Source organism: Panicum hallii, chromosome 6 (assembly GCF_002211085.1).
Source record: "Panicum hallii strain FIL2 chromosome 6, PHallii_v3.1, whole genome shotgun sequence".
In the NCBI taxonomy this organism is placed as follows: Eukaryota; Viridiplantae; Streptophyta; class Magnoliopsida; order Poales; family Poaceae; genus Panicum; species Panicum hallii.
The window spans coordinates 6,650,878-6,773,944 of record NC_038047.1 but is presented as its reverse complement, the minus strand read 5'-3'; the positions used below and the strand labels follow the sequence as shown (position 1 = coordinate 6,773,944).

The 123,067-nt window shown below is 49.3% G+C and overlaps 8 protein-coding genes and 3 pseudogenes across 13 annotated transcripts; all 11 read right to left on the bottom strand.

Moving 5' to 3' along the window:
• Nucleotides 1-18,497: 18,497 nt before the first annotated feature.
• Nucleotides 18,498-19,934, bottom strand: LOC112898466 (xyloglucan endotransglycosylase/hydrolase protein 8-like). Its single transcript, XM_025966794.1, has 2 exons — nucleotides 19,491-19,934; nucleotides 18,498-19,396 (listed from the first exon to the last, which is right to left on the bottom strand). Exons 1-2 carry the CDS (start codon nucleotides 19,758-19,760, stop codon nucleotides 18,818-18,820), a joined length of 849 nt encoding a protein of 282 aa, XP_025822579.1. The 5' UTR covers nucleotides 19,761-19,934; the 3' UTR covers nucleotides 18,498-18,817.
• A 5,021-nt stretch (nucleotides 19,935-24,955) lies between these two features.
• LOC112897705 (xyloglucan endotransglucosylase/hydrolase protein 24-like) lies at nucleotides 24,956-26,152 on the bottom strand. Of its 2 annotated transcripts, none has more exons than XM_025966093.1 (3): nucleotides 25,799-26,152; nucleotides 25,505-25,710; nucleotides 24,956-25,415 (listed from the first exon to the last, which is right to left on the bottom strand). In XM_025966093.1, exons 1-3 carry the CDS (start codon nucleotides 26,108-26,110, stop codon nucleotides 25,034-25,036), a joined length of 900 nt encoding a protein of 299 aa, XP_025821878.1. In that variant the 5' UTR covers nucleotides 26,111-26,152; the 3' UTR covers nucleotides 24,956-25,033. The 2 variants fall into 2 exon arrangements, with proteins under 2 accessions (XP_025821878.1, XP_025821879.1); XM_025966094.1 differs by having other exon boundaries at nucleotides 25,814-26,152.
• A 7,957-nt stretch (nucleotides 26,153-34,109) lies between these two features.
• LOC112896608 lies at nucleotides 34,110-38,157 on the bottom strand. Its single transcript, XM_025964634.1, has 2 exons — nucleotides 36,903-38,157; nucleotides 34,110-34,917 (listed from the first exon to the last, which is right to left on the bottom strand). Exons 1-2 carry the CDS (start codon nucleotides 37,620-37,622, stop codon nucleotides 34,273-34,275), a joined length of 1,365 nt encoding a protein of 454 aa, XP_025820419.1. The 5' UTR covers nucleotides 37,623-38,157; the 3' UTR covers nucleotides 34,110-34,272.
• Nucleotides 38,158-40,066: 1,909 nt separating this feature from the next.
• Nucleotides 40,067-45,456, bottom strand: LOC112896607 (L-type lectin-domain containing receptor kinase IX.2-like). Of its 5 annotated transcripts, XR_003229507.1 has the most exons (6): nucleotides 43,866-45,456; nucleotides 43,187-43,754; nucleotides 42,458-43,066; nucleotides 42,031-42,191; nucleotides 40,796-40,855; nucleotides 40,067-40,540 (listed from the first exon to the last, which is right to left on the bottom strand). XR_003229507.1 is itself a non-coding variant. In XM_025964632.1 (5 exons), the coding sequence occupies exons 1-4, from the start codon at nucleotides 44,734-44,736 to the stop codon at nucleotides 42,068-42,070; spliced, it is 2,172 nt and encodes a 723-aa protein (XP_025820417.1). In that variant the 5' UTR covers nucleotides 44,737-45,456; the 3' UTR covers nucleotides 40,068-40,540; nucleotides 42,031-42,067. The 5 variants fall into 5 exon arrangements, 4 of the variants coding, with proteins under 4 accessions (XP_025820417.1, XP_025820415.1, XP_025820418.1 ...); XM_025964632.1 differs by lacking the exon at nucleotides 40,796-40,855 and having other exon boundaries at nucleotides 40,068-40,540; XM_025964630.1 differs by lacking the exons at nucleotides 40,067-40,540; nucleotides 40,796-40,855 and adding an exon at nucleotides 41,724-41,951.
• An 8,926-nt stretch (nucleotides 45,457-54,382) lies between these two features.
• On the bottom strand, nucleotides 54,383-57,284 carry LOC112897298 (annotated as a pseudogene).
• Nucleotides 57,285-66,464: 9,180 nt separating this feature from the next.
• LOC112898096 lies at nucleotides 66,465-68,897 on the bottom strand (annotated as a pseudogene).
• Nucleotides 68,898-82,374: 13,477 nt separating this feature from the next.
• On the bottom strand, nucleotides 82,375-82,740 carry LOC112898095 (nuclear transcription factor Y subunit B-1-like; the record flags this gene model as incomplete). The annotated part of the gene is made up of 1 exon (XM_025966491.1): nucleotides 82,375-82,740. A coding segment is annotated over one exon (366 nt), but the record flags the coding sequence as incomplete, so codon positions are not given.
• A 4,864-nt stretch (nucleotides 82,741-87,604) lies between these two features.
• Nucleotides 87,605-88,728, bottom strand: LOC112897828 (xyloglucan endotransglucosylase/hydrolase 2-like). Its single transcript, XM_025966217.1, has 3 exons — nucleotides 88,417-88,728; nucleotides 88,099-88,301; nucleotides 87,605-87,983 (listed from the first exon to the last, which is right to left on the bottom strand). Exons 1-3 carry the CDS (start codon nucleotides 88,726-88,728, stop codon nucleotides 87,605-87,607), a joined length of 894 nt encoding a protein of 297 aa, XP_025822002.1.
• Nucleotides 88,729-90,696: 1,968 nt separating this feature from the next.
• Nucleotides 90,697-91,836, bottom strand: LOC112898093 (xyloglucan endotransglucosylase/hydrolase protein 19-like). Its single transcript, XM_025966490.1, has 3 exons — nucleotides 91,534-91,836; nucleotides 91,181-91,383; nucleotides 90,697-91,078 (listed from the first exon to the last, which is right to left on the bottom strand). Exons 1-3 carry the CDS (start codon nucleotides 91,834-91,836, stop codon nucleotides 90,697-90,699), a joined length of 888 nt encoding a protein of 295 aa, XP_025822275.1.
• A 2,750-nt stretch (nucleotides 91,837-94,586) lies between these two features.
• Nucleotides 94,587-103,483, bottom strand: LOC112897777 (peroxidase 2-like). The gene is made up of 6 exons (XM_025966174.1): nucleotides 103,405-103,483; nucleotides 103,303-103,325; nucleotides 103,205-103,234; nucleotides 102,455-102,595; nucleotides 101,429-102,334; nucleotides 94,587-94,621 (listed from the first exon to the last, which is right to left on the bottom strand). Exons 1-5 carry the CDS (start codon nucleotides 103,481-103,483, stop codon nucleotides 101,555-101,557), a joined length of 1,053 nt encoding a protein of 350 aa, XP_025821959.1. The 3' UTR covers nucleotides 94,587-94,621; nucleotides 101,429-101,554.
• An 8,529-nt stretch (nucleotides 103,484-112,012) lies between these two features.
• Nucleotides 112,013-112,749, bottom strand: LOC112898418 (annotated as a pseudogene).
• Nucleotides 112,750-123,067: the final 10,318 nt, after the last annotated feature.

Here is a 123,067-nt window from a genome sequence, read left to right as displayed (position 1 = left end):
ATCCCCGAGGGGTCCGTCCTCCGCGCGCACCGTGCGCGTCAGACGGTTCAGATTCTTGTCTTATTCGAGCCCGTCGCGCGGCTCGGGCGGTTCGGATTCTGCCCTTCCCACGACCCTCCAGCACCCACGCCAATGACTGGTGGGCCCGAGCCCACTGGTCATAGAGTGTGAGGGAAGGGGAAGGCGGCGCTGGCGACCGCTCGACTTCTCCTCGGTCGCCGCAGGACGCTAAGGTGGGAGCAGCCTTTTGCATAAAAGGTATGCGCCGAAGGGAACGGCTACCTTTTCGCTCTTGCCAACAACTGACGCCGTAGCGCCCCTTCGTCTCCGCATCCCTTCTCGCGATCGACTTCCTTGCGCCCGGCTCCTCTCTCTTCCTTGCTCCTCCGCAATCCACCCCAAAAATCATCATGGCCTCGCTTCCTTTCCCGCGCCGCTTCCAGAGCCAGGAACAGTTGGACGCGGTGCGGCGCCTTCTGGGGTGGACCGCGCCGGCGAACGCTGGGAAGGTCAGGGCCTGCGAGATTCCCCTCCGCGACCTTGCCGCGAGGGAGTTCATCCTCTTCAATTCGTACATTATGTGCGGGTTGGTTCCTCCGATCTCCTCCTTCTTCCTCCTGCTCCTGGAGGAGTTTGGCCTCCAACTTCACCATCTCACCCCCCACTCCGTTCTCCTCGCGGCGGTCTTCGCCCACTTCATGGAGATGTTCGTGGGGGTGCGCCCCTGCACCACCATCTTCAAACACTTCTACTCCCTGGTTGGGACCGGGAAGAAGCGCGGCGAGATTGGCGCGTATTACTTCCAGCTCCGGCACGGGATGGCGGGCGCCTACATCGCCGCCTTCCCCAGCTCCAAGTGGGAGGACTGGCGTGAAGGCTGGGTCATCGCGGTAACCGACCCCCACGACCGCCTGGAACTGCCGGCCGAGGGTCCCCAGAGCGATCGGGGCACGTGGAAGGCCAGGCCAACGATACCGGTGGAGCTCGACCCGGTACTGAGCCGGATCAAGAAGCTGGCTAGGAGTGGCCTGACTTCCATGATGGTGCTGGGCGACTTCCTGAAGCGGTGAATCGCCCCCCTGCAGCAGCGGTCCCGGATGGCCTACGTGTATACGGGGCTAAACGACTGCTGCAGGATCGCGCGCGGGCCCGGCGGCGACTTCACCAGGGTGGAGCTGGAGGCGGCGATCCGGGCGATGACCGGCGAGGCGTTCGTTCCAGAGTCCCTGGTCCTCCCGTGCGGGGTGAAGGCCCTGTGCGAGGACCAGGCACTGCGGTCATCGGTCCTGGCATCGATGCCGACCCTGGACGAGGGCGGCCTGGCGGTCCGGCAACTGGGGGGCGATCCCAACCGCGGGCTCCAGATCCCTGGCACCACGCCGGACTGCCAGCAACGTTCCAGCGACAGTCCCGGGGGGCCGGGACCCAGGGGTCCGGCCCCCAGCGGGAAAGGGAAAGAGAAGGCGCCAGTGCCAGAGCACCGGCAGAAGGGCCACGCCGGGGCTGCCCCGGCAGAAGGACGCGGTGAGGCCCAGGAGCCAGCACCGGCCCGGAGCTGCCAACCCGAAGGGAGCAAATCCCGGAGGCTCCAGCGAGGCGATGGCTCCTTGGTCGGGGAGCCGGCGCCCAAGCGCCAGAAGACCGTGGGAGCGGAGGAGCAGAGCAGGGCTGCACCTCCTCCACCGCAACACCGGCCTGCCCCGAGACAACAGACTCCTCCGCCTCCACCGCCAGAACGGCGGGAAGAGACACCACCACCACCGTCCGAGATCAGGCCACAGTCCCCGTCTCCGCCGCCCGAAGCTTCGAAGGGCGGGGACCCCCACCAAGGGTCCGGGGGGTCCTCGACAGGGAGGAAACTCCCCCGAGCGGCACGGTGTAGGTGGGAGTGGTACGACTACGCGTAAGGATCCTCCCCAGAATTTTTTCACTATCCCTCTTGGATTCTGGTCCTTAACTATACCGGTGATTCGGCAGGCCGCAATCCCCAGACGTACCAACTGGGTGAGTTGGCCCCCAGCCAGCGCCGGGAGGCCCGATGCCGACCCCAGCAGGACCCTCGCCTGAGACAGCCCCAGAAACCTCCGGACCCGTGGACCCGGAGCCAGAGGCCGCCTCACCGCCACAACCCGAAGCCGCCCCCCAGGAGGAGGACACCAGGTCCACTGCAACGACCGAGGCGCCGGCGACAGCGCCGGGAGTCGAGGTCGGGCCCTCTCCTGCTGAGCTAGCAGCAGAGGGGGCCGCTGCCACGGTGGAGGCTGCAGCGCCAGAGGCAGCGGAGGCGGTGGAGGTCGCAGCTCCGGAGGTGGCTGTACCGGAGGCGACAGAGGCGGCGGCACCGGGGCCAGCAGAGAGAGCGGCACCGGAGGTCGCCGAGGTTGCCAGCAGCGCCGCCCCACGGGCAGAGGAGGAGGAACCGGAGGTAGTGCTGGGAAGGCGCCTCCTCCCGAGCACAGCGGAGGTCCCTCTCCCCCGGCTCATAGCCAAATGCCAGCAAACTCAACAGGAGCTAGAGGCTGGCATGCGCCGGGAGTGGGAGAAACTGGAGTCGGAGCACCAGCGGCTCTCCGACTGGGAGGTCCGCCTGGGGGAACGCATCAACACCGTCTCCGCCCGCTACGCCGAGGAGCGCGCCAAACTCGTGGCGGGGCGCGAGCTCCTGCGGGAGGAGCTGGAGCAGGCGCGCGACCGAGAGGCAGCAGCGCACCAGCGGGAGATGGCGGCCACACGGCGGGAAGCGGAGGCTCTCCAGGGGCTGATCGCCGTGGAGAGGCTGAAGGAGGCGGCGGCGAACAGGGAGCGGGCCGCCCGGGAGCTGGCAGACGCGGCGAGGGAGGCGTTTGCCACGGCCGAGGCGCAACAGGCCGCCCTCGCGGATCAGGCGGCGGCGGCAGCAAAGAAAGAAGAAGAGCTGGCCGCCCGAGAAGCAGAGGAGGTGGCCCGGCTGCAGGAGCTCCAGAAGCGGGAAGAGGCCGTGGAGGAGGAGCTGGCAGCCGGGAACCGGAGGCTCCAGGAACGCGAGGCAGCGCTCCAGGAGAGGGAGGCTAAGGTGGAGGGACTCTTGGCAGAGCAGCGAGCCGGCACCGGCCGGTTAACGAGATGGGTCAGCGCGGTGAACCCTCTACTAGAGGAGCTCGGAGCCAACCCCATCCGAGTGCCGGAGGCCCCTTCTCCGTTTGGTGCCGCACTCCAACTGCTGGACACCACCGCCAGGCGGCTTCAGGACACGGCGGCCGGGATGCAGGACCTCCTGGAGACGGAGGGGCGAATAGTTGCTCGGGAAGTGGCTGAATACATCCTCACCAGCTTCTGGAGCCATGACCCCTCCATCCAGCTGACTCCAATTTTGGTCGGACCCATCCGGGCAACGGCGGCCGCCGCGCGGGAAGGAGTCCTGGAGGTAGCGGGAATGGTTGCATCACGCCTCCGGCGCCGTCCTGAACCTGCAGAAGGTGGGAGCGCCTCCGGACCGCCAGGGCAGTAGTGCCAGTAGCTTTTTAGTTATCTCTTTTGTAATATAACTTCTGTTATTATAAGATAATTTTATATTGTTGTGCACATTTTCAGTAATGCGTTTAAGTATTCCATATGTCTACTCTTTTACGAAAAACTTAGCTGTTTTCTTGATTGTCGATCTGCAAAGTGCTGTTGGGCACACCGAGGTCCCGTGGCCCCCTGGGAGGTAGTCGCGATAGGACGGGACTAGCTGCCATAAAACCGAGGTCCTGCACACGACTTAGGATCGACGTTTAGTAGACGTCCCCACGGGTTCTCAGTCTGGCCAGCGAAGACCGCCTAAAGTTGCGTAGCAAGCCAGAGCACTAGGACCTACATTCGAGGATTAAAAGGGGTCCCGTCCTCCGGGTCCATGGTCAAGGTACGACGACACCCACCCTTGGGGGGCAGGGTGTGTAGGCTTAGGGTACGGAACCAGGCTAAGTAGCTAGACAACCCTGGACCTCAGCAAAGGGCGAGCTCGTCCCCCTGAAGCCTGTTCCCAGGAGTCCGGCCCTTTCTCTCCTGCGAAACAGAGGTCCGACGCAGAGACGTTGCGTAGCAACTTAGAGGAGGCTTTAGGCACAGCACAGACGTGAAGAACACGCGGGGGGTTAGCGTAATAAGAAGCGAAAAAATACAGGGTCACATAGACTTCAAGGACGCATTTGAGAACAAATTTTTCCTTAACGAATTGGTACAGAAGAGTTGTGCGATGTACGCCAGGGGCCGGGTTTATGAGGGCGGACCTCTACCGCCCTGATCCGCACGGCAATGCTACCAATTACAAAGGAAAAATTTCCTCTCAACCGGGTCCTAGGGATAAAACTTACGGAGGTGCTCAATGTTCCATGGATTGGGCAGTTGCATTCCATCCTCCGCTGCCAGTCGAACAGATCCGGGCCGGCACACCTTTGTCACCTTGAAGGGCCCCTCCCAGCTGGGGGAGAGCTTGTGCATACCCTCCCGGTTCAAGATTCGCCTTAGGACTAGGTCCCCGACCCGGAGCTCCCTTCCTCGCACGAACCGTTGGTGGTAGCGCCGGAGCGCTTGGTTGTACCGTGCATTGCGGACTGCTGCTCGCCATCTACGCTCGTCTACGAGGTCCACGTCTTGGCGACGCTCCTGTTCCTGCATTTCCTCATCAAAAGACCGGACTCGCAGAGAGCCCATGGTGATCTCCGGGGGAAGGCACGCTTCGGCCCCGTAGACCAGGAAGAAAGGGGTTTCCCCTGTTGCGCGGCTGGGTGTGGTCCGATTCCCCCATAACACACTCGGAAGCTCTTCAATCCACCTTGTGCCATGCTTCTCAAGGTCACAGTAGGTTCGGATCTTGAGCCCTCTGAGGATTTCGGCGTTGGCCCGCTCAACTTGGCCATTGCTCCTGGGATGTGCCACTGAGGCGAAACAGAGCTGGATGCCCATATCCTCACAGTACTCCTGGAAGTACTGGCTCGTGAACTGGGTCCCATTGTCGGTGATGACTCGGTTCGGGACCCCGAACCGGCACACAATTGACCTGAGGAAAGCAGTTGCCGACGCCTTGGTAATGTTGACCACCGGGGTTGCCTCTGGCCACTTGGTGAACTTGTCAATGGCGACATAGAGGTACCGGTACCCGCCGACGGCCCTAGGGAAAGGTCCCAAGATATCCAACCCCCATACCGCAAAGGGCCAAGAGGGAGGAATCAGCTGCAGTGCCTGAGCTGGAGTGTGTATCTGCTTTGCGTGGAACTGGCACGCTTTGCAGGATCTTACCAAGTCAGCTGCATCCTGGAGCGCTGTCGGCCAGTAAAAACCATGCCGAAAGGCTTTACCAACCAGCGTGCGGGGTGAAGAGTGACTTCCGCACTCGCCTCCATGGATCTCCGCGAGCAAGTCACGGCCCTCTTCCTGGGTGATGCACCGCATGAGGACGCCGTTGGCGCCACGGCGATAGAGATCCCCTTCTACCACCGTGAATCGCTTAGCCATCCGGACAATGCGCTCAGCAGATGCTTGATCTTCAGGAAGGTAATTATCCTTCAGGTAGTCCCGGACCTTAGAGATCCATGCGTCGGGACCTTCCTGAGAAACTGGGCGTGGCTCCCTGAGGTCTTCGGGACCCTCAAGGGAGCACATGACCCTTGGCGGGCACCATGGATGGAGCGCCGCCGGGACCGCTAGCTTCGAGGTGCTAGTCCGACCCCCCTCGCCCAGATCGGCAGGCTGGGCGGAAGGCTTCAGCAGACGCCTCTGGAAGACGCCCTCAGGCACGGGTGCCTGAGTCGATGCGCTCGTGGAGAGGGCATCAGCTGCTGAATTGCCTTCGCGTGGAACGTGTTGCAGTTCCAGCACATCGAAGTCCTTCTCCAGCCTCTTCACATGGATGAGGTAGGCTGCGAGCTGGGGGTTGTTGCAGCAACACTCCCCCCGGACTTGTCTGATGATGAGTTGGGAGTCCCCTTTGACCAGGAGCTCCCGGACCCGCAGGGACAGAGCCGCCGTGAGCCCAAAGATTAAGGCCTCATACTCCGCCATGTTGTTGGTGGCCTCAAAATCGAGGTGCACCATGTACTTCAATTGCTCGCCTCGTGGGTCGATGAGGACCACGCCAGCCCCGGCCCTCTTGCTGCGGGCGGACCCGTCAAAGAAGAGGGTCCAGTGGGGTCCGTGAACACCGGGGCGCTGGCTTCCGGACGTGGGGGTCCGTCCCATGGTCCGGACCCCCGGAGGCGCTTGGCGCTGGTGTCCATTCCGCCACGAAGTCAGCTAGCACCTGACTCTTGACGGCGTGGCGCGGCTGGAAGTCAAGTTGGAATCCTGCGAGCTCAGCTGCCCACTTGGCGACATTGCCTGTGGCGTTGGAGTTGTGGAGGATGGCCCTCAAAGGGTAGGAGGTTACCACCACAATCTTGTGGGCCTGAAAATAATGACGGAGTTTCCTGGACGCAACGAGTATGGCATAAAGAAGCTTATGTGTCTCAGGATACCTGGCCTTTGCCTCGTGAAGGACCTCACTGACATAGTAGACCGGCTTTTGGATGGTCCTGACTCTGCCAGGTGGATTATGCCCTTCGGCATCAGCTGGGTTCCCGTCGGCCCCCAGGCTGTTTAGCGCTTGTCCGGGTCGGGACCCGGCCGGACCCTCCGAAGTAGGGCCGGTTTCCGGAGTGGTGGAGGCTGAACCTCCTTCTCTTGCAGGGGGGTCCGCGGGGGCCCCCTGCGAGAGAGGTTCGGACCTCTCGGTGACCAACACCATGCTGATCACTTCGGTCGTTGCTGCAAGATAAAGAAACAGCGTCTCACCTAGGTCCGGTGCGACCAGGACCGGCAAGGAGGTAAGGTACTGCTTTATCTCTTGGAAGGCACACTCTGCCTCTTCGGTCCATGTGAATGGGCCGGACCCCCTCATCAACTTGAAGAATGGAAGAGCCCTCTCCGCCAGCCTCGAAATGAAGCGGCTGAGAGCTGCTAGGGACCCCGTCAACCTTTGTACATCCTTGAGGCGCGCAGGGGGTCTCATTGCCTCGATTGCCCGGACCTTATCCGGGTTGGCTTCGATCCCCCGGTGGGAGACCAGGAATCCAAGGAGCTTCCCCGCCGATACGACAAAGACGCACTTCTCGGGGTTAAGCTTGGTGGAGGTCGCCCGCAACTTGTCAAAAACTCGAGCTAGATTTTCTAATAGAGAACACGACTCTCTAGTCTTGACAACGATGTCATCGACATACACCTCCACTATATCTCTAACCAAATCACCTAAAGTGATATTCATTGCACGAGCAAAGGTGGGTAGAGCGTTAAGCAATCCATAAGGCATCACTATATAACAATAAAGACCATCCACTGTTACAAAAGCTGTATGCTTCCTATCATCACTAGCCATTTTGATTTGATGGAAACCAGAGTAGGCATCTATGAAGGACAGCAAATCACACCCGGAGGTGGAGTCTACAATCTGATCTATACGCGGGAGTGGATAAGGGTCTTTCGGACATGCCTTATTAAGATTGGTGTAGTCGATGCACATCCGAAGCTTCCCGTTGGCCTTTGGGACCACCACCGGGTTGGCCAACCATACAGGATGGTAGATCTCCTCGATAAAACCAGCCTGCAGCAGCTTGCGGACCTCTTCACGGATGAAGTTTTGCCGCTCGATAGACTGCTTGCGTGGCTTCTGCCGGACCGGCCTGGCGTCGGGGTGGATCTTCAGATGATGCTCAATCACCTCCCTGGGGATCCCGGGCATTTGTGATGGCTCCCAGGTGAACACATCAACATTTGCCCGGAGGAAGGCGATGAGTGCGCTTTCCTATTTCTCTCCCAGGTTGCCACCGATGCGGGTGGTCTGGGAGGTCTCCGCTCCGACCTGGATGGTCTTCACAGGAACATTGTCCGTGTCAGACGGACAGACCCTCAGTGCCTTGGCCGGAACCTTGGCACGCGAGGTTGAGGGGTCGGACCCCTGGGCGCCAGTCACAGGGGCAAGCCCGGTGGCCAGCGCATGGAGCTTTTCGACCGCCACAACAGCAGCGGCACGATCGCTCTGGACGGTGAGGACGCCTGCCGGAGAAGGCATCTTCAGGACCAGGTACCCGTAGTGGGCAACGGCCATGAACCAGTACAGAGCCGGTCTGCCGATGATGGCGTTGAAGGGGAGGTTAACTTCCGCAACCTCGAACTGCACGTTCTCGGTACGGAAGTTGTCCTCTGTCCCGAATGTAACCGGTAGGGTGATGGTCCCTACCGGGTATACTGGATCCGGGCCCACTCCTGAGAATGGGCGTGATGGAGCCAACTTGGACTCCGGGATCTGCAGGTGCTTGAACGCTGCATAGCTGATGACGCTGAGGCCGGCACCTCCGTCGATCAGCACATGGTGAAGGCGAACATTGGCGATGGTGGGTGCCGTGATGAGCGGCAGCACTCCCGCGCCCGCCATGTTCTCTGGGCAATCGGATGGCCCGAAGGAGACGGTGGTGCCTTTCCACCGCTGATGGGGCGCCGCCCTCGGCACCCCTGGCTTCACCGAGAGGACCTCCCGGTGAAGGGCCTTGACGTCCCGCCGGGAGACGAGCTCCGAACTGCCGCCGTACATAACGTATAGCTTCTTGCGGTGCTCGTTCCCACCGAACTCAGAATCGGACTGCTGGAAAAGTCCCTTGAGGTCTTTGTTGGGGGCTTGATACCCCAACTCTCTCTCCGTCGCAGCTGCGTCGGCATCGGAGGCTTTCTCCTTACCGGACCGACGCGGTGGGGAGGAGCCCTCCTTGGAGGCTTGATCTCGCCTCTTGCTGAGGCGCTCCGCGAGCTTCTGGATCTCGCGGCACTCGGTGGCGCTGTGGCGAGCCCCCGGATGAACAGGGCACGACCCGGGGTCAGTGCGCTGCTGTCGCGGGCGCTTGCCACGGGAGTTCTGGCCCCCGGTCGTCGCAGCTGCAACGGCCGGACCCCCAATCCGTGACTTGTCGAAGCCACGGACCTTCTTGTTCTTCTTCTTGCCGCTGCCAGGGGCAGCGACGCTGGGTCTGCTCGTCTGAGCGGGACCTGCCTGGGTTGCAGAGTGCCATGCACGGCCTTCTGCAGCCCGGGCGCATTTGTCCGCCAGAGCGAACAGGGTGGTGACGGCTTCCACTTGGTGGGTCGCCAGCTTCTCTAGCATCTTCTCGTCTCGGACCCCCTGTCGGAAGGCCGTGATAATAGACGCATCGGAGATACGTGGGATAGTTCCACGTACCTTGGTGAAGCGGGAGATGAAGGCCCGGAGGGTTTCCCCGGGTTGCTGCCTCACGGCGTGGAGGTGGGCTTCCATGCCATGCTGCTGGTACGCGCTGGCGAAGTTCGCAGTGAACTGTGTGCAGAGCTCACCCCAGGACTGGATGGTTCTTGGGGTAAGATTCATGAGCCAGGTCCGGGCTGGCCCGGTCAAGGCTACATGAAAGTAACTTGCCATGACGGCTTCGTTACCTCCGGCCGCCGTGATAGCGGTGATGTAGACCTGCAGGAACTCTGACGGGTTGGAGGACCCGTCATATTTTTCCGGCAGGTGAGGCCGAAACTTGGACGGCCAGGCGACTGCGCGGAGGTGGTCTGCGAGCGCTGCGCAGCCCACACCCGACACCGGCGCCTGGGGGAGTCCCTGCGACCTGGCCGCAGCCGCATCGAGCTTGGGCGCAAGGTTTCGACCCTCAATATTGAGTCGTCGGTTGCGCGCCCGCTCGATGGAGACCCTGGCGTCCTCTCCCGCATGCCTGCGGTTGAGCTCCGCCCGGAGGTCTTCGGTCCGTGCACTCCTCACGGATGGTGAGTGCACGGAACCGGATGCACCGCCCTGGCGACGGCGCTGCCTGGAAACAGCCCCCCCCCCCCCCCCCCCGCGCAGAGCCTGGGGAAGCCTGTGCCAGGTTGAGGAGACGGTCGACGTCGTCACGCCATTGTCTGTGCGCGTCTGGCGACGCTGCCTCGCCAGGGGGGTTGCGGAGCAACTCCCTGGCTGCCATGAGGGGCCCGCTCGGTGGGAGCACCGATTGGGCCACAGAGGCCCGCTCCGCTGCACACGGTGGAGCAGCACGCGGGGCCACTCTGGAGGCGGGATGGCGCGAGGCGTGTGGCGCCGTTGACGCCACTTCTTCACCGATCAGGAGGTCATGGTGACCATTTTCCTACGCCATTGAGGTCGCGAAGGTCGACCGAGCGCAAACCAAACCTAAACCCCCTACCTGGCGCGCCAAATGTCGGAGGAATTCTCCAGCCCGGTGGCGGAAAGCACCCGCCTAATCCTAGTTAAGGATGGGTTTGGAGGGGATTAAGGAACGCTCGATCGGTATGCGAATGAACACAGGAAAGACGCAAGGGTTTTAGAGTGGTTCGGGCCGCCGGAGCGTAATACCCTACGTCCACTTTGGAGTTGTATTGGCTGCGTGAGCCTGAATGGAAAGCAGCATAAGCTTGTGTGTTTCTGATTGTTGAACCCCCCATCTAACGAGTGCACTCTCCCTTTTATAGTTCAAGGGGAGTGCTTACACTGTGCGGGACCCCGACAGGTGGGCCCGGCCAACAGGGGCCGTTCTACGAGAGATAAGGAGGTCTTCTCCTCGAGCTCCTCTCCGTAGTCCTCTCGATCGAGAAGTTGATGTGCGTATCCACAGCCAGGATATGGCCGTGTACAGCCTTGTCTTGTACAGTGTCCGGTGGCAGCGTTGCCCAACAGTGAAGCCATGCTGTCACTGTTGGGATGGAACCTCCCGTCAGGCGGTGAAGCAGTGCTGACCCGTCGCGCATGCACTGTTACAGCGCACGCCGTGGCTCGGCTATTACAGGCCATCATCACGCACGCAGCGCCGTGACGGGATAGCACACAGCCCGCGCACTGTGCACGGTGATACGACGCGCCGCCTTCAGATCAGACGGGCTTACCGTGGTGTCAGCTTACCTGCCCCGTGTGTCAGTGGCAGGCCGCACCTTTTGACTTTGGCGCGCCCGACTCAGCTACCGCATTAAATGCTGGTAGGTGGGGAGGCGACCCGCAAGGGGCCTCGGGCCGCAGGCACGCGGCGGGGCCAGCCCCGCTCCTCCCGCTGGGCAACACCTGGCGGCACCGGACCCCTTCCCGGGGGAAAGGGGGCCCGGGGCCCCCGAGGCCGGTCGGAGTGGGCTGGCCTGTGATGGTCCGGTCATCACACGTGGCGGCCCCGGACCTCCCAGGGGAGGCCGGGTCCGCAGGGGCTACCCGAGAGCTCTCCCGCCCACCTGGGTGTGCAGAGACCCCGGGCCTCATGGAGCTCGGGGGAGGGTCCGGAGACCGCGGTCCCAGCTGTCAGGCCCGGAGGCCGTATGCCACGTGGCCCAGAGGCGAGGGGGAGCATGGATTATGAGAAGCCTAAGGCCTGGACACCCTAGCGGGAGGTACCCCTATCTGTATACCGACAAGCTCTTTGGTTGTTGGAGAACTTCAGCAGAGTTTTTGTAGCTTCTCACGAACTCCAGCAACCTCAAATGACCAAGGTGAGGCCTTATATAGGCTAGAGGGCAGCTCATAGCCGTTGCTTACTTTTACCCAGAAAAGCATAAAGCGTCGGTTAAACTGGTCACAGCCGTCGGTTTAACCGGTCACTTTGAACTTGCATACTAGCCATTGCTCTCCTGTCTACCATACCCGCTTTTGCTTGCATTATTGCACCGAAACCTGTTGGTTTAACTGCTGCTGAAGACCTTCATGTCCCTTCAGCTCCACAACCTCTCCGGCAAACTAAACGACCATTGCACCGATACTGTACCATAGCATCGGTTGAACCGGTGCCTCTGGCATTTCTTCACTTAATTTCCTTGTCTTCTTCACATTGCACCAATGCCTCCCTTCATGCACCGTCAATTCAACCGGTGCAACTGACTTCTCTTCACTTGATCTTCGTTGCAATTACCAATGCACCAAATGTTATATTTTAAGACCATCGGTTTAACCAGTGCATATATTTATTCCAAACTTTGTTCAAATCGTCGCTGCGGTCATTTGGACACCTTGACAGCGATTTGGACTATCTTGTATATGGATTGGACTCCATCCAAAGGACCTAGAAATCCTACAAATTCTACAAACTTGAGCTCACAGACTCATTAGTTCCATTGACTATGTTATCACACAATCACCAAAATCACAAATATGGTCTAATAGGTGGGCTGCCGCCAACCTCCCTGTATATGGCAGACCAGGACCCCCGGAAGCCGGATCCAACCACATAAGACCGCACGGAGGGGAGGGCCGTGTAGACGGCGCGGCGGTGGTTGGATGGCGGCTGCCCCACCCGTCACCCCCATTGTGGAGTCGCAAGCTCCGACCTAGCGCCGGACGCAGCACCATCGGGGAGCTCGAGATCTAGCCAAGAAGAGGGTGGATCTGGGCGCCGAAGCTCCATGGGTGTCTGCAACATTGGGGTGGGGCACGGTGAGGCTTCGTGGGGACCAAGGGGGAAGGGGGGATGGTCACAAGAATGGTTCGGATCAACAGATTGTTAATGACCAGATTGCCAACAAATATGAAAATTCATCGTCTTTTTATTTTGAAGCTTTGTCTTGTCAAGTTCCTTGTCGTTACATTTGAAAGTTGAAACTGGTAGAACGAGAATGATGATTATCTTTCAAAAGTCAATTGTCCAATTAGCTCCTAGAAGACTACAAGTTGCTCCGTTCAAAAAAAAAAAGACTACAAGTTGCTGGTTGCCTAACACGACTTGATCACTGGTTGCATGGCGGAGGCTCGGGCAGTTCGGGGCTCAAGAGGGAAGAGGCTCGACGCACATCTTCCCTGCAAGTTGACGCCTTAGCCGAGTGCTTCACTTGGTGCCGTAGGAGGGAGGAAATAGGGAAGGCGAGGAGACGCAACGAACTGAATCTGTGAAACATGATATTACGATCTACTGCGTAGTTTGTTCATGAGATCAATGTGAAGGATATATAAAAAAGTCCCCAACCAATTGACTAAAGCCCAAGCCCATATTAGTTTTACCAGGGGGCCTTGGCCCCTGCTAGCGACTCCCTAGATCTGCCATTGTACATGTTTCCTAGTACATCCTTACTAAGCACAACATTTGATCTAGTTAGGGTATATATACCAATTCTGCGAAGTGCTATACTAAGTAATAACTAAGTATTTTGAATAATATTTTAAATTTAATAGATTTTCCAGCCAAGTGGCCCTACTTAATTATTGCAGTGTAGGACCCATGTGCACTGTGGCGCTGGCGGTGGTAGTGTTTGTGGTCCTACGTCCACTCCATGTCGCTGCACGAGGTAAGGGCAACATCAGTGCTGCTTTAGTAAGGAAGACCCGGAATTACATCCTGAAGGCGGTGGCCATAAGTGTTATGGCCACCAACCTCACACTAGCATCGTGTACACGTAAGTACACCAGTGCTTTTTCCGGGATCTCTAGGAGTTGCTGAATTAGCACTTGTATCTATAAGAAGAAATAATAGATTTAAAACATTTTACAAATTCTATGGACAACCGAACAATAAGTGAGGGGGCTCATGCCAAACCCCCCCCCCCCACCACCACCACCCACCCCCTCTCTCCCAGCCTGAATAGGAGTGAAGAAAAAAGATGCAGGCTATTTTTATCAACATTCTATTTTGATTTCGTAACCATACATAATATATTATATGCAATAAAAAAGGGTTAAACTAAAATATTATACAATGGAGAGAGATTATAATTTCTACTTTATAGTTCGAAAAATAACCTGTGCCACGCCCCTATGTATAGGTGTTCGCCACTCAACGCGTTGGCCTCCGTTTGTCAGCGCACCAATGATGTTTTGCCTTCATGTTGTTGTTCCATTATTTGCTCTATCCATGCTTACATAATTTCTCCTTTCTTTTCTCTCCTTCATTCTTATCCCTATTGTGGTTCCACTTCTATCAGTGAAATAGTTTTGTCCAAATTTATTTCTTGCTATTTGGTGTTGGACAAGCCAACTCCAAACAGAAAGAAAGTAAAAGGACTTAAGCTCGAATGAAAACCTTATATGCGCTCATAAAATTTTAAAAAATCATCCCGTGCGGCAGCGGAGCGGGCACGTGGGCTGGCGGAGCTCCCACGAGCGGATGGGGAAGGTCCCACGCGCGGATAGGGCAGCGGGGTGCCCATGCGCCGCCAACGGAGCTCCCCTGGCGCAACCATGGTGCGTCATTCCTCTACCTGACCTTAGAGAAGAAACGCACTAGTGCCAACCAGCAACGGGATGAGGTATGCGCCGCTGACAAGCCCGACTTCGGCGAACACCATTTTGGGGAACGCCTTCCTGAGCTCCTCGACCTCGCGGGGCAAGCATGCTGGCCTTGTGAGCGGAGAGAAGATGGAAGAGAGATGGTAACTTCACCACCTTCCAACGTAGGGTCAGCGTTACCCTACAGCCAACCAAGCACAAGCTACACTATATATACATACTATTGGTAACCCGAATCAAACACGGATGAATTATATTGGTTAAGCGTGGTGAAATCTAGCCTGGCTTAGTTTTCTAGCACAGGCTAGAACTAACCAACTAACTAAACACACTCATATGGAGCATATGTTACGGCCCGTGCAAAAGCATACCAGCATTTTTCTCTTCGATTATGCCTTGGTGTTTGTGGAACTTGGGCAGATAAGACTCTCTTAACTCCTTAGGCCAAAACTATCTGCTTGTACTCCGGTAATGAAATTTGGGTACGCCCGTCGTAAAAAAAATGTCACGATAAACTTATCCAGCGGTCCAGGCAGATCTGAAGCGTGGTATGATTTCTAGCATGGTTATCCATTAACCAGAACCGTTAGATGGTCTAAGCATCGTATCCCAGAGTGGCACGCAACCTTCGTTCCATCTCAGGCCCACAGGCCACTCCATTGCCTTATTGAGCGATGGCCCACCGCCACGGCCCCATGACAGCTTTCTTTCTTTTGGGCCCTTTGCACAGCCATGCACTTATCTTGACAAGTTATCCTAGCCACCATCCTAGGATCCGAAAAAGTGCTAGATGCATGCAAGTGAGATAAGAATGGCCCAAATCTAAGGCGATTTGGATTAGATAGCCCCAATAACTATGTATCACTTGTGCTACATATTCATGATCCATCGCCTGAGGAATTTGCGGATAGACTACTGGCGCGAATTCAGCCCAATATTATATTCTATATATTTTTTTCTTTCATTTTTTCTTCCATTATTTTTTACTTCTCACTTTTACCATGTTTTTTCTTCTATTTCTATTTTACTTTCTTCGTGTGTGTGTGGTAGGTTACTTTGTATCCTAATTTATTTTGTGAGTTCATATGATATATTTTAAATTTATAAATTATTTTCAGTTCTATCATTTTCTTTTATAAAATTTTAATATAAAAATAAAATATATTTTATCACTACAACACTTAATATTTGTGACTACTTAGTATATTTTGCTTCACATGCAGATTTATTCGTTTGCGATCCAAATATATTTTTTTTTCTTTATTTCTTTATTCTTATTTTTCTCTTTCCTTTAAGTTGTACTATTTTTCATTTTTCCTTCCTTTTTATTTTTCCTTTTATGTTTTTTTAAATAACTCATTAATTATATTATTGAATTTATGTAAGTTGTGGATGTGTCGTGTAGAGTTATTTAATAATTATTTTTTATACTTATGCAATTTATATAGGCAGGAGCGAAGAACAAGTTTGTGTTAGCCCGTGTATATATACCTATAAGAATAGTTTTTTGCGATGTAGATATGTTTGTTCTTCATGTAAAATTATTTATCTGCGTGTAACTAATTTATTCAAAATATCAAATTATTTGTTCGCTTTGTAGATTAAATTGTTCGGTCATGTTGACTCATGTGTTCGCGATATTTATTTTTCATTATTTATCCTATACAATCAAATGTTCGCGACGTTTAATATTTTGTTCATTGTATATTATTATTTTTTCATTATGTTTAGTTTTTTATAAAAATAATTATTTGTTCATGTTGTTAAAATATTTGTTCCTAGTAGCATAAACTAATTATTTAGTATTAAAAATATATTTTTTAAAAAATATCATGCAAACATAGGGCAAGTGTGGTCTTGTTTTGAAGTTTTGTCCTAAGAAAGAGAATCATGCAATCCAAATTTAAATTGTATGCTCGGTTTTAGTATTTATAGATTTTTTTAGTTTCGAATTTGCATGCATGTAGATGATATTATCATAGCTGTCCGCTTTTGCATGCATAGAATCTCTCTTCTCTTTAACCGGAATCGTTAGTTGGACCGCATTACATGTGAAATCAGTCCCATAATTAGACGATAACGTCCATCTAATATGTTCTTCACGCGCCATGTTCCTATGACCATCACTGAAGTGACATATAGACTCACCCATCAGCCACCAGATGTGTCGCGGTCACTCGGGTCTTCCATCCTTGCCATTGCCTATGTCTCTCCCTCTTGCAATTCCAGCACGGAAAGGCACCGGCTCCCCTGCCTTATCTCCTTGTCTCGAGTTGACATGGGTTGTGGTAACCGCCACTGCTAGTGCTACTGTGATGTGTTGGGGAATGGGGTGTGAATAATAGTGTAGCAGCAGCTATGCCGCTTTCAACCTGCAGAGACATTCCTTGACACGATCAGCTCAGCTTGATACCTAAGCTGATTGTAGTGCCTTTTATCAGATGATTGGCTGCGCATGGTAGGCATGGATTCGGATTGGATTGCGTCTTTTTATTTCCCTTTCCCCTCCTTTTTATCTTTTTTATTGTTGTTGTGACCCATAATTACCTAGGTTGTGCGTTCCTTATCGGCGTGTAACTGAAATTTTCAAGCAGTTTTTAAGCTACAAGTACACTGTTCGAGATCTACAGCAACAGAGACCCAGTGACCCTCCACTACTGCTCTGACTTGCTTCGGGGTCAGGACTGACCTTGGAGCAGCATGTCAAGTGGCTAGGCTCCCCAGGATCGAGCAACCTCGGTGTCTCCGCGCCAGGCCGGCAGGCCCTCAATTTCTATGCTGTCTGTCTGTCTGTGCAGCGCTCTTGCAGAGCGAATGGATATTTTGGATGCTGGACGGTGGCGCCTCCCTCCATCAGCACCTGAGAGGTGATGGACGGTGTCAGTGGCACAGCTTCCGTTGCCTCCAGTCCTCCACCACGGTGACAGAGGGGTGCACGCCCACAGTAGCAAAAGGGTCACCACACTCGTTACATACTTTGTTCCTCCGTGTGACGCGAACTTGAAAGTGTAAAAGTCTCTAAAACAGCTAATTTAATCCTTCAACTTTTACCTTAGGCTCAAATTAATCCCTCAACGACGAATTGATCAATTTCGCCCTCAAACTTTCTATTAACCTCAATTTCATCACGTCTAAAAGTTAGTATACCGCTTGAGTTGATGTCACTGCTGGATTTGGTAACACGTCTAGAATCTTACGTATACTTTGGTATGATTTGGCATGCCACGTAGGAGTGCCACATCACGCTATAGATTAAATTGAGTCTAAATGAAAAGTTTGAGAACTAAATTGGTTCATTTGATAGTTCAAGGATAAATTTATGTCTTGAAAGAAAGTTGAGGGATGAAATTAGTTATTTTGCCAAAACAAAATGTAGTTGACAATGTCTGTCAACTGCTACAAAGTCAATATCATGTTGAAGGACATACCATTTGTACGCTAAGTATCCATATGTTTCGACGAATTATTGATCAAATTTTACAAAATTTAGCCATGTAAAGTTTGAAGTTGTGGTGATTCAATGTGCTTACATAAAACTTGCAGGACTAGATGTAAGGAAGTGAGATGCAGGTAGACATTTGAACCTACACGTGGGTTTCTGAAGTTGTCCCAAGTTCAAAAGTGAACAAGGTACTCCTATCATTTCCGAGAGGTGGATCATTTTAGCTTTTCTATAAGCCAAACTTATCTGACACTACGGTGCAATGCCATTAGCCGTATTTATCAAGGTGAACCCCTATTTAATCTGTCTCAGGGTTGCAACCTCCGTTCAGTCTCGGTCAGGTACAGTTAACGCACGGTGCACGGGCAGACACCAACCCACCAAACGCAAGATGCCAGCAGCAACGAGCATGGTAGGTCGCCCTGCCTAGCTGTGCTCCGCTCTCTCTTTTTGTGTACGACTGCAGGGCAACCGACCGGTACAGGCTGTCGCTCGTCCGCTCCCAGCTAGCTGCCCCACACTGACCACAATTACTGCTCCCCTCGCCGCACGCGTCATTATTAACCGCCCCGCATTTATTATTCATGGTTTGGTTCCCGTGCAGGAAGGAATCTAACGGTCCAAACCGCGTATCCGTCCAGCCAAAACTTTGAAAAAGAAAAAAAATACCAACACATCGATCGATCTGCATTGCCGGTGATGCAACGGATTCAAATCGGAGTCAATCGGCAGGGTATTCTTTTCGTTTTGAAAAACTAACATGGTGCTGTATTCTTTAGGGTTCGTCCGTACCTGACCAAGACTGACACCATGTGCAGGTGCCGGAATAACAAATTCGCAGTATCCTTACTGTTTACCCGAAGAATTCACCTTTATTATCTGTGTAACTGTAACCCCTCTGTCTCAGTGACAATAACCAACGGTATAACAGCAAGAAAAAAGGAAACGAGAGAACCAAATCAAGAACAGTATGGGTGGCAAAATGTACATGGGGGGAGCCAAGAAATCGCAGATGTAGATGCAACCAACAATCGTCCAGTCCTGTCCATCGACCCGAGGAAGGACAAATGAAGAAACACCAAGGACTGGATTTGAATCACCATCATCCCAGAACCCAATCGATCAATCAAGAACAATCGCCCAGGCAACTGGTAGATCATCAAAGCAAGCAATCAGTTGCGGGAGCACTCGGCGGGGAACCCCTGCGGGAACCTCCAGCCGTCCTCGCAGTAGTTGTAGTGCATGTAGTTCTGCTTCGCCCACGCCACGGTGCCCCACTCGGCGGCGTCGAGCTGCCGGCTCATCCAGCGGTCGGTGCCGGCGGGGCAGGCGAGCGGCTTCCCCTCGCCGTTGGGCGTGCAGGCGTCGGCGGAGTAGCCGCGGTAGGAGACGACGAAGGGCGCGCCGGCCCAGTCCACCTTCACCTTCCCCTGCTGCGTGGCCCAGAAGCTGCCGTCCCAGAGCGTGGCGTGCACCGACATGGGCTTCCCGCCGGGGTACGGCAGGTCGGCGTGGCGCCGGAAGCTGCGGATGAAGAGGTCGTCCACCTTGAAGATGATGTTCTGCTCGTTCCAGATGATGGTGTAGGTGTGGAAGTCGGCGGCCGGGTCGAACCACAGGTAGAACTGCTGCTCCTTCTTGCCGTCGCCGGCGGCCCAGACGTTGGTGTTGAGCACCACCGGCTCGCCGGTGGAGTTGCCCATGAACTCCATGTCGATCTCGTCGTGCCCGGGGCCGTCGCCGGAGGTCAGCTGCATGCAGATTGATTTATCGCCGGTGGAGTTTCCATATCGGATCGAATCGAATCGAATCATCAACGGGTGAAGAAAGGAGACGGTGACTCACGTAGAAGGACGTGACGGTGCCGGCGGAGTTGCCGCGGATGAGCTTCATCTGGATGCTGAAGACGCCGTAGAGGTACTTCTGGCGGGAGTAGAAGGCGCCGCCGGACTGCCGGTCGAGGATGAGCGACGTCACCTGCTGCCCCTGCGCGTTGTAGTCCGCGCGCACGTGGCCGTCCGTGGTGAACTTCTCGTACAGCCACGAGTCCGCCGACGCCGACGCCGCCAGCAGCGCCACCGCCACCGCCGCGGACAGGGCCCGCCGCGCCGCCATGGACGGCCGCCTCTGCTTCTTGGCTGGTCGATCCCTTGGGTGGAGGAGCTGGATGAGCAGAGGCTAGCTGGGACGAGTGGAGTGTACACAAGCGCGGCTGGTTGGTTGAGTGCGGCCAGGCACAGGAGGTGGCGCCGGCTTTATACTGCTGGGAGCTCTGCTTTGGGGCAGAAGGGTACACGTTTTGGTGATGCGCCTCTCTCTTTCTCGCTTGCGGTGTCGAGCGGGCGCGAAGCTTCGGATCGTGGCGGTTTTGCTAGCTGCTGATTGTCTCAGGGCTGGGCTGGGCTGGCCAGCACAAAGCACAATCTAGGGGAGAGTCTCTGCTGCACGCTGGCTGATTGGTGATGCTGATCTTGGATAGTCAGAAATGGTGCCGCTAGGGCTTTCTCAATAAAATGCAAGAGTTTCATTCATAATTTTTAGTGTTTATTCAGATCCCGAATTAAGCCCCGGAAGACCGATTTGTCTGTACCATGTCATTGTTCCAGCAGCGAAAACTCCTTTTTCCTTTTTTCTTTCCCGCGGGCGTGGCAGCGTGAAGGTGCACAAGTCACAGGTGTACCTTTCGTAGTGTCGGTCGGGGTTTCTCCGGACGAACAAGTGGCCACCGGGATCCACGCCGCCGGTGACTCACGAGGCCCGTAACTGCGACGCCGGCCAATGATTCCACCGCGGTGGCGCACCGGCGCGCCCCGGCGCGCCGGGCACGGAGGACGAACCACACAAGCGTACGTACACCTCCGGTGATGACGACGACGGCCGTGGTTATCCGGCGATCACTCATTGATATCTTGCGGATTAGCATCGCGTCCGTCTGCCGATCAGCGCGCCGCGCGACGCCGTGTCGCCAGATCAATCAATCAGGCGAGGAGACCGGGGGGGCCCCGCCGCCGCCGCCGCCACCGTAGCATGCCTAACGAACTCGGCTGGTCCTAAATAATTTTTCTTCCTGGGTGCCCGGCCGGTACGGGCGCCGCGCGGGCTCGCAGGTACGCGTCGTGCTTCCTGTCACGGGAGCCGCGCGCGGCGGGGAGCGGAGGCGGCGGTGGTTCACGCGTCGTCGCGCCCGGCGCGGCGCGGCTGTCGCCGTCGTCGCTTCGCGCGGGGCCGGGCCGGGCTCGCTTTCGGGCGCCGCGCGGCCGTACGCGGATACGGCAGGGAGCCGGTCGGTGCCGGGTGCGTGTCAGGTGGATGGAAGCCGTAAGGGTGCGTACCGCCAGCCAGAGGATGATAAGGGTGTGGCTGGCAGCGGCCGATGCCCGGCGACCACCGGTAGGGGTGCTCCCCTGCGCGCCCACGTGTGAGCTGCCTCGCTGGTGTGGCAAGTCATAGTAGCTGAAATCGGAAGTACGCGGCCGTGTCGGTGTACCGGAGCCTCTAACTACTAGTAGCAGCAGGGCAGGACTGGAACCGTTCGTGTCGAAACTGGAAAGGTACCTTAAGCTTCCCTTTCCGTCCAACCCAAGGCGACCTGGTCAGTAAGCGTCCGTTTTGGGGCGGCTCCCGCAGCGGCTCCACTGACAGCTCCTGCGGGAGCCGCACCAAACGCCGCACTGGGCGAAGCGTTTCTGCGGAGGTGCGGAGGAGAGCTGAAACTTTTCTTTTTTTCCGTTGGGGCAGACGGAGCCAGAAAAGGTGGCTCCGTCTGCCCCAGCTCCAGCTCCACGCGAGGAAGGAGCGCGCCCTAAACACTAAACAAATGCCACCGCAGGGGACGTAGGTACGTCCTGGACGGTGGACGCGCTCGCCGATCACGGGGCGTTCAAAGCTCGGCACCCGCGTGGATGTGGAACCGCTCCTTCATGTAGAGTCCTCTGCCTTTTTGGGCCGGGACATTCAAAATGTGCACGAGTCCCGTCCCCATTCTTGAATCCGGGAAGCACCGGACGTGCGTTTGGCGCCGGCTGTGCGCCTGGCAATCGGAAGTCTGGCCGCGAATGCATGTGGATTGCCTACTCGCCTGGCTGCTGCAATTCAGTAACCGGGATGGAATGATCCCTGCACCTGCACGCCCGCCGCCGCCCCCGTCCCTCACAGGGAGACGGCGCGGGAAGAGCTGGCATGGCCCTGGGCTGGGCGGACGTGCGCCGGCGCCTCGCGCTGGTGCTTCATGCTTGCTACGACTTTTTACTAGCCTACTACCTAGGAAGGAGTTGTGTAGCTGGGCTGGCGGCCACCCCGCGTACGAAGCGGAACGGTTGGTGGTGAACGCGTCGAAAACCGGGGCCCCTGCCCACACATGCATACTAGCAGTATGGAACTGGAAGCATACAGCCAAGAGCAGAGAGCAGGTGCCTCATGAAGCAGGTCGCTCTCGGCTGTCTCTGAACGCATCAACTGTTCTGTGATTCTGTCCGTGCTGATGAACATACAGGCCATCTTGAGGACTGTTTCTCGTTAAAGAGAGGAAGAGATAGAGGAGCGGACTGCTTTTGAGTGATGAAAGTGCAGGTAGTCAGGCTCAGTGATCGGCACGAATAAGAGAGAGCACGGGTTAACTGAAGTGGGAAGGAGAGACGTTTGGACCAGTGTGGAAGGCAGAATAATGAAACATGCAGTATTACTTCCTTGCATCATCACTTTCTCACTTTTCAGCTCCCATCCCTGGCGTCCCAGAATGGAAAGATGGCTGCGCGAGGGGCCAAAGGAAGCTCAAAAACCGATCAAGGTCCCTTTTGTATACATACGTAAAAAGGAAGAACCAAGCAAGCAACAAAATCTGTTCATTCCAAACGATGACGCAGTAGTAGTACACATGGCTTCAAATGATTCCAGGCTGCGTGCATGTGCACGCAGATGATGCATGCATCGCACGAAGCCTATCCCATCTGTTGCCGCACTTGCGCATTGCAAAGGAGGCAGAGCGGACGTTGCACGGAGAAAGCTGAATGCTGCCAGCGACTTGGACGGACAGATCGTCCGTCTCAAGGAATGTTTAGGTGTTACTGCCGGTTCAGAAAAACAGACGCCCCTAGCATTAGCCCAACATCAGCAACAGTTGGTTAATAGCAGGAATGTTTAGGTGTTGCTGGCCGTATGCCAACTAGTTATTCAGGACTGAATAGGTAGAAGCAGCAGATGCTTTTTAGTTTTCCTGATGACGAGACGGCAGAGAGACGAGTACGGTTAACGGCAGTGATAAAGACCAACTAACCAGGGTCCATCTTACAATGGCTCGTCAAAGAAAGAAGAAAGGAAGGAAGATGGCTGTCGATGGGCCCAGGAAAGCTGTGGTGGCGGCCCACCACTCAACGAGTGGGTGATGCCTCGTGGGCTCGAAACGGAATAAAGGTTGGCCGCCTTTCTTTTTAAACCCTGGATATGCAGAGACAGATACAGATAACTGTAATGATTAGGACTACTCAACTGAAAGGGGCTCGCAAGGGGCCCAAGAAAGCGCTACCGTCTAGTCGTCAAAGAATGGCATGTCAACTACTCAACTGAAAGGGGCTCGCAAGGGGCCCAAGAAAGCGCTACCGCTGGATGAGCGACTGAGGGCTTAGTTTGCCTGCCGTAAAGGTTAAAAAAACTTTTCGCAAAAAAAACTTACCAATTTGAAGTACTAAATGAAGTCTATTTATAAAACTTTTTGCATGGATGGGTTGTAAATCACGAGACGAATCTAATTATGCTAATTAATCCATGATTAAGCAATAATTAGCGGATGGTTACTGTAACATCACTGTTGCAAATCATGGATTAAGTAGGCTCATTAGATTCGTCTCGCGATTTACAGCCCATCCATGCAAAAAGTTTTGTAAATAGACTTCATTTAGTACTTCAAATAAGCAAGATTCCTTCAAAAATTTTACGTTTACGGTTTTTATGCGTTTACAGCCTGGGAACTAAACAGCCCTGAATGGAATGCCTTCGTGGGCTAGAGATGCTATAATCCTAACTTTTCAAAAAAAAAAATGCTGCAAGGCTTGCCTGCCACTCGGAGTGTACGCACTGCAACGCCGTAGATGCTTAACCTAACTGTTCCGATCAAGAAAAGAATCTACTGCCATGCTGACTGAACAAGAATGAAAGAAGATGCATTTCTAAGTCTTTTGAAAGAAATTTGTAAAAGGTTGTCCAAATAAAAGTTTATTAATATAAAAAGTTAGATATTTTATTTTTTGTCCCTTAATATGTATTTTTATGGTTCCAAATTCTAAAAGATTAGGTGAGAAAATTAAAGAAGACAAATTTAATAGAGGAAACCATAGAATTGGATGCTTGCACGCGAGTTGTGTGTGCTTCCTTCTTGCATTAAAGACTATGGCGGAGTCTTGCTAACAAAATCGGCACATCATTAAGTGGCGCTAGGCGCTAGGTTGGCCCAGCTCCACTCATGGTTGCATTGGGGGCAGTAGCGGAATCCGGATTTTAATTTAGGGTAGTCCTAACTAAGCACATACGCCTAAATGCTCTACGTTTTGTGCTGAAGTTTTCTAAACTAGTAACTAGTGGTACAAAAAATCCTAAAATTCTGGATAGTCCACGGCTTGTGGTGCTACCCACCTGGTTCCGCCACTGATTGAGGGTGAGCTGCAATAGCTAGAAGAAGAGCGATTTATGTTAGACACCACAATTACATGCACCTAGGTCAAGGAAACCCATTATTTCCTTGCTTAATTACTTTCAGAAGTGAATCAAGGTTAACACTTCTGACAACTGACTTCATACAGAACCATAGCTTTATCATTCATTTGATGCTAGGGGTGACTTTGATACTAAGGCGCACTAAAACCTTTTCCTTGAATCTTCTCGGGGGGAACAAAATCTTTGCCTAAAAACCGTGACCTCAAAATAATAGTTTCCTTGCCCAGCAGGGCCGGTAAGCTCTGCTTTCGCTTCCCCCTGCTATTATCTTTTCTTTTCCCCGAATAAATGCTACTATCTTGCTGCTCCCCAAGCTCCAAACCTGATTCAAGGTTTCAAACATACTCGAGCTGTGCCCTTAGGAGACAGTCAAGTGGCCTGGCCCAATCTTAACAGAAGGAAAGGCTCCTTCCTGGGCCCTGGCGTTCAACTTCTCTCTCACCACTTCACCAAGTCTGCATGTCCTCGAAAAGAAAAACAGTCTGCTGCATTTCGAAGAGGTTCCATTTCAGGAGGGCAGACTCTTACCAATTTTCGTCAAAAACTTGATCTTGAAATGACTGTACTATGGGTAATCATAAAAAAATGAATGAAATATTTATATTTAAAATTTTTTAATTGAGTTATTTTACAGACACACGAGGACACATGTCAACGAATAGACGGGCATAATATACATCTGATTAGTCAGCGTTGCATTCCTTGGGGAACCCTTTGTCCTTGAACCGCTTCTCATCCACGCAGTAGTCGTAGATCATGTGCTTCTCCTGCGCCTCCTTCAGCGCCGCCCTGTCCAGCCGCCGCTCGAACCACGCCGACTCCGGCGGCTCGTCCCCGCACCACGCGACGCCGGGGGGCGGCGCGCACGGCGTCACCCGGAGGTTGCGGTAGTAGGCGTAGAAGGGCGCCTGCGTCCAGTCCGTCTTGACGCGTCCGCCCTGCGTCGCCCACTCGTCGGCGTTCCACAGCGTGCCCTGCAGCCGCATGCGCTGCCACGTCGGGAACGGCACGCCGCGGGCCGCGTGGTTCTTGAACGCGCGGACCGGCGTGCCGTCCACCAGGATTCTGCAGGCGATCGAGCGAGCAGGAACAATGTGAGATTGAGGTTTCTTGCTGATGATCATCGAGAGAGAATCATGTATGATGCTTATTACATGATGTGCTTGGGGTTCCACTCGATGGAGTAGGTGTGGAAGTCGGTGGTGGGGTCGAACCAGAGCCGGAACTGCTGCTCGCGGGCGCCGGCGCCGTTGACGAAGATGTTGGTGTGGAGCGTGTACGGCTCGCCGGTGGCGTTGCCGAGGAACTCCAGGTCGATCTCGTCGTGGTACGCCCACGGCACCTCGCCGTCCGGCATCAGCTGCATATCGATCAGAGATACCAAACCGTGTCATGAATCATGATGACCGGCCGGCGGCGAGCGAGGGGCAGACCAGGCCGGACTTTACGTAGAAGGTGGCGACCGTGCCGGCGGAGTTGTTGGCGACGAGCATGATGTCGATGTCGAAGCGGCCGTAGAGGTAGGTGTCCTTGGAGGCGAACCCGGAGCCGCCGTTGGTCTCCTCGAGGCAGAGCGCGAGGACGTCGGCGCCCTCGCGCTCCATGTAGAAGAAGCTGTGGTCGCCGCCCCAGGTGATCTCGACCTGATCGTACAGCAGCGACGCCACTGACGGCTGAGCCGCCATTGCCATTAGCAGCAGCAACGCCGCCACCAGCGGCAGGGGATGGTGCCTAGAAGAAGATGGCGACAGCAACGCCATGGCTGCTGGCAACCTAATTCGTATGCAATTACTACCAGTCCCTTGAAGCTGCTCAACCTTTGATCTTGCTATTGATGTTCTATAGCATCGAATCGGGTTCCGCATTTATAGTGAGCGTGGGATGCACAGATTGGAGAAGAAGGCCGATCACATGGAGAAGCTCAGTCAGGGAGCAGGGCATGTTCCTGGGAATGTTTGAGAGCAAGGCAATGGCATGTTACGATCCATTATTGAAGGTCAGGCATAGGCTGGACGAGGTTTGCATATCAGCTTCAAGGAAGCTCAGCCTCAGCTTGGCAGCGTAATGCCGTGGCGTCGCGTTGACCTCACTACTACCTACCTGGCTACCAACAGCCGCCATGGACGACGATGCTGCTCGATCGGATGTCAACATGGCTTAATCGTCTCAGCTGATACGCCTTGTGCTTGTCAATAGGTGGAAATTCTATGAAATTATGCGCACATGGAGCAAGCTAGATAGCGCGTGAGCGGTTGGGATTGCTCAGCTGTGTGCTTTGGCGCTGGCCATGTCGTCCCTGCGCCCTCCCTGGTCAGCAGGATTATTGTTTGCCTTTGATGTCCGCGTGCTTTTTCAGCCCAGTTGTTTTCCTCCTAAATTTTTATCTTGGGCCTAATATAAAGAAATACATACATTAGAAGCTATCAGCCCCCTACTGCCTGCAACCTCCATTAGAAGCAAGAGGAAGCTAGGGAAGGAGAAGAGGGGAGAAAAAGAAAATAGAGAGAAGGGGTGGGGAAGAGGAGGGAAGAAGTTATCAGCCCCCTATATCTCTTGGCTAGATCCGCTACTGCTGAGAAGGATACTATAACCCGAGGAAGTGATACTGGAAGCTTCGATGCGCAGCTGACAATAATTAATCGCATCGATGCATGCTTTAAAGGAATTAGAAAATAATTGTTTCATCAAAAAATTAAAAGAAGAAGCTCAATGCGAAGAAGAAAATTTAGAATCACCAAGCTCAGTAACGAGCCTCACTCGCCGCCGGCGGTTGCAGTACACATCGCAGCTCGCGCCTCCTCCTCCCCTCGGTCAACAGGCAACTCCTAATCACTAAAGTCCCGAAGTGACCGTTAACTGCTAGATAGCATAAAACATTCTCACATTTCTGAAGTTCACTTCTGGTCCAATGGAAGAGGCACTCAGCGTTATTTAAACTGTCGCGGGTTCGATTCCAGCGTCGCTCCTATTTTCCTGTAATTTTTGCTACCTGGTGCGACTCGTTGGTGGGCTGTTGAATGGGCCGTTGCTGCCTCGTGCGACTCGGTGCTGGGCTAGCTGTTGAACGGGCCGTGGATGATGCGACTGGTAGGCTACATCGGTGCTGGGCTTGCGACCGGAGTTGGTGCGACTTGGTGTTGGGCTGACTAATGGGCTGTGGTCCGCTTCGGATTGAAGATACCGACTGGGCTTCTAGTGAAACTCGTGGCCCATATCGAAAGATGACTGGGCTGAACTGGAAAATAGTAGAAGACCACCAATACTGAACTGAAAAGAAAAAAATTATGAATGACGTGGCAGCAGCCCACATGGCAGTGAGATCCACTCCTGGCCCATATCGAATGATGACTGGGCTGAATTGGAAAATAGTAGAAGACCACGAATACTGAACTGAAAAGAAAAAAAAATTATGAATGATGTGGCAGCAGCCCACATGGTAGTGGGATCCACTTGTATCGATGGCAATGAGACCCACTCTATCTTTTTTGGAAAAACATATTCATGACACATAAATACTGTCATAAACTTATGACATTAGACAAGATGATATTCGTCATAAAATTGTACTATAGTAGTTTATGACGATTTCCATTTGCTTTCAGTGATGCACACCTTATTTTCATCATTAAATCATAGTGCTCTGTATATAGCGTCATAAATCATAGTACCATAATGCCGAATAGCTCCAACGTCACGAGGTATTCGTCACATAAAGTCACAAGTCCAAGCAACGACCACCGAGAATAGATGGGAAGATGAGAGGAGAAGGCTGACCATTTGTTGAGTTACTGCTCTATGGCATCGATTAATATATATCAAATTCGATGAATGCTATTCTTTTGGAAATTTTACTATTGCTAAATATTCTAGCAGTAATTACCAATATTTTGTAGTCGCATCTTATGTAGCAGAAATCATATTTGTTTATTTGCTAATAAAGACTAACTTTTGAAATAACAAACTAATTGTTCATCTTCCTAATCACACTTCATGTGTTTTGGAATCCTGTGCGATGAGTTCCTACTTTCCAAACATCTCCACCTACATTCTTCATGCGTTTTTCCATTCCTCTGTTTTCACACAACGCACATATCATATTCCTAGGGATTTTTCCTTTCCTCTATTTTGCATTCCTATGATCCAAACAGAACATAAGATGATACTACTTCTGGTGGTGAAACCTTAGCTTGTGCTTCTACAAGGTATAAAGGGAAGTCTTTTCTTTTTATATAGTGTCAAGATGTATGAAATTGAACATAGACATCATCAGTAAACTGGAACTGCCCTCTGCAGCATGGAAGCACAGGGCACTGTGTGGTTCCGTATGCTTCTGATTTTTTTTTCTCAATTAAGTTTTCTCAGCAATCTTCGTTGGACACCAAGTTGAAAATGCAGCACAAATATATCCGTTAGCTTGGATACAGAACTTAGCAAACAAATGTTGTGATTTCGCTTGATTCATATTTTGGAGTGCTGCAGTTGTAAACGGATAGCTACAAGGGACTCACTATGAGCTGACCATGCTATAATAACAATCCTCCTAAATCACTTACTTTTGGTATGTTTTCCACAAACAGGTAAAGTGACTTTGCTTGCATGTATTTTTATTGTTATTATGTATCTAGCAATATTTGTCGCCCTTTCTTTGACATCGCTTCTAAGTCATTGTCTATTGATAATATCAAACAATCCATTTGTGTTTGATACAGGTTAATACCATTTACCAAACTTTCCACTGATACTATATGCCAGATAATTTAGGGTGCGAATTTGCATGCCTTCCAATAAAATTCATTCCTTTTTTATATATTCCACTAAAATTCAACTATGCCTCTTAATACATTATGTTGATATATTAACTTTGCAAGAAAATCACACTTAAACCATGGAACAATTAGTATTGGTCGAAAAACAAGTTATCAGTTACTAGAGGCATGCGGGGATTTTTTTTCTATCCCGTTGCAACGTAGTAAACATAAATGTGGGACAATGTCAAAAAAAAAAGGAACGATTGAAGGATACTATCAGAGCAATGAATATTGATTACAGGACACTATAAAGATACCATGGAACACGTTTTTCCATGGTCAGAACAATTCAATATGTACCATAGAACAATCAAATTGGAACATAACAGCCAAGTAGGTTACCAAAATGATGGCTTTTTGATCATTGGAAAATTAGAATGTTGCATACAAAAATTGAAGCAAGTTATTAGAACAATGACTTTTAAATTAAGTGATCGATCGTTTTAATGAAATACATTTTCACTCTGCTAGAACAATCAAGAATACTATGGATATCAAATTCAATGGTTGGAACAATCTCGAAATATACCACTAATTACTTTCACTATTAGAACAAATAAAAACATATGACTGAACAATATATTGTTTATCATTGTAACAATTCGAACTATAATACCTAACAATAGATTTTCAATACGGTACCGCATCAACCAATCAAGTTTAGATATGTGTATATTCATTCCAACAAATAAGTATGAATGATATGAATATTACACTCACAAGAAAAACATATATAGAGTTATCTGGATTGGAAAAGAAATAAGAAAAGAAAATATTAAAACAAATGAGAAGAAAAAAATGCAAAAATAAAAAAAAAGACAGCACATGGGCTGTGCAATCCTTTGTGCTCTGGCAGGCCGAAAGTTTATTGGGCTAGGCCCACGCCCCGGGTTTGCGTCAGATTCACAGATACATACAATACTAGAGACCGCGGGTCAAACGATATCGCGCCGGTTCGAAGGCCCGTTGGATTAAGATCATTGGTGATGGGTTGAGACATCACCAACGGGCCGAGAACCGGCGGTGATGCCGTTCTCGCCAAAAAAAAAAACCGCCTGTTGGCTGCCTGCTCGCCGCGGCCCCGCCGGCTTGCCTACTCGCCTGCGCACCGCGGCTCCGCCGGCTCGCCTGCTCCCCCGCTCGCCGTCTGCGCGCCGCGGCACCGCGCCGCCTCCCCCGCTCGCCGCCCGCGTGCCGCGGCACCGCGCCGCCGCCCTGCTCGGGCGCTTGCCCTGCCGTCGCCACGGATCCGCTTGCGCCCCCTCCCCACCCCACGCCGCTGCCGATCCAGTTGCTCCTCCGCGCCGCGCTGGATCCGCACGCCGCTCCGCTGCTGTGGATCTGCAGCCCCTTGCGCTGCGGCAGGGGAGGCGAGGTCGCGATTGTAAGGCGCAGTAGGGAGGGGAGGGGAGGGAGGCAGGGGAGGGGAGGGGGAGGGGCGGCGGTGGAGGGGAGAAGCAGCGGGGGAGTTGAGGGGAGAGGGAGGGGCGGCCGGCGGTGCAGGGCAGAAGCGGCGAGGGAGGGGAGGGAGGCAGGGGAGGGGGAGGGGCGGCGGTGGAGGGAGAAGCACTGGGTGAGAGGAGGGGAGGAATAGAGAAAGACCCGCGGAGAGAGAGAGAGAGGAGGGGGGGGGGGGGGGGGGGGGGAGGGACCAGGAGGAAAATGAGAGAAGGACCTGAGGGGTGGAAGACAGAAATAGCAGCATAAGAGCGTTAGGAACCGGCAGTGATGCATGAGCATCGAATTATATTACGATTCGAGGGTAATGTTATTTGAATCTATCACCGTCGGTTCGTACTATGATCCGGCGGTGATATCTGCCGGTTCAGTTTAAACCGGCGATGATAAGGCGTTTGCAACGACAGATTTTGTAGTAGTGATATATTTTTTTTATTCTCATAGTGACATATATCTAGCAATATTTTAAATCACGGGCTATAGAATTTAGCGGAGCTCTTCTCAAAACTCTAAGACAGCTATAGCACCGCTATAGCGGCCGCTAAGCAGTTTAGTGGTTTCCAAAATGATATGGAATATATCCCTCGAAAAATATGGAGTTCAGTAGGTTTTTTAACGGATGCTAAATGTTTATAACTAAACACTTATCCAGGTCATAAGCAGCTAGCCAAACACCAAATTAACAGAGTAAATGAGTCTGTAGTACAAAGTTCAAACAGGCAAACATGGATAGACAGTGACCAGTTAGCAGCAGCCAACGTTAGTTCGACCTTGTTTGAGCCGGAACCAGCACTGGAATTTGAGTGGGCTTCAATTTTGGCCCTAGCGGCGGTAAAGTTAGGCTAATCACAATGGAGGTTTCATATCCATGTTTTCAAGAATGCCACGTCAACTTTGTAGAAGGATGAAACACTCTCTCTCAATAGAGAGTTTCATCTCACTATTTCATATGCCAACATACTACTTAAATGCTGCAAATAAATAACCAATAGGATTTACTCAATTGTGTGAAGATGAAATAAAACACTCTCAATGGAGGTTTCACACGGTTTTCAAGTTCTTGGAAATGGGTTAACATAGTTTCATCCTCATGAAACTCCATGAAACTCTTACTTCTTAAATGATGTGCCATATCATCCAAATTGCTGATGTGGCAGGCTAATTAATGCCATGAAACACCCCATGAAACTCCCATTGTAAATAGCCTTAGAAAGCACCGCTAAACACTATGCCACGCTAAGCTATTTAGTGTCACTAAATTGCGCTATAGCGCCCTTAGCTGTGATAGCGGATATATGTGCCATATCGTAGCATCTACATGTTAAAAACGCTATAGCGGCACAATAGCCCGCTATTTTGAACATTGAGACGTAGTCGTTGTCTTTTTCCTTAAAAAAAGTCGTTGCTTTTTTCATACTATATTTAGGTTTGTTTTGCATGTTCGATGGCAAACAATCGTAGCGCTCTTACTTTTTTTTGGATAGTTTAGCGCTCTTACTGATATTGAACTACTTTTGCAGGTTATGTCACGCGGATTCTGGAATGGCGCGAGGGCGTCGAAAAAAGAATGGGAACGTCAGCAGTGGAGGCAAACTAGTTGAATACAAAATATGGTTGAGGCGAGCCAGTTGGAATAGGTGGCGATTGGTCGAAACGGAAGATGTACTGTAGAATGGTAGAATGAGATCCAACGCTAAATGAAGCATTTGTTACTTGTTAGTAGTCCAAACTAATACACTCAAGTAGTCGCCTGCTTTTTTACAGTTACTACTTCCTTCGTGTAGGACATCGATATAGTGTGTAAAGCGAAGCTTTGACCAACACTACAGTAGCGGAACCAAGATTTTAATCCGGGCAGTCCTGACACTTCACTATCGGATTTACCTTCTTTGCCGAGTGCCAAAAAGCACTCGGCAAAGAGAAGCACTCGGCAAAATATAAATCGGAAAAAATTCAAAAAAGGAAATAGGAAAAAAAAATTATTGGGGGAGGTATGCACAGATAGCTAAGAGGTTTCGAACTCACGACCTCTCGCACACAATAAACTCCTTCTACCACTGCACCATTGGATCAAGTGTGTCAACATTACGTTTTTATTCTTCACATATTATAATTAACCGAGTGTAAATTATTTGTTCGAGATAGTAAATAAATTCAAATGAAAAGGTTGTTAACTACAAAGTGGCATAACTTTTCGAGATCTACAACTTTTATTTTGGTAGTTTCTTCATCCGAGATCGTTTATAAAATTTGAATTTCAAATTTGAAAACTTCAAACGTATTTTAACATGACACAATGATTTCAAATCAAAAAGTTGTCAACTACAAACTTTCATAATTTTTTAAGATCTACAACTTTAATTTTGGTGGTTTTTTCCATTCGAGGTCATTTGCAAAATTCAAATTTTAAATTTTCTAAATTCAGATGTAGTTTTTGTTGACAAGATGACTTCAAATTAAAATGTTGCCAACTATAAAATCTTATAACTTCTCAAGATCTATAAAGTTTATTTTGGTTATTTTGTTATTTCTTTATCTGACATGATAATTCTAATATTGTTTATAAATCTTATATATCTCTCATAGTTTCATAAACTACGAGAGAGATATATATGTTTTGTGAACAAATTTACATTTATTTTGTTAAATGAAGAAATGACCAAAATAAAAATTGTGTATCTTGATGAGTTATACAACTTTATAGTTGAAAATATTTTTATTTGAATTAATTTACTATTTCAAAATATAATTTGAAAATTATCTTTACCCAGTATTTAAAAAAACACTCGGCAAAGAGACTCTTTGCCGAGTGCCCGAAAAAAACACTCGGCAAAATACTTGACACTCGGCAAAGATCTTTTTTCCGGTAGTGCTTGCTCCCTCCGTCCTAAGATAAGTATTATTTTAATATTTAAATTTTATCTCATAAAAAGTGTTATTTTAGCTTATAATAAAATTCATCTAATTAAAATAATTAAAGCAATATCAAGTACCAAGAAAACATTGTATAGAAAAATGTATAGAGCTAATCAAATTCTTGGTGGATGTTACTTCTGTAGTTTTACTGCATATGCATTCATTGAGGATCCAGAAAATCAAATAAATAACACAGTTTTCAATCACAATTGTTAGAAGTAATTAGGGGTAACAAGATCATTTCTTAGGATAAGTAATGTGTCTGAAATTTTCTAAAATAACACTTATTTTAGGACGGATGGAGTATATTGTTAGCATATTCTATGATTTGTACCAAAATTTATTAGATTATTAACTAGTAAAAATCTCAAACTTAGGGTAGTCCTAGGCCTATAGTGCTACCCACCTGGTTCCACCACTGACCAACAGGTTCTATGGAAAAATGATATTTCAAATACAATTAATCAAACATTTTGGAAGTAATTTTCATGGTGAATCTAGTTACATCAGTCTTACATTATTAGTCTTAGTGAATTTTGAACATCGATGGTGAAAGTTAAAATTTTTGACCAGCATGAATCCTAACCGCATGTATTTTGTATCGAGAGACTTGTGTCTATACATACAAAAGAAGATCTCAAAAGGAGAATTTAAATTACAAGAGATCCATTGCCTTTACACGCGCCCATCCGGAACAACACATGAATCAAAGAATGTGAGCACTCACTGCACCCATCGGTTTACCCAAAACCCATCACCTTGGGCGCGAATCTCAAGAACCTGGTGAGTGAGTTTGGCAAAAACTTCCTCGCGAAGAGGAAGCAGACGTCGGTGGTCCTGCCGTTGTACGTGCACGTGCTGCCGCTCCTGAGCCACCGCAGGAAGTCGACGGTGACCTCCATCCTGGTGAACCTCGCCGGGTGCGGGCCGCCGCGGGACCAGTCGACCCACGTGAGGCTCCGGTTGGCGGCCGCCGCGGGCCGCCGGATGTGGAGGAGCGTGGGCAGGTAGTGCTCGTCGGCGTAGCAGCTGCGCCTGCAGAAGCGCCGGAAGACGGAGAAGTAGACGCGGTCGGCGACGACGTCGGCGGCGAGGGCCCGGTCCAGGTCGAACCACTGGGAGCCCTTGCGCCACTGCGCGGCGGTCACGACGGGGCTCATGCGGCGGTTGTAGCGGCCGCGGCCCGTGGCGCCGGGCTGGTCGTAGGACTCGAGGAACACCTCGGCGGAGTTGACGAGGTAGGAGTGGACGGTGGGGAAGTCGAAGAGCGGGACGTGCGACTCCGAGAGGAGGACGAAGCGGGCATTGGAGGGGTCGTCCAGGAGGGCGTGCGCCAGCAGCCGGCGCTCCGCCTCCACCATGCTGATGTGGCCCCATTTCACCTCCTGCATATTTATAATTTAAACGTGTCAATATTAATACTAAAATACATACTTCATTGCCATCTTTGCAAAAAAGTGTATGTAATTTTTTTTAGATTGGGACAAGTGTTTGTGACTGTTAATGGTTCCATATCACGAAAATTAGAAATTGTCATGTTTTGAACTGAGTGATGATGGGATTCCTTATTTGAACTGTGGAAGATAAGAATAAAAACGAAAAGAAAATGTTGGCAATTCCGAGAAGCAAGCAAGTGCATGTTCATTGTTTCGATTATAGGAGCGGGTTCGTCGTACTAACATTATCCTCCATCATCAATCATGCATGAGTCCTTTTCAACCAACGTGGCATGAGGTACATTGACCATGACGTTTTGTTCCTTGGCCTGGTAATGTTCCGGAATACAATGTATTATAACGTGGCATGCTGGCACTGAAGCACTACGACGTAGGCATTAACTAGTGAGGGAAACTTTGAGTGCGTCGAATGCCAATCCTGTTGATGAAGCAGCTAGCTGGCGGTGCTTTCCAGGTGCACAAGGCACGTCGTGTTGTCACAACTCACAACTCAAGCAAGGTGATTCTAGCTAGGAACCTTGGACCTTCCTTGCTTCAGAGTTCAGGACCAATACAGTAGGAATTTACTATTTAGTTTGATCGATCAGTTCTTAGCCAGTACTAGTGGTCAATTTCAATTTTTTTAACTAATATTCTCGCCTATTTTATTTTGGCTGCTATTTCTCACATGTTAGTTTACTCGGTGCTTTTTCGCGCACTGCAGTTGTTGATTCGACATTTTTATGATGAGTAACGTTGATTTAATTCCTACCAGATTTGTCGATTCAATACATTCTGCACCCTCCATCCTAAAATAAGGGGGTGTTTGGTTCCGGAGAGCTAAACTTTAGATCTATCACATCAAAAAATCTTATCATTTATAAGTATTAAATAAAATTTAATTACAAAATTAATTACAGAACTCTTAGGCTAATTCGTGAGACTGTAGCATCACTGTACAAAAGATTTTATAAACAGATTTTATTTAATACTCTTAAATGGTTCTTAAATGGTAAGGTTCTCTTTGACGTGACAGAGCTAAACTTTAGCCCTCCGGAACTAAACGGAGCCTACATGTTTATCTTGTCCCATAAAGAGTGTTCTTTTATATTGTAGTAAAGTTCATCCAATTGAAGAAATGTCAAATGCGAAGAAAGAACTGTATAAAGAAGCGTATGGAGCCAATCAAATGCTTACATAACTTTTCTATGCATTGAGAATCTAGGGAATCGAATAAACAATATGGTTTTTAATCATAACTGTTATAGTTAATTAGGGGTAACATGATCATTTCTCACTGCTAGTAATGTTTTTGTGGTAATTAATGGAGCAAGTGTAGCTTTCTTTTTTGGGTGCTCATTAGTTAGCTAGGAATAAGTGATCAACCACTAAATGGCAAGTGAATATTCCTACCGATGATCCTTGCCATTCCAGAACAAAAGCAAAGAAAAGAAAAGGTTGCCGTCCAGACAGGGAAACATCAAACATGGGCATCTTTCTCTAGGCAGTAGGCCCCGAACTCATCGCCCGCCCGGGCAGGCGGGCACCCCTGCGGAGTTACGTTGCATGTGGAAAAGGCGAGTATTCTTTCCGTGCGGCGCCGCCCGACAATTGGATGGCACGCCCCGCCCTACGCGTCGCCGGACTCGCTTGTCATTTGTAAACCCTTGCAGTGCCATCTACTCCAATTGGAATGCTTTCCGTGTGGATCCGGATTGCTCCCCGTCCCGTCAATGGCGCCCGGACGCCTGGCGATGATGGGGTTTAACTATGCATTCATGATGCGTTTGCAAATAAACAATCCACTAATTAATGTGCCGGTGATGATGGGGTGAATGATTTCCGTTAATGCTTTCTCTCTCCTGCGATTACGCGATTGGATTCTCTGCTAATTAAGGCGCGCCATGAATGGCGGGGTGGAGGATGGGACGCACCTTGCTGGGGATCCTCCGGCCGTGGAAGGCGGAGGTCGCCGGCGGCTCGGAGCCGTTGAAAGCCGGGTCGGTGTGCACGTAGACGGAGTAGCGCCCGTGGTGGCCGTCGAAGAACTTGTCCCACAGCGGCGCCATGGGCAGGTCCCACCGTGTCAGGAACAAGAACGCCACCTTGGGTGCCGCGCCGGCCGGCACCGACCGCGGCGCGGACGCTGCAAGAGCCATCAGCTCCTCATCGTCGTCGTCGCCGCCGATTCTATCAGCGCCCCCGGACGAGGCACCGCCAGCCGCCGTCGGTGGCGGAGGGGCATTAGTGAAAGCGCTAATGCCCGCCGGCGTGCCCGCCGGCGGCGCCTCCGACGACGACCAAGGCCCTTGTTCCGGCTGTGGCGGGCGCGGCGCCGTTGGCGGCTCCTGCTGCCGGTCCTGGACGGCGTTCGCGGCGTCGGCGGATGTCGGCAGGAAGAGCCCGGCGAGCGCTTCTCCGTGGGCGTGGAGCGACGCCGTGTAGGTGTCGTAGGGGGAGGCGGAGGAGCTCATGAGGATGGAGGCGGTGGCCACGACGCCGAGCGCGAAGCCGAGGGCGGCGCAGAGCAGGAGCTTGGTCCGGACGGGGAAAGCCGGCGCGGCGGCCATGCCGCCGATGCCGGCCAACACCATGGGCAACACATGCTGCGGCTGCGGCTGCGCCTGTTGCTGCTTAAGATTCTTGGTGGTCATGGTAGGGAAGACAGGGCATTGAAGGGGCAGGTCGGCAGGACAAGGCACCCGGTGGGGGCGGCAACTGGGGTGAGGTCGACGGCGGCGGTCGCGGGGAGTATTTATTTGCACGCGGCGGACGACGCGCGCACGTGACCATGAATTCGCAGGAACACGTAATGATCGGGGGGGATCGACCGGGGGTAAAAGGAAACCTGGGGAGGGGAGGGGGAGGGAAGGGACGACTTGGTCGTCGCGTGGCGGGCTTGGATTCGTCGCCGTCGTGGTCGGGTCGCCGGTCTCCGAAAGTGGGCTCTGCGAGGACGGCGGCCGGCGGGGCCCCCTCTCCAGTTGTTATTTGTCGGTGGCGGGGCTGGTCCAGGCAGGCCTAGAACAGGTTTGCAGCCATACAAATCTTGACACTAGTTTCGGCTACTAGCTTGGAAGAAGCAATGACGAGGCTGCTGCGCCGGTGTTTCCCGCGTGCTGGAAGAACGTTCTATTTTTTTCTTTCCATTCTTAATTTCTAATCCACTTGAAGATATTTCTTCTTGGATATGTAATTTGCCTTTCCTTTTCTCTTCTCCATCTATTTTATTTTCTTTCCTCTATGTTTCTAATTTTAATTTCGTATTCTTTTATTTTTATAGTTTTATAGATATTTACAATTAGGTTTTACATTTTGAATCACTCCAGTGGTGAAAAAAATTATTTTATCTTTCATTTTATTTATTCTTCTCTTCTCTGTTCTTTTCTTTTCTTAGCTTTTCTTTTCCTTTCCTTTTCTTTGTATTCTTAATATGTTCACATGTAAGGATAATTTATTTGTGATGTAATCACATTTGTTTTTCATGTATGATTATTTATTTACAATTATTTAAGATTTTGCACTTGTTCACTATGTTTAATATTTTGCACGTCGTATACAATTATTTATCGGTGAATTTAATAATTTGTTTGTTATGTTAATTTTCAATTATTTTGTGCTACATAATCAAATGTTTGAGATATTCAATATTTTATTTGTATTTTTGCTTGATGTGTAACTTTTTGTTCACGTTGTACAATCATGTAGTACTCATGTCTAATATTTTATTCGTTGTATATAATTATTTTTCGTGCATGTAATAATTTATATGTATTGTTCAGTTTCTAATTTTCCATACAATCAAATCCGTGTGATGATCAATCTTTTGTTTATGGTGTACTATTTGTTTTTAGACCATGTTTAATCTTTTATTCATGGAAATAATTTGTTCCTATTGTTCAAGTATTTGTTCATAATAGTATTAGTTATTAGATATTTTAAATGTATTGAGAAACTATTATCAAGAATGGTCAAATGCGGTCTTGTTTCGAAGATCTTGTTGTAGAAAATATAGTGGTGTAATTAGTTTATTTGGATAGTTAGCTTGAAATCTATGGAATTTTTAATTCTATGAAATCTTTAGGACATGATGATTGATGAGATGATGATGATCTGGTTTTGGTAGGGCAAGCTTCAGGCGAGAAACAATATATTTTGTCACCTTCGGTGATAGGTAACCGCAGTCCACCATGAATCATGAAGTAAGAGCGTCGTCCAACAAGGGAGGGCATAGCTAGATGACCTTGGACCCTGGTCTACGTGAAGGTGAAGAATCTAAGCCCAACTAGCGATTAATTCCGTTCTAGTCTTGCTCAACCAGCAAGGCAACTATTTTTCAGTCAAATTGTGGTACAGAGGAGAGAGACAGCAGCTCCAACGGAGAAAAGGAGGGATAAAATATAGAATATAGTAAATTGCATCCACCATACAACAAGTTGTATGGTTGTATCACTTTGGTCTAACAAGTTGCAAAACATACAAATAGATACACGAACTTGTCAAATGGGAGCATATATGGTCATAAGTACGCTACCGAGTGTATTTCTACATGGCAATATGCCATATGGACTTTAACTTAGGTATAAGTGTATTTTAGAAGTTCTCAGAATAATGGTAGGTCAGGATTTTTCTCATACAGGTAACAAATATAGTTAGGTTGCAGCTTAATTATTTTTGCTTTCTCATGTGTATTTTAAATGAGCTCTTATGATAATGCAAAGTTAAATAGATTTTCTTAGTGTTAGGACTCGGCTCTTGCATATGAGGCTTTACTACTTTATTATATACTGTTTCACCACTCACTTATCTATATGGGTCATGGGTTCTTATATATTTTTCTCTTGTATCTTTTTTATTGGATAGGAGTTATAGGTATTATACGCATCCTCGAAGCAATGTGTGTTTCTTTTGTTCTAGAAGATATCTTACTTAACTTAATGGTCATTCACTTTTGTAGGTTGGTTTCATTGGTACTGTTGAATTTGAATCACTATGATATTTTATAATGATGTCTAGTAAACTTTGAAGTCAAATATAACGCTACTTGTTGACTATTTGTAGAATAAGCACTAAATCAGTTTTCATTATATGCAAACATAAATATTATCTAACATTAGATGGGTTGCATGGAAGGTGGAGAAGCAGGGGGTGCCGCGCACCCGCTCTCGACGTGTCCCACCGAGGGGCGCGGCCTCCGCCGGCTGACCACTCCTCGCCGCGGCGATCTCGGACATGAGGCCCCACGCGTCGGCGTACGGGTTGGAGCGGAGCAGGGAGGAGACATGGATTGTGGCTTCCTGTGGGAAGCCGAGCTCACCGACCGTCGACCCGCGCGGGAGGTCCTGGCCGGTGTACGAGACTTGCAGCAGCTCGCCGCCGCGGGCGGCGCCCTTCCCGAGGCGCACCCGGATCACGATGGTGGTGGAGTCGATGTTGCGCAGCAGGAGCTGGACGACGCCGGACGCAGAGTCACAATCTAGTGTCCTCCAGAGACTTCTCTTCCTCTTCGCTGTTCTAGTGTGCTCCAATCTCGTTGGAGAGAGTCTCGATCCCACACATTGATGCTCAGTTCCTGCGGCACAGCTTCGATTTGGGTGGCAATTAGCTCGAATTCCTCCGGATAGGGCAATGATTTGGTGGTTGGGCACCAGTTTTTGATGAGGAGAAGCTCGACCCTTGCAGTAGGGTATCGATTGGGTGGCGAGGAGCTCGATGTCTAGTAGGATGGTGTCGATTTTTGGTGGTAACGGTCATTTACCTGAGCTTCGGGGCTGAGGGTTGGGGGGTTGGGGGGGGGGGGGGGGGGCGGTGGGGTGGGGGAGAGTACCTTACTACAGATGCAAAGGCTACCTGCACCATCTCCATTTCTCCTATGGTCATCCCCAACCTGCACATGCATTGGATGCTGCATCTGATGAAGCAAAAAAAAAAAAAAATGCATGCCTAACACCATGTTGCATTAAGTGACTCCCATTGTTGCATGAGTTAGTTTTAGATGTTGCATGGTTAATTTCGAAAGGGTGCAACATGTGACTTCTTTTATGTTTCGGTCGTTGATTTTCTGATGTTCCAGGAGGTAATTTTTACAAAGACTTTGTTGATTTTCTGATGTTCTGGTGGTGGAAGCAGGAGAGAGAGACCGCTTAACTTGAAGGCCTGAACAAATAGACATTGGACGGTTGGAGTCTCCGGAAAGACGAAGGTAGCTGCACAGCCAAGTTCAGACTTGAGAGATGAAGCCGTGCTACCAGGGAGGAATTAGAAGGCCAACCCTGACCTTTCTCGCCGACATAGTATTGGAGCAAGTTGGAGCCACATGATTCATGGTGGATGAGAAAGCAGATCTGAGGAGATGCCCAAATCTGCTAGTCTGTGAAGGATAGGTCCGGGTGTTGTAATTGGTGTTTTTGGATGTTGCGATCGGTGAATATTGATGTTGCGATCGGTGATTAGATTCCCTCCTCCGGATGTTACAATGAGTGACTTGTAATGTTACAAAGCTCTTTCTGATATTGTGCTTCTTTTTTGTTAATTGTTTGCTGTATCAAGGATGCTACTTTCCAGTGTAATTTTGCTCTCTTGGAAAATGTCGACACGAGCAGTCTTTTTCATATTTCTTTATGTTGCAAACTATGCCTGGTCATGTTATCAAAGAAATTTTTTGATGTTGCAAATGGTATTTTTGATGTTGCAAAAGATCGTAACTGTGGAAGAAAGTTTTGAATGTTGCATCTAACCTGATATGCATGTTGCAGTGCGAATTTCTATCCTTAAATCTGATAGCACGAGTTATTTTTACACATGTAACTTTTATGTTGCAACATTAATTTTTAATATTGCAACTATTACTTTCTAATGTTGCGACGGAGCGTCCAATGAGAAATTTCATATCAGATGTCCCGACGCTGGTAACTCCGTAATTAAAGACATCAGTATTTCCTCCGTCGGCCGCAGTGGGAAGGCCCAAGTACTTCTCCCTAGAGCTTCATTTGGGATTCGTAAGCTCGTGTGAACTTCATTTGCCATAAATTAAGTATTCCCTGACCCCAGCACGAGTCATACCTGATCTGATGCAATCCGTGCCGTGCTCCTCTGACCATCAAGTCCGTGAAACCCCTCCTCCCCAACTCGCTCCCCCGGAACAAAAGAAACCGTCCGGCAGCGGTGCCTCGGCGATTCCACGGCCTGCTTTAATTAAGTGGGTGTACGGTGTACCAGTACGCCTGGACACACTCAAAATTAAAAGATTTGCTTTTAACAACTTTAATTTGCAAGTTGAAACGGTATAAGACAGTCGAGCTAGCATATATATATATATATATATATATATATATATATATATATATATATATATATATATATATTCTCTCTCAACAAGCCAGCAACAAGGTACAAATAAAGACGCCTAACAAGCTAGCTGCCATTCTGGAACGGGCGGTGCCTCCGCTGCTCGTGCCAGTGACAGCCCTTGGTTCAGTTGAATTCAGACCTGCGTGCCACTGATGACTGTGACAGGAACGTCGAGGCCGGCATCTTCATGGGCAGTCTTTGCAAGGGCGCATCGAGCCGCAGAACATTGATCGCCTGCCTCATGGACGGCCTCAAGTTGCGGTCAGGGTGTGCACACCAGAGCCCGGTGACTAGCACGCTCTCCATCTCCCTGGCGTCAAAGTTACCATTCAACCGCACGTCCGCAGCCTCAATGATCCTTCCACGCCTGTAGAATTCCCAAACCCACTGGACAAGGTGGACGGTGGCGTATTCTTCATCAGTGTCGTCTGATACTTCCACAATGGGACGCCTGCCGCACGCGACCTCAAGGAGCACCACGCCGAAGCTGTAGACGTCTGATGATGTGCTGGCCTTACCGGATAGCAAACACTCGGGATCCATGTACCACATGGTACCGGCGAGCGCAGTCGTGTGTGACTGTCGGTCACGGTCCATGAGCCTCGCGAGCCCGAAGTCACCAAGCTTGGCGGTGAAAGAAGCGTCCAGCATGATGTTGCTTGGCTTGATGTCACGGTGGAGGATGCACCGCTCCGAGTCTTGGTGCAGGTACAGAAGTGCAGAACCGATGCCGAGCACAATATCATACCTTAGAAATATTATATTACACAAGTAATTTAATTAGGAAATTGAGTCAACATGCATATGTATGTAATTTGGAGAGAGGACGTTGCAGAGATGATGTGCAATTCGTTCGTTAATTAGGTACCTGAGCTGCCACGACATGACGTTGTTCTGGCTATGGATGTGAGTGTTGAGGCTCCCGTTGGGCATAAGCTCGTACACAAGCAAGAGCTCGCCGCCGTCATGGCACCAGCCGATGAGCTGAACAAGGTTGCGATGCCTCAGCTGGCTAATAATCTTCACCTCGGAGTTGTACTCTTTCCTCCCCTGACCAGAGCTCTTGGACACCCTTTTCACGGCGACGTGAAGGTCCGTATCTTTCAAGTGCCCCTGATACACCGACCCGAATCCACCCTCACCGAGCTTCTCCTTTTCTGAGAAGAAGTTGGTTGCAGCCTCCAGCTCGCTGTAGCGGAATCGCCTTGGCCCGGCCTGTTCCTCAAACTCGTCCTCCGGAGCCTCCTCCCCTGGCACATCTTCTCCAATCTGTCGGCCCTTGCTTCTGCGGCGGCGCAGCAAGAAGCAAACCAAGATGCCGGTGCGGCGCAGCAAGAAGGAAACCAAGAAGCCGGTGCAGCGCAGCAAGAAGGAAACCAAGATGCAGGTGCTGATGACTATCACGGAGACAATAGTCACACCGGCAATATATAACGCTGAAGAATTGGAGGCGATAGCAGGTTAATTAATTTGATATAAACTAAAGCTGAGCACCCAAAGAACAGCTTGCTGGCAGGTTAATTATTGAAATATTGGTACTAACTAACCCGGTGGTACCGTCAGTGGCGGCGGCGGCGGCGGCGGCGGCAGAGGAACGGTGATGCCGACGTCCTCTCGGATGCTGTATGCCACATAGCAGCTGTAGCACTTGACGGCACCATAGGTGTTGTTCGGGCGCGAGCTGTTGAGCTCTATTACCATATTCTGGAGGCACTCGCTGCACATGCTGTCGTTGAGGTCCCTGGTGCACTGCGCCAGCCCGTAGATCACCTGCTGAGCGTTGCCTTGCGAATCCGTGTACTCCTTGCTGCCGTTGGCGAACCGCAGCAAGGAGCTCGCAGCCTCCGACACGAGCCCGCTCATCAGAGTCCACCGCTCGGCGTTCATAGTCGCCGCGTCGCTGACGTATGGGTCTGGAGAGGCCTCCGAGGAGGCGTAGGACACGATTTCCCGGTCGGCGTCGGAGAAGAAGGACAGGTTGGAGTAGCGGAGGATGCAGGCGTCTCCGGAAATCTTGGCCTGTCGGCTGAACGGGCACTCCTGCTGCACATAGCCGGACACATTTCGGAGGCAGTCTTGGCACTGCGTCAAGTTGCGGTCGGCGTAGCACATGGCAAGGCCAAACACCCTGTCCGGTGCGCTGCCAGCCGTGATTTCGGCAAAGCCGTCGTTGGCTATGGTGCTCGGCGGAAGGTCGCCGATGAGATTGAGGAGGTTTGCATGGTACTGGCTTCCGGCGGTGAAGTTGCCCGAGGTCGAGCACTCCTGGCGGTCGAAGTAGCACGTTTTGTAGTTGCAAACCACCCCCACTGTGTCTGCGGCCCCGGCGGCGAGCAACAGAACGACGGTTAGCACAGGGGTTTGGAAGCTCGGCGAAGCCATGGCCAATGGCAGAGAAGACGACGACCTGGGTCGCATTGGGTAACGGAGCAGGGCAGCGTTCGTTACGATCTTCCACAGGTTTTAATTTCTAGGAGCCGTTCAACTCAGTATCCTTCTCGGTACCTGCTGCGGCCACACAATGAGAGTGTGGTGGTCAGCCGATCTTATCGCGAGTGCTTGGAACATTTTTGTAGGATTATCCTTTTCAATCCAAAATGGCCATGATTCCGAAATTCACAGGACGGTGAACTCATCAATCATCCTTGCATGGAAACGAATCAGCGTGCTGCCAATTGGGAGGCTGCCTTCCTATTTGCAAATTAGTATATTTTGTGCGCCACTAACTATTTATCTTCTTCCTTTTTCATTTTCATACGAGATGATATCTATCGGTATTTTACCGGCTGCCAACCTAGGAATATGCTCAAGGTGGTAAGTTTAGGTGAGGAGACGCCGAGATCAGGAACTTGAAGGTGCAAGGAACACAAAGCTTAGACAGGTTCGGGCCGCAAGGTGCGTAATACCCTACGTCATGTATGATTTGTATTGCCTTTGGTGTAGTATGATCTAGAGATCTTCTATTTTAAGAGGGGTCCCTCTCATCCTTTATATATGCGAGTGGCCAAGGTTATAAGGATACTAACCAATATCAGCTAAGAAATCGTATCAAAACATATCTCGAGTAGATTTCTTCTGTATCGGTTAACTCTATCTTCTACTTAAACGGAATAAATAAGAGATAAACGAGATAAATAAGAGATAAGATGGACTTAATCTCTTAAATCTCTTTAAACTACGTTCACAGTCCCGTGGCCCCGGGTCTGACAAGCCCCCGAGCTCTTCGAAGCTGAGTACTGCAGGCTTATCGAGTACTTTCGAAGTAGTCTTCGGCTTCTTCTGAAGCTCCGTCTTGAAGTCCTTCTTCGAGTACTTACTTGGCTGCATCGAAGCTATGAGGTGCTCATGCCCCGAATTATATTTCTAATATGGTGTGCGATTGAAAAATCGCACTCCATATGGAGTAGCCCCTGAGCCTTTGGTTGAATCGGAGAATCAGGCTGAGGGTCGAATTAGTCTTGAGTCCTCCTTACTTACTTTTCAAATAAATTTAAAAAAATAAGTAGTCGATGCCACGTATCCCGCAGCCCCCGAGCCTTTAGTCCAAATCCCTAAATTTGGAGAAAAGGATCGGAAAGTCGTGGCATGCGACGAAAAAATATCCACACGGTAATTTACCAACATGATGGTACAAATGATGAGGGTTAGATCTGAAATTCGAAAAACCCCTCTTTTCAGACCAATTAACCCTGAAAAAATGATTAATTGAATATTTAATCCAAACAGTCCACCAAATGACCCTTCGTCTTCGGAATATTTCCAAAAATTACTCTTCAACTTCGGAACAGTAAACTTTTCCCCAACCGCTGGTTATTTAACCCCGCGGCAACAGTGAAAAAAGACTGTGCTTCCAATCTGCAATCTGCCCAAAACCAGAAAAATCCCCAAAAAGAGCCGCATCCTGCCATCATCCTCCCGAAGAAATTCCAACCCCACAGATCTCCCCGCCCCTCTCCCCGCAGCCCCCGAGCAACTCGTGGCGAGCGATCCGGAGATGGCGCCTAAGAAATCAGAGATAGAAGGGAGGAAGAAGGAGGCGCAATCGGCGACCGAGGCGTGGATACACAGTAAGTGTTCTCTCAATGATCTTAATAGGCTAGTTTCCGAGGGATTGCTCCAAGACAAGAATCTTGTCAACTGGCGCCCCTCATTTCGCGAACCTTTCCCCATGGAAAATGTTGACGAAATTGTCACATTTTACCATTTTGCCGAACGGGGATTGGCCCTCTCCTCTTATTCTTTCTTCCGTGGCCTTCTTTATTATTATGGGCTTGAGCTCCATCACCTCAACCTGAACTCCATTTGCCACATTTCGATTTTTATCCATTTCTGTGAAGCCTTCCTCGGAATCGAACCCCACTGGGATCTTTTCCGCTTCCTCTTCCGCGTCAAACCACAACCCACCACAAAGAATCCTTCCGTTCTAGGGGCGCCGGCATCCAACTGCGACAGCAGGCCGGCGACAAGTACCTATCATACAAATTCCCTTCCAACATTCCCGGGTGGAAAAATCACTGGTTCTATATCGAAAACTATGCCCCCCAACTCCTAGAAAAATCAAACAATCCACCTGTAGTGAGGCCAGAGTGGAATATTGAACTTTCCAGGGGAGACATGGATCAGGTCGAGGAACTGTTAGACATCATAGAGGCACATAAGATGACAAGAGTGACCGGCGCATCCGTCATATTCTCCTTTTTCAAACGTCGAGTCCAACCCGTCTAACTACGCCACAAGCTTGGATTCAAGTACGCGGAGACTGAAGATCCTTCTCGCATGTGCGCAGAGGAACTATCAGATGAAGCTGCACTCCTCCGAGTCCAGCGGGTGCTATTGGACGTGGACGCCGTGCCTAACATCCCATTATTATTTTCCGCACGAAGTCCGCCCAAACCAGTAAGTATTCGACTACTTTTTGTTGGGAACAACCTCTGTTATGCCACTACTACATGAGAACCTTCTACAGGGACACACAGAATTGTACCGCAGCTACCCACCACAGCCCGACATCCCTCGGCCAGACCACCTTCTCCCCAGCGCCGCTGCCGAAGCAAAAAGGGCTTGAGTAGCTGCAGCTCAGCGCAGCAGCGAGTCCACGGAGGACGAGAGCCCCCAGGCAGAGAAGGAGGCCGAGGAAGAGAGGAGGAGGGACAACTCCTCCGGGCCAGCCGTGGAGTTGACCGAAGCTCTGCCTTTGGTACCGCAAGGTCACCGGGTGGCACGCAAGCGAAAGGCGGAAGCAGTCGAATCTTCCGGATATTGGTTTGCAGCTTTGCTGAATTGCTAAATATCGATATTGTTATATGCTGACAATGTCCGTTTGTAGTCTTGTCGCCTCTGCACCCAGGTCCGAGCCCGAAGAGATGGGAGCATTTCCTTCTGCCACCACGGCTGTCACCATTGTCATGGCGGGGACCACGCCGCCAGCTGGTCAAACCCCGCCGCCAGCAACGGAGACTCCGCGACGGGCCTTGCGGGTGAAGAAAGCCATCAAAAAGAAGTCTGCGCTGTAAGTTTGCATCTGGTTGCACAATAAACATTCTTCTTTTTTCGACTTGTACGATAACAGACTCGACTTCACCAGGGCTGCAAGCGCCGTGAAGCTCCAGCTGAAGCCAGCCACGACTACCTCAACCCCCGGGTCATCAACCCGAGCGGAATCTTCAAGCGCGGGGCCAGTCGTGGCTGCTCCAGCCCCCGAGCCATCAGCCCCCGAAGGGTCGACGTCCACAGAGCCAGCCCCTGAGGCGGACGTGACGCTGCCCGACTTGCCGCCTCTCGAGCTCCAAGAAGGCGAAGCTGGAGCCGGTGGCGAGGAACAAGTCAAGGCCCCTGTTGCCGCTCCTACAGATGGCGCGGGTAAGCATCTGACCGCCCACGGCTAGCTGCCGAGACCCAGGCGCAATGTGCTAAAGATATTTGTACTTGCAGATGCCCAGCAGACACCACCTGGAGAAGCCGCAGGGACCTCGGGGGGTTCTCGAGAACTGCCGATGGCCGGGTCCGGGTACCAAAATATCATCACCACCGATCTGGTGGAGGATCTGTTGCTGACGGACAGCAATATAAAGACCTTCAAGAAGGCGTACAAGGAAATGTACGAATTTGCCATGGTAAGACCGAAACACTTTTCTGCTTGTATCCCTTGTCAAGTTGCTTGTCATAATTTCTCCCTCTATGCAGAATTTGATCGCCCACTCCCAGAAAAAATCAGAAAAACTGAAAGCGGTTGTGAGTGGGCATCAAGAACTTGCTGTCCTGGAAAAGCGTGTCTCCGACGAGAAGATGAAGAACTTTTATCTGCGGCGGGAGCTCGACACGCTGAAGCAAGAAAGGACTCGAGAAACATGGCTCCTGAAGAACGACATGCAGAACCTCGAAAAAGCCAAATCCGAGCTCCAAAAATAACTCGAGGAACAGAAGAAAGCGCTCGAGGAACAGAAGAAAGCGCTCGAGGAGCAGCTCAAAGATCAAAAGAAAGCGCACCAAGGTAAGCCCTTGCTTCCCTCGAGTACTTGCATCTATCAATTTATCCTGGATTCTGAAATGCTCTTCACCACAGAACTTAGGAAAATCTTAATGTGTAAAGAAGAGCTGCTTACTGACGAGAAGAACCTACTGTATCACCGTACAGATGACGTTGAGAGGATGCAAAAGGTGATCGGCGACACTGAACGACAGTTCATCGACTGCCTTCAGCAAGTCAAGACGCTGGACGAGAAGGATGAGCGACGACAGAGGGAGCTGGAGGACCTCTGGGGGGCCGCCCAGGAGCTGGTGGACATGGTGGATCCACCAGAAGAAGGCGAAGCAAGCCCGCGGCCCCTGTTAGAGCGACTTCGCGGAGCCCCGCAGAAGGTGGTCAAGTTCCTCTCGGAAGCCCCGGTTGCATGTGTCAGCCACGCCCTCGCCTTCGTAAAGTCTTTTTTGCCGGAGGCGCAACTAGAAATATTTGCTCAGGGCATGGCTGATGATTGCACCGAGGACCAATTCGACCACTACCTCCAAGAAGCCCAACCTGTAGCAGGACAGATAGTACAAAGTGTACTCCAGGAGTAGGGTGTAAAAAACAAGTACTTACTTCCTTGTGTAAATATTTTATTTGATGTCTCCACTTGTGTGTGCCTTGGCGGATATGTCATCCGGGCCTAAATGCTAAGCAGTAGACGCTACCCTGGGTGCAGCGACCCTGGAAGTAGCCGTAGCTCCAAGTAGGAACTCATCCAACGAGTTGGCCATAACCTGGTCGGGCGGGCCTAACCTGTTAGGAAAGAACGCGAGCATCGTCACGAGATTGTTGTGCTTAAGGCAGAGAAAAAATGAAGCTACACAGAGTGCATCGACTCTGGATGTAGTCGAGGTCGCTCCTCATATGAGCGCGCTCCACGAGTAGGAACCAGACAAAATGGATCGAACTTGTTGGGAGCGAACGCGGGCATCGCCGCGGGACTGCCGTGTTTTTGGCGAAAAACGAAACTACCCTGAGTGCCATGACTCAGGATGTAGTCGAGGCAGCTCTTCATGCGAGCCCATCCAACAAATTGGGTATAGACTAGTCGAACGGATCGATCTTGTTGGAATAAATGCGACTACTGTCGCGAGCGACCATCCAAGGTCGCGGCAGAAGTCGATTCGTAGAAGGTATGAACGGAGCCGAAGCTTCCGTCAAAATGTGAAGTCGATAAGACGTGAACGTGGCCGTAGCCTCCGTAAAATTCATGATATGAAGTCGATTTATATAAATGATACACGTGGCCGTAACCCCCGTATGTTCACAGAGAAATTTACAACCCGAATCTTGTGGCACATAGCCTCCAAATTGATTCAAGGGAAAGAGACTGCCTGAGCCCCCGGAGATTCAGCCATCTTCGGACATCTTCTCATGGATAAAACTTTAGCAGGTTCTGAATGTTCCAAGAGTTCGGAACATCTTGGCCCTCGGGATATTGTAGTCGTTATGACCCTGGTCTTGTAACCTGCTTGACGACGAACGGACCTTCTCACCTTGAGTTGAGCTTGTGTAGGCCGGACTCATCTTGGATGCGACGTAGAACCAAGTCGCCTATGCTGAATGACCGTTCCTTCACGTTGTGATCGTGATATCGCCGAATCCCCTGCAGGTATCGAGCTGACTGAACAAGAGCAGCGCAATGAGTCTCTTTGACAGAATTGAGCTCTAAGTGCCTCACCTCGTTCGCCTCGCCTTCGTTATACATTTCAACCCTTGGAGATTTCCACATGATGTCGGCCGGCAAGATAGCTTCAAATCCATACACGAGAAAGAACGGAGTTTATCCTGTGGCTTTGGACGACTGAGTCCGAAGCCCCCAGACGATATGTGGCAGCTCATGTATCCATTTGCCTCCCTTCTTGCTATTTGCATCATAAATTCTCTTCTTGAGGCCATCAATTATCATGTCGTTCGCCCTTTCGACTTGACCGTTGGTCCGTGGGTGTGCAACAGAGACATATTTAACCTCGATGCATGCATTTTTACAGAACTCCTAGAACTGGTTGGCCGTGAAATTGGATCCCAAGTCTGTGATGATGGTATTCGGGAAGCCGAAGCGATGCAAGATATCCGAGATGAAATCAACAACCCGATCTGGAGTGAGCTTGGCTATCGGCTTGTACTCGATCCACTTGGTAAACTTGTCGATAGCCACCAGCACATGGGTGAAACCGCCTGGCGCCATTGTGAAGGGCCCAATATATCAAGGCTCCAGCACGCAAAGGGCCAGGATGGCCGTATGGTGATGAGGCTGTGGGCCGGAACATGAGACTGCTTGCCGAAGAACTGGCAGTTTTGGCACCTGCACACGAGGTCCTCCGCATCGGATACTACGGTGGGCCACCAGAAACTGGCCCTGTATGCTTTCCCCACCAGCGTCCTCGAAGCTGCGTGGTTGCCATAAACACCTTCGTGTATTTCCCGCAATATGTCATAGCCATCTTCCTTCGTGACGCAGTTCATGAGAACGCCTGACCGGGCGCCGCACCGGTAGAGCTTGCTGTCAACTAGGATGAAACCCTTACTTCTGCGCGTGACGCGTGCCATCTCGGCGCTCCTTGCGTCAATTCCTGCCGGTAGCCTTTGATCCTGGATGAAGTCGATAAAAGCCTCTCTCCAGTCCTCACCCAGCATCATGACCTCCCGATCGGGGTGTTGGGGGCCCGCATCGGTGGACATCTGAGATGAAGCCTTGATGGATGGCTGTTTGAGCTCCTGAACAAAGACTTCCGGTGGAACCTGAGCACGTGTTGACCCCAGCTTGGACAAGATATCTGCGCCAACATTGTGCTCCCGTAGCACATGATGAACCTCCAGGCTGGAAAATTTGTTTTCCAATTTGCGCACTTCCTGGACATAGGCGTCCATCGTCTCCTTGTTGCAGTCCCACTCTTTGTTGACTTGCTGAATGACAAGAAGAGAGTCACCATACAAAAGTAGTCGCTTGATCCCTAGTGATATCGCCAAACGAAGCCCGTGAAGCAAGGCTTCATACTCGGCTTCATTGTTGGATACCGCCCACAGGATCTGAAGTACATACTTCAATTGCTCGACCCGTGGAGAAATAAGCAGAACTCCGGCGCTACCGCCATCGAGCTTGAGGGACCCATCAAAATACATGGTCCAGTGCTCTAGCTTGTTGACTGGAGTTGGAACTTGATTCTCCCTCCATTCGGCCATAAAATCAACTAGGGCTTGAGATTTGATTGCAGTGCTTGGCTTGAAGTTGATTGAAAAAGCCCCCAGTTCCACTGCCCACTTTGATATACGCCCCGTGGCATCTTGATTATGAAGAATATCCGCCAACGGGAAATCCGTAATCATCGTGATCTTGTACTCATCGAAATAATGGCGTAGCTTTCTTGATGCGATTAAAATTGCGTATAAAAGCTTCTGAACGGCCGGGTACCGTACCTTGGATTCGGAGAGTACTTCGCTGATGAAGTAGGTAGGCCTCTGCAGTCCGAATGCATGGCCTTCCTCGCCTTGCTCGACTACAATAGCACTGCTGAGAACATGGGTTGTTGCCGCAATGTAAAGTAGTAGATCTTCCCCGGTAATAGGGCTGTAAGGATCGGAGGAGATTGAAGGTGATGCTTCAGATCTTGCAGAGCGCGCTCTGCCTCCTTCGTCCATTGGAACTTATCTTGGCGTTTCAAGAGCTTAAAGAAGGGTAGTCCTCTCTCCCCAAGTCGGGAGATAAACCTGTTCAAGGCTGTCATGCAATCTGTTAACTTCTGCACATCCTTGATTGTGGCCGGAGCCCCCATATCAATGATGGCCGAAATCTTCACAAGGTTGGCTTCAATGCCCCAGTTGCTGACGATAAACCCGAGCAATTTCCCTGAAGGTACTCTAAAAACGCACTTTGGTTGGGTTGAGCTTCCACCGAAATCTACGCAGACTGCTGAACGTTTCTTCCAAATCTATAATCAAATCGTCGGAATCCCTGGTCTTGATAACCACATCATCCACGTAGGCCTCAATGTTCCGATGGAGCTGGTCTGCAAAGCACATCTGGATCGCACGCTGATAAGTTGCTCCTGCGTTTTTCAACCCGAAAGACATAGTTTTGTAGGCATATGTCCCATACGGGGTGATGAACGCTGTCTTGATTTGGTCTTCCTCCTTGAGCGCAATCTGATGATAACCTGAGTAACAATCAAGGAAACAAAGCAAAACGCAGCCTGCCGTCGAGTCATCGACTTGATCAATGCGCGACAGCCCAAAGTGATCCTTCGGGCAATGCTTGTTGAGATCGGTGTAATCAACACACATCCTCCATTCATTATTCTTTTTTCGTACAAGGACAGGATTAGCTACCCACTCTGGATGAATTACTTCTTTAATGAATCCAGCCACGAGGAGTTTAGCTATCTCCCGTTTGATGGCCTCACGCTTATCATGGGCAAACCTTCGCAGGCGTTGGTTTTTAGGCACAGCTTTTGGATGTACATTCAGACTATGCTCGATCAACTCCCTGGGAACCCCTGGCATATCCGCTGGTTTCCACGCGAATATGTCTCGGTTAGCCCGAAGGAAGGTGACGAGCATGAGTTCCTATTTCTCACCTAAGCCCGCACCAATGACAGTGGTCTTAGATAAATCACCCTCCTGGAGCTGGATCATCTTGAGAGCCATGTTGTCAGTCGACTGGATGCTCGACCTGGTAGCCTTTCTCGAGAGAATCTCCAGCCCAGACTGGGAGAGCTGCTACGCGGCCGCGAGTACTTCCCCTGAAGCACCTGGCACACGAATAGTCGAAGCATACTGGATCGCCTCTTGATTGCAGTCATACGACTTCTTCAAGTCGCCTCGGAGAGTAAGTACTCCACTTAGTCCTAGCATCTTGAGAAGCAGATAAACGTAATGTGGCACTGCCATAAACTTGGCGAATGCCGGACGACCCAATATTGCATGATAAGAAGATTCGAAGCTGGCCACTTCGAACTTGATGAACTCAGTGCGGTAGTTCTCTCTCGTGCCGAAGGTGACTGGGAGAACTACCGTACCAAGTGGGTGCGCCGCATTACCTGGGACGATGCCGTAGAAAGGGGACTTGCTCGGAACCAGCATTTCCTTGAAGTCCAGGCCCATCTTATTCAGAGTGCTGGCGAAGATGAGGTTCAGACTGCTCCCACCATCGATGAGGACCTTGGTGAGCCTGACCTCTGCCACAACAGGATCCAGGACCGGGGGAACTTACCGGGCTCCAAAAAGCGTGTCCACTGGTCGTCGCGGGAGAACGAGATGGGGACCTCCGACCAACGGAGTGGTCGTGGCACCGCCGGCTCGATGGACATGATCTCCCGAAGAAGCAGCTTCTGGTCCCGCCTGGAGTCGAAATCCCCATCTCCCCCGAAGATAACGTTGACGGTCTTCGAGGCATCCTAGAACTTCGGGTTGCGCCCTTGGTCCTCTTGGTCATCATCCTCGGGTTTCTTATCTGCAGGCTTCCTGTTCTTCTTACCACTACCGGAGTTGCTAAACGTCCTCTGGAGGTGATAGCAATCGATGGCCGCGTGGTTGGCACCTGGATGCCATGGGCACTTCTTCTGCAAGAGCTTCTCGAACTTCCCTTTTTTCTCTCAACAAGCCAGCAACAAGGTACAAATAAAGACGCCTAACAAGCTAGCTGCCATTCTGGAACGGGCGGTGCCTCCACTGCTCATGCCAGTGACAGCCCTTGGTTCAGTTGAATTCAGACCTACGTGCCACTGATGACTGGTGATAGGAACGTCGAGGCCGGCATCTTCATGGGCAGTCTTTGCAAGGGCGCATCGAGCCGCAGAACATTGATCGCCTGCCTCATGGACGGCCTCAAGTTGCGGTCAGGGTGTGCACACCAGAGCCCGGTGACTAGCACACTCTCCATCTCCCTGGCGTCAAAGTTCCCATTCAACCGCATGTCCGCAGCTCAATGATCCTTCCACGCCCGTAGAATTCCCATACCCACTGGACAAGGTGGATGGTGGCGTATTCTTCATCAGTGTCGTCTGATACTTCCACGATGGGATGCTTGCCGCACGCGACCTCAAGGAGCACCACGCCGAAGCTGTAGACGTCTGATGATGTGCTGGCCTTACCGGATAGCAAACACTCGGGATCCATGTACCACATGGTACCGGCGAGCGCAGTCGTGTGTGACTGTCGGTCACGGTCCATGAGCCTCGCGAGCCCGAAGTCACCAAGCTTGGCGGTGAAAGAAGCGTCCAGCATGATGTTGCTTGGCTTGATGTCACGGTGGAGGATGCACCGCTCCGAGTCTTGGTGCAGGTACAGAAGTGCAGAACCGATGCCGAGCACAATATCATACCTTAGAAATATTATATTACACAAGTAATTTAATTAGGAAATTGAGTCAACATGCATATGTATGTAATTTGGAGAGAGGACGTTGCAGAGATGATGTGCAATTCGTTCGTTAATTAGGTACCTGAGCTGCCACGACATGACGTTGTTCTGGCTATGGATGTGAGTGTTGAGGCTCCCGTTGGGCATAAGCTCGTACACAAGCAAGAGCTCGCCGCCGTCATGGCACCAGCCGATGAGCTGAACAAGGTTGCGATGCCTCAGCTGGCTAATAATCTTCACCTCGGAGTTGTACTCTTTCCTCCCCTGACCAGAGCTCTTGGACACCCTTTTCACGGCGACGTGAAGGTCCGTATCTTTCAAGTGCCCCTGATACACCGACCCGAATCCACCCTCACCGAGCTTCTCCTTTTCTGAGAAGAAGTTGGTTGCAGCCTCCAGCTCGCTGTAGCGGAATCGCCTTGGCCCGGCCTGTTCCTCAAACTCGTCCTCCGGAGCCTCCTCCCCTGGCACATCTTCTCCAATCTGTCGGCCCTTGCTTCTGCGGCGGCGCAGCAAGAAGCAAACCAAGATGCCGGTGCGGCGCAGCAAGAAGGAAACCAAGAAGCCGGTGCAGCGCAGCAAGAAGGAAACCAAGATGCAGGTGCTGATGACTATCACGGAGACAATAGTCACACCGGCAATATATAACGCTGAAGAATTGGAGGCGATAGCAGGTTAATTAATTTGATATAAACTAAAGCTGAGCACCCAAAGAACAGCTTGCTGGCAGGTTAATTATTGAAATATTGGTACTAACTAACCCGGTGGTACCGTCAGTGGCGGCGGCGGCGGCGGCGGTGGCAGAGGAACGGTGATGCCGACGTCCTCTCGGATGCTGTATGCCACATAGCAGCTGTAGCACTTGACGGCACCATAGGTGTTGTTCGGGCGCGAGCTGTTGAGCTCTATTACCATATTCTGGAGGCACTCGCTGCACATGCTGTCGTTGAGGTCCCTGGTGCACTGCGCCAGCCCGTAGATCACCTGCTGAGCGTTGCCTTGCGAATCCGTGTACTCCTTGCTGCCGTTGGCGAACCGCAGCAAGGAGCTCGCAGCCTCCGACACGAGCCCGCTCATCAGAGTCCACCGCTCGGCGTTCATAGTCGCCGCGTCGCTGACGTATGGGTCTGGAGAGGCCTCCGAGGAGGCGTAGGACACGATTTCCCGGTCGGCGTCGGAGAAGAAGGACAGGTTGGAGTAGCGGAGGATGCAGGCGTCTCCGGAAATCTTGGCCTGTCGGCTGAACGGGCACTCCTGCTGCACATAGCCGGACACATTTCGGAGGCAGTCTTGGCACTGCGTCAAGTTGCGGTCGGCGTAGCACATGGCAAGGCCAAACACCCTGTCCGGTGCGCTGCCAGCCGTTATTTCGGCAAAGCCGTCGTTGGCTATGGTGCTCGGCGGAAGGTCGCCGATGAGATTGAGGAGGTTTGCATGGTACTGGCTTCCGGCGGTGAAGTTGCCCGAGGTCGAGCACTCCTGGCGGTCGAAGTAGCACGTTTTGTAGTTGCAAACCACCCCCACTGTGTCTGCGGCCCCGGCGGCGAGCAACAGAACGACGGTTAGCACAGGGGTTTGGAAGCTCGGCGAAGCCATGGCCAATGGCAGAGAAGACGACGACCTGGGTCGCATTGGGTAACGGAGCAGGGCAGCGTTCGTTACGATCTTCCACAGGTTTTAATTTCTAGGAGCCGTTCAACTCAGTATCCTTCTCGGTACCTGCTGCGGCCACACAATGAGAGTGTGGTGGTCAGCCGATCTTATCGCGAGTGCTTGGAACATTTTTGTAGGATTATCCTTTTCAATCCAAAATGGCCATGATTCCGAAATTCACAGGACGGTGAACTCATCAATCATCCTTGCATGGAAACGAATCAGCGTGCTGCCAATTGGGAGGCTGCCTTCCTATTTGCAAATTAGTATATTTTGTGCGCCACTAACTATTTATCTTCTTCCTTTTTCATTTTCATACGAGATGATATCTATCGGTATTTTACCGGCTGCCAACCTAGGAATATGCTCAAGGTGGTAAGTTTAGGTGAGGAGACGCCGAGATCAGGAACTTGAAGGTGCAAGGAACACAAAGCTTAGACAGGTTCGGGCCGCAAGGTGCGTAATACCCTACGTCATGTATGATTTGTATTGCCTTTGGTGTAGTATGATCTAGAGATCTTCTATTTTGAGAGGGGTCCCTCTCATCCTTTATATATGCGAGTGGCCAAGGTTATAAGGATACTAACCAATATCAGCTAAGAAATCGTATCAAAACATATCTCGAGTAGATTTCTTCTGTATCGGTTAACTCTATCTTCTACTTAAACGGAATAAATAAGAGATAAACGAGATAAATAAGAGATAAGATGGACTTAATCTCTTAAATCTCTTTAAACTACGTTCACAGTCCCGTGGCCCCGGGTCTGACAAGCCCCCGAGCTCTTCGAAGCTGAGTACTGCAGGCTTATCGAGTACTTTCGAAGTAGTCTTCGGCTTCTTCTGAAGCTCCGTCTTGAAGTCCTTCTTCGAGTACTTACTTGGCTGCATCGAAGCTATGAGGTGCTCATGCCCCGAATTATATTTCTAATATGGTGTGCGATTGAAAAATCGCACTCCATATGGAGTAGCCCCTGAGCCTTTGGTTGAATCGGAGAATCAGGCTGAGGGTCGAATTAGTCTTGAGTCCTCCTTACTTACTTTTCAAATAAATTTAAAAAAATAAGTAGTCGATGCCACGTATCCCGCAGCCCCCGAGCCTTTAGTCCAAATCCCTAAATTTGGAGAAAAGGATCGGAAAGTCGTGGCATGCGACGAAAAAATATCCACACGGTAATTTACCAACATGATGGTACAAATGATGAGGGTTAGATCTGAAATTCGAAAAACCCCTCTTTTCAGACCAATTAACCCTGAAAAAATGATTAATTGAATATTTAATCCAAACAGTCCACCAAATGACCCTTCGTCTTCGGAATATTTCCAAAAATTACTCTTCAACTTCGGAACAGTAAACTTTTCCCCAACCGCTGGTTATTTAACCCCGCGGCAACAGTGAAAAAAGACTGTGCTTCCAATCTGCAATCTGCCCAAAACCAGAAAAATCCCCAAAAAGAGCCGCATCCTGCCGTCATCCTCCCGAAGAAATTCCAACCCCACAGATCTCCCCGCCCCTCTCCCCGCAGCCCCCGAGCAACTCGTGGCGAGCGATCCGGAGATGGCGCCTAAGAAATCAGAGATAGAAGGGAGGAAGAAGGAGGCGCAATCGGCGACCGAGGCGTGGATACACAGTAAGTGTTCTCTCAATGATCTTAATAGGCTAGTTTCCGAGGGATTGCTCCAAGACAAGAATCTTGTCAACTGGCGCCCCTCATTTCGCGAACCTTTCCCCATGGAAAATGTTGACGAAATTGTCACATTTTACCATTTTGCCGAACGGGGATTGGCCCTCTCCTCTTATTCTTTCTTCCGTGGCCTTCTTTATTATTATGGGCTTGAGCTCCATCACCTCAACCTGAACTCCATTTGCCACATTTCGATTTTTATCCATTTCTGTGAAGCCTTCCTCGGAATCGAACCCCACTGGGATCTTTTCCGCTTCCTCTTCCGCGTCAAACCACAACCCACCACAAAGAATCCTTCCGTTCTAGGGGGCGCCGGCATCCAACTGCGACAGCAGGCCGGCGACAAGTACCTATCATACAAATTCCCTTCCAACATTCCCGGGTGGAAAAATCACTGGTTCTATATCGAAAACTATGCCCCCCAACTCCTAGAAAAATCAAACAATCCACCTGTAGTGAGGCCGGAGTGGAATATTGAACTTTCCAGGGGAGACATGGATCAGGTCGAGGAACTGTTAGACATCATAGAGGCACATAAGATGACAAGAGTGACCGGCGCATCCGTCATGTTCTCCTTTTTCAAACGTCGAGTCCAACCCGTCTAACTACGCCACAAGCTTGGATTCAAGTACGCGGAGACTGAAGATCCTTCTCGCATGTGCGCAGAGGAACTATCAGATGAAGCTGCACTCCTCCGAGTCCAGCGGGTGCTATTGGACGTGGACGCCGTGCCTAACATCCCATTATTATTTTCCGCACGAAGTCCGCCCAAACCAGTAAGTATTCGACTACTTTTTGTTGGGAACAACCTCTGTTATGCCACTACTACATGAGAACCTTCTACAGGGACACACAGAATTGTACCGCAGCTACCCACCACAGCCCGACATCCCTCGGCCAGACCACCTTCTCCCCAGCGCCGCTGCCGAAGCAAAAAGGGCTTGAGTAGCTGCAGCTCAGCGCAGCAGCGAGTCCACGGAGGACGAGAGCCCCCAGGCAGAGAAGGAGGCCGAGGAAGAGAGGAGGAGGGACAACTCCTCCGGGCCAGCCGTGGAGTTGACCGAAGCTCTGCCTTTGGTACCGCAAGGTCACCGGGTGGCACGCAAGCGAAAGGCGGAAGCAGTCGAATCTTCCGGGTATTGGTTTGCAGCTTTGCTGAATTGCTAAATATCGATATTGTTATATGCTGACAATGTCCGTTTGTAGTCTTGTCGCCTCTGCACCCAGGTCCGAGCCCGAAGAGATGGGAGCATTTCCTTCTGCCACCACGGCTGTCACCATTGTCATGGCGGGGACCACGCCGCCAGCTGGTCAAACCCCGCCGCCAGCAACGGAGACTCCGCGACGGGCCTTGCGGGTGAAGAAAGCCGTCAAAAAGAAGTCTGCGCTGTAAGTTTGCATCTGGTTGCACAATAAACATTCTTCTTTTTTCGACTTGTACGATAATAGACTCGACTTCACCAGGGCTGCAAGCGCCGTGAAGCTCCAGCTGAAGCCAGCCACGACTACCTCAACCCCCGGGTCATCAACCCGAGCGGAATCTTCAAGCGCGGGGCCAGTCGTGGCTGCTCCAGCCCCCGAGCCATCAGCCCCCGAAGGGTCTACGTCCACAGAGCCAGCCCCCGAGGCGGACGTGACGCTGCCCGACTTGCCGCCTCTCGAGCTCCAAGAAGGCGAAGCTGGAGCCGGTGGCGAGGAACAAGTCAAGGCCCCTGTTGCCGCTCCTACAGATGGCGCGGGTAAGCATCTGACCGCCCACGGCTAGCTGCCGAGACCCAGGCGCAATGTGCTATAGATATTTGTACTTGCAGGTGCCCAGCAGACACCACCTGGAGAAGCCGCAGGGACCTCGGGGGGTTCTCGAGAACTGCCGATGGCCGGGTCCGGGTACCAAAATATCATCACCACCGATCTGGTGGAGGATCTGTTGCTGACGAACAGCAATATAAAGACCTTCAAGAAGGCGTACAAGGAAATGTACGAATTTGCCATGGTAAGACCGAAACACTTTTCTGCTTGTATCCCTTGTCAAGTTGCTTGTCATAATTTCTCCCTCTATGCAGAATTTGATCGCCCACTCCCAGAAAAAATCAGAAAAACTGAAAGCGGTTGTGAGTGGGCATCAAGAACTTGCTGTCCTGGAAAAGCGTGTCTCCGACGAGAAGATGAAGAACTTTTATCTGCGGCGGGAGCTCGACACGCTGAAGCAAGAAAGGACTCGAGAAACATGGCTCCTGAAGAACGACATGCAGAACCTCGAAAAAGCCAAATCCGAGCTCCAAAAATAACTCGAGGAACAGAAGAAAGCGCTCGAGGAACAGAAGAAAGCGCTCGAGGAGCAGCTCAAAGATCAAAAGAAAGCGCACCAAGGTAAGCCCTTGCTTCCCTCGAGTACTTGCATCTATCAATTTATCCTGGATTCTGAAATGCTCTTCACCACAGAACTTAGGAAAATCTTAATGTGTAAAGAAGAGCTGCTTACTGACGAGAAGAACCTACTGTATCACCGTACAGATGACGTTGAGAGGATGCAAAAGGTGATCGGCGACACTGAACGACAGTTCATCGACTGCCTTCAGCAAGTCAAGACGCTGGACGAGAAGGATGAGCGACGACAGAGGGAGCTGGAGGACCTCTGGGGGGCCGCCCAGGAGCTGGTGGACATGGTGGATCCACCAGAAGAAGGCGAAGCAAGCCCGCGGCCCCTGTTAGAGCGACTTCGTGGAGCCCCGCAGAAGGTGGTCAAGTTCCTCTCGGAAGCCCCGGTTGCATGTGTCAGCCACGCCCTCGCCTTCGTAAAGTCTTTTTTGCCGGAGGCGCAACTAGAAATATTTGCTCAGGGCATGGCTGATGATTGCACCGAGGACCAATTCGACCACTACCTCCAAGAAGCCCAACCTGTAGCAGGACAGATAGTACAAAGTGTACTCCAGGAGTAGGGTGTAAAAAATAAGTACTTACTTCCTTGTGTAAATATTTTATTTGATGTCTCCACTTGTGTGTGCCTTGGCGGATATGTCATCCGGGCCTAAATGCTAAGCAGTAGACGCTACCCTGGGTGCAGCGACCCTGGAAGTAGCCGTAGCTCCAAGTAGGAACTCATCCAACGAGTTGGCCATAACCTGGTCGGGCGGGCCTAACCTGTTAGGAAAGAACGCGAGCATCGTCACGAGATTGCTGTGCTTAAGGCAGAGAAAAAATGAAGCTACACAGAGTGCATCGACTCTGGATGTAGTCGAGGTCGCTCCTCATATGAGCGCGCTCCACGAGTAGGAACCAGACAAAATGGATCGAACTTGTTGGGAGCGAACGCGGGCATCGCCGCGGGACTGCCGTGTTTTTGGCGAAAAACGAAACTACCCTGAGTGCCATGACTCAGGATGTAGTCGAGGTAGCTCTTCATGCGAGCCCATCCAACAAATTGGGTATAGACTAGTCGAACGGATCGATCTTGTTGGAATAAATGCGACTACTGTCGCGAGCGACCATCCAAGGTCGCGGCAGAAGTCGATTCGTAGAAGGTATGAACGGAGCCGAAGCTTCCGTCAAAATGTGAAGTCGATAAGACGTGAACGTGGCCGTAGCCTCCGTAAAATTCATGATATGAAGTCGATTTATATAAATGATACACGTGGCCGTAACCCCCGTATGTTCACAGAGAAATTTACAACCCGAATCTTGTGGCACATAGCCTCCAAATTGATTCAAGGGAAAGAGACTGCCTGAGCCCCCGGAGATTCAGCCATCTCCGGACATCTTCTCATGGATAAAACTTTAGCAGGTTCTGAATGTTCCAAGAGTTCGGAACATCTTGGCCCTCGGGATATTGTAGTCGTTATGACCCTGGTCTTGTAACCTGCTTGACGACGAACGGACCTTCTCACCTTGAGTTGAGCTTGTGTAGGCCGGACTCATCTTGGATGCGACGTAGAACCAAGTCGCCTATGCTGAATGACCGTTCCTTCACGTTGTGATCGTGATATCGCCGAATCCCCTGCAGGTATCGAGCTGACTGAACAAGAGCAGCGCAATGAGCCTCTTTGACAGAATTGAGCTCTAAGTGCCTCACCTCGTTCGCCTCGCCTTCGTTATACATTTCAACCCTTGGAGATTTCCACATGATGTCGGCCGGCAAGATAGCTTCAAATCCGTACACGAGAAAGAACGGAGTTTATCCTGTGGCTTTGGACGACTGAGTCCGAAGCCCCCAGACGATATGTGGCAGCTCATGTATCCATTTGCCTCCCTTCTTGCTATTTGCATCATAAATTCTCTTCTTGAGGCCATCAATTATCATGTCGTTCGCCCTTTCGACTTGACCGTTGGTCCGTGGGTGTGCAACAGAGACATATTTAACCTCGATGCATGCATTTTTACAGAACTCCTAGAACTGGTTGGCCGTGAAATTGGATCCCAAGTCTGTGATGATGGTATTCGGGAAGCCGAAGCGATGCAAGATATCCGAGATGAAATCAACAACCCGATCTGGAGTGAGCTTGGCTATCGGCTTGTACTCGATCCACTTGGTAAACTTGTCGATAGCCACCAGCACATGGGTGAAACCGCCTGGCGCCATTGTGAAGGGCCCAATCATATCAAGGCTCCAGCACGCAAAGGGCCAGGATGGCCGTATGGTGATGAGGCTGTGGGCCGGAACATGAGACTGCTTGCCGAAGAACTGGCAGTTTTGGCACCTGCACACGAGGTCCTCCGCATCGGATACTACGGTGGGCCACCAGAAACTGGCCCTGTATGCTTTCCCCACCAGCGTCCTCGAAGCTGCGTGGTTGCCATAAACACCTTCGTGTATTTCCCGCAATATGTCATAGCCATCTTCCTTCATGACGCAGTTCATGAGAACGCCTGACCGGGCGCCGCACCGGTAGAGCTTGCTGTCAACTAGGATGAAACCCTTACTTCTGCGCGTGACGCGTGCCATCTCGGCGCTCCTTGCGTCAATTCCTGCCGGTAGCCTTTGATCCTGGATGAAGTCGATAAAAGCCTCTCTCCAGTCCTCACCCAGCATCATGACCTCCCGATCGGGGTGTTGGGGGCCCGCATCGGTGGACATCTGAGATGAAGCCTTGATGGATGGCTGTTTGAGCTCCTGAACAAAGACTTCCGGTGGAACCTGAGCACGTGTTGACCCCAGCTTGGACAAGATATCTGCGCCAACATTGTGCTCCCGTAGCACATGATGAACCTCCAGGCTGGAAAATTTGTTTTCCAATTTGCGCACTTCCTGGACATAGGCGTCCATCGTCTCCTTGTTGCAGTCCCACTCTTTGTTGACTTGCTGAATGACAAGAAGAGAGTCACCATACAAAAGTAGTCGCTTGATCCCTAGTGATATCGCCAAACGAAGCCCGTGAAGCAAGGCTTCATACTCGGCTTCATTGTTGGATACCGCCCACAGGATCTGAAGTACATACTTCAATTGCTCGACCCGTGGAGAAATAAGCAGAACTCCGGCGCTACCGCCATCGAGCTTGAGGGACCCATCAAAATACATGGTCCAGTGCTCTAGCTTGTTGACTGGAGTTGGAACTTGATTCTCCCTCCATTCGGCCATAAAATCAACTAGGGCTTGAGATTTGATTGCAGTGCTTGGCTTGAAGTTGATTGAAAAAGCCCCCAGTTCCACTGCCCACTTTGATATACGCCCCGTGGCATCTTGATTATGAAGAATATCCGCCAACGGGAAATCCGTAATCATCGTGATCTTGTACTCATCGAAATAATGGCGTAGCTTTCTTGATGCGATTAAAATTGCGTATAAAAGCTTCTGAACGGCCGGGTACCGTACCTTGGATTCGGAGAGTACTTCGCTGATGAAGTAGGTAGGCCTCTGCAGTCCGAATGCATGGCCTTCCTCGCCTTGCTCGACTACAATAGCACTGCTGAGAACATGGGTTGTTGCCGCAATGTAAAGTAGTAGATCTTCCCCCGGTAATAGGGCTGTAAGGATCGGAGGAGATTGAAGGTGATGCTTCAGATCTTGCAGAGCGCGCTCTGCCTCCTTCGTCCATTGGAACTTATCTTGGCGTTTCAAGAGCTTAAAGAAGGGTAGTCCTCTCTCCCCAAGTCGGGAGATAAACCTGTTCAAGGCTGTCATGCAATCTGTTAACTTCTGCACATCCTTGATTGTGGCCGGAGCCCCCATATCAATGATGGCCGAAATCTTCACAAGGTTGGCTTCAATGCCCCAGTTGCTGACGATAAACCCGAGCAATTTCCCTGAAGGTACTCTAAAAACGCACTTTGGTTGGGTTGAGCTTCCACCGAAATCTACGCAGACTGCTGAACGTTTCTTCCAAATCTATAATCAAATCGTCGAAATCCCTGGTCTTGATAACCACATCATCCACGTAGGCCTCAATGTTCCGATGGAGCTGGTCTGCAAAGCACATCTGGATCGCACGCTGATAAGTTGCTCCTGCGTTTTTCAACCCGAAAGACATAGTTTTGTAGGCATATGTCCCATACGGGGTGATGAACGCTGTCTTGATTTGGTCTTCCTCCTTGAGCGCAATCTGATGATAACCTGAGTAACAATCAAGGAAACAAAGCAAAACGCAGCCTGCCGTCGAGTCATCGACTTGATCAATGCGCGACAGCCCAAAGTGATCCTTCGGGCAATGCTTGTTGAGATCGGTGTAATCAACACACATCCTCCATTCATTATTCTTTTTTCGTACAAGGACAGGATTAGCTACCCACTCTGGATGAATTACTTCTTTAATGAATCCAGCCACGAGGAGTTTAGCTATCTCCCGTTTGATGGCCTCACGCTTATCATGGGCAAACCTTCGCAGGCGTTGGTTTTTAGGCACAGCTTTTGGATGTACATTCAGACTATGCTCGATCAACTCCCTGGGAACCCCTGGCATATCCGCTGGTTTCCACGCGAATATGTCTCGGTTAGCCCGAAGGAAGGTGACGAGCATGAGTTCCTATTTCTCACCTAAGCCCGCACCAATGACAGTGGTCTTAGATAAATCACCCTCCTGGAGCTGGATCATCTTGAGGGCCATGTTGTCAGTCGACTGGATGCTCGACCTGGTAGCCTTTCTCGAGAGAATCTCCAGCCCAGACTGGGAGAGCTGCTACGCGGCCGCGAGTACTTCCCCTGAAGCACCTGGCACACGAATAGTCGAAGCATACTGGATCGCCTCTTGATTGCAGTCATACGACTTCTTCAAGTCGCCTCGGAGAGTAAGTACTCCACTTAGTCCTAGCATCTTGAGAAGCAGATAAACGTAATGTGGCACTGCCATAAACTTGGCGAATGCCGGACGACCCAATATTGCATGATAAGAAGATTCGAAGCTGGCCACTTCGAACTTGATGAACTCAGTGCGGTAGTTCTCTCTCGTGCCGAAGGTGACTGGGAGAACTACCGTACCAAGTGGGTGCGCCGCATTACCTGGGACGATGCCGTAGAAAGGGGACTTGCTCGGAACCAGCATTTCCTTGAAGTCTAGGCCCATCTTATTCAGAGTGCTGGCGAAGATGAGGTTCAGACTGCTCCCACCATCGATGAGGACCTTGGTGAGCCTGACCTCTGCCACAACAGGATCCAGGACCGGGGGAACTTACCGGGCTCCAAAAAGCGTGTCCACTGGTCGTCGCGGGAGAACGAGATGGGGACCTCCGACCAACGGAGTGGTCGTGGCACCGCCGGCTCGATGGACATGATCTCCCGAAGAAGCAGCTTCTGGTCCCGCCTGGAGTCGAAATCCCCATCTCCCCCGAAGATAACGTTGACGGTCTTCGAGGCATCCTAGAACTTCGGGTTGCGCCCTTGGTCCTCTTGGTCATCATCCTCGGGTTTCTTATCTGCAGGCTTCCTGTTCTTCTTACCACTACCGGAGTTGCTAAACGTCCTCTGGAGGTGATAGCAATCGATGGCCGCGTGGTTGGCACCTGGATGCCATGGGCACTTCTTCTGCAAGAGCTTCTCGAACTTCCCTTTTTTCTCTCAACAAGCCAGCAACAAGGTACAAATAAAGACGCCTAACAAGCTAGCTGCCATTCTGGAACGGGCGGTGCCTCCACTGCTCATGCCAGTGACAGCCCTTGGTTCAGTTGAATTCAGACCTGCGTGCCACTGATGACTGGTGATAGGAACGTCGAGGCCAGCATCTTCATGGGCAGTCTTTGCAAGGGCGCATCGAGCCGCAGAACATTGATCGCCTGCCTCATGGACGGCCTCAAGTTGCGGTCAGGGTGTGCACACCAGAGCCCGGTGACTAGCACACTCTCCATCTCCCTGGCGTCAAAGTTCCCATTCAACCGCATGTCCGCAGCTCAATGATCCTTCCACGCCCGTAGAATTCCCATACCCACTGGACAAGGTGGACGGTGGCGTATTCTTCATCAGTGTCGTCTGATACTTCCACGATGGGATGCTTGCCGCACGCGACCTCAAGGAGCACCACGCCGAAGCTGTAGACGTCTGATGATGTGCTGGCCTTACCGGATAGCAAACACTCGGGATCCATGTACCACATGGTACCGGCGAGCGCAGTCGTGTGTGACTGTCGGTCACGGTCCATGAGCCTCGCGAGCCCGAAGTCACCAAGCTTGGCGGTGAAAGAAGCGTCCAGCATGATGTTGCTTGGCTTGATGTCACGGTGGAGGATGCACCGCTCCGAGTCTTGGTGCAGGTACAGAAGTGCAGAACCGATGCCGAGCACAATATCATACCTTAGAAATATTATATTACACAAGTAATTTAATTAGGAAATTGAGTCAACATGCATATGTATGTAATTTGGAGAGAGGACGTTGCAGAGATGATGTGCAATTCGTTCGTTAATTAGGTACCTGAGCTGCCACGACATGACGTTGTTCTGGCTATGGATGTGAGTGTTGAGGCTCCCGTTGGGCATAAGCTCGTACACAAGCAAGAGCTCGCCGCCGTCATGGCACCAGCCGATGAGCTGAACAAGGTTGCGATGCCTCAGCTGGCTAATAATCTTCACCTCGGAGTTGTACTCTTTCCTCCCCTGACCAGAGCTCTTGGACACCCTTTTCACGGCGACGTGAAGGTCCGTATCTTTCAAGTGCCCCTGATACACCGACCCGAATCCACCCTCACCGAGCTTCTCCTTTTCTGAGAAGAAGTTGGTTGCAGCCTCCAGCTCGCTGTAGCGGAATCGCCTTGGCCCGGCCTGTTTCTCAAACTCGTCCTCCGGAGCCTCCTCCCCTGGCACATCTTCTCCAATCTGTCTGCCCTTGCTTCTGCGGCGGCGCAGCTAGAAGCAAACCAAGATGCCGGTGCGGCGCAGCAAGAAGGAAACCAAGATGCCGGTGCACACGACCAACACCACGGAGCCAATAATCACATGGGCAATAAGTGCCACTGAAGAATTGGAGGCGATAGCAGGTTAATTAATTATTGATATAAACTAAAGCTGAGCACCAAAGAACAGCTTGCTGGCAGGTTAATTATTGAAATATTGATACTAACTAACCCGGTGGTCTCGTCGGTGGCGGCGGCGGCGGTGGTGGCAGAGGAACGGTGATGCCGAGGTCCTCTCCGGTGCTGTATGCCACATAGCAGCTGTAGCACTTGACGGCACCATAGGTGTTGTTCGGGCGCGAGCTGTTGAGCTCTATTACCATATTCTGGAGGCACTCGCTGCACATGTTGTCGTTGAGGTCTCTGGTGGGCTGCGCCAGCCCGTAGATCACCTGCTGAGCGTTGCCTTGCGAATCCGTGTACTCCTTGCTGCCGTTGGCGAACCGCAGCAAGGAGCTCGCAGCCTCCGGCACGAGCCCGTTCATCAGAGTCCACCGTTCGGCGTTCATAGTCGCCGCGTCGCTGACGTATGGGTCTGGAGAGGCCTCCGAGGAGGCGTAGTACACGATTTCCCGGTCGGCGTCGGAGAAGAACGACAGGTTGGAGTAGCGGAGGATGCAGGCGTCTCTGGAAATCTTGGCCTGTCGGCTGAACGGGCACTCCTGCTGCACATCGCCGGACACATTTCGGAGGCAGTCTTGGCACTGCGTCAAGTTGCGGTCGGCGTAGCACATGGCAAGGCCAAACACCCTGTCCGGTGCGCTGCCAGCCGTGATTTCGGCAAAGCTGTCGTTGGCTATGTTGCTCGGCGGAAGGTTGCCGATGAGATTGAGGAGGTTTGCCTGGTACTGGCTTCCGGCGGTGAAGTTGCCCGAGGTCGAGCACTCCGGGCGGTCGACGTAGCACGTTTTGTAGTTGCCCGTGGTGTAGCAGCGAAAGTTTGGCTGGGAAACCACCCCCACTGCGTCTGCGGCCCCGGCGGCGAGCAACAGAACGACGGTTAGCACTGGGGTTTGGAAGCTCGGCGAAGCCATGGCCAATGGCAGCGAAGACGACGACCTGGGTCGCATTGGGTAACGGAGCAGGGCAGCTAGCAGCCTTAAGTTGCTCCGCTCGGTCAATGCATGCTACAGTAACTTGTTGTCGATTGCTTTGCCGCGTTCGTTACGATCTTCCACAGGTTTTAATTTCTAGGAGCCGTTCAACTCAGTATCCTTCTCGGTACCTGCTGCGGCCACACAATGAGAGTGTGGTGGTCAAAGCCTTGTTCCTTGTTCCGCTTGATCTATCTAAGCCTTTTCCTTGTCCCTTCCGGACCAAATGACTTTCGAGGAAGCCTACCTTCCCCCTGTCCTTCATGGTTTAATTGAATACAAGATTGGCCCGAGTAGGACCCAGGATTTATTTTCCGAATGGAGTCTTCCTACAAACCGGGATTCGGGATTGATGCCGGGTCAAAGCTTCTGAGCTAACTTGGACCAATACCCTAAGTCTACCTTTTCTTTTTCTGAGAATCATTTCTCTCTCTATTTTATTGATGCAATTTAGAGAGAAAGAGCAGTGCCAACAAAAAATAAAAAAAAGATAATCGGGAGATCAGATGATTAAAAAAAGTACATAGACATGTAAAATAAAGGGATGTATATATACCTCACCAGCTATATCGTCAAACGATGGTGGTCGGCGGGAGCTCACCCACGAGATTGAGATGAACTAATTCCTCCGTTTGTAACGTACGTCCCCGTTGACTTTTCATACGAAGTTTGATTATTTATCTTATTCAAAAATTTTATCCAAACAGACACAAATGAGTTATGCTTAAAGTACCTTTATTAATAAAACAAGTCGTATCAAAAGAAATAATATTTTCCAAATAAAACAAGTCATATCAAAATAAATAAGATAAATGGTCAAAGTTGTCATAAAAAGTCCACGGCGACGTACATTTCCAAACGGAAGGAATACGGCTGACCAACTACCATGATGATTCCAGACATACCAACAAGACCACGATTAGGTGTTTCCTCCGCACAATTTTGATATAACAAAACACCTAGGCTCGGCAGGAGGCTAGCGCATCCACCACTATTTAAGAAGTGACCTATACCGACGTGCCAGAGTCGTGCGTCACCCATATGACAAGGATGGCGTGAGAGGTGACGCGTGTCACCTTTGTCCCCTAGGGCTGGCACGCGGTCGGCAACTGGGAGGTACCACATAATCATGTTAGGAATTATGCTCTCCTTCTAAGAGATGCCTGAAGTGGGGTCTTCTGTAGGGTCTGCTGGCTCAATAGAGACAACCCTATTCATTGCACCCTTTCTCTTCCTTTTATTACCATATGCTGGATCTTAATTAACGCCACCATAATAACCGGCATTGTTTTTATGTTGACTTGCAAAACATACAGGCATTTGTCCAAGTCCTTCAAAGTATTCTTACGGCACAAAATACAATGTTTTGGGCATGTCTGAATTCATTCCACACCAATCGTGAATATGCTGACAAGTTTCTTTGCTTGATAAGTATTGGCAGATATTTTATTGGACTTGGAAGCAACAAAGCCAAGATATGAAGTAGATCATTGAAACTACCGACTGACCAACTGTGCTTAGCCTTTAGGGACAACAGCTCAAGTATGAAATGAAGAATGGTTCGGTGTTTCGGACATCATTTTGATCACTCATTTTGCTCTGCTGACTTTTTAACTGTCTCGAAGTTTGCTAACCCCTTTGCACCACCAATCAATAGCTGCGCTTTGGTGTGACATAACAACTGGCTCAGAAAATCACCGTCATCAAGTTCGTCATCACTACTATCATCACTGCCACCATCGATGGCCCCCAGTCGACAGCATCACCATAGCCTCCACCAACATCTTCATCATCGCCGCCAGCATCATCAAAATCATCATAAGTATCAAACAATCTATTAAATTCGACGTCTTGTATGATTTCATCGATTAGATTCTCCGTCAGAGGTGGTGCTTTCTCGCCATGATATGTCCGGATCATATAGTTTTCTACAAAACCAGCCACCAACACTGTCACACCCTAAAATATTTAATTTTAGAATGTGAATATCTTTTAGAATGTGTTCATCCCTCCTTACGGTTTTTCAAGAATTTCTAAATTTTTCTAGCAATTATTCTCTTTTTCCGTAGAGCTAAATCCATTTATTGGAAAGTTCTAAAATCTTTTTCTCAAATTCTAAGTATTTTATTTGGATTCCTCGTGTCCCAAATTACCTTCTGAGTTTTTCTCGGAATTTTTAGGATTCTTCTAGATATATTTTTCATGATTTAAAAGGTTTATCTAGACTTTTCTAGATTTATTTTTAGCTTGAAAATATGTTCTAGAAAATAAATTTATTTTCTTTTCATCTCGAGCTGGATTTAACTCATTTTGGGTCTATTCCGCCTTAAATCGTAGAATCGTGCCACGTGCAACCTTTAGCTTGACCACTGCCACAATCTCATCATTTATCGTGTTTTGTCGACAAAACGTATCAAAAGCTTCTTCTTGAGGTACCGAAGCGAACACCCTAATTTTTGCCTTTTGCTTTTCCTTTCCGAAGCTTAATACCTTGTCAAAGCTACCTAATCGAGACTCACCGTCAATCGCCTTCCTTCACAAAGTTGGAGTTATCCAGAAGCTTTTCCGCTTCCCCTTTCTTTCTTGCTTTCTCCATCTCGTCGTAGTGGGACCAATTTGTTTCTTCAGTATTCGTCATTTTTTCTCTATCCTATCCGAGACCATAAGATGCCCCATCATGGTAACCATCCTCTAACCTTTCTCCTCGATCATACCTTACTCGAAATGGAACCGTAGCTCAATTTCAGCGTTGTTTTTCGATGATGCTCTACTATTGTAACTACCAACAACTCGGCCTGATCTCTCCCTTTTCTTTTTTGCGCTCTCGAATAGCCCATTCACGTTCAACCAGCACCGTCAGCTTGTTTCCATGTGCGGCCCTGACCCAAAAATATTTTGGCCTATAACCGAACTAGCTCGCCACTCAACTCTTGATGCGAGGTCGTTTCCTCCCTCCTTCCCCTCTCCCTACCTCTCTCTTTCTTGCCGACTCGTGGGACCCACTACACAGCCCCATCTCCTTTCTCTTGTAAACAACCTAAACTCAAACAAACTCCAAGCCCGGCGTAGCACGTGAAGTCTCGGTCACTCACCCCTAAAAAAGACAGAGAAAAGGCGAGCCCCCTACGACCTTCCCTGCATCGTCGGCCTTAGGCGTCCGCGACCCCTGCTCGCGCTCTCAGCCCCCGCACGCCCCCTGCCACGAGCCATCGCACCTCTTGCAGCCAGCGCCGCGGTCGCACTCCCCCGCATCAATCCCTGCTGCGCCGTCGCTTGACCCTATCGCTGTTGACTTGGTCGTGGGCGCCAATCCCCATGCCCCCTGCTGCTCGCACTCCACCTCCCAGCGCCGCCGCCCAGGCCTGCTCGTCGAGCAGTGCGTTCCATCGCTGAGAAAGCAGGAGCCGATCAAGCAGCGTTGGCCGTCGCCCTTTAGCATCCTCGGCCCACGGAACCGCACCTCCTGGTGTCCGCGATCCCAGCTGCTCGCACTACTGCATCACCACCACAACATGCAGCACCGCCACCGGGAGAACCAGCCACGATGAACAGAACACAGCCGCCTCCTTCCCGATCAGACTCCGGCTGCCACGGTGCATCTCCGCCATGGGTAAGCGGTAAAACGGATTTCCCTCGATCTCCTCCTTCTTTTCCCCTGCTTCCAAAGCCTATCGTGCCCTAAATCACCGGGAATCCGGCAAACAGTACCCGCAGGTTCTCCATGGGGCTGTTCTGAGCTTTTTGCAGATTAGTCCCTAAGAGATCTTGTAATTTCGGTTGTTTTTCTTGTGTCTTGCAAATATCATAGAAAACCCCCTAGTAGATCAGATCTTTTCAGTCCAGCCCTAATCCCGTTCTTTTACAGATCTTACCCTAATCTTTGCCCTTTTTGTGAGCTTAGTTTTTTGTGTCTTGAAAATCTTCCCTGCTAGCCCTTAAAATCTATAGTTTATCGCGATTAGGTTCCTACAGCCTTATTTTAGCCACAGTTTCCGCATTCTAGATCCGTTTCAACCCACTTTTGTTACATTAATCTTATTTTAGCGTAAGCTATCATTGAGCAACGCTTTTGTATCATAGTTCCTATTTTAAAATTAAATATTGATTTAATTTGATTAATATTCTCTTATTTAGTTTTTCTAAATAAAATCCAAATAGATCTATACTCCGGTTTTCATAATTATTTTTAACTTAATTAATACCCACTCAAATATATTTTAATATTATTTGTTCAGTTCAACTCGAATCATAAAATTATATGTTTAGATGTTCTCACAAGTCTTCTTTCTAATTAATTATTTAATTAGTGTAATTTGTACATAGACAATTATATACAAAATTTGATTAAGTTGTATCTCGTCTTTATAAATGCAAATATAATATAAGTTAATTATAATCAGTGATATTCTCTTTCAAATATCTTTTACATTAGTTTTCTAATTTAAAATAAATTAAGCTTATAGTTCTTTGTTTCTTTTATAACACAAATTTTCCTGTAGTTGTTTCTTTTCAACCGTAGCTCTGTTTTCCGCGTTTCTTGCACTCTCATGACCGTAGCAACGAGCCTTCTCCTTTAGTATGCTCTTTTTAAAGCTTTCCATTTATTTGGTGTATGTGTTCTTAGTTGTTCTTGTTTGTTTGTTTATTGTTTTGCTTGGGCTCGATGCTTGTGTGATGTTAGAAGCAGCGCAATCCAAGTGCTTTGAAGATTAAGAGTTTCAAGAACAAGATTTAAAGACTCTAAGCAACTATTCTTTGGAAGAAAGGCAAGTGTTCCTTGATCATGCTTTTGTCCTACTAATCACAATAAATATAACTTTTCTTTATGCATGCGTATGTCCTAATTTTGATGGATCCTAATTAAGGATATGCCTAGTCTTTATGATCATTTCTTGCTATTCTGAGTTTTATCTTTCTGTTGGGTAGCTACTTCTTAGTTACCAAACTGGTTTTGGTTTGGAAATGTCAATAACCATGATGATAACAATGATGATGCTACACCTATTTTACTTCATATTCTTAGATAATTTGCGTTGTTAATCACAAGATCATATATTTAATCGGAACATGGAGAACCATCTAGAAAAATATTGCAACCACAATACTATATGGCTCTAGTCTTGGCTAATTAATTAGAAATACTAGCTTATGACAATCTTACCGAAAAGGTAAAAGGGGTTGCATCGTCGGGATATAGCTCGGTCCTCTTGAGGTTATGATATAGTCCTGGTTAAGACATCTTCCTCATTAGGGAGAGTTATGACCGCTTTGACTTGAAATCTTCGCGGATTGTGATAAGTTAAGGAATCTTTACAAAGGCCTCGTAGTGAATCTCTAGCCACTCACCTTGGAAGTGTTTAAGAGGATTGCGACCTCGGGCAACATGGGAAACACGAATTGTGGGTAAAGTGTACAACCTCTGCAGAGTGAAAACTAATATATCAGTCGTGCTCAAGAGTAGTTTGGACCCTCACATGATAACTGAACTTGAAGATGACTTAAATCATGGATCATGTTTATGGTTGTTGTTATACTTCTGTTATATCTTTTTTGTTTCTTTTAATGTGGGTTTTGCTATGAACTTATACCTTAGTAATCAGGTGCTAATAAAACTTGACCAACTAAAATTGCTTATCGCAGTAAGCCAGTTAGCCTTTCCTTGCTTTTGGCCTTCATGTCATATAATTCCCAACACTTGCTGAGTACCAACCATAAGTGTACTCACGCTTGTTATAATTACTGCTCAGAAGAGAAAGTTTATGTGAAGTCTCTTGAAAATGATGCTGAGTTCTACGCCTACGCAACCTCTGGTCGATTGCCTGTGAAGTTTGAAGCATTCGTTTGCAGGATAAGCTGTAAAACTCTGATAATCTTTAGTCTCTTAGTTCTCTTTTTGTGATATTGTTACTGATTATTCACTGATGAAGTCACTGAATGTATGGAATTTGATCCTGGCATACATATAGTTATGTATTCGGTTTTATCCTTAAAACCGGGTGTGACAAATACATGCGATTTGATTTTAGTTGCTTCACTAAATACTCTCGTATTCATGCAAGTTTTGCATGGACAAGGTATCCTCTATGTCTTCTGAGTTCTTACATGGTTTTCCGCGGATTGAGTGAATTTATTAAGTTCTCCAAGAAAAATAGGCCTCCGTCCTTCGTGGTTTGTACATTCATATCCTATCCATCTCTTAACAACAATAAATAATTTAAATGGATTAAAATAATCTCTTCAATAATTTAATAAATAAATGGTAAATAAATATATACTTTTATATATGCGTAGATATTGAAAAAATTCAATTTAACATGTACTAACTAAAAGAAGAACTAGATGAGTACACATTTAGGATGGACATAGACTAGAATTTAGCCTATTCTGTAATTATTTTGTAAGTGTATTATTTGCTGTGCAGATACTTACTCCGTTTGTCTCATTTATAAAGCCTACTAGATTTCAAATAAAATTTTGGGAGTTTATACTTTATGGGTAACATATCTGAGGCTTTTGGTTACTGGCTGGAAATAAGCAAGAGTTATGCATTTTTGAAGATAAAGTTCCTGATAAAGATGCAAACCACACATAACACGCTCGGCACGTCTGAAGTATCATCCACGTTTATTCATCGCATCACATGAAGTTTTATTTTACTGGAGGACAAATGGAGTTGCTCTCAGTACATCACACGCAGCGTGCAGGGGCATGCATCCACGCCACGCAAGATGACTAGACACGCGGCTTCGTCACTGGAGCTACTCCTGGTGGCCGCTAGTGCGGCCGCCGCGAGGGCCCTGCTCCTCCTGCGCCGCCGCCGCCCCCTCTTCCCCGGCCTGCTTCCTGCTGGCCCTCTCCTGCCGGCGCATCAGCTTGTCGGCCCTCTTCTCCTCCTTCGCGCGGGCAACCAGCTCTCGCAGCACGGCACCAGGGACCGTGTCGGGCTCCTTGAGCCCCCTGATGGCGCGCTCCATGTCGCCGGCCGTGATGACGCACCGGTTCCCGCGGACGGTCTCATCCGCGGCCGCGACGGCAAGCCTGGCCGTCGCCTCGGTGACGCACCACTCGATCGTCTTGCGCGCGCACTCGACAGTGTCCAGGTCTTTGCACCGCGGCACCTTGAACTCGAGCACGCCGAGCGGGAGCACGCGGCCCGGCGAGGCCCCAGCCGCCGTGCTCGACTCCCAATCGGACACCGCAGCGTCGCCCTCGGCGTTCATGCCTGCAAACAACGGAATCAATCAACATGGGTGCTGTACAGCATGGGTGTCGTCTTGGCTAAGGGAGCACATTTTACAGTTTGGTTCGCCGCTGGCCATTATGAGCCTTCTTGAACCGAGACTAGGTGTCTTCTTTATCTGAGCTTCACCACTGCACACTGCCTACAGCTGCCATTCTTATAGCTCCAGCCGAGCATCATCACCATGCGAATACGGACGAAAGGCAGTAACAATCCTCAAAACTTTTGCTAATCCCCTTTGCTACCACTGCATTGCTTTCTGTTGGTTGTAGATTGGGGACATAGCGGTGGCACCTTGCACACAACGCACTCTGGCCGTCCTGTGGCTGGCAGCCGCGCGCGGATTCATGGGCCGGAAGCTCCTCTTGAGAGAAAAGCTAGCGCCCGGAGCAGCCTATTGCACGTTCATATTTTGTTGTTGCTTGGTGTCCCGTGCCAGGTCCATTTCTTTGTGTCTAGCTCAGCCGTGTGATCGATTTGCTGCTGGGACATTGGTCGGCGTGTGACCCGGGCTCCCGGGGTCACACCGGCTTGGAGCCACACACATGGGCACGTACGTGCACTCGCACAAGGGCAGGACACGACCGGCTTGATAGATGCCAGTCCATGCGCGGACCCAAGTGCCACGATGAACTGAAGCGGCTAGGCTGAAGCAATGTCTTCCGTCTTTGCTCTGCCTTGGGTTCTCACTAATTAAGCCACTAATTCGAGCTCTAGCTAAGAGCACAAGGGGAGGCGCATGATCTCCGATCAGAAACGACAAAACTCCCTCATACTAGATCCAGCCCTTTAGCATAATGAGGGGTGGCGTATGGTATCTCTGACCAGAAGCGATAAAAATACCTTGCGCTAACTCCGGCCTTTTAGGAGCACGAGCGGTGGCATGATATCCGACTAGAAGCGACAAAACTCCCTCAAGCTAGCGAGTTTTTCTAACTTTTCTTTTTAGGAGCATGAGTGGTAGGTCATAATCTCCAACTAGAAATGACAAACTTCCCTCCTGCTAGCTCCAGCCTTAGCCGATGTTCCTTCTATGGGCTGAAGCAATGTCTTCCGACTTTGCTATGCCTCGGGCCTCACTAATTCAGACACTAGTTAGAGCATGCTAGGAACACAAACGGCAGTGCATGATCTCTGTTCAGAAACGACAAAACTCCCTCATGCTAGATCCAGCCTTTTAGGAGAATGAGTGGTGGTGCATCATCTCCGACCAAAAGCGACAAAAATACCATGCGCCAACTCCGGCCTTTTAGGAACATGAGTGGCGGCATAACATCCGACCAGAAGCGACAAAATTCCCAGAAACTAACTTCAATTTTTTCCTGAGTTTCCTTTTTAAGAGCTCGAGGTGTGGGTCATAATCTCCTACTAGAACCAAAAAGATTCTCTCCTGCAAGCTCTGGCCTTTTCTGACATTCCTTTAGCATCAGTGATGATGTATGATTTCTGACTAGACGCGACAAAATTCCCTCCCGCTTGCTCCAGCCTTTTCTGACATTCCTTTTAGGGGCTAGCACGACTGACGACGCATGATGTCTGACCATAAGCCAAAAATTCCATCATACTAGCTCCAACCACCACTGCAGAAAACATTTATAGAGACAGGTAAAATAATATTTGTAGGGGCGGGCGTGATACCCGTCCCTACTTCTAGAAATGCTGTTTGAAGGAGCGGATCATGCTGCCTTAGATGGTGTACCCTTCTCTTCTGTGACCGTGTCAAGCCTTCGGGATACCATTGCGGATCCGATTCTGGAATAAATTCCTGACGGTACAAGGGTTCATCCGATTCTTCAACCCGTCTTTGCCTAGCCGATTGCTCTTATGGAAGCTCAACCTTTCATGGACTGGAATCCTTTTTTGCGGCCGATCACGATGATCATATTCTTCAAATCGCCTGTCGCGCCACGACCTTCCTCCTTCCCGAGACCGGTAACCAATCCGATAATGGACGGAGCTACGTTGCCTCTTGTAGTCGTGGTCATGATCTTGGCGTCCATTGCACTCTGGGCAATCCCAAACCGAAGGCAGTCTCAATCCTTCGTTCCAGCAGTGGGCGATGAAAGGACAACGCCAGTGTGACTCTTGGTCGCATCGCTTTGCCTCTCTACGCCTCTGGTTCTTCTCTTGTTGAGGCTTGTACTTGTTCAGTAACATCTGTGACGTCACCCTTGGATGATGTGCGCCACCCTCTATTATCTTGGTGAGCACGATGACCATCATCCTTGACCTCATCAGCTGTAGTATGAACCTTGGGATCAATTGACCCAAATTCCCTCGCGCTTTGTGATGTCAGCACCTTGATCCTTCCTCCCCCGAGCTCCACCATGTTAACACTTGATGCTGGGAAGTGGTGCTGATCGATTTTCATCAGCTTCTTGCTTTCTATGAGTCTGATTCTACAAGTCAATCTAAGGCTCGGGAGCTACTCTATATGGAGTGCGAGTTCGCACCCCATATAAAAGAAGACTTGACAACTACTCGGGGCATGAGCACCTCACAGCCTTGATGCAGCCAAGAGAGTACTCGGAGGACACCTTTAAGATGAAGTTCGGGAGAACTTAAAGATGCCTTCAGAAGTACTCGGACGCCTGCAGTACTCGACTACGAAGAGTTTGGGGGGTTGTCAGACCCGGAGCCATAGGACTGTGTACATAACGTACTTTTTCGTAGGATAAGGGATGTGATATGGCCCACGCCCTACATCTGTTGTAACTACTCGTAGCATAGTAGGACTACTCATACAGTAGTAAAACTAGTTGGACACGATAGGAAACTACCCGAAAAGTACTCGGCTAGGACTTCTGGGCTTTGTACCCGACTAGGACATCCATATAAATCTGTCCCCCCAGACTATATAAGGGCGGACCGGGACCCCCTCCAAACAGCGGATCACCCGATAACCATATAAGACAATACAAATCACACAGAACGTAGGGTATTACGCTCTCAGCGGCCCGAACCTGTCTAAACTTTGTGTTCCTTGCATCTTCGAGTTCCTAATCTCAGCGACACACTATCTACGAACTCACCACCTCAGGGATATCCCTTAATGGACGTAGCAGTAAAACATCGACAGCATAGTCTTGAACCAGAAGCGGCAAAATTCGTTCACGACAGCTTCAGCTTTTTCCAATATTCTTAATTACAGCACAATTGGCCACGCATCTCCGACACAATGGAACAAAATTAAACTCCCTCTCCTTGCTGGCTCGGGCAATTTCCAGCTTTCTTGTTTGGAGCACAAGCAGTGGCACGTTGTCTCCAAACAGAAGCGACAAAATTCTTCAATTCTAGCTTCACCCTTTTCCATCTCTTTCAAATGGAGCATGATCTCTGATGCCAATGTGACAAAACTACCTCATGCTAACTCCGGCAACTATTTGGAGCGCAAGCAGCGGTGCATGGTCCTGGACCAGCTCTAGCAGTTTCCAACATTCGTATTTGGAGCACAAGCAATGACGCATTGTCTTAGACCAGAAGCGACGGAATTTGTTTGTGGCAGCTTCAATCTTTTCCAACTTTCTTAATTGGAGTACGATTGACCACGCATCTTCGACATAATGTGACAAAACTTCCTCTTGCTAGCTCTAGCAATTTTTGACTTTCCTATTTGGAGCACAAGTGGCAGCACGTGGTCTCTAACCACAAGCAACAAAATTCTTTCATGCTAGTTTTAACCTTTTCCAACTTTCTTAATTGGAGCATGATCGACTACGCACGATCTCTGACATGAGCCACCTGACTCTGAGATCCTAGCTCCAGAAGTTCCTGAGTTATCTTTAATATACAAGCGAAGGCATGTGTTCTCCAACCAGAAGCGACAAAATTACATGGTGGCGAGTTCTAGCTCAGCTACTTAGGCGTTTTTCAAATTTCCTTTTCGATTTTTTCTCCAACCCAATTTTTTATCTTTAGGAACTTTTCAAAAAACATATTAGGATAACTTTTTCACTGAACTTTTCAGGGTAAATTTTCTTTTTGAAAACTCATCACTATAGCTTGCGGAGAACTTAATTTGGAATAATACTTTTTCAGAAGAACATTAGAGGAGAATTCTGAAAGTATTTTGAGGGAAATGTTTTTTTGAATAAAATTTCTAGGGAATATCTTAAAATAAGTTCTGAAAATTTTCTCCAATTTTTTTTTGAAATATCTTCTAAAAAGTCTATTGGCAGCTCACGTTTAATGATAAAGTTTGAACAGCACCTCCTACTAATGTTTAATAGATAAATATGGATGATGAAATAGGTACTATTGTGGTATATGTAATATCCACGCTGAGAGATGAAGCAGTCAACAAATTTATCATAAGACTTAGTATTCTTGCTTGCATTGATAGCTTCCACATAAATATAATCTACATACAAAAAGGGGTGCGGGTGGAACAGGAGGAAATACCTGCAAAGAGGGTTCCCTAATATGTATGCTAAATTTATTCGCATGACATTCAAGGGACATATCTTTAATATAGATTGCATGATCAGTCAATTTTCATAGAGGAAAAAAATGATCATACCTATTAAAGACACGCATTGCGTGGGAGAATTAACGGAAGGATAGCAGGGGCGGAGGGCCCAGTGTGGCGAGGTATGGCGTTCGCCATACCTCGGCCCGGCCCAGCCCAACAGAAAAATTTTACCCTATCCATTCCCCACCCGCCCGCCGCCTGCAGTGCCCTTCCGCACCCCCGCCCCCGCCCGCCCGCCGGCCGCAGGACCCCGCCCCCGCCCGCCCGCCGGCCGCAGGACCCCGCCCCGCGCGCCGCCGGCCGCCCGCCCGCCGCCCGCGGCCCCGCGCCCCCGCCCCCGCCGCCCGCAGCCCCGCCCCCGCGCGCCGCCGGCCGGCCGCCGCCCGCCGCCCGCGTGCGTGCCCCCCGCCCCGGTTCAGATCAGCCTCTTGCCCTCTTCCTACTCCTTGTTCTTCGGTTCCTTCCTTCCCCGTGTTTGTTTTTTCACGGATTGTTTTGTTTGGGCAGAGATTTCCGGATCGTTGCCATCTCCTTGTTCGTGATTAGTCGTTTGCATCCCTCTCTATATGTATGTCACTCTCTCTATCTCTCTACAGCAATTTCTTTCTGTATAAGATGTATGAGTTACTACTTGGCACATAAAATCTATCCTAGGTTGTGGCTCTGTTCTTTTATTGATTGCAGACAGGATAATGATTTTGGGTGGAATTTGTCTGGTCTATAATTATACAATCTGATCATTATGAATTGTGGAGTGTGGACCTTAGGTGATCATGTGTCGCCATTATAGTGTTTGTATCAATTGCTGGTAGCTAATTTCTATATTGCTAAATTGTATCAATGCCAAATTCTTGCCCTTCTTTTGGTACGTGGTTGATTCCTGACTCTATACTCTAATTGTGTATCTTGTATTACATTTAATATTTTAACTCTAATATTTCGTTACTAATTTATGTTTTCTCTTTGTTTGACAGCTTCTTTGGTCCAATTGTTGATTTGATGCGTACTTTACGTGTTTTTCTTCATTTGAGGTACTTCTAAACCATATTTTTTATTGTGAACCTTTATTTCCGTATAATATTTGAACATAATCTAGTAATCCACCGCCAGTCCGCAGCCGTAGGCTCCCGCCCCGCAGGCCCCGCGCCCGCCGCCCCGCAGCCGCAGGCTCCCGCGCCCGCCGCCCCGCCGCCGCAGGCCCCGCGCGCCGCCGCCCGCAGCCCCGTCCGCCACACCTAAAATTTTCGGCGTCCTCCGCCACTGAAGGATAGTATGTTGTTACTAAAATTTCATCGCAAAAAATTGTTACTAAATTTACCATTCAAGTCTTAAAAAGCAAATGCTTGTTACAGAAGGTGGGTTTTTGTTTGTTCACCTACTACCATGTTGTCTATGTGCCTTTCGGAGTACCGGTGTTATTCAACTTGGAGGTAGGGTGCAGATATACCTAAGCTGAAGGTGGGGTGAAATTAGAACATTCTCAATATCTTGCTAGATCGTAAAATTTCCCTCGGAAATCGTATTAGGATACCCATGAAGATAATAAGAAACAACATGTTATTCTCATGAAGAAAAGATTCCATAATTTTGTATCTTCTGTTATCATGTAAGTCAATACATATATAAAATTTGTTACATGATAACATATATAAGGATCCACACATCTGGTCCTCTACTTTATTTGGAATTTGCACTATATAAGCGACATACTTATTAGTATAGTATGGCTACGGCATGGATGGTTCTAGTCATTTCTGGATGCATCTGGAGCAGTGACGGTCGCCGGCACAGTGCCATGAGGGGGCCATGCATAGCCGCCGCCGTAGCCGGCAGTGTTGTGCTGCCCGCAGTAGCCGCGGACATAGGTGTTCATCGGCTCGACGTAGTCGTCGAACCCGAGCGCCTCGAACGAGGCTATGTAGTCCTCCGGCGTGATGGCGCGGCGGTGCTGCGCCCTGGCCTGCTCGGACGCCTCGCCGGTGATGAAGCCGGCGAACTCGACGGTGCAGTCGTGGGTGAGTTGCTTGGAGCTGGAGGAGATCCTGAAGCCCTTGGGGATCACCCGCCGCATGAGCCGCTCGACATTGGCCATGGGCAGCCCGGTGGCAGCGGTGCGTTACTTCGTCGCACCTGGACACAAAAGAATTGAAACTGTTAGTTTCAGCGCTGCTTTTTTCAGGCATCAAGAATTGAATGATTAGCATTATTTGAATACCACGCTTTCCCTTGCGTCCCATCCTATCTACCTTGTGAACTTTTGTGGTGAGTCCCTAGCAAGGGGATCCTTGGAATTTATAGTAGCCGTGCCGGGGTCTATCCTGCTACTGCTTGAGCACACGCAGGCGCAGGCGCGAGAACGAAGCTACACGTCTCGCTCGGACGGTGCCACCGTGTCGCGAGGCTGCAGTGCCAGGATGCAGGCTTCCATCCACGGCGTGTATCCATAGTGCACGGCGCGGGTGCGTTTCGATGGAAACCCGAACTCATGCTTCGAGACCCGGCCCGGCTCTGGCGCGCCCTGGTGGCCTCCACCGGCCGTTGCTCGCTTCCAAGCCAGCCGCAGACGTCCAAGGCGCAGGCCCGACGACTTCGGACGCGCTCAACTGGCTCGCGTGCGTCCGTTTGGCGTAGACCACGGAGAGTGTATCATGTGTTTCAGGTACTATCACAGTCACAAAAGTAGTTTCCGGATCGATGGATCGAGGAATGTGAAATGTAGAACATGGTACATTGTTTAAGAGTGATTTTAACACTATCAGGATGAAAATATATCCGCATTGCCGGTACGGCGAACGTGGCACCGTACCAGGTTTCTGATGACTGTGGGTACTATATTTACTACCTCCGAAGAAAAGTTTCGAAGTCCTAAGTGAAAGTGCATCTAGACCCCTAGTGAATTTTGGTGAATGAATGACACTATGATTAAAGAACTAATCATCTTATTGAGCATATGAGCAGGAATTGATTGTCATATCAATGGAATATTTGTGATGAAAGATATCGAAAGTAAAGATAAAAGGCTCATATGACAAGACTTGTGACTAGGCTATGATTAAAATCATGATATTGACAAGCAATGAATACTATATGGATTGAGTCGCTTGTTTGATGACAACTATTTATTCTCATATCCAAGTAAAGCTAATTGATAAAGTCAAAACACTAGAAGAGAATTTCTTGTGAAAAAATTGACAATCTATCAATAGAAGATATAAGTTGCAAAGAATTATGAAAGAATGAATTTTATGGATGATTTAGTTGAGATACAACCTTTTATGGAGTTCTATGTGACGCAAGGATGAAAGGATGGAATTCGGGATAGTGCTTCCAGGGACTAAACTTGGAGAAGGACAATAAGTTTGTGCCGAGAAACCAATGCTATGGTGAAAAAAGTTTATTTGGATTGAACTTGAAGAATCTTGATCAAGTATGGTGTTCATATTAGCAAGTATCAATCCTTCTAGAATCATATTGTGAAGATGGTGATTTGAACTAGAAGTGGATTTTATTCAAAAATGATGGTTCAAGTCATTATCTCAAGGAACATGTGCTTAAAGAAAAGAAACAGAACTGATTGCATCCCTCAGGTTAAGATTGATTGAGGCACGGTTTGGTACACTTTTGAGAATTTCAAGTGTAATCTACCTTTGATCAGGTATGCCGTACTGTCAAGAGGGATGCATCATATTGTATTTTGGTTTAGTCTTAATGCTCAAGCAACCCAAGTGAGTTGAGAGAGACACAAAAGTCTCAAGTGCATATTGGTTAGAACTAACAGGGGCAACCCGAAAGTTTTGGGTTTGCCAATCCGGAAGTTTCGGATTTTGCATACGTGGTACTAACGACTAGTTGGTTTGAAAACGTGGAAGTTCTAAGTTTGTGAATCCGGAAGTTCCGGGTTCTAACTGTCACATAACGGCTAGTTTCTTTGGACCTAGCTATTTATACCCTTGAGCCCCCTCCTTGGTGGACTGCTATTCCAGGGCATTATTCTGCTGTTTGTTGGTCATCCTAAGAAAGCTTGGTAGCCTTGTTGAACTCTCCCCAACCTCTCTTTGTAAAATTGTGTGATTTTTATAATATCCTTGAGTTGGGTTTGAGAGAGTGACTGCTTGAGATCACTAGAAAGCTCAGAAAATCTTGAGCACTTGAGTTTGGCCGAAATCGTGTGTTTCGTATTTGTTATTTTTCGAGGTCTTACCTCCTAGACGGTTAGAGGTTGCCCGGCGAGCTCCCAATTGTGTGGTAAACCGCGGGAAATTTGTGCAGGTTGTGCTTCACCTCCGCAAGGGAAGAAGCAAGCTTAGTGAAGTGGGGAAGTGGATGCAAGAAGACCCGACTCAGTGGAAGTGAGGTGGAATAGACCATATAAGAGTTCCTTAACAGAGAGTAGGATTTACTGTGCTTTAGTAGCAACTTTGGTAGCAAGCAGTGAATCCAAACTTTGGTAAAATAAATCTTTGTGTTCCCCGCTGTTTTGCTTCATTGCACTAATTGTGATATTTGTGAAATTGGTTGGTCTACTCGGTTGGTAGTGTTTCTGTGTGAAGGAACTGTGTGGATCTGCTTCAGAAACTTCATTGAGCCTACTCTGCATTTGGGGTTTGAATCTATATTCATTCACTTGCATTACATTTATTGTGTTCACTCTATTCTGTGTGAACCTGGAAGTTCCGATTTGTAAAATCCGGAAGTTCCACGTTCATCTACTGCTCTGCTAAAATCCGGCGGTTCCGAACTTGCAAACCCGGTTTGGTAGGTACTGAATTTTATCCGCTGCTTTTGAGTGCAAATTTGTAGGTTTACCTATTCACCCTCCCTAGACAACGTCGTAGTCCTTTCACTAAGTTATGCCCAAAGATATCATATCTTTCAAGCAATCTGTTCTCCCAAAAAAGGTTGTTTTTTTGGTGTTACATTTTTTTGCAAAGTAATACATGTGAGAGGTATTTCAGGAAAAAATGAGAAAGAATAGAACATTTATCTGCTAGTACTTTTTTTGTTTCATAAAAACTAAAATCTAAAATACTATTGTAGTGTTTTCTCCGATCTAGAGTAATAGCAACATTTGAATATATTTTGAACATAATATCCACCTCCAAACATTGGGAGGCTCTAGCAGTCCAGCCCCTCATCGAGCCTCTCTAGCCCCCCACCCACATTTTATTGCTATGGATGAAGAGGAGAGCAAGAAGGTAGACATTTTATTGCTATGGATGAAGAGGAGAGCAAGAAGGTAGAGAAAAAGGAAAGGAAGCAAGAAGGTAGAGCTCTACCTCCATCCCTGGACTTCCCTTTTTTGGAGCATAACCAGTGGCACGTGATCTCTTACGAGAAGTGACAAAACATCCTCGTATTAGCTCCGACCTTTTAAAGACTTCCCTTTTAGAGGAATGGGTTATGACTAGTGATTTAAGACCAGAAGCGACAAATTCCCTCGTCCTAGCTCTAGCCTTTCCAACTTCTCTTTTGGGAGCATGAGAGGCGGCGCATGATCTTCTACCAGAAGCGGCGATGAGCTCCGGCCATAAGCGATAAAATACCATCATGCTAGCTATAACATTTTCTGAGTTTTCTTTTAAGAGTACTAGTGGCGGCGCATGATCTCTAACAAAAAACAACAAAATTTACTCATGCTAACTCTTGCTTTTTTCTGACTTACCAGTTAGTAGCACTAGCTGCAGCACATGATCTCCGACCAGAAACGACAAATTAAAACTACCTCATGTTAGCTCGAGTCTTTTCAGACTTTCCTTCTAGGACCAGAAGCAACAGCGGTCGACCTCTGATCAGAAGTGACAAACTCCCCCATGTTAGTTCTGATATTTTTGACTTTTCTTTTAGGAGCACGAGCAGTAAAGCATGATCTCCGACCAGAAATTGTGAAATTCCCTCATGCTATCCTTTTCTTTTTCCAACTTTCCTTTTAGCAGCACAAGCAGTGGGTGCATGTTCTCTGACCACCAGTGTGACAAAACTGCCTCATTATCTGTAACACGAAGCGACAAAACTCCCTGGTAGTAGTCGCGGCTTCTATCACCATGGCATAGATCTGAATCCACTCAAATGAGTTTGTGCTGCCATCCCGGTCAGAATTTTTCCGGGCATCACACTTTACAGGTGTCTTTCAGTCCTCTAATGGATGAGTCAAGTGACGACGTCAGTCGTCGGTAACTGTCATAGACTTAAACTATAACTAACAGTTTCCCTGGCATACCATGATTCCTCTACTCATTCTCGGGAAAATTATCATGTTCTCACTTAATTAATGATGAAAGTGGATAGTTGAGTGTTGTTTTCCTATCCTGACTTCCCATGAAAAAAAACAGAGGAAAGAAAAAAGTACCGGTGTGCTTACTCTCTTAATGTCTTCAGTTTAATTATTAAATATTGATAGTTGTTGGAATGTAGGAATTCTATAATATTTGTGGGGATCAATTCTGCTGGCATAGAAATTGATAAAACTGCTAGCGTGGAGTTAATGGGATTATTAAGTCAAGGGAATTATGCTGTGAAATCTTTTCAAAATACCTTAAGCCTCCAGCTTACCTAAAGTTGAAAGAACTATTTTAATGTAGAAAATGTCACTGTATGAAATATAAACCAAACTAAATTGTGTTTCACTTAAATGAAGGAAGAATTATAGTTGAATGTGTCCTCAATTTTAAACTTGCATTGTTACTAAACCAATTATCCGTACCGTGTGAGTGATATGTTTTAGACTACGCTCCAACTATCTTAGGGATCTCTATACTTCTATCTCTACTAGATATACTAGTCGGTGCGGATGCACGGGTTGACAGTTTAGTGCATTCTAATTTCAAAAAAAGAAACTGTTGTTGCACCTCGTCAACAGACAGAAAAGAAGAGTCCAAAATGTGAATCATGAAGGGCATGATGAACTAATAAACTAGATATCTTGGTACGGAACAATTCATTCATTTCAATTTGCCAATACTGAACACGGCCTTTATCTAGTGCGCGGTGCATTCCTTGGGGAGCCCTTCGTTCTTGAACCGGTTTTGATCCTCGCAGTAGTCGTAGAGCAGGTGCTCCGCCCGCGCCTTGTGCAGCGCCGCCCCGTGCTTGTCGAAGCCCGCCGACTCCGGCTGCTCGTCGCCGCACGACGCCACGCCGGGGGACGACGGCGCGCACGGCGTCACGCGGAAGTTCCGGTAGTAGGCGTAGAAGGGCGCCTGCGTCCAGTTCGTCTTGACGCGGCCGCCCTGCGTGGCCCAGTCATCGGCGTTCCACAGGCTGCCGTCCAGCCGCAGGTGCCGCAGCGTCGGGAACGGCACGCCGCGCGCGGCCTCGTTCTTGTACACGCGGATCGGCGTGCCGTCGATGAACATTCTGCGAATGCAAGCAATGCCAATGGTTTGGTCAAGAACAATTCAACAATTGAACACACTCGTGGCGATCGACATGATCATCAAGAACAATTCAAGATGAGATCGAATCGGCTTACATGATGCGCCTGGGGTTCCAATCGACGGAGTAGGTGTGGAAGTCCTTGGCGGGGTCGAACCAGAGCCGGAACTGCTGCTCGCGGTTGCCGACGCCGTTGACGAATATGTTGGTGTGCAGCGTGTACGGCTCGCCGGTGACGTTTCCCAGGAACTCCAGGTCGATCTCGTCGTGGTCCTCCGGCGGCACAAGGTCCGGCGTCAGCTGCAACAGCAGAGGCCAACGCAACCGTCGTCAGGAGAATGCTGCCGGCGTCGGCGCGGGGTGACCGCGCCGTACGTGACAAGAGACATGACGCGGTGGCGGCCGAGGAACTCACGTAGACTGTGGTGACGGTGCCGGCGGAGTCGTTGGCGACGAGCTTGAGGTCGATGTCGTAGCGGGCGAAGCGGTAGGCGCCTTTGGAGCGGAACCCCGAGCCGTGGTCCCTGTCGAGGCGGAGCGCGAGCGTCTCGACGCCGTCGCCGCCCGTGTGGAAGGAGATGTGGTCCGCGCCCCACATCGGCTCGACGTCGTCGTGCAGCAAGGCCACGGCCGCTGGTGGTGCCGCCACCATTGCCGTCAGAAGCAACGCCGCCGCCACCACCGTCATGGGATGGCAACAAGAAGATGCTGGCAACCATGCCGCCATGGCTATCTAGCGAATTGGCTCCACAACCCAACCAAGGCCAAGAAACCAACCTCTGATCTCCTCGTTCGATCTTTTGCTGTTATTTTTCGATCGATTCGGGCCGGTTCCATTTTTATATGAACAGGGCGTATGAGTTCGTTGGAATGCCTGAGAGCCATGGCATGTCAGGATCTATGCGAATTCAAGCTGGCTGACCTGAGGTTAGCTTCATGAAAGCTAGCTAGCTACCTCCGTGCTGTCCCGACGTAGACGCGGTTTACGCGGCCTACGTAAGGCACATGCACCATGCTTCGTGCCCAGGAATAGAAATTCCTTGCAGATGATATATGTGCATGTGTATGTTGTGAGCTGCACATGCAGTTAAATTTGTGGTGGATCCTAAAATGCATCCGCGTATAAACCATGTTAAACCTGAGCATAATAAAAGGTTTAAAAAATTCCACCATTATAATTTTTATTTATTAGCGGTGAAACAATACTTTTGAACGCAATAAACACCCATTTAAGCTGGAAATGGAATAATAAAAAAAGGGGCCATCTCATTGATAGATACTCCCTCCGTTCTGAAATATAAGGTATTTTTATTTGTCCTATGTCAAAGTAATCTAAATTTGACCAAACTTATATAGAAGAACATCTAACACATCAAATAAGTAATTATGAAAATATATTTCATAACAAATTTAATTATTCTAATTTTATAAATTTGGTCAAGTTTAGAATAGTTTGACTTAGCACAAACCAAAATACTAAATATTTCAGAACATAGAGGGAGTACTATTGATGATCCAAATGTGTATTGAGCCTACAACTGATGCCACGTTACAATTTGACGAGCTTGGGCAATCGTTGGATGAAACTACTGTGATTTAATTTACTCAGTCTTGAAAATATTCAAACTTCATAAACTAGGAACTGAAACAATAAATGGAGAAACCTAATTTGACTTAATCTCTAGAAGGGGTAAGTGTGAGAAGTGAGGACCAGAATTCTTTGAAGACAATTGGTTAGGATCCTCTGTCAATCTTATTTTGGTAGGTCTATATCGGTCATTTTTCTCAAGCAGACCAAATGTATGAGCTTTAGAGTTCGGCGATGGGAATTCGGAGGGTGAGATTAGATCTTACAGTCTAGATCACACTGTGGGTTTAGCTATGTTCGAGGCACTCGGAGGGTAAAAAAAGCCCCCAATAAAATGCAGTCAATCATTTTACATGGAGCCCGAGCCAATCTTTTATACTCATGGATCGTGCTCCCGCTCCACAAACCCTCACACTCCCTCACATGCACTCGTGCCTACATCTAAAATATTTGAGTTAAAATATCTCGTATAGGGATTATATAGTCTCCTATACAGAACTGACAACCATAATAGTTGGAAGTGGTAGAATAGATTTGCCTTATCTAAACTACTAGTATATAGCAGCAAGTCAAACCTCTCTACAACTTAAAACATAAAAACCATTCGAGCCAAACCTCTCTACAACATAAAAACATAAAAACATGTTGATTGAAGCAAAGATCAACAAAACAATGCTACTCTTTCCGTTCCAAATTATTCCAAATTGTAGATCGTTATAGCAAATTTAGATTCATAGTTTTTACTATATATCCAGACATAGTGTTAATCTAGATGCATAGCAGAAACTATGTAGGTAGATTTTTCCAAAACGACCTACGATTTAAAACGGAGTGAGTAAAAAATAAAACATTGATGAAGATGGGATTTTTAGTCTACAACACCTGTCGATGCTCGCATAAAAAAATTGTGCCAAAAAAACCTTTGCTCCAATATTTTTATAGAGAAAAGTAGAAAAGCAAACTTGTGCTTCAGCTTTGACCAGAAAATGTTACATCTTAAAAAAAAAGAAAATGTAAAAAGTGTATAGTATATTGTTGACCGAAAGAATAAAAAATATCAGGATATGGAACAGTTAAATGTACAAAGAGTCAACACAACTTGTCAAGCTAGGCCGTGGTGCATTCCACTGGGAACCCCGTGTTGTTGAACCGCTTCTGATCGACGCAGTAGTCGTAGATCATGTTCTCCGCCTGCACCCTCACCAGCGCGGCGGCGTCGAGCCGCTGGTCGAACCACGCCGACTCCGGCGGCTCGTCGCCGCACCAGGCGACGCCTGGGGAGGGCACGCACGGCGTGACGCGGAAGTTGCGGTAGTAGGCGTAGAATGGCGCCTGCGCCCAGTCTGTCTTGACGCGGCCGCCCTGCGTCGCCCACTCCTCGGCGTCCCACAGGCTCCCCTCCGCCCGCATGCTCTGCCACGTCGGGAACGGCACGCCGCGCGCCCGGTCGTTCTTGTACGCGCGGATCGGCGTGTCGTCGACGAGGAACCTGCCGAGAAATTTATTGGTGACGGTGGAGAGATTGAGAGGAGCGAGATCGAAGCAGTTTGATTGGGACGACGATGGCAAAGACGACGACGATGATGCTTACATGATGTACTTGGGGTTCCACTCGATGGAGTAGGTGTGGAAGTCCTCGGTGGGGTCGAACCAGAGCTGGAACTGCTGCTCGCGGCCGCCGGCGCCGTTGACGTAGACGTTGGTGTGCAGCGTGTACGGCTCGCCGGTGGCGTTGCCAAGGAACTCCATGTCCACCTCGTCGTGGTACTCCCACGGCACGTCGTCGGGCATCAGCTGCAGCGACATGCATGCCATTTGTTCAAGCCATGCATGAACACAACGTCTAGGCAGGACTGAAGAACATTGTATCCATGGTGACCGCGGTCACTGTGCCCAGACAAGGCAAAGACGTGCCGCGGCGCGGCAGGGGGTAGGAGTACTTACGTAGAATGTGGCGACGGTGCCGGCGGAGTCGTTGGCGACGAGCTTGATGTCCATGTCGTAGCGGGCGTAGAGGTAGGATCCGTTGGAGCCGAACCCGGAGCCGCTGGAGCGGTCGAGGCAGAGCGCGAGCGTGTCGACGTCGCCGCCATCCATGTAGAAGTAGCTGCAACCGGAGCCCCAGGTGACCTTGAGGTCGTCGTACAGGTACGCCGCCGCTTTCGTAGACGACGCCTCTGCCGCCAGTATAAGCAACGCCAGCAAGAGCATGCGATGCTTGCAAGAAGGCGATGACGGCGATGCCATGGCAGCCCAGTTGCAATATCTTGTTTCTGCTGGTGTTCTTTGCTGCCGCTCTTGATCGATCGATCGATCGATATATAATGAAGAGATTGATCGAGACTGTGATGATAGATCACATGGCGAGGTGAAGCTGGCGGGGAGGAAGCACGTTCCTCGGAATTTTTGAGAGGCATGGCATGTTAGGATCCGATCCTTAAGGAATGTCAGGCTGGCTAGCTTGAGGGTTTGCCTCACGGAAACTGAGCTTGCCCAATCCATCTCGTGGCATCCCCGTTGACCTCTACCTACCCTCATGCATGCTGCTCCAATGTAAACGCGGTTTTGTCAGCTTAACCTATATGATTATGCGTGTTGGTGAGCTGCACGTGGAGCTCGTAACTCTGGGAAGAACACCTGCACTAGGAAGAGACAAGGGCGTAGGAGCTGTGGAAGGAAAGAAATAGATTCTCCGGCACCATCACCCATCAACAGAGACGCGCATCGCAAAGATCAAAGGGCCTCTTAGGCACGGTCCTTCAGCAGCTTCTCCACCGGCTTCTAAAGGAGTTGTACCAAACGGTCATTCTCAAAACAGCTTCACTACCGAAGCCGGTTTGGAGCTGGAGACGAAAATAAACTAAACACATGAAGCCCCAAAAATGGCTCCCCCGGCTACTCCCTCATCCACACACATACTAGCACAAAACTACCCCTAAACTTAGCAAAAATCACACCTGAAATTGCCACTTGCCCGGTCGACGCTGGTGCCGGCGCAAGCGGCGAGCGCTCCGTGGTCGTCCATGCCTCCGCCGCGATTGCTGGCGCCTGGACCGGTGACCCCGCATCGGCCGGTGCTCGCACCAAGCATCTTACCTGTGCGGCCGCGGCCACAGCCGCATGGCCCAGCGTCCTCAGCTCGGCTCTGCGTGGTCAGGCGGAGATGCGGCGACGCGGCGCAGCGGGTGATGGAGCGCTTTGTCTAATCATCGCGCGCGCCGATCCGTCGCAGAAGCCTTTCTTTTTCTTTAAGAGGAAGAAGCATTTTTTTCGTGTGCCGTGCCCCGCTGTTAGGTTCGTTTCCGAGGCCCATTTAGCCCGCGGCCCATAATAACCTGGTCGAGCTTTTCCTCTTTCTTTTTAAGCTGATGATTCACTTCTCTGGTAAGCCCGTCGGCCCATGATTTTTTTTAAAATATTTGGAACGTTCAAAAATGCATTTTGATATGACTCAGAACATTTCTTAATATTTTGGGAACTTTAAGAGCTGTTCCTAAAACACTAGGAAATTTGAAAATTCGAAACATTCTGAATTGTTTTCAACAATTTGAATTGAATCAAAACCTTCCAGAATAATTACAAATGTTTCCAGAAAACTAGGAAATTTCAAATTCGGAACATTCAGAATTGTTTTCAACATTTCGAAATGTCTCGGAACATTTCCAAACAATTCCAAATGTCTCGAAACATCAAAAAAGTTTCGCATGCTTTTGACATGCACTCGTGGAAGGCGATGGAGAGGGGCGCGCGCGCATGCTTCAGCTGCCACAACTCTCCATCATCAAGCATCTGTCAGAGTGTCTGAACTGAGTTGCGCATGCGCGGCCAGCGACTGCAAATATAATATATGCATCGTATGGGCCTAGCTAGATGCATGGTCAAATGGCACTTGGGCTAGCACTTCATGCGTGCGACCGTGCCGACCAAATCCCGCGTCACCTTTCTGCTGACTAGTTCTCCAAAATGAGAGGAAAATTTCTAGGATGGGCCGCGGCCCACATGTACACCCTCTATCTCCGGCCCTGAGAGACACGCCTGTGACCAAATGATGTGGGCCAACCAGCTGGCCGACTTCCAAGCTTCTGACCTGCGGCCTGTTTAGCTGTTGATACAAATGGGTGGGCCACTAGGGCCCCCCGTCCTGGTTTTTCCCCTGTCATTCTTCATGTGGCCCATAACATCTTCCAGTCACATCATCAGACTGGACCGGTACCTAGTGACCCTAATTAGGGCCTCGAACCATCCACTCGTAGGCCGCTTGTGTGTAAATGCCTAATTAAAGAACCCTTTATAAGGTGTTTTTTTTTGACATGTTAGCTTCAAATTAAAAACTATATCCATCTCATATGTCCTGTTACTCACAACAAAGATGCCAACTGATTCATAAATTGCACAATTGAATTCCACAATACAATAATATAACACTTGAAAAGCTCAAGAATTTGCAATACACGCAGTTAAAGCTTGCAGAGCGCCCAATGAACATGCAGAGTTAGAGCGCCCAACGCATGCAGCAATCGAAGTTTGGAACACATCTAGATTATGACGAACCTTCGCAGGAAACTAAAACTGGACACGAAAGGCATGGATTTGGAAGGCAACCAAGATGTTCCTACACGCAATGAACAGAAAAGGAATTCGCTTTCTCAGTTATCACATACATACTGAATAGTGGTCGGAACTGAATGCTAACACACTGAACATGTCACATGATAGTCTGAGCACCAGTATCTTGTGAGTGCAAAGTGTTGTTAACTCTGATTCTCAGTTAGCACTACAATTGCTGGCAGCTGCATGCTTAACCTGCACGTGCGCTTATTAGTGGCGGCCTAGTACATGCATGATCTTCTTCCATGCATTTTTCATCAGTTAAAGACACGCGCTCGATCAGTAATTCAGTACAATTTCCTAGCTAGCTAGGATGAGAAACACAACTTTCAAGCTGACACAAAAGCCAACAAGCAGAGTTAATCACTCATTACAATTTACAATAACATAACGGACTACCTCACAATTCGAAACGAAACATGCTCTTTACTGTTAGCATTGGATCGGCTACCGCATTGATTAGTTGATTAGTTTAGAAGAACTCGTGCAATTCTTAAGCAATCCGTTCAACAGAGAGAGAAAGAGAGAGAGAGAGACAGCGGAGGGGCACGGGGTATACCTTCGTGCCCTTGCGTCACAGCCGACGTCGTCGTGCCCGCCATGGTCGTGCAGCGCAGGTGCTCGCGGTGGCCGCGGCGAAGGCGTGCGTGCTCGCGGTGGCCGAGGTCCAGGTCGCGTCCACGGGCTCGGGGTCGAGGCGAACAGAGGCCGGTTATGGTGCTTCCCGCCGCTATCGCGCTCAATCTAGATCGGCTAGGGTTGTAGTGTTGGTGGGGTGGCGGCGGCCGGCAATCCTCGTGCCCCGTGCCGCTGGCCCCCACCTGTCTATATAGCGCGGCGTGACGGGGGCCCACCAGCTAGTAACGAGCTGGGGCGCCCCCGATCAGGGCGCGGGGTGAGGAGGCCCATCGGGCTCGTTAGGGTCCGATGGTCAATAGGAGATCAACCTAACAGTCTCCCCCTTGATCTCACCCTGTACTTTTCTTTTACTTTTACTTTTTCGCGTTTCGTCATAGATTTGTGCATAGAGCTTGCCTCATCGTTACGATCATCGGTCGATAGATTTAGCAGCTACAATACACGCTTCCATTCAGAGACGGATTCTTTAACCTTTTGGGCCCTTGTAGTCCGAAGATCACAGGCTATCCCTTAGCCCCATGCCGGCTACGTGTTCCTTGAACACGCTGGGTGGTAAGCCTTTCGTTAGCGGATCTGCAAACATTTTTACTGTGCTTATATACTCGAGATTTATAATCTGATCTCGGACTTTATCTTTCACAACATAATATTTTATATCTATGTGTTTGGCAGTACCACTTGTCTTGTTGTTGTGTGTATACATTACTGCGGGCTCATTATCGCAGTACAATTGTAATGATCTAGATATGTCATCAACCATTTTCAGACCGGGTATAAACTTCTTTAGCCAGTTCACCTACCCCGTAGCCTCATAACATGCAACAAACTCGGCATACATTGTGGATGATGTAGTGACGGTTTATTTACAACTTTTCCACGATATTGCTCCTCCGGTAAGGGTGAACACATATCCTGACGTGAATTTTCTATCATCTCCTGCATAATCGGAGTCTGAGTATCCTGCATAATCGGAGTCTGAGTATCCTACGATACGCAGAGATTCTGTTTTTCTGTATGTTAACATGAGGCCTTTGGTTCCTTGCAAATAGCGCAGAACTTTCTTTACTAGCTTCCAGTGTTCTGGTCCTAGATTACTCTAGAATCCGCCAAGCAACCCGATAACGTAAGCTATATCAGGGCGTGTGCACACTTGTGCATACTGTAAGCTTCCCACAGCAGAAGCATATGGTACCATTTTCATTTGATCAATTTCATATTGAGTCTTGGGGCATTAAAATTTCCCATATCTGTCGCTCTTAACTATAGGTGCAGGTGAGGCACTGCATTTATGCATATTAAATTTCTTTAGAACCTTTTCTATATATATCTTTTGAGACAGTCCTAATACCCCTTTCAACCTGTCTCGGTGAATCTCGATTCCTAGAACGAATCTTGCTTCACCAAGATCTTTTATTTCGAAATGTGAGGATAAAAACTTTTTCATTTCTAGTAGCAGACTGACGTCACTACTTGCCAGTAGGATGTCATCCACATACAAGATGAGGAAGATATGCTTCCCATTCTTGAACTTTGCGTAAACGCAATTGTCCTCAACATTTTCTTTGAACCCGAATTCTTTTATTGTTTTATCGAACTTCAAGTACCACTGTCTTGAAGCTTGCTTTAGCCCATAAATCGATTTCTTTAGACGGCATCCCAATTTCTCTTTACCTTCCACGACAAAACCTTTCGGCTGTGCTATGTAGACGGTTTCATCTAGGTCCCCATTCAGGAATACTGTCTTCACATCCATCTGATGTAATTCTAGATCATAATATGCCACAAGAGCCATTATAATTCTGAAAGAATCTTTACATGAGACTGGAGAAAAAGTCTCATTGTAATCAATTCCTTCTCTTTATGTGTATCCTTTTGCCACGAGTCATGCTTTAAATTTATCTATATTCCCTTGAGAGTCATATTTAGTTTTGTAGACCCATTTGCAGCCTATTGTTTTGGCTCCTTTAGAAATTTCCTCTAAGTCCCACACTTTGTTGGTACTCATCGATTTTATTTCATCTTTCATGGCATCAAGCCATTTTGACGAGTATTCACTTTTCATGGCTTCTTCAAATGAAGTGGGATCATCCTCCATTTGAATTTCTTCGCTATTATAGACTTCATAGTCGTCAGAAATAGCGGGCTTCCTTGTTCTTTGAGGTCTCCCACGAGCCTGAGCCTGCGGAGCCTCATCTATTTGGGGCTGCTGTTGCTCCCCTTCTTGTGTGGCAAAGGGCTCGTCAGGAGCCTGATGAATAGGTTCCACTTCCTCATTCATCGTTACCACAGGAGGAGCCACTGCAGGTGTTGGCATCGCAGTGACTTGCACTGGCGGTGCAGATACAGCGGGCAGCGAGAAGAAAGATTCCTGAATCACGGGATTGGGTGTATACACCCGCTTCTCCTCAAGATCAATCTTCCTAGCTGTGCCGCTCCCCCGGATCATTTGATCTTCAAGGAAGACTGCGTGTCTCATTTCTACAAATTTTGTGGATTTGTCTGGGCAGTAGAAACGAAAACCCTTTGACCTTTCTGGATAGCCTATGAAATGGCAAGATACTGTTTTTGAATCTAGTTTCGCAATGGTCGGGTTAAAAACTTTTGCCTCAGCAGGACTCCCCCATACCTGCAGATGATTCACTGAGGGTACTCTACCTGTCCACATCTCATACGGTGTTTTCGGCACCGATTTACTGGGGACTCTGTTGAGAATATGAATGGCGGTCTTCAAGGCCTCCATCCATAAACTCACTGGCAACGTAGAGTAGCTGATCATGCTTCGCACCATATCCATTAGGGTACGATTACATCTTTCAGCCACTCCGTTCTGCTGAGGTTCGCCCGGCATCGAGTACTAAGCCACTATGCCTTGCTCCATCAGGAACTTTGCAAAAGGTCCTGTAACTTGGTCATATTGGGTATGTCGACCGTAGTATTCCCCTCCATGATCGGATCTTACAATTTTAATCTTTAAATCGTGTTGATTTTCTACCTCGGCCTTGAATATTTTAAATTTATCCAAAGCCTCAGATCTTTCTTTAATTGGATAAATGTATCCATAACGGGAATAATCATCTGTGAACGTTATGAACAAGTCATAGCCATCCACACTCTTTACATTGAACGGACCACAAATATCTGTATGAATTATCTCTAATACACCTGTGCTCCTCTTAGCATTTTTCTTTATTTTCTTTACGAATTTTTCTTTTATGCATTCAATGCATTGTTCTAAGTAAGAGAACTCTAATGGAGGAAGAATTTCATTTTTAATTAATCTCTCTGTTCTCCCCCTCGAAATATGGCCTAAATGACAGTGCCATAATTTCAACGACGCATGTTGAGTTCTTTTCCGTTTTCTATTCGCAAGTGTAGACGAGAATACATTCGCGTTATTATGGCATACGAAATTCACACTTTCGCGTAACGATATCAAATAAAGATCATTCTTTTTGAATGCAATGGAAATAACTGTATCATTACATTCGATCAAACACCTGCCATCTCCAAATAGACAGGAATAACCATCTTTGTCCAGGCAAGACACACTAATTAAGTTTCTGTGTAAAGAAGGTACATATAAAACATCTCTAAGAATTATAATAAAGACAGTGTCAAGTTCCAAATGAACGTCGCCCACTGCTTCAACGTTTGCCTGGGCTCCATTTGCCACTTTAACTTGCCTTTCGCTTCTTTGAGTGGTTCTCGTCGAATGGAATCCCTGCAATGAATTTGCAACATAAATAGTTGCTCCTGAATCAATCCACCAAGTGATTTTTGAATATTCTATATACAAGGATTCATTTATGAATGAAATAATATTCTCACCTCTCTTTTCCATGATCATCTTTAAATATCGGTAACAGTTTTTCTTGTAGTGACCCCTTTCTTTGCAGTAGAGACACTGATCCTTCTCTACTAGAGCCTGTCCTTCTTGAGGTCTGTGTTGATGAGAGCTTTTGCCTTTAGAGGAGGAAGAAAAATTGCCCTTGAAATTGGCATTCTTCTTCTTGTTCACATAATTTAAAGATCCGCCAGTGGTGGATCTTATCCTTTCCTCCTCCTGAACACACATCGCAATGGTCTTTTCTATATCCCAAGTATGTGGTTGGGTGTTGTAATTGACAACAAAAGTGTCAAATTCTTTGGGCAACGAAGCAAAAACCAAATAGACAATGTGATCCTCCTTAAAGGCAAGGTCCAATGACTTAAGCTTGTTATTCTGGTTGACCATGCGATAAATGTGTTCCCTGATGCCACCACCATTGTATCTTTTTGAAACCAGTTGTTTAATTAACTGGGTTGCATAAGTCTTTGAAGAACCAGTGTACTGGTTCTTTAATTTCTCAAGATACTCTGTGACAGTGGCATAATCTGTGATTGAGCCCATAATGGCAAGCTCAATCGTGTTCTTTACCACTGCCAAGCACTTCTTGTTGGCAGGGAACTATTTTGCATAAAGCCTCTCATAATCTGCTTTTGCTTTCTTATAAGAAAGCTCTGTTTGCTTCCAAGAAGCATCTGTGTCTGTGTCCTGTCTCACAGGAGGCACAGGCTCTGTGGGAGTCGGTGTAGCTAGGACCCAATCCAATTCACCCATGATAAAATATTGGTTCAGCTTTCTATACCATTCATTGTAATTGTCTCCCTTTAATATAGGAATATCATTGATGGAAATCATCATTGATAATTCTCCTGAAAAATATTCATGAGTGGTGAAAATATTAAAATAAATTCAAATAAATTGTTGGATATGTAAAAATACGACGTTGGTCGGAATTTAAAACATGCAATGACTTTGTGTATTAAGTCTAAAATTCTGTTGGGCAGAATTAGAGATAATACATGAAAAATTATCTATCAAAAGAATTAAAGCATAATCTCTTTTTTTATTAAATCTAAAATACCGTTGGGCATAAATAGAAATAATACATGAAATATGTCTATCAAAGGATAATACAGTAGTAATTGCAATATTGTCATTGTTAACGTTGGCCAAAAAATAATAATATTACAATTCAGAAAATTATCCATTTTCCTTGAAAAAAAATTAAATTATCCCATTGGTTCAAATTTAAATGACAAGGCAAGTATACACTAAAAATTAGATCTATTTAATCTTTGCAGCGGAAATCTTAAATTCTATTAAAAATTATGTCTAATGTTATCTTTTATAAGCAGTGCATCAAGGTTCAATCAATTTTGAATTTGAAATGCATCAAATTCATTCAAATTCTATTGAAAAATAATTCTGAAAATTGAAAAAATGATGCACAGCTCTTTCTATTGGAACCGGGCCATTCCCCTCGCGACGGCCCAACGCAACAGGCCCGCGCTTGCGCCTGTGGGAGCGGCCTCGCGCAGCAGCCCACGCGCGCGTCTGTGCTGGGCCGAGGCCCGTTAGCGCTTGGCCTGCTCGCCCTTGCGCGCGCCCGCGTGAGCGCTCGCGGCGCGGGCGAAGGCAACGTGGGCCTGGGCCTTCATTTCTCCTTCCCGCCTGGGCCAAAAGAGGCCCATTCACGCGCGGCACGATCTCTGCCGTTGGATGGAAATCAACGACTGCGCGTGGATTTCGGCCGAACAAAAACCCCCGCGCCGTTTTCCCCCCGAAACCCTAGCTCATTTCTTCCTCTGTTCCCCCCGGCGCCTCTTTCTGCCCACCCACGCGAGCGAGCGAGAGTGAGCGGCGACGGTCGGTGCGGAGCGTTCGGCGCCACGGCGAGCCCCCTCGCCGGCGCGCGCGTCCACCGCAAGGTGAGCGCGCCGCCGTCAAGCGGCTTCACCGTGGTGCCCAGATCTGGCGCGTGCGAGCGGCACGGCGGTGGCTCGCGCGGCCTCTGTCCGCGCGAGGTCCAAGGCCTCGCGGGGTCTGGTCGACGCGCCGGCGTCCCGTGCACGCCGACGGTGGGCGGCGCAAGGAGAAAAACGGGTAAGTGCTTCCTTGACCGCCGCCCCTTTGCTGTTTGAGCTAGGGTTAGGGTTTGGGTTGGGGTTTCTGTGGGCTTTGATCTAGGGCTTCTGGGGTCTTTTCTGTCGGGTTTCTTTGGGTTCTGTGCTCTGGAATCTTCCAAAATCTAATCAACGCTAGGGGATTAGGCATCTGATACCATTGTTAGCATTGGATCGGCTACCGTATTGATTAGTTTAGAAGAGCTCGTGCAATTCTTAAGCAATCCGTTCAACAGAGAGAGAGAGAGAGAGAGAGAGAGGGGAGGGGCACGGGGTATACCTTCGTGCCCTTGCGTCACAGCCGACGTCGTCCTGCCCGCCATGGTCGTGCAGCACAGGTGCTCGCGATGGCCGAGGTCCGGGTCGCGTCCACGGGCTCGGGGTCGAGGCGAACAGAGGCCGGTGATGGTGCTTCCCGCCGCTACCGCGCTCAATCTAGATCGACTAGGGTTGTAGTGTTGGTGGGGTGGCGGCGGCCGGCGATCCTCGTGCCCCGTGCCGCTGGCCCCCATCTATCTATATAGCGCGGCGCGACGGGAGCCCACCAACTAGGAACAAGCTGGGGCGCCCCCGATCAGGGCGCGGGGTGAGGAGGCCCATCGGGCCCGTTAGGGCCCGATGGTCAACAGGAGATCAACCTAACATTTACAAGTTACAGCAAAAATTAGATACAAGAATGAAGCAACAGTATTAAGTACGTACAAATACTAGCAGTAAGAGTTTCTCCATAATCTGAGAGCTTCTTGCTGTTTAGGCAGGCATGCCATGTTTAGGCCTTGCTGTTGACGAAACGGCACGCCTTTCTGATCTCCCCGTTGGCGGCGGTCTTCACCTCGACGCGGCCCATCTTCACCATGGCTTCCCCGAACCTGAACTGCCACGCCCACGGCATGTCCGCGAAGAACCGCACCAGGCTGGTCGTGCCCGCCGCGTCGAGCGCGGCGTCGGACGCGAAGAGCACCTTCCGGTCGAGCACGTTCCTGTAGTACTGGCTGTCCAGCTCGTCGGGGGTCCGGTAGTCCTGCGCTACCGTGCTGTCGGTGCTGTTGTTCGCCGGCGCCGCGCAGGCAGCCCTCAGCCTGGCGGCGTGCGCGGGCTCCATGTCCGAGCCCGAGGCGTTGCTGGGTGGCGCGAGGCGGCCGGAGAAGGACGAGCAGTGGGAGCGGCCGACGCTGTGCGCGCCGGAGAGCGCCACCATGTCGGCGGCGTCGAGCCCCTTGGCGGCGAACATCTGCTTGAGCCGCGCGGCGTCGGCGAACGGCGGGGGCAGGTTCGGGATGGTCTCGCCGGCGAGGGAGACGCCCCCGTCGTAGCGGCCCGCGGGCATGGCGAAGCTAACCCAGCCGTGGCTGAGGAGGCTGGACGCGTCGCGGGCGGCGAAGGCCACGATGTCCGCGCACGAGACCGTGCCGGGGCACGCGGCCTCGAGCTCCGACTTGGCCGCGTCGATCACCTCGAAGCCGCGAAGGCTCGGGAAGTTGGGGACGCCGAGCTTCTCCGGCTGCGGGTTGGCGCTGGTCGGATCGAGCAGAACGGAGGCGTCGCAACCCTGAAGAATCACAAATGCTCAGGTACACATTGTCACTCTTGAAAGCATTGTCAGCCCTACTTGACTAGATGATGGATCTGACGCGAGATGCTCGAGCAGTAGGTCATGGTTTAATTTTACCCGGACGAAGCAGTCGTGGAAGAAGAGCCTGATGAGGCCTGCTTTAATGCCGGCATCGGCCTGGCTCACGTGCTTCCTCACGATGGCCTCCACGTCCACGTAACGTGCACACTTACCACTGTAGTAGCCCACCCTCAGTTTCTGCCCAGCGTCAGGTGCCGGAGGGCTCGTGGGAGCACTAGAGGGTGGTTGTGGGATGGATGGAGGGCTCGTCGGAGAACTAGTTGGTGGCGTGGACGGAGAGCTTGTAGATGGCTGTGCGGTGTGCGGAGGGCTTGTGGGAGAACTAGTAGGTGGCTGTGAGATAGGCGGAGAGCTCGGAGGGCTCGCAGGTGGCTGCGGGATAGATGGAGAGCTCGTGGGAGGGCTCATAGGTGGCTGCGAGGTAGGTGGAACACTCGTAAGTGGCTGCAGAGCCGGTGGAGGGCTTGCTGGAGGATTAGTAGGTGATTGTGGAGTGAATGGAGGACTGCTAGGTGGTTGTAGAGTGGACGGAGAGCTCATCGGAGGACTAGTAGGGGTAGATGGTTGTAGAGTGTGCGGAGGGCTTACCAGAGGACTGGTACGTGGCTGTGGAGTGGGCGGAGGGTTCATTGGAGGACTAGCATGTAGCTGTGGAATTGGCCGAGTGTTTATCGGAGGACTAGCAGGTAGCTGTGGTGAGGATAGAGGACGAGAACTAGTAGGTGTCTGTGAAGTGGGTGGTGAAAAGGTGGCCGGAGGACTTGTTGTAGGATATGCAGGTGGCACTGGAGCGGTCGGGGGACTAGTCGGAGGTGGCTTTGCAGTGGACGACTGTGGTGGAGGGGTAGATTTGCTGCTGCCCCCGCCTCCGCCTCCACCGCCACTGGCCGCTGCGGCACCACCATTGCTGCTACTGTACCCATAACCATAGCCATAGCCATAGCCATAGCCGCTGCCGGAGCCGTAACCGTAGCTGCTGCCAGAGCCGTAGCCGTAGCCCCCTTGGCATGACACAGAACCGAGCAGCGCGAGCGCCGTGAGGACGGCGAGCTTAGCGACCATCATCCCTAGCTACTAGCTAGCTTTGGTGATCGATAGGAACCAATGCAAGGAGATAATGCAAGAAGGCTAGCTCGATGAGAAAAAGCTGGTGTACTGTATTGTCCGGCATGCCCATGTATAGCCCGATCCGATGAGTGTGTAACCGGGGAATGTTCTTGTTGGAGCCCACGTGGTGACGTGCCAAAGTCAGCGCGGTCGAGAACATGGCGAGCATGTGGTCATAAGCTCCAGGCCAGGCGTCATCTGACAGACACTAACTGACCATTAGCTTGCGTGCTGCTACGTAATTCCGATGGAATAAATGAGGCGTGGTGGCACACTAATTAGTGATTAGCCGCGTGTGGGTTAACTAAGAGGCCACTGGTGCAATTGGCTATGTTTTTGTAGAGCTCACTTGTGCTAACCCTCGAGTTCCAGAGAGGCAGTTTGTTTATCACTTACACTGAGCAAATAAGCATGTTGCATCCAAGGTCATAATAATTGGAGGAGTGAGAAATTTTCCTTAGAACCCAGTGCAACAACCTAGTAGTTGTCTAGTAGCAACATGTGTGTTAAGACCAAGTCTCGTCCTTTTGGCCTGGTATATTCTGTAGAAAAGGAACTTAAATAACAGTACGTACTGTCGGTGCAGAAGCCTGCAGGAATTCTACACAGCTGTTCATATTCTTGGTGTGAATGAATTAAGACGAAAAAAGTGTCAACAAATGGCTCATCGTGTCTTGCTGGAGCACTTACGATAGACCGTGTTCGTAAAACGCATCGTTAGCGGTATGATCTATCCCTCCCATACCTCTCATGGTAAGCACAAGAACGAGTAGAATAATATATTAATGATTTATAGTTTGGGGAAAAGTTCGATTTACACCTCGAACTATCGTAAAAATTCAATTTTCAACCTTCAACTATAAAATCGGATAACAGAGGCCATCAACCGGGTACATTTGGCCCTTAGGGTGGTTTCGGAGGCGGTTTTGTATTTTTTTAATAAATATAAAAATTCTAATTAGATCCACAAAATAAAAAATAATTTATTTTAAATCAGAAAAATACGAAACTAGTAAAAAAATTCTAAAAATATAACCTATCTATTATTGCTCTATTTGAATCTTACATATTCAAAAATAATAGGCATAACTACAAGCAATTAAATACTATGAACATGAAAAACTTGGATCTGAATAACTGACAAGTATTAGTGCCAATAGATAGGTTATATTTTTAGAAAACTTTTGATATCCATTTTATTTTTTATTTAAAATAAATTACTTATGAATTTTTTTAATTTAAATTTGAATATTTTTAATTTTCATAAAATAGAAAACCATATTTGAAACTACCCAAAAGGCCAAATTTACCCAGTTTTGACAGTTGGATAGCCTTTGTTATCCGGTTTTATAGTTGAAGGTTGAAAATTGAACTTTTGTGGTAGTTCGAGAGTGTAAACCGGACTTTTTCCTACAGCTCTCATATATATACTCCAAACTAAAGTCTAATGTTTTGGTAAGGATCGGGTAAGGACACTAGTATTTCTTCTAGTTATTCTTTCCTTCTGAACTCTTGTTTCTACAAACTAGAACAGTCCGGTTGTTTTCCCAGTAGATGATGGTAATTTAACGTGCTCCTGCATGCATGCTCTCTTAACTCTTGAGGATCAGGAAATGCCATACATACAAAAATTTGTCGGAGTTAATTTCCAGTTCAGCCCAAATGAAGGCATCCAAACAGGTCATCAATATATGTTAAGGGAAAATTCAATTTAGGCCCTCGAACTATCATAAAATTCTGATTTTCAACCTTCACTACAAAAATGGATAACCAAAGCCATCCAACTATTGAATGATCTCAAAGGCGTTTTTTATTTTGTAAAAAATTAAAATATTCAAGGTTAAACTAAAAAGTTCCTAAGTAACTCATTTTAAAGTAGAAAAAATTAAACAGGTGCCAATATTTTTCTTAAATGTAGCCTATCATTAGCACTCTAATTGCCACCTATTAGGATCCAATTTTTCCATATTCTTAGTATTTAATTGCTTGTACTTCTACCTATTATCTTTTCAATAAATAAGATTTAAATAGAGATCCAACAAATAACTTATTTTACTAGAAAATTTTTGGTACCAATTTCATATTTTTCTAATTTAAAATAAATCAGTTTTGAATTTTTTTATCTAACTAGAATTTTTTTAACCTTTTTGAAAATATAAAAGCACCATTGAAACCATCTAAGGGTCGAATATATCCGGTTTCAACGGTTGGATGTCCTTTGTTATCCAGTTTTGTAGTTGAAAATTGAAAAATCGGACCATGATGCTAGTTCGAAGGTTGAAATTGGACTTTTCCCATATGTTAAAGGGTAGTAATATTCCTATAGAACTATGGATAATATGACTTTGCGAACGAATACAGGGAAGTATTGTAGATGTGCCCATCTGCATACACGGAAATGATAATTTGAGTTAAATTTTCCAAAGTAGCAAATGTGGTAATTTAGACAAAAACAATAGTAGCCATATTTTAGTATTTTTATAGTACTCCCTGCAATTCTTAATGTCATCTGACATTGGTTAGTTCAATGCAGCCTAGGTAACTACTAGTATGTGTTAACGAAGTTTCGTCCTTAATTTGCAGCACTTGCGTGAATGGTCAGTTGACAAATGAAATTTATTAAATCAAAGATGGCAAGCTGCAAGAATTTAGCACAGCCGGGTAGGTGGGTCGTGAGTGCATTTCAGCAGAGAGATAGCATTATTAGGATGCATGTGAATGATCAAGGTCCAACATGTGAATGATCCATCTGGTGTGGTTCGGACTTTTGGACTCCCGTGGCACGTTGCAAATTTCGACCGTGTATCAGAGGCCCATGTCAACTGAAACGGCCTGTTACATAGGCCTCAAATGGGCCCTATCCAAGCCGGGCCCATATGTCCATATTGTCGCATTGCCAAAATCGCCAAAGTGATGTTTTTTTTTATACGGACCGCCAAACGGATGTTGATGTGCTCCAGTATATAGTAGTAATGAAGTCCCAGAACACAATGAAGCGCAATGCCAAATTTGGAGAATCCGTTACTGATCGCTGAATCCAAGGTACAATGTTCCTACCGGGAGCAGGCTAATATTGGTCTTGTTTCCTTTCCTTGGATGTCCCCGTTAACATCGTTGCTCCGGCAGCTGATTGACAGGTCGAGACAAGAGGTGATAATCTTGTTTACCTATTTATAAAGAGCGGATCGATCCGCAGTACTTCAACTTTTGGTAGGTCCCTTATACCCTTGTGATCCCAATCCGTGAGGCTCCTCTTATCCCTCGCTCCGCCTGTCTCCACCTCCTCTTGAGTTAGAAGCTGACCCTTATGATTCCCTTTCTCGATTACATCGATCTCCATAGGGGCAGAGTGGATGGGGACCACAAAGATCAACTCGGTCGGTGGCTGAAGACTTCGGCAGGGCGGCGGCATTGACCTACGTTTGTGCTTTGCAACGTCGGCGCGAGGGTGCAGCGCCAGACTTCACCGCATTGGTCGTCTCCCTCGCACATTTGTGTCACATCCTGATCACAAGAGGTCGAATAAGCTAGAGGTAGGAGTTCGGCTTAACGTGGGACTTGTCGATTTGGTGGAGAGGCAGAGCTTGCTCCATGCCAGGCAAAAGGAAGATGACGGAGCGCGCGATTCTTTTCTTTTTGAGAACTATGACGGAGCAATTTTTCTATAGGAAAACGAAGTGGAGGGGGAGAGCAGCGCACGAGCCTCCTTGCCGTGCTAGGTTCCGTGGGAGCAACAGATGTTGGCTCATCATCATGGACTTTTTTGGCGGAGGTGTTTCTACAGCAGTACAAATAATGGAGATGAGGCAAGCATAGCTGCTACTTACTGTTGTTGTGCTTGACCGAGAGAGAGATGTTACTGGAAGGATGCGGCTGTGAGGGGAGGGAGGAGTTCGTCTGCAATTCTGCTCTGGTCGGCGAGACGGTCATAGCACACACAAATTTTGAGAGGACGTATGAGGGCTAGCTATGTGATAAAACACAGTTTATTAGCTCTTATTTCACTTACAAATTTAATTATCTAACGAGCATTAAATTTCTCTTACAAGTGTTTTAGTACAAGATGTGTATATTTTATTTTATATATATGCACATTTACAAGTGTTGTCTCCTCTGCAAGATAAATGAGCAAACATTTCACTAATTCAGTTGGAATATTTTGCATGTATATATAAGCAGTAAGTGATGTACTACTATTTTGATGATATTGTTAAAATTAATGAGCCCAATTTACATATAAATTTGGAGCCCATTTTAGAGATAATTTAGGTAGATCATAAATCAAGGTATCAGTTGAGGTTTGAGCTATTGATCTAGGAGCATCCGGACCCTGTAGGCATAATTAGAATTGGGAAGAGCACGAATCCACATGTAAAGGTCACATATGACTAGAAGTCCGTTCAAGATGTCATAGGACTGCGCTATATATCTAAACCCTCAATTTTAAGCTATTTTAGGCCACATTCAGAAATCAGTGATTTTAAGATGGTAGAAGGGTCTACCCTACTATTAAGAAGCATCATGAATATAGAGTTTTAACCTGTAGCAACGTACGAGCATACTTGCTAGTGATAATTAAAATGAAATAATCAATCGATACAATCCATTGAGCGCGATTAGAGTCTGTTTGTATACAAAGATACAAAAGGCTAAAGTTTAGTCCAAGAGCTAAATATTAGCTCCTCAGATGAAGGGCTAAAGTTTAGCCTTTTACTTGCATACAAGGGCTAATGTTTAGCCTAGAGGTGTATAAAAGACTCGTTTACCCTTAATTAATATCATCTAACTCCATCTAAGTCTTGGGTGGGGAGGGTAGAGTGAGTTTTTTTTCATCCAGAATTAGCCCCATTTAGCCCATCTTGGAGGGGCTAAAGGGCTAATAGGAGCTAAAGTTTAGTATTCTATTTTAGCCCTTCTATTTGATTTTCTAAGAGCTAAAATAAGATAAAAAGTGGAGGGCTAAAATTTAACCCCAACGAATCAAGAGCCGTACCGCTGAAGGCGAAAGTATTATTTTTATCTATCAGCTTGCCGGGAAGCGGGCCGCGAGCGAGCATGCTGCAAGCAAAGAGCACGCGGGTGGATCTAGGGCGCGTGAATGGGCGGCGAGCAGACTGGAGGAGCGTGAGAGCGGGACGCTAACCCAATAATACAATATTTGGGTTTTCTTTGCTCTTTTTTTTGACTATAAACACTTAAATTTGTTCCATATTTTTCTAATATTTAATCTATCTATGCAAATTAGTCTACAAAGTGAATAAAATATCCAAAGCGAACAAATTATTCAACATAAACAAGCGTATTCATATTACGAGAGAAAGGGCTTGTAGCCTAGTGAGGTCCTGGGTTCAACTTTTGGTAGGATTGAATTTTATAGAATTTAACAGCTTTGTACTTTCAGTGGTAGATAACGCTTCCGTCGACAGCGAGGTGCATGTGGAGACTTCGTCAACCTCAAGAATTTGCTGGTTCAGTTTTCAAAGATGCTCATTGTCGGTGTTTTGAACCGCCGACTAGTGAATTTGTGTTTGTGCATCTGGCTCGGATGGTGTGCAAAGAGGACACAAGGGTTTATACTAGTTCGGGCAGAATGTCCCTACGTCTAGTTCGGGCTACTCATGTTCTTGCACTAGTTTGCAGTAAGGGTTACAAACGGTCAAGAGAGGGAACAGGCTCCCAAGTCTATGGTCGCAAGGTGTTGTGTGTGTGCGTGAGTGTGTGAGAGTTCGGTCACCCTACGGGGGTCCTCCCTTTCCCTTTTATAAACCAAGGGGCAAGGGTCGGATACATGAGAGAGAGAGTAGAAAGAGGAGTGTCATCGGGATCCCACTACTCTCCTTCCCTTTACGTGGGCCCCATGGGCCCTGTAGATGACGCCGAGGGTGTACCTGCGCCGCTCCCTTGCGAGACGTGCGACGTGCGCCTTAACAAGACAGGCGGCGTGGGCCCTCGGCGTGCACGGCGGGCGGCATACGTTCTGACAAGATGGGCGGTGTGAGCCCCTAGCATATTTTGCGGCTTAACCCTCGGTGCGGCAGGCAACGAGGGCTCGCCGTGATGGCCTGTCACCTCCGGAGGTCATGTCGAGGTGTGCCTTCATCTGTTCTCGTGTTAGAAGGCTTGACCTCCGACGTGAGCCTTTACTCCCGCGGGGCCCTAAGGGTCCCATCTCACTGAGACGGACACGGCCACGTCCGTATACTCGGGGTCGGCAAGGCCGAGCTCATGCCCTAGGGTCGAGCGAGGCGGAAAACTCTACCTTAGGGTCGAGCGAGGCAGAGTCCGCGCCCTTGAGGTCGGGCGAGATAGAGCCTACGCCCTCGGGGTCGGGCGAGGCGGCTCATGCATCGCGTTTGGGCCTGAAGCTGGGCCGTCGATGTTCCTTCAGCCGGTGGGCCGTCCTCGGCCGCGTGGCTGCTTGGTTAGGCCGTGTTCACAGTTTAGGGTGCGTTTGGTTCAGCTGTGAGCTGTGAAAAGCTGCTGTGGAAAAGCTGCTGTGAAAAAGGTGCTGTGAGAAAGCTGCTGTGAAAAAGCTGAACGCCGTTTGGTTGAACCTGCTGTGAAACTGTGAATTGATGTAAAATGTCCGTAATGCCCCTGAGACCTTGATATGTTGTTTATATGTGAAATGAGCGTAATGATATAAACTTTGCATTGGCGACATGTTTTTCACGAAATTATATTACATATATAAATAAGTGCATTGTTAATTTTAAAAGAGTTGTCAGCTACATAGCAATGTCATGTTCCCCTTGCATTTTGTATCGAAGCAGCTATCCTATCACGAATTGTGTTCATAGTAACTTCATTCTCTCCCTCCATCTCACGACCATCATCTTGAGTTTGTTCCCCAACATTTGATGCTCCTGGCATATACTCCTCATCTGCGTCACACCTCTCAAACTCCTTATCACGCAACTGACTATCACGAATGAAATTGTGTAGCGCAAAACACACTATAATGATCTCTTTCTGCCGGTCAGCTGAGAAACTCGGCATAGCTTTCAATATGCGCCATTTTTGCTTGAGAACTCCAAATGCTCGCTCAATGACATTGCGGAGAGAGGAGTGTAAAAAGTTGAATAACTCATGCTTTCCTTGCGGTGGACGTCCACAACGATGACGAAATTCTGGTATATGGTACGTAGTCCCCTTAAAAGGTGCAAGGTATCCAGTTCGATTTGGATAACCGGAGTCAACAAGATAGTATTTATCTGAAAATGAAAAATAAGTTAGCATTGTAAAAAATGATGATCAAAGTGTATAAGGGACAATTTACCTTTAGGAGGTACAGGAAATGAAGGAAAGTTTGCCAATGCATGGTTAAAGATCCGTGTATCATGGGCGGAACCCGCCCATCCAGCAACCACAAATGTGAACCTCATATCAAAGTCACATATGGCAAGTACATTTTGTGATGTATATCCATGACGATAAGTGTAGTTAATTACCTCATCTACCAGAACAATAACCGGAATATGTGATCCATCTATTGTACCAATAGCACCCTTGAAATGAGGCCAGAAACGAGGTTCTTTCAACTTCTCATGTTCATTGCTAAATGTTGGATCCTTCAGTGTGATGTTGTGTTTTGCTAATTTAAGTAAATACTTCAATACCTCCTTAAATTTCATATGAACTGTCCATATTGACCGGACAAAATGGTTTTCAGCTTGGGAAAATGACTGAGGCCCTCCAACAATCCATAAGAACATTGCTAATGATTCTATTGATGTAACATTTCTAGAGGATTTCAAACCATATGAAGACACCAATAAATTATGAAGAGCCATAAAAACCTCTGTACTCATCCGAAACATCTTGTAAAAGTATCTTGGACGCTTGAAGCACTTCATGACCCAATCATAACTAGATTCTGGATCTTCTTTTGCTCTATATTCAGCTTTATTAGCATATCGCTCATTGTAAAGATCAGCCAGATTTCCAAGAAGCGCAGCATGTTCAGATAACTCATTTAGTGAAAGAAGAGACTGCTGCCCTTTTCTAGCCAGCTCTTCCATATTCGCATCCATCTACATAAACAAAGTAAATTGTTCAAAAAATGCAAGATAAAAATGGTTCCATGATACATAACAAAAATGGTTCGAACATACATAACAAAACTGGTTCCAAGATAAAAAACAACACTGGTTCCAACATACAAGACAATTGTTCAAACATACAAGAACGTTAGCAAATACATGGTTGCAACACAAGCCAAATTGATCTATGTGGCCTTCTTTATCTCGTGCTCCCTCTGAATCAAATCAAACATTCCTTCATTTGTTTCAAGCGCACCTAAAAACTCTCTAAACTCAGGCTTCATGAGTAATAAGTGAGCTGTGTGCATCAAAGCAGTTTTTTCTTGAATCCCACAATCCTTCACCATTCTCATAACTTCTGCAATAGTTGGAACACGGCTGGATTGGGGAGGAGCCGATGATGCTTCAAGACTTGACCCAATTTTATCAGCTGCACTTTCAATCCTCATGCATGTGTTCTTGTACATCCGGAAAAATGGACTCTTCTCCTCCTTCTCTTCAATCGGACTAGACAATTGTTTGCGCTTCTTTCCTGCTGGTTTTGGTTTCTCAATGGGAGTAATCTCCATTGGTTCCTCATCACTCGAGTTACTTGAAGAAATATCTCCCGGACATGATGCGGAAGCACCGGTGACATGCACCTTCCCAAACAGCAGATGTAAATCATCAAGGTACTTTGGGCCCCGCTTTCGAAACTTGACATGGACACACTTGATACCTCTCTCTGGGTTGTTGCATCGCTGTAAAATAAATTTAGCAAGGTTAGGAACGAAACCTAACAAAGGCAAATAGAATTCCCTTCAAAAAAGAAAACTTAACTCACCGCAAGATGTTCATCCCACCACGTGCTAGAACACTCAACAGTTTGATTCGCATCATCCCATCCAAGCCCAGTGGCAGCATTTTTCAGTTCCATGAACACGGTGTAATCTTTTTTCATGTTGTCCAATTTATTCTTCAATTGTGACCTCACTAGTTTCAACCCGGTTCTTGCAAGAAGTTTATCCTCAAGGTTCTTCCAACCAGTTCTAGTGAAACAACCATTTGGTCTATTCCCAAGAATAAGCTCCTCCTTGCAAATATCAATGAAGTGCTTCAAAGTGGCATTATCCCACACCGCCTTTTCACCCATCACTAATGTGAGGATCGCAATCAACTATTTTTTCATTCACAAGCAATCGATGTATTATTCTAAATGTTAAGATAATAGAAATAACCTAGTAAGGTAGGGTAAAATTGAATCGACCTAGTAAGGTAGTTGAAGAAGAAGTCTGGAATTGTGCAGGGGAGTAGTAACCATACCTTCAGAAGGTCGAACACCTTTTCTGCAATGTACTTTTGCTGAAGATTTGCACCCTTTTGATGCACCTTATCAGGATGGATGCACAATGTCACTTTCCTGCACCAACTATACAGAAACATAAGGCCACAAGAACCTGCACCAAGTATAGCAAGGGACAAGAACAAAAGGCCACAAATGAATTCCCTTTGTTGGATCAATGTTAACTGCAGTCTAACATTTTCTTTGGCTGATACATGTGCTCAAGGTGCAATAACAATGTGCAAACAACAGGCAGGTTGCTTCAAACAGTTGAGCAGAAGAAGGGATCTACAAGTGCACGACGATATGTTTCATAAACACACATTGTACTCAACAAATTGAATCAAGTATGGAAAAGGCATCCAAAAAAAGGAATGTAGCAAGAATTCTTCCTCAACGTATGTGTTGCTTCAGTACACCTCTAGCAGTATGAAACAATGCATGACACGAATAAGACTTCTTTCTTAATTCTTTACGTTACTTCAGTAGAATCTTGCCAAATAGCAAGAAGTCTATTTCTAGGAATCAATAATGCACTGCAACAAGATCAAGAGCATCCCACAAAACCGAATTTATATAGCAAATAGTACCTAGCTCCTTCAGAATCATGTTTCAATTGCAACAGCACCTCCATCAACACAACATAAAGACATCATCTCAATTTTCAACGGAGCAAAACGCATCAAATCCATATTCACAAAACACACCACATAAATGTACTATACTACTTACATTTTGTGGAAAATGTACTATACTACTTACACCACATCAAGTGGAACGAAGTGGAACACCGGATGCCTTTTCTTCACATGAGTTTGGTTGTACTAGTTCACCAACCCCTTATTTTTGAGAGATACTATACATACTGCTAATTTCACTAATAAGACACCTGATGCATGGCATCAAACCAACTACCAAAGCACAGCTTTCTGGACATCTCTCACACTAATTAAATTAAAGGTTTATGTCAGTATCAAAACATGGTATTTTATTTGCTCCCCAAGTTCCAAACAATACAGGACAGTAAGCAACCAGCTAACTTGGTTGCTTGTGTTAAATTGTGAGCATCGAAGATACCTGAGGGTGAGGGCCGCCGGGGGTCGGGGGGCGGGGGCGCGGGCGCCGGGGGCGCGGCCACCGGAGGCGCGGGCGCGGGCGCGGGCGCCGGGGTTCGGGGGCGCGGGCATCGGGGGGCCGGGGGCGCGGGGTCGCGGCCGCCGGGGGCGCGGGTGCCGGCGCCGGGGGTTCGGGGGCGCGGCCGCCGGGGGTGCAGGGGCGCGGCCGCCGGGGGAGCAGCGAACCCTAGCGATGCAGGATTGGGGGAAGCGAGAGGAGAATGAAGGAAAAGGAATCGAACCGGTACCTGTGTAACGGATGGCAGGCAGGTAATTTCTTGCATCATTGCACTGCGAACGCCGTGAAAGCTGCCCTCGACCGGCTGTGGGAGCTGCGTTACGAGAAGCTACCGCGTTACGAAAAGCAGAGGTGCGTTACGCTCCGTTTGGTTCGGCTTCCACGTTGCGAACGCAAACGCACCCGTGAGACGCTGAACCAAACACCCCCTTAGGAGGACTAATCCGTGATTAGTCCCTAAAGACCATACTTTGGTCAATCCATGATGTTCGTCCTCGTCAGTAACCCCCAAGCCCCTGCGTGGCTTTTGAAAATCGTGCGGGGGCTTCATTTTACCCGGGCGTCGTCTCCTGCGCTGGGCCGAATGTGTTCCCATCCTCGCATCCGGGTTGACGTGGTTTGGGTGTGTTCTCTTCCTACCCGGCGCGCACTGTGTAGCCCCTGAGCCTCGGGGTGAATCAGAGATTCGCGTAGAGGGTTCCGCTGGTTGCTTGCCCTCGCATCCTGATTGACGTGACCGATGAGAGGTCTCCCTCCGCTTGACTCACATGGGTGCGTGCGAGCGCACCCAGTAGATGTAGCCCCCAAGCCTCGGGGCGAATCTCTAATTTATGTAGAGGGTTTGCTAGCGTGTTCGAAGGGTACTCCTTGGTAATGCCTTGGTCCAAGTGCCCCTTCATCAGGTCTTGTTTCTATTGACCGTGGCCGGCAGCAGCCTTTGCAAGTGTCGGGTCGTCTAGCACGGGTTCTCCAGCTGTGCCCGTCCTTGCATGCTTCGGGGCTTGCGCGATGCCCGCCGCCTGCTCCTATCTTAGCCAACGCCTACCCACCCCGTCTTATCCCGTGCTGTCCCGTCAAGCTTGCAGTCGTTGATGGGAATCGGGGCAGGTAAGCTTTTTTAATGCTGGTTGTTGGGTTTTGGCCCGTCCAGCCCTGCGGCGATGCCCTGCCCCAGTGCGGCTATAAATAGAATTGCTGGGCTTCTGGTTGTTTCACCAAGACCAAACAGCAAAGCCTCCAACATTGCATGGTAGAACTAGGCCTCCTAGAGCCTGGGCTTGGCTCGTTCGAGCTGGATCCCGATCCTTCATTGGTTGCTGTTAGTGGATTGACTGCTAGTGGAGGAGCGTGATGAAGGAGAACTAGAGCATCTAGATCCTCGGCTTCACCTTCGTGAGATGGTTGCCTTGGTTCACTGGCTGGTTCCTCGTGAGGGCAGAGGTGGATTTGTCGATCTTCATGAAATTGTTTGGTAGGTGGCGGCTCGCCCGTATCTCCCTACTTCCTTCCAGTAGGGAGGCGGAGGCAAGCCTTGCCGCACCTGCCTTGATTTTGTGCGAGAACGCCGGTTCCGCCTGTTGCCATACGGCCTCACCGGGGTTCCCTCTTTCTTATCCTCCCCACTGCCGTTGCCGGGGTTACCTCACGGTGGCAGAGGCATACGTCGAGGAGGCACGAGATGTACGCGTCGAGTCCCATGTACAGCTCCTGCTTTTTAGACAGCCTCATTGTTAGGGGATGGACTACGACGCAATCGTCCGTTTTATCCCTAGCTCCTGCTAAAGCAGACCTCGGGAAACTCTCAGCGCTACCCGGCGTGGTAGCGCCTAAGTTGTTTCTACTTGTGCATGACCCATGGCCAGCCACTCCTTCCGTCCAAAGAGTAGGTCATTTTGGCAAATCTAGGTTATGTCTTTTGTTATGCGCCTAGAGCGCACTACGTAATCGTATCCCTTGGTAACTTTGGAATAAAAGGAGGGTTTTTTCTGTGCTTGATTTTGACGCCCCGCAGCAGCCCCCGAGTCCGTAGGAGGGTTGGGCGCTGTCCTGGGGGTTCCTATGTACGGGAAGGACCCGAAAGGCATAGAGGACTCCCCCTCTCTCTTTCAGCTCTCGTCTCTGAAAGTATGCCTAGAGGGGGGTGAATAGGCGATCTTCGCTTAAAACCTGCACACAAAAACTCAGTCCGAGGCTGCCTGGCGGACTGTCCGCTGGGAGTGTCCGCTGGGCAGTTCCAACGTCCGCTGGGAGGTCTCGGGAATGGAATGCAATCTTTTGAAAGATAAAACTTGTATACCAAAATCTACTTGAATAGAAAGACTCTAATACAAGTGAGGAACACTAAATGCGGAAGCAATCTAGCTCAAAGTAAGTACACAAGTAGATCGGGCAAGAATGCTAGACGTTGGTAAGTATAACAAAAACACAAGAATGAAGTAAGGTAATCGAGCACAAGAGACACAAGATTTTCACCCGAGGTTCAAATCCACTCAAGGATTCTACGTCCCCGTTGAGGAGTCCACAAAGGACCGGGTTCCTCTCAACCCTTTCCTCTCTCAAGCAACCACAAAGGTCAAACTTGAGCTCTTTACTAGCCACGAGGGGTAATACAAACTTCTCAATCCAACCACACCACGAGTTGGTTGTTCTTGAGCACCTCTAACTGTCTAGGAGCCAAGCTCCAAGAGTAATAAATGTGAAAAGCGATGGAGAGTGCCAAGAGATGCCCAAGAAAGGTGAATCTGTTGGGAAGAACTCGAATCTTGCTTGAATCTTGCTCAAACCCAACCCTAGACCAAGGATTTGGAGTGGAGAAGCTAGGGTTTCACTTTGGGGAGCTTTGGAGTGCTTAGAATGTGCTTGAGACTTGGTTTAACTGGTTAGGTAAGAGTATTTTTCGTTTGGGGGTCGTGGGGTATATATATTGCCTCACTGGAAACTAGCCGTTAGGCTGATTTCCAGTGACCTGGCGGACTGTCCGCCAGGAGCCCTCAGAAATTGCATAGAATCTTTCAAGGCTTACACTCCGGATTTTATTTATTGGTGATCTTCCACACACTTTTCACATCCCCCTTGATAGTACGGTATACCTAAACTCAAGAAAACATAAAACAAAGAATTTTCTCCGCTTGCAACGCTTTTCTTGATCCGGTACCGTTCTTCAAATTTGAATAATCGTCGAGATTCACTACTTTTCTTTTCTCCTTTTTGGTTTCTTTGATCCCTGCTCATTATACTCAATTGAAATATTAGATACTCATTTAGTTTGTTATTAATCACCAAAATAGGTCATTAGGCCTAAATGCACTTTCAGTCTCCACTTCGTATGCGACCACGTATTTGTTCTCCTTGCGAGTTCGACCCCCAAGCTCCCGCACATTAGCGGGAGTCTGGTTGGGAAGCTGTCTCGTCTCGCAGCAGTTTCCCTTCAAGCGTCTCTTTTGATGAGGAGGAAGGGCTGAGCCGTGCCACGTTTTTCCTCGTTGGTCAAAACATGGAGCTCAATGAGCTGATAACAGGCTGATCCGAGTGGGGTCCCTATTCCCGTTCATGGGGACCCGGCATGGGTCAGCTGGTGACCGACTCTAGATTCTCGACGGGTGATCCGTATAGTTATCAGGTCCGTTCGACTGGTCCTGATGACCCGTTTCCCTTTCTTCGAAGAAAAACCACGGATCATGCTTTTGTCAAGACTCGGATGCGAGTAGAAATGCCCATGGTGCGCGCGCACCCAGGTGCCGGCTGCTAGTGGGCCCATCCATCTCCGTCCCTCACTCTAGTGGTGCCTTAGGGCGTTTGTGAACGCATCGGCGGGCCAACCTTCGAACCCTCAGACCTTAATGGGCTATCATGGCATTTTCAGCCCGTATCCCTTCTTACCTGTGGGGGATTTTGGGCCCCCTTTCCTCCGGGCGTGTTCCCCAAGGGGTCGGGCCTGGGCATGGCGTGCGCACTCCTCCCGATGGGATGGGGCGAAGCGACGTGGCGGACGCGGTTATTACGACAGTCATAGGAGTCGAAGCGACATTTCATCTTCCATCCCCCTACCTATAGCCGGGGCTCTCGGCCCCTCCATCATCACCGCCCCAATCTCGTCTTTCTGCCTTCTTCACTTCCCCACTATAGGAGCCCGAGCCGTTCCCCATCTGCGCCCCTACCCCCATGAGAGCTCCTGATCCCTTTTCACCGCCTAGAAATGGCGTCGTGGTACCGCTCGGATGTGCGCCAGGCATGTCTGGGGGGTCTCGTCAAGCGCGGGCTTCTCTGCCCGCAATCCGCTATAGGGGAGTGGCTCTTACCTGGCCGTGAGGAGGTGCCGGCGCCGTGTGATGGCTACGTTGTCACCTTCATGCACTTCAACAAGCGCGGGTTTGGAGTGCCCCTCATCCCTTCTTCTGGGGGCTCCTCCATCACTACCAGATTGAGCTGCAACACCTCAACCCGAACGGGATCCAGCAAATCGTGGCCTTCATTGCGTTGTGCGAGGGGTTCTTGGGGATCGTACCTCACTTCAAGCTTTGGAGGTACTTCTTCGCTGTCTCCTTGGTCAAGAAGAGGGACGGATCAACAGCCCTGATAGGCTTCATCGTAATCCATCTCCGCAAACCTCAGGACCACGAGTACATGTCCATCACCACCACGAAGTCCAACAAAGGATGGCATTCGCAGTGGTTCTACTTCAAGAACTATGACACCGCCTGCCTTCCACTCTTCACCGGCTATACGATTATGGTGGCTCCGCCGGTGTGGTCATGGTGACCTGTGGACAAGGAGAAGAAGAGGCTCGCCCTGCTCCTAGGCACCATAATGTACCTGAAGGGCAACAGCCTCGGCAGCGCTGGTGTCATCAGAACTTACCACTCTAGGCGGGTGGCGACGCTGATGGCGCGTGCGCTTCCGCTATACGGGATGGTGTCGGGTGTGTGGCTTGAGGGCACGGTGCTTGCCCAGGGTTTGCTCCGAGATTCGGAGATCTAGCTACACATCCGGGAGGCGCTGGATGATCCCGATGCAGTCTTCCCGGTCGAGGGGCATCCGGCAATGCGGCCTGACACCGGCTTCACTGATCTAGTGAGTACTTCCCGACCTCCTCGTCGCGTCTCGCTCCTTTCTCGATTCTTACTTCCAACTTCGTGGGTCGGCATTTGTAGGGACAATTCAGCCCCTTCTGCAATTCTCGCATGCCGCTGCCGGAGGACGAAGCTGCATCAGTAGTGAACCGTGCTACCGATAAGGTGCACAAGAAGAAGAAGGACACGGAGAAGGCGAAGAAGGAAGTGCGGGAGCGTGCAAAGCTGCAGCGTGGGAAGCGCCGGCAGGGATCGAATAAGGAACTGGTGGAGGATGATGTTGATGACGAAGACATCAACGAGGAGGAGGAGGAGGATGACATCCCCTAGGATGAGTTGGCATGTGATGATGAGGGGTCGTCCTCGCAACTGTCGATGTTAGCGCAGGTTCCCCCCAGCCCTACGCCCACCCTGACAAAGTAGGGGGAGGATGTGTGCACGGAGGCGATGGACGTGGGTCGCGACACCTCATTGGGGGCTCCCATGCAGGCGGGAGGGTCCCAAATGGTAGCGTGCTGAAGATGCAGAGCTAAGGTTCGGCACCGACCCCGAAGCGCCCTCGCATGGTGGCATCTCGGTAAGTCAACAATCACTTTGTCCTTTCATGGTTGGGAATTCTCTACCAATGGCTCGCTAACTGCCCTTGGGCCTTTACTGTAGCATTGGAGGCTAAGCGGGTCCCTTAGCGGTAGCGCCACGGAAGGTCCTCGCGCTCCGGAGGGTGCCTTCGGGGACGGCCGATGTCACGCCTAGGGAGAGTGCGGGAAGCGCAAAGGTTACCGTAGCGCCAACGGAGCCGGCGTCGCAGTCGACGGTTGCAGAGCCAGTGCAGGGGGACGCGCCTGCGGAGAAGATGTTGCCGACGGTGGTGCCCATCGAGGAGGGATCGGAAAGAAGTGTACCTGATTCGCTCCCAGAGGCTGAGGTGTAAGAGGCGCTGCTGCCACAGCAGGCCGACATATCTGCGGCGGGGCGGACGGACAAAGACATGGCACAAGAGGAGCCGCTGTTGACGTCGGACGCGGCGAACCTAGACGAAGAGCCGGTGCAGGAGGAAACTCCGTCACGTGAGGTCGTGGCGGTCATCCAGGAGGAGGCTTTATCCGCCGATGGTGAGGCAGCCACGGCTGCCATGGTGGTGACGGTGCCGTAGGAGGTGCCCACCACTTTGGCGTTGGTGGGAGCGGGTGATACCGACCGCGATGGGAGGTCCTCGCCATCCTTGGCTCAGGCGAGTGGCGATCTGCCCGAGCGGGGAGATGCCCGCCATGAAGCGGACTCACCAGATCCCATCACGGTGATCCTCACCTTTGGTAACGAGATGGAGGATACGAAGTGGAGGAGCGTCTCCAATGCGTGGTCCAGCGCGCTAGGTGCGCTGTGCAAGGTTGCCACCCCGACGTGTCAGGTACGACGTATCAGCATCTCCGATTCTCACCTTTGTCTCGGGCATTCTTGAATTGTTCCCTTTTCGTTAGTACCTTATAAATCGTAGCTAGGGCCGTCGTGCTGAGGAGGCGCTATAGCGCAAAGAGTTGGCCGAGCAGCTCATCACCGCTTGCCTGGAAGTGGTTGATGCTCGAGCCAAGGTGGTCACAGACGACATGGCGCTCGAGCGGCTGCAAGAGGAGTGAGACCAGTTGGTTTGTACCGTGGTGGGGCTCCACAGTTAAACTTGAAGCAACCGGCCAAGAGCGCGACGCTGCCGTGCGTTTGTTCGAGGAGATGGAGGAGCAGGCGCGATCGGTCCAAGGGAGTCTTGAGAGTAAGATCTTTCTCCTGCTCCCTTCAATTTGTTGGATTTTTTAGGCACAGCGCGTTTGATCCTCCTCCTTGCCAGATATCCAGCATCAAGTGGCCTTCCTTCAGCAAGAGCTCACCGTCGAGGTGGGCCTAAAGCTCCAAGCTGAGGCTGTGGCGGCTGACCTCGCCGCGAAGGTTGGTTCTGGACGAGCGGTGATCGTCCACCTGAATATCAAGGAGCGCAAGCTTCGCGACCAAGTGGATGGTAAGATTTCTCCTGCATTCACCGCCCTTTTTGAGTTTTTCGGCAGGCTCTTTGACGTTGTTAATTTGTGTCTAGATAGCCCTCGACGAGAAGCTTGGACAGGAGGTGGTGGCACGCCGATGCCTGGAGAGGGAGCTCGACGAGGCGAAGAGCACCCTCCTCAAGGAATCTGACAACCATGACACCCTGCGGCTTGCCATTGGGTTGGTTTTGGATGACCTTGGGATGACGTCAGAGCTGAGGATAAGCTTGATCACGACCCAGGTCATTAGCGTCACGGGCCGGGTGTGCGGAATGGCGACACAAGCACTACACCTTGGCGGGCAGCGGTCATTTGCGATCGCGCGCTCTCGTTATGAGAACATCGATCTACAAGCGATGAGCCAAGGCTTCACGCCTGGCTATGATGACGCCAAGCAGGACCAGATTGAGGAAGAGGTGCCCCCCCACCCCCCCCCCCCCCCCCGCGCAGGTCTTCGCTGCAAGCATGGAGGAGGAAGTAGTTTCCAAGGAGTACTTAGGCGAGCTTAGATGATGAACTGGGCCTTGGTGCCCAAAGACATGTGTATAAGCGAACTTTTAAGCTTTTGCTTTCGGCTAAGGAGGCCTTTGGCGAGGAAGGTTAGGGATGCCTGACTGCTCCTAGCATTGAGGCGATAGAAATGAGATGCGAACTGAAGGACTCTGATCACACTGGTGAGCAAGGGCTCCATAGCCACTAGGGTGTGGGTTTCCTGCAGTCCGACCAACTTTACTCAGAGCGCGCTCTTTCGTAGCTTTTTTTTATCTCACCTTAATCATAGAAAAGGGTTGGGCACAAAAGAGTTTCAAGTAAGTACGGCCTTAGCAGCCCCCGAGTGAGGCCCGACCCCCTGCTGTGGCTAGGGTCGGGCGTCACTAAAGAGTGGGCAGAAAAGAGGGTTTTTGCACCAGAACTAGTTAATCAATCGTGGATATACACATAGCTTGGAAAGACTAAGGGTAAAAGTGACATAGTTATTCGATGTTCCAAGCGTTGGTGAAGACTTCACCGTCGGCGGTCTGCAGCTTGTAGGTGCCTGGCCGAAGCACCTTGGCGATTATGAATGGCCCCTCCCAAGGCGGGAAGAGCTTGTGGCAATCCTTATTACTATGGACGAGGCATAACACTAGGTCGCGGACATTGAACGCCCGACCCCGCAACCCATCGGCCGTGATATCATCGCAATGCTTGCTGGTATTTGGCTGATCGGAGTAGGGCGATGTCGCGTGCTTCGTTGAGCTGGTCCATTGCATCTTCAAGGGATGCTTCGGACCCTTGTTCGTCGTACACCCTAACTCTCAGCGCTCCATAGTCTAGGTCGGTCGGGAGGACCACCTCGGAACCGTAGATCATGAAGAAAGGGGTGAAGTCGGTCGCTCAGCTATGAGTCATCCTGAGGCTCCAGAGAACTGCGGGAAGCTCGGCAACCTATCACCCGGCGAACTTCTTCAATCAATTGAAGATCCTGGGCTTGAGGCCCTGCAAGATCATGCCGTTCGCGCGTTTGACCTACCCGTTCGTACGGGGGGTGCACCACGGTAGCCTAGTTGATGCAGATGTGGTAATTGTCGTAGAATTTGAGGAATTTCTTTCCTATAAATTGTGTACGATTATCCGTGATGAAGGAGTTCGGGACTCTAAATCAGTGGATGATGTCGGGGAAAAATTCCACGGCTTACTTGGATCCGATCGTCGCGATCGGCCAAGCCTCAATCCACTTCGTAACATGTCAACGGTGACAAGCAGATGGTGACAAGCAGATGCGTGTAGCCCCTGGGTGCTTTCTTGAGGGGCCCGACCAGATTGAGCCCCCAGACCGCAAGCGGCCACGTGATGGGGATCGTTTGGAGTGCTTGCACCGGTAGGTGGGTTTGCCGAGTGTAGTATTGACACCCTTCGCAAGTGCGCACGATCCGCTCGGCGTCCGCCACCGTGGTCAGCTAGTA

Coding starts and splice junctions, on each gene's coding strand:
- LOC112896608 (XM_025964634.1), bottom strand. CDS start 37,622: ATGACCACCAAGAATCTTAAGCAGCAACAGGCGCAGCCGCAGCCGCAG. Junction 34,918..36,902: donor GCCGGAGGATCCCCAGCAAG/GTGCGTCCCATC, acceptor ATAAATATGCAG/GAGGTGAAATGGGGCCACAT.
- LOC112898466 (XM_025966794.1), bottom strand. CDS start 19,760: ATGGCGGCGCGGCGGGCCCTGTCCGCGGCGGTGGCGGTGGCGCTGCTG. Junction 19,397..19,490: donor GCACCGTCACGTCCTTCTAC/GTGAGTCACCGT, acceptor ATCTGCATGCAG/CTGACCTCCGGCGACGGCCC.
- LOC112897828 (XM_025966217.1), bottom strand. CDS start 88,728: ATGGCGGCATGGTTGCCAGCATCTTCTTGTTGCCATCCCATGACGGTG. Junction 88,302..88,416: donor GCACCGTCACCACAGTCTAC/GTGAGTTCCTCG, acceptor CTGCTGTTGCAG/CTGACGCCGGACCTTGTGCC. Junction 87,984..88,098: donor TGGAACCCCAGGCGCATCAT/GTAAGCCGATTC, acceptor TTGCATTCGCAG/AATGTTCATCGACGGCACGC.
- LOC112897705 (XM_025966093.1), bottom strand. CDS start 26,110: ATGGCGTTGCTGTCGCCATCTTCTTCTAGGCACCATCCCCTGCCGCTG. Junction 25,711..25,798: donor GCACGGTCGCCACCTTCTAC/GTAAAGTCCGGC, acceptor ATCGATATGCAG/CTGATGCCGGACGGCGAGGT. Junction 25,416..25,504: donor TGGAACCCCAAGCACATCAT/GTAATAAGCATC, acceptor GATCGCCTGCAG/AATCCTGGTGGACGGCACGC.
- LOC112897777 (XM_025966174.1), bottom strand. CDS start 103,483: ATGATGGTCGCTAAGCTCGCCGTCCTCACGGCGCTCGCGCTGCTCGGT. Junction 103,235..103,302: donor TGGTGGTGCCGCAGCGGCCA/GTGGCGGTGGAG, acceptor TCCACTGCAAAG/CCACCTCCGACTAGTCCCCC. Junction 102,335..102,454: donor TCCACGACTGCTTCGTCCGG/GTAAAATTAAAC, acceptor GTGATTCTTCAG/GGTTGCGACGCCTCCGTTCT.
- LOC112896607 (XM_025964632.1), bottom strand. CDS start 44,736: ATGCGACCCAGGTCGTCGTCTTCTCTGCCATTGGCCATGGCTTCGCCG. Junction 43,755..43,865: donor GCCACTGACGGTACCACCGG/GTTAGTTAGTAC, acceptor CCAATTCTTCAG/CGTTATATATTGCCGGTGTG. Junction 42,192..42,457: donor CAGTCATCAGTGGCACGCAG/GTCTGAATTCAA, acceptor GAGTGTGTCCAG/GCGTACTGGTACACCGTACA.
- LOC112898093 (XM_025966490.1), bottom strand. CDS start 91,836: ATGGCATCGCCGTCATCGCCTTCTTGCAAGCATCGCATGCTCTTGCTG. Junction 91,384..91,533: donor GCACCGTCGCCACATTCTAC/GTAAGTACTCCT, acceptor ATGTCGCTGCAG/CTGATGCCCGACGACGTGCC. Junction 91,079..91,180: donor TGGAACCCCAAGTACATCAT/GTAAGCATCATC, acceptor ATTTCTCGGCAG/GTTCCTCGTCGACGACACGC.